We start from the raw sequence: 144,179 nt of genomic DNA on the forward strand, positions 1-144,179 counted from the left end.
ATGAGAATCGGGACATCTTTGCATGGAAGCCTTCTGACATGCCTGGTGTACCGAGAGAACTCGCTGAGCACACCCTCAATGTTGATCCTAAGTATAAACCGGTCAAGCAGTTTCTCCGCCGGTTCAATGAAGAAAGACGCAAAGCTATTGGAGAAGAAGTAGCCAGGCTCTTGGTGGCTGGATTTATTATTGAAGTATTCCATCCTGAGTGGTTGGCTAATCCGGTGCTGGTCCTCAAGAAGAATGGCACTTGGCGTATGTGTGTGGACTACACAGATCTCAACAAAGTTTGTCCAGCAGATCCTTTTGCCCTCCCCCATATTGATCAGATTATTGATGCTACGGCGGGTTGTGAGCGGTTAAGTTTTTTGGATGCATATTCTGGTTATCATCAGATCAAGATGGCAGTTAAGGACCAGGAGAAGAAGGCCTTCATAACTCCCTTTGGAGCCTTCTGCTATGTGTCCATGCCCTTTGGGCTCAAGACTGCACAGGCAACTTATCAACGGTGTGTGCAGAATTGTCTTCATAAACAGATCGGCCGCAATGTTCACGCCTATGTGGATGATATTGTGGTGAAATCAAGGAAAAAGGAGACATTGATTGATGACTTGAAGGAAACCTTTGATAACCCGCAGGTTTATAAAATGATGCTTAATCCGGCCAAATGTATCTTTGTTGTACCTGCAGGCAAGCTCTTGGGTTTTTTGGTGTCTAACAGGGGCATTGAAGCTAATCCGGAAAAGATCAAAGCCATCACCTCCTTGGCTAAACCAAAGTGCATCAATGATGTTCAACGCCTGGCAGGCCGGATTGCCGCGTTGAGCCGGTTTGTTAGTCGTCTTGGTGAGAAGGCCATTACTTTGTATCAGATGCTGAAGAAAACGGATAACTTCGTCTGGAGTGACGCCGCTAATGAAGCATTTGAGGACTTAAAGCGGCAGCTAGCTAATCCGCCGATTCTCGCTACTCCGGTTGATAAAGAACTGTTGCTGCTATATGTGACAGCTAACGCTCGGGCTGTTAGTGTGGCTATTGTGGTGGAGCGCAAGGAGGCAGGAAAGGAATATCCGGTTCAGCGGCCGGTTTACTATATTAGTGAGGTACTCTTGAATCCAAGCAGAGGTACCCGCATTGGCAAAAATTGGTGTATGGGGTTTTCATGGCAAGCCGGAAGCTTAAGAAGTATTTCCAAGGTCATCCCATCACGGTGGTCAGCTCTGCTCCTTTGGGGGATATAATCCAGAATAGGGAGGCAACTGGTCGAATTGCTAAGTGGGCTATCGAGCTCGGGCCTCATGGGTTGAAATACATACCCCGAACGACGATCAAATCTCAGGCACTTGTGGATTTCATCAATGATTGGACAGAGTTACAAGCGCCAGAAGAAAAGCCGGATCACACGTATTGGACTATTCATTTCGATGGGTCGAGGCAATTGGAGGGCTCGGGGGCTGGAGTCATGTTAACTTCCCCATGAGGTGATACATTTTGTTATGTTCTCCGTTTAATGTTCCCTTGCACTAATAATGCAGCTGAATATGAGGCATTACTCCATGGTCTTCGGATGGCTAAGGAGATGAATCTCAGCCGGTTTAAATGTTTCAGTGACTCGGATTTGGTGGCTCAACAAGTGTGTGGCACTTGGGATTCCAAGGACCCACTAATGGCAGCATATCGTCGTGAGGTGGATATTGTTGCAGGTCACTTCAAAGGTTATCAGGTGGATCATGTGGACCGGCGGAAGAATGAAGCAGCAGACGCTTTAAGCCGCCTGGGCTCCCAACGTAAACCGGTTCCACCTAATGTCTTCCTGGATGTTTTGCATAATCCGTCCGTCAAGCTCCCTGGTGAAGAGGATTTGGCTATTCCTGATCCGGAGGCTCAGTTGGTGGCGGCTCTACATGTTATCCCGGATTGGACGGTTTCGTATCTGGCATATATGAACCGGGGCGAGTTACCAGAGGATGAAGTTTTGGCCAGGCAGATAACCCGGCGGTCCAAGTCCATGATTATTATCAATGGAGAGTTGCACCATTGCAGTGTGACAGGGGCGTTTCAACGCTGTGTATCTCCTGATGAAGGCCGTGAAATTTTGCGTGAGATCCACGAAGGAGATTGTGGACACCACGCCGGTTCAAAATCTTTGGTGGCCAAGGCGTTTTGTCACGGTTTCTATTGGTTGACAGCTCATGCTGATGCGGAGGACTTGGTTAAAAGATGTGATGGCTGTCAGAAATTCTCACGACGTGCTCATGTACCAGCTCAAGAATTGAGGATGATTCCAATCACCTGGCAGTTTGCAACTTGGGGGCTGGATATGGTTGGGCCTTTCAAGAGGTCCAAGGACAAGAAGACCCACCTTTTGGTGGCGGTTGGTAAGTTCAAAAAATGGGTAGAGGCAGAGCCAGTTAGTAAGTGTGACGCGGCCACGGCGGTTCAATTCATCAAAAAGGTGATTTTCCGGTTTGGCTTTCCACACAGCATTATAACAGACAATGGTACCAATCTGTCAAAGGGTGCCATGAAGGAGTTCTGTCAACGTGAGCACATCCGGCTTGACGTGTCATCAGTGGCTCACCCCCAATCAAATGGTCAAGCGGAGAGGGCCAATCAAGAGACCTTGAGAGGCATCAAACCCCGGCTAATGGTTCCTTTGCAACGGACGCCGGGCTGTTGGGTTGAGGAGTTACCTTCAGTGTTATGGAGCATCAATACCACACCCAACAGATCGACAGGCTACACGCCGTTCTTCATGGTTTATGGAGCGGAAGCGGTTCTTCCTAGTGACATCCGTCATGACTCGCCTTGTGTAGCGGCATATGTTGAAGCGGATAACGAGAAGGCACGGCAGGAAGCTCTTGACCTGTTAGATGAGGAGCGTGACATGGCGGCAGCCCATTCGGCGATTTATCAGCAAGATCTACGTCGTTATCATAGCTGCCGGGTTAGAACCAGAACCTTTCAAGAAGGAGATTTGGTGCTTCGACTCATCCAGGATCAGACGGATATGCACAAGCTATCCCCCCCTTGGGAAGGGCCTTTTGTGGTCAGCAAGGATTTGCACAATGGGTCGTACTACCTAATCGATGTTCGAGAGCGCAAAGATTCACGTAAATCAGAGGAGGAGACCAACCGGCCGTGGAATATTGCTCATCTTCGGCCCTACTATACTTGAGCTACAGGCTCTGCTTATGTACATATTATGACATTGTATATATTATGATCAATATAATAAACCAGAACCTCAGCTAAAGCGGGGTATCTGTTGTTTTCTTACATCACGTGTGGTTACATGGAGCTTACAAAGCGGCATCCGGTTTACCCCTTGATTTAGCTTCTTAAAGCTTGATATCAGATCACTTGGGGGCTTGGTCGTATCCGAACCATAGCTACACCTCTTGATCGGCACAATGCCACAGCATCACTTGGGAGCATGGTCGAACCCGAACCATAGCTACACCTCTTGATCTGCGCAATGCCACAACATCACTTGGGAGCATGGTCGAACCCGAACCATGACTACGCCTCTTGATCGGCGTAAAGCCACATAATCACTTGGGGGCTTGGTCGTATCCGAACCATAGCCACGCCTCTTGATCGGCGTAATGCCACAGCATCACTTGGGAGCATGGTCGAACCCGAACCATGACTACGCCTCTTGATCGGCGTAAAGCCACAAAATCACTTGGGGGCTTGGTCAAACCCGAACCATAGCAATGCCTTTTGATCGGTGTAATGCCACAGCATCACTTGGGGGCTTGGTCGAACCCGAACCATAGCAACACCTCTTGATCAAATTTGGGGCCTGGCAGCCCGTGAAAAGCCTCGACTACAACGGTTTTATTTGCCTTTTGCCAAGTTTCTTTTTCTTTTGCTAAGATTTGTGATGTTTTCAAACCAGTGTTTATCAACCCGGTTGGGCTGTCAACTACAAGTTGTTAGTACATGACCAAGTTATAATCCGGAGACTATCGGCCCGGTCTGGTTTGGACTCATAGTCACGAGTATGGAATAAGTCGGTGTTTATCACAACCCGGAACGGTTTTGTTGTAAACCGACATTATATAACAGGAGATACTTTTACTCCGGATTAAGGTTATTACCTTCATTACAAGGTTGGTCAGCCAACACTATGCCTAAAGGTCGCAGGTATCATATATTTCCATACTTGGTTATCTTTTACAACCTTGGTTATAAAACTTGGTCATATATATAGTTGGGTATCATGACCCGCCCGGTGGTAAACCGCCAGGGCATTTTAAGCTTTTTATCTGCAGGAACAATTGGAATAAATAGCTATGGATTATGAACATCATATCTCAAAGCATGGCGGATTAACACGCATCAGTTGCAGATAAATATGCACGAAGGCATAACAGACCAAGTGTTTTAAACTAGCCTATTACAAGGCATTTCAGTACTCAAAGGAATAATTCTTTCTGAATAAAAATTGCAGTATGGAAGGTTAAACCGGCCACCGGGTTATGATCACTGAGCAGCTTGACCTGACGGATGCGGGTCATCTTGCACCGGTTCTTTTTCTTCGTCCCTACCCAGCGGCTGGAAGTCAACAGTTGTCCAGTCGATCCCAGTTAAAGCTTGGAACACAGCTTCGTCGCTTAGAAGGGTGGACGATTCAATATCAGGGGCATAAGTGTGCTTACGGATTTGAGGGATTAGGCTTTGAGCTTCAAGAGCTGGTGCAGCAACCCGCTTGTTATTGATATCATAACTCGCCTGATAATGTGAAAGATCAGCTTCTTCAGCAAGTTGACAAGCCAGTGGACGTACTTCCTGGTTTATGGCACGGAGATCTTCAGTGCAAAATTCTGATCCGTCCTCTTTCAAGCTTGGGTAGCCCTTCGCCACGTCCGTTGGATCAAGATCAGGCACCCATGCTTTTGCCCGGGTTAGCGCGATCAGAGCGCCAGCCCTTGCAACAGACCTCTTCAGCTCATCTATCCGGGCATGCAGCATAGATAGCATGTCTAAGGTATCCTTGATCAATGTCGGGGGTGGCTTATTGTGCGAAGCGGTGCAGATAATCCATTGTGCGCCGGTATAAAGTTGCTCTATCAACGTGTAGGCAGCTTTCAACTTCTTCTGCACATCTGAGCCCAGATGGCTAATGCGGGTTCCTGTATCATTACAAACATCAGTAAACCGACAGCGCATGAGAGGATATGTTGAAAGCATAAAGGAAGGATGCTTACCAAACACAGCAGAGGTCATAGCATGCACTGGCCGCTTTACACCAGTCAGCTCGTCAACCACCGGTTTAAGAGCGGCTTCTGCGTTTTCAGCCCTTTTTATCAAAGTGGCTTTTTCAGTCTCCCAATCCGCCCGCTCTTTGTTGAAGTCCTCTTTCAGTTTCTCCATAGCGCCTAGAGCACGGGTCAACTCTTCCTTCTCTTTGGAGGCTTCAGATTGCTGGGTTTTGATGTTCTCCTACAGATCAGCGGTTTGGCGTTCCTTCTTGCTCAGCTTCGCCTGTAAAGAGACAGATACATAATGAGTTGATAGTACATATTTGAAGTACCAAGCACATAACAAGTTATGCCCTTAGTACTTGGGGGCTAATGCATATTTGCGTTTACTCAGAAATTTTTACAAGTCCCAAACACAATACAAGTATTAAGCTTGGCACTTGGGGGCTAATGTGTGTTTGAAAAGCTGTTGATATGGGAATTCTTCTACAGTCCCAGTTCATCTTTATAAAGTTAAATCGGCCGTTGGGGACTATATCGGCGAAAGAACAATATGGAAAATTTTAAGGAACCAGTTCATCTTAACGAGGTAATCCGGTCTCTGGAGGCAAAATATGCAAAGATAAGTTGTGACAAAAGTCCCGGTTTAGATCGGTATCATAAACCGTCACTTGGGGGCTACTAGGAATTGGTAAACTACAATTGGACAAAAGAGAAAAATGGTAGTTACCTCATATCGCTCCTTCATAAAGTTTACCAAACTAGCTTCATAGTCACGGCTGGTATACAGACGGTTCAAGAAGCCAGAATGAATATCTTGAACATTGAGGTTGGCGAAGCGTGATAAATCGGCATTCCATTTGCCTTTGCCGATAGCAGAGAGATCATCCTTGGCAGTATGCTTTGAAAAAGCTACACGGTTGCCTGGAGTGGAGTGGCCAGTGCTAGTAATCATAACATCATCGTCTTGTTCATCAGCAGCTCTGGCCGGAGTTGGCGGTTTATCAGTGTCCTTCGCTGGACTGGCTGGTTTGTCACCAGTTTGGACAGGGCTGGTTGGCCGGTCTACATGACTTGTAGTATCAACTTGCACTTGTTCAGCAAGGAAATCATGATCTTGAAGCGGCGGATCGTGAAGCATGGCGTCATCATCATTTTCTTCCAGCTCTGGAGTTGTTTCCGGTTCAGCAGCTACATTTTCATCAGCCGGTTTGTTTAACCGAGCTTTCTTGCTGGGTCTTGGCTTGGCGCTGCGAAAAGATAAGACATAAGGATCAGTACAATATGAAAATATAACATATCAAGAATAAAGACATGTGCATAACTCACCCAGGAACTGTTTTGAGAGGTGGAAGCTGTGTGGCCGAAGACTCGCCAGAGGATGAGTGAGAAGTACCCTGATAATTTGAATCAGACGGGTTAAGAGGCTGGCGAAAACAACCTGCTTCTGGGCATGAAGTATCAATGGGATAAGAGACCTCTGATCGGCGTTTCTGAACCGGACTGTTCGGTAAATCGGCGGAGGTAACTACCTGGCCGCTGTGCCGGGTTGTACGGCGAGCTTCGTGCTGCTGCGTCTTCAAAAGAAAGTTTGGATCCAAATAAGCAAGAGGGTGAGAAAATTTTACTTTCCGATTTGCTTGACGGATTTTCGATGTTGGCAGAGGATCTGAATCGGAGGAAAGAATAGTTACCTCTATGTCCTCAGCGTGACTGCCTTCAGCGTCGTCCTGATAATAATCATTGTCAATGAGATGTACGAAAAATAAACCAAGAGAGTCAAGTTCTACCTCTGATTCCGGATTACGCACATTGTCGTCAGCTGGTAGATCGGAGGATGCAGTGGTCCTTCTCTTGGCAGGTTTCTTGACAACCTTGGTCTTTGGACGAACTGGCTTGACCGGTTTGTCTTGCGGTTTTGCCGGTTTATCTTGTGATGGTTTCTTGTTCCAGAACGGATCATCACCCTGTTAGAAAAATAATCACACTTTCAGAGAATATTTGGACAGAAGCAAATTCAGACACAAAGGATTATATGATTCTTACAGCTGGTGGTTTATTGAAGGTGCAGAAAGGGAGTAGCCCGGTTTGGGCACAGACGGCCTCCGGTTTGTTTAGTATTTTCTTTACAGCCTCAGTGACTTCGTCATCTGTAAGCTGAATGTCAATGTGCTGCTGAGCATCCTTCAAACTCCCCGTGTACTCACACATCAAACCGGGCGCCGGCTTAAGGGCAGAATGCTCCAGCTTATCCAGCAACAAGCAAGATCGACTCCTGTCAAACCGTTCACCATGAAGGCTCTATGCTTCGAAAGTTGGGGAGCATAGTTGGCTCGTTCTCTTGCTGTCAGCCTCTGAGGAAACGAGTGTGTGTTGCTCAGGCGTTCAGGGCGGTAACCCGGTAGGGGGTTTTCGTCAGATGGAGAGGTATCCATGCAGTAAAACCAAGTTTGGTTCCACTCTTTGGGGTGACTGTGGAGTTTGGGATTGGGGAAGGTGACTTCTTTTCTCTTTTGAACCGCCATTCCGCCCAGTTCCGTATTGGGTCCATCTGAGAACTCGGTGCGACGGTTTAAATGAAAGAAATCCCTAAACAGTTCGACTTTAGGTTCCTCTTGCAGATAAGCTTCACAGAATACTTGGAAGTGGCAGATATTGGTAACAAAGTTGGGACCGATGTCTTGAGGGCGCAGTTGAAAATTGGCTAGCACATCTCGAAATTTTTTTGAACCGGGAGGGCTAAAACCTCGTCCGAGATGATCAGCAAACACGACTACTTCTCCATCCTTGGGTGTAGGAGGATTTTCCGGGCCAGGGACCCTCCAGTGGATGACATCTTTCTTGGCTAGGGCGCCCGTCTTAAGAAGGTTGTTTAATTGCTCCTCGGTCACTCGAGAAGGAGCCCAATTGCACTCATAAACTTGTTTAGCCATGACAAGGAAAATCTGAAACATGAATATTACCGGTTTAAGATTTACAGTGGACAACTATACAGCGGTATGAGGATACTAACATATTGGTAAACCGGAGTGTGGCAATGGAACAGTGTAATGCATTGGCGGTTCAACAGGGGACTAATGGTATCTACCGGGTCATCATTTTTTCTGTGAGGTTAAACCAGCCAATCTGGTATTCAAAGGGTGTAAGAGAAGAAAGAAACAAGTTTCACATCTTGCTAGGGTAATTTCAGATCTACCGCGCATGGAAAAAACAAAATATATTCTGACCTAAATTCCAGTGTACTGAAGGTTCACCAAGATGAGATGAGTTGGATATCAAACAGGTGCCGAAACTGCTAAAGCACGAGATCTATGTGGTTTAAACTACTACCGCACGAGACCTATGTGGTTTTTGGATCTAACCCACGGGTATAAACAAGGGAAAAGAAGGGCGGCGACGAACACCGATGAACGACGGAAACCCTAAGCGCAGATCTATGGTAAGAGAAAGAGGAGACTTACGGATGCTGTTGAGCAGCGGCGGCGCGCGGAGGAGCTCTGGTACGTTCAGGTCGATGCAGCGGCCAAGGGTGGTGCAGTAGTCGAAGGTTGACGGCGGCGGCCGAGGTCGAAGGTTCGAGCATCGCGAGGATGATGATGAAGCGAAGAGGCACGAGGGGGAAACTAGAAAGACCCCATGGCCCTATTTATAAGGAGATGAACGACAGATGCGAAAATTGAGGAGCCGGATTTTTTGGTATATGGTGATGATGTCGCCTCGATTGTCGGAGGCTCGTTAATGACAAGTGACGTCACGGCGGTGTACCAAGATCCTAGAAGATGATGTCATGGCGGTTTACAAGATTGTGTGAAGATGTTGAAGAAGAAATTTTCTCAAGTACTCAGGATTGACATGAACCAGTTCAAATCAATCTGGGGCCTAATGTTGGGGATATTACCACTGGGCGTAAACCGGCCATGAGAGGCCGGGTTAACTTCATAAGTAGTTCATCTGTATCTGAAGCCCATGAAGACAGACGGTGACACTTCATGGAGGCCCAGGGCCCAAAGCCGGTTTAAGGCATGTAGACACAAACCGGCATTGAGATGTAAACTTGTGTTGTAAGATATGCGTAGCAGAAACCGAGCCGGCCTCGGAGTCTGTAAACCGACGGGCGTCAACCCATGTATATAAGGGGACGACCCGGCGGCGGTTCAGGGACAACAGACAACAACTCGAGACTCAGGCAAAGCGTATTCGCTCCTTGGTCATCGAAACCCCGTCAATTCCATCACAACTAGACGTAGGCTTTTACCTTCATCGAAGGGGCCGAACTGGTATAAAACTCTCTTGCGTCCCTTGTCCGCTTTAACCCCTTCGAGCTAACCCGTAGCGGTGGTCCACGACTAAGTCCTTTCTCTAGGACATCTGCCGTGACAAGACCACGACAAACCGCATTCTAATAACGCTTCCGCTTACGGTCTACGAGGGTACGTGGACGACACTCTCCCCTCTCGTTGCTATGCATCACCATGATCTTGCGTGTGCGGAGGAATTTTTTTGAAATTACTACGTTCCCCAACAGTGGCATCCGAGCCAGGTTTATGCGTAGATGTTATATGCACGAGTAGAACACAAGTGAGTTGTGGGCGATACAAGTCATACTGCTTACCAGCATGTCATACTTTGATTCGGCGGTATTGTTGGATGAAGCGGCCTGGGCCGACATTACGCGTACGCTTACGCGAGACTGGTTCTACCGACGTGCTTTGCACACAGGTGGCTGGCGGGTGTCAGTTTCTCCAACTTTAGTTGAATCGAGTGTGGCTACGTCCGGTCCTTGTGAAGGTTAAAACAACACATACTTGACGAAATATCGTTGTGGTTTTGATGCGTAGGTAAGAACGGTTCTTGCTCAGCCCGTAGAAGCCATGTAAAAACTTGCAACAACAAAGTAGAGGACGTCTAACTTGTTTTTGCAGGGCATGCTATGATGTGATATGGTCAAGACATGATGCTAAATTTTATTGTACAAGATGATCATGTTTTGTAACCGAGTTATCGGCAACTGGCAGGAGCCATATGGTTGTCGCTTTATTGTATGAAATGCAATCGCCATGTAATTGCTTTACTTTATCACTAAGCGGTAGCGATAGTCGTAGAAGCAATAGTTCGCGAGACGACAACGATGCTACGATGGAGATCAAGCTGTCGCGCCGATGACGATGGTGATCATGACGGTGCTTTGGTGATGGAGATCAAAGGCACAAGATGATGATGGCCATATCACATCACTTATATTGATTGCATGTGATGTTTATCTTTTATGCATCTTATTTTGCTTAGATCGAAGGTAGCATTATAAGATGATCTCTCACTAAATTTCAAGGTATAAGTGTTCTCCCTGAGTATGCACCATTGCAAAAGTTCGTCGTGCCGAGACACCACGTGATTATCGGGTGTGATAAGCTCTACGTTCACATACAACGGGTGCAAGCCAGTTTTGCACACGCAGAACACTCGGGTTAAACTTGACGAGCCTAGCATATGCAGATATGGCCTCGGAACACTGACACCGAAAGGTCGAGAGTGAATCATATAGTAGATATGATCAACATAGTGATGTTCACCATTGAAAACTACTCCATCTCACGTGATGATCGGACATGGTTTAGTTGATATGGATCACGTGATCACTTAGATGATTGGAGGGATGTTTATCTAAGTGTGAGTTCTTAAGTAATATGATTAATTGAACTTTAATATATCATGAACTTAGTACCTGGTAGTATTTTGCATGTCTATGTTATTGTAGATAGATGGCCCGTGCTGTCGTTCCGTTGAATTTTAATGCGTTCCTTGAGAAAGCAAAGTTGAAAAATGATGGTAGCAATTACATGGACTGGGTTCTTAACTTGAGGATTATCCTCATTGCTGCATAGAAGAATTACGTCCTGGAAGCACCGCTAGGTGCCACACCTGCTGCAGGAGCAACACCAGATGTTATGAACGTCTGGCAGAGCAAAGCTGATGACTACTCGATAGTTCAGTGTGCCATGCTTTACGGCTTAGAACCGGGACTTCAACGACGTTTTGAACGTCAAGGAGCATATGAGATGTTCCAGGAGTTGAAGTTAATATTTCAAGCAAATGCCCGGATTGAGAGATATGATGTCTCCAATAAGTTCTATAGCTGCAAGATGGAGGAGAATAGTTCTGTCAGTGAGCATATACTCAAAATGTCTGGGTATAACAATCACTTGATTCAATTGGGAGTTAGTCTTCCCGATGATAGTGTCATTGACAGAATTTTTCAATCACTGCCACCAAGCTACAAGAGCTTCGTGATGAACTATAATATGCAAGGGATGGATAAGACAATTCCCGAGCTCTTCGCGATGCTAAAGGCTACGGAGGTAGAAATCAAGAAGGAGCATCAAGTGTTGATGGTCAACAAGACCACTAGTTTCAAGAAAAAGGGTAAAGGGAAGAAGGGGAACTTCAAGAAGAACGGCAAGCAAGTTGCTGCTCAAGTGAAGAAGCCCAAGTCTGGACCTAAGCCTGAGACTGAGTGCTTCTACTGCAAAGGGACTGGTCACTGGAAGCAGAACTGCCCCAACTATTTGGCGGATAAGAAGGATGGCAAGGTGAACAAAGGTATATGTGATATACATGTTATTGATGTGTACCTTACTAATGCTCCTTTCTAGAGAAGGAGTTTCTTCATAGGATACCCAAAGGAGACTGTTGGGTACACCTTCTATCACAGATCCGAAGGCAAGACATTAATTGATAAGAATGGATCCTTTCTAGAGAAGGAGTTTCTCTCGAATGAAGTGAGTGGGAGGAAAGTAGAACTTGATGAGGTAACTGTACCTGCTCCCTTATTGGAAAGTAGTTCATCACAGAAATCTGTTCCTGTGACTTCTACACCAATTAGTGAGGAAGCTAATGATGATGATCATGTAACTTCAGATCAAGTTACCACTGAACCTCGTAGGTCAACCAGAGTAAGATCCGCACCAGAGTGGTACGGTAATGTTGTTCTGGTGGTCATGTTACTAGACCATGATGAACGTACGAACTATGAGGAAGCGATGATGAGCCCAGATTACGCAAAACGGCTTGAGGCCATGAAATCTGAGATGGGATCCATGTATGAGAACAAAGTGTGGACTTTGGTTGACTTGCCCGATGATCGGCAAGCCATCGAGAATAAATGGATCTTCAAGAAGAAGATTGATGCTGACGGTAATGTTACTGTCTACAAAGCTCGACTTGTTGCAAATGGTTTTTGACAAGTTCAAGGGGTTGACTACGATGAGACTTTCTCACCCATAGCGATGCTTAAGTCTGTCCGAATCATGTTAGCAATTGCCGCATTTTATGATTATGAAATTTGGCAAATGGATGTAAAGACTGCATTCCTGAATGGATTTCTGGAAGAAGAGTTGTATATGATGCAACCTGAAGGTTTTATCGATCCAAAGGATGCTAACAACGTGTGCAAACTCCAGCGATCCATCTATGGACTGGTGCAAGCATCTCGGAGTTGGAATAAATGTTTTGATAGTGTGATCAAAGCATATGGTTTGTACAGACTTTTGAAGAAGCCTGGATTTACAAGAAAATGAGTGGGAGCTCTGTAGCATTTCTAATATTATATGTGGATAACATATTGTTGATTGGAAATGATATAGAATTTCTAGATAGCACAAAAGGATACTTGAATAAGAGTTTTTCAATGAAAGACCTCGACGAAGCTGCTTATATATTGGGCATCAAGATCTATAGAGATAGATCAAGACGCCTAATTGGACTTTCACAAAGTACATACCTTGATAAAGTTTTGAAGCAGTTCAAAATGGATCAAGCAAAGAAAGAGTTCTTCCCTGTGTTACAAGGTGTGAAGTTGAGTCAGACTCAATGCCCGACCACTGCAGAAGATAGAGAGAAAATGAAAGATGTTCCCTATGCTTCAGCCATAGGCTCTATCATGTATGCAATGTTGTGTACCAGACCTGATGTGTGCCTTGCTATTAGCTTAGCAGGGAGGTACCAAAGTAATCCAGGAGTGGATCACTGGACAGCGGTCAACAACATCCTGAAGTACCTGTAAAGGACTAAGGATATGTTTCTCGTTTATGGAGGTGACAAAGAGCTTGTCGTAAATGGTTACGTCGATGCAAGCTTTGACACTGATCCGGATGACTCTAAGTCACAAACCGGATACGTATTTATATTGAACGGTGGAGCTGTCAGTTGGTGCAGTTCTAAGCAAAGAGTCGTGGCGGGATCAGCCTGTGAAGCGAAGTACATAGCTACTTCGGAAGCAAAAAATGAAGGAGTCTGGATGAAGGAGTTCATATCCGATCTAGGTGTCATACCTAGTGCATCGGGTCCAATGAAAATCTTTTGTGACAATGCTGGTGCAATTGCCTTGGCAAAGGAATCCAGATTTCACAAGAGAACCAAGCACATCAAGACACGCTTCAATTCCATCCGTGACCAAGTCAAGGAGGGAGACATAGAGATTTGCAAGATACATACGGATCTGAATGTTGCAGACCCGTTGACTAAGCCTCTCTCACGAGCAAAACATGATCAGCACCAAGACTCCATGGGTGTTAGAATCATTACTGTGTAATCTAGATTATTGACTCTAGTGCAAGTGGGAGACTGAAGGACATATGCCCTAGAGGCAATAATAAAGTTGTTATTTATATTTCCTTATATCATGATAAATGTTTATTATTCATGCTAGAATTGTATTAACCGGAAACTTAGTACATGTGTGAATATATAGACAAACTATGTGTCACTAGTATGCCTCTACTTGACTAGCTCGTTGAATCAAAGATGGTTAAGTTTCCTAGCCATAGACATGAGTTGTTATTTGATTAACGGGATCACATCATTAGAGAATGATGTGATTGACTTGACCCATTCCGTTAGCTTAGCATTCGATCGTTTAGTATATTGCTATTGCTTTCTTCATGACTTATACAAGTTCCTGTGACTATGAGATTATGCAACTCCCGAATACCGGAGGAACACTTTGTGTGCTACCAAACATCACAACGTAACTGGGTGATTATAAAGGTGCTCTACAGGTGACTCCGAAGGTACTTATTGGGTTGGGATAGATCGAGATTAGGATTTGTTACTCCGATTGTCGGAGAGGTATCTCGGGGCCCTCTCGGTAATACACATCACTATGAGACTTGCAAGAAATGCAACTAATGAGTTAGTTGCGGGATGATGTATTATGGAACGAGTAAAGAGACTTGCCCGTAACGAGATTGAACTAGGTATTGAGATACCAACAATCGAATCTCGGGCAAGTAACATACCGATGAAAAAGGGAACAAACGTATGTTGTTATGCGGTTTGACCGATAAAGATCTTCGTAGAATATGTAGGAGCCAATATGAGCATCCAGGTTCCGCTATTGGTTATTGACCGGAAACGAGTCTCGGTCATGTCTACATAGGTCTCGAACCCATAGGGTCCGCACGCTTAACGTTCGGTGACGATCAGTAATATGAGTTTTTGTGTTTTGATGTACCGAAGGTAGTTTGGAGTCCCGGATGTGATCACGGACATGACGAGGAGTCTCGAAATGGTCGAGACGTAAAGATTGATATATTGGACGGATATATTCGGACACCGGAAGTGTTCCGGATGGTTTCGGAGAAAACCGGTGTGCCGGAGGGGTTACCGGAACCCCCCGGGGAAGTATTGGGCCTTAGTGGGCCTGAGGGGAGAGAGAAGGCAGCAGCCCAGGAGGTGGCCCCCCCCCCCATGAGGAGTCCGAACTGGACTAGGGGAGGGGGGCGCGGCCCCTCTTTCCCTCTCCCTCTCCCTCTCCCTCTCTTTCCTTCCCCCTTCCCCCTTCCTATAGGACTAGGAAAGGATGAACCCTACTCCTACTAGGAGGAGGATTCCTCCTCTCCTTGGGGCGCACCAAGGCCGGCCGGCCTCCCCCCTTGCTCCTTTATATACGGGGGTGGGGGGGCACCCAAAGACACACAAGTTGATTGTTCCAAGCCGTGTGCGGTGCCCCCCTCCGCCATAATCCACCTCGATCATATCGTAGCAGTGCTTAGGCGAAGCGCTGCGTCGGTAGCAACATCATCACCATCATCACGCCGTCGTGCTGACGAAACTCTCCCGCGAAGCTCTACTGGATCGGAGTTCGTGGGACGTCATCGAGCTGAACGTGTGCTGAACTCGGAGGTGTCGTGTGTTTGATACTTGGATCGGTCGGATCGTGAAGACGTACGACTACATCAACCGCGTTCTCATAACGCTTTCGCTTACGGTCTACGAGGGTACGTGGACGACACTCTCCCCTCTCGTTGCTATGCATCACCATGAACTTGCGTGTGCGTAGGAATTTTTTTGAAATTACTATGTTCCCCAACAGTGGGGCGCCTCCACCTGGCTTGGGAGGCAAGCCTCCACCTGGCTTGGCTTGGGGGGCAAGTCTCCCTAGGGTTTCCCTAGGGAGATCCAATCTGCCTTGGCCGCCGCCCCCTAGGGGAAACCCTAGGGTGCCTCCCTCTCTCCCCTTCCCCTATATATAGTGAGGGGATGGGAGGGCAGCCGTACCCTTCCCCTGGCGCATCCCTCTCGTCCTCCAACTCCTCCTCTGTAGTGCTTAGCAAAGCTCTGCCGGAGAACCACGAGCTCCATTGCCACCACGCCGTCGTGTTGCTGGAGTTCTCCCTCAACTTCTCCTCTCCCTTTGCTGGCAAGAAGGAGGAGACGTCCCCGGGCTGTACGTGTGTTGGACGTGGAGGCGTCATCCGTTCGACGCTAGATCGGATCTTCCACGATTTGAATCGCCGCGAGTACGACTCCATCAACCGCGTTCTTGTAACGCTTCCGCTTAGCGATCTTCAAGGGTATGAAGATGCACTCCCTCTCTCTCATTGCTAGCATCTCCTAGATTGATCTTGGTGACACGTAGGAAAATTTTGAATTATTACTACGTTCCCAACAGAAGGGTGGTTGTGTTGGGATGTCCTAGTCGAGCATGCCAAAGGTCCACTCCTGCGGAAAGCGCCATGGGTGCGATGACGGAGGAAGTGGATGAGTGGACCGGGTAGAGCTCGTCGGGGCTGTCACATCGGTGGAGCACCATCCGGGTATGGGCATCCTTAACAGAAAAGCTAAACATGTCAAATTCAACGGTGACGGGATTTTCACGTGTAAGAGAATGAACGGAAACAAGGTTTTTAATGATGTCAGGAGAGACAAGTACATTAGAAAGATATAATGGCATGTAGTTAGATGGAAAAGCAGCATGACCAACATGAGTAATGGGCATGGAGGAACCATCGCCCAGGTAATGCGAGTAGCAGTGTGAACGGGGTGGGCGGCGAGAAGGTTACCAGGGTTGGCGGCCATGTGAGCCGTGGGTCTGGTGTCCATGTACCAGTCACCTCCGCCAGTGTACTGCTTCGGCGTGGGGGCGGTTTGGAGAGCTGTTAGGAGCGCAGGGTCCCAGGGCGCCGGTGGAAGTGCCGGAGCCGACGGCTGCGGCTGTGGTGGAGGCGCCGCGAGGAGCAGGGGGTACCCGCCGGCCGAAGGCGACCCATAGGGCGCGGAGGGGCCGTAGGGCAGCACGGGCGTGTATGCCTGAGGAGCCGCGTGAAGCACCTGATGAGGAGCCGAGCGGGCGCCGAAGAAGCCGGGGACGGAGGCGCACGATACAGGCATGTAGTACGCGTGAACAACCCCCGTCCAGGGTTTCTAGTCGGCCTGCCAGGGCGCCTGCGGGAGCGGCTGCTGCTGCTGGCGGGGGGCCCGCCCTGAGAGGCCGACTGCTGCTGCTGTGGCTTGCAGCCACCGCGGTGCTCGGCGGGTGCCGGCTCCTGGGCCGGCTGCTGCTGCAGGTAGGGAAACCCGGGCGGGGGAGGCGCCTGGAAGGGGCCCGCACCGGGCTGCGGCTGAGGGGCCGGGGCGGTGGGCGGGGTGCCGGCGGTGAGGGCCGTGTGAGTGGCCCGAATGCGCGACATCCGCATCCTCCATTCCTCCAGCTTCAGGTATGCCACGACCTTGGGAAAAGTCGGGTCGGTGATGAGGGGGAAGTTGGAGGCGGCGTTACCGAAGTCGTTGTTCAGGCTGGCGATGAGCGTGCTGAGAAGAAGCTCGTCGGAGACCTTCTCACCGAGGTCACGGAGCTCATCAACGAGCTTCTTGAGGCGCATGCAATAATCGTCAACGAACGAGTCATGCTGCTGACACCCAAAAAACTTGTCGTGCAAGAAAACCTTTCCCTGGAGCGCGTTGCTACCTCTTGAGCACTGCGTTGGTTTTCCCTTGAAGAGGAAAGGGTGATGCAGCAAAGTAGCGTAAGTATTTCCCTCAGTTTTTGAGAACCAAGGTATCAATCCAGTAGGAGGCTACGCGCGAGTCCCTCGCACCTGCACAATACAAATAAATCCTCGCAACCAACGCGATAAGGGGTTGTCAATGCCTTCATGGTCACTTACGAGAGTGAGATCTGATAGATATGATAGGATAATATTTTTGGTATTTTTATGATAAAGATGCAAAGTAAAGAAAGCAAAATAAAGACGGCGAAAGAAATAGCTTATTGTAGGGAGATTAATATGATGGAAAATAGACCCGGGGGCCATAGGTTTCACTAGTGGCTTCTCTCAAGAGTATAAGTATTTTACGGTGGGTGAACGAATTACTATTGAGCAATTGACAGAATTGAGCATAGTTATGAGAATATCTAGGTATGATCATGTATATAGGCATCACGTCCGAGACAAGTAGACCGACTCCTGCCTGCATCTACTACTATTACTCCACTCATCGACCGCTATCCAGCATGCATCTAGAGTATTAAGTTCATGAAAACAGAGTAACGCCTTAAGCAAGATGACATGATGTAGATGGATAAATTCATGCAATATGATAAAAAAACCCATCTTGTTATCCTCGATGGCAACAATACAATACGTGCCTTGCTGCCCCTACCGTCTCTGGGAAAGGACACCGCAAGATTGAACCCAAAGCTAAGCACTTCTCCCATTGCAAGAAAGATCAATCTAGTAGGCCAAACCAAACAGATAATTCGAAGAGACTTGCAAAGATAACCAATCATACATAAAAGAATTCAGAGAAGATTCAAATATTTTTCATAAATAATCTTGATCATAAACCCACAATTCATCGGTCTCAACAAACACACCGCAAAAAGAAGATTACATAGAATAGATCTCCACGAGAGAGGGGAGAACATTGTATAGAGATCCAAAAAGAGAGAAGAAGCCATCTAGCTACTAACTATGGACTCGAAGGTCTAAAGTAAACTACTCACACTTCATTGGAGTGGCTATGGTGTTGATGTAGAAGCCCTCCGTGATGGATGCCCCCTCCGGCGGAGCTCCGGAACAGGCCCCAAGATGGGATCTCGTGGGTACAGAAGGTTGCGGCGGTGGAATTAGGTTTTTGGCTCTATATCTGATCGTTTGGGGGTACGTAGGTATATATAGGAGGAAGGAGTACGTCGGTGGAGCAACAGGGGGCCCACGAGGGTGGAGGGCGCGCCCCCTACCTCGTGGCCTCCTCTTTTGTTTCTTGACGTAGGGGCCAAGTCTCCCGGATCATAATCTTCCTAAAAAATCACGTTCCTGAAGGTTTCATTCCATTTGGACACCGTTTGATATACCTTTTTTGCGAAACTCTGAAATAGGCAAAAAAACAGCAATTCTGGGCTGGGCCTCCGGTTAATAGGTTAGTCCCAAAAATAATATAAAAGTGAATAATAAAGCCCAATAATGTCCAAAACACTAGATAATATAGCATGGAGCAATCAAAAATTATAGATACGTTGGAGACGTATCACGCGTTGTCGGTGAAGAGGCCGTTGAGCTTGGTCCAGACGGCGTGAGCATCATCCTCGGCAGAGACCACCGTGTGGAAAAGGTCCTTCGAGATGGTGGTGTAGAACCAACGGATGAGAGTGGCGTCGATGGTCATCTAGTCGTCATCGTCCTCCATGAACCGGGAATCGACGGAGCCATCAATGTGATCCCGAAGATTGTACTCACGGAACACAAGGGAGAAGTACGTCTTCTAGGCATAGTAGGTGGAGGTGAGATGATCGAGGACGACGGGAACCTAACCGAGGATGTTGAGTTCGCGGATGAGGACGGGGTCGGGGCCGGCGAACGGGTTGGTGCGGTTGGTGCGGGTGGTGGCGGCGCGGCTAGCGGCGCAGGTTAGGGTTGGCGCGGCTAGGGGTGGCGGCGCTGCTAGGGGCGGCGGCGCTGCTAGGGGCGGCGCCATGGTTTAGGGTTAGGGGAGAGGGGTGCAGAAGCCGGTAGGGGAGGCGGCGGCTGGACATGGGCAGCGGCGCGGCGGCGTGGGAGACGCGGCGGCAGCGGCGGTGGGGTGTGACAACGGCGGCGTGGTGCAGCGGCGGCGGCGATAGAGATCGCGGCGGTGGCCGTGGCGGCAGGGAGTAGGGTTTAGGATCGTAGGTATGGTACCATGTTGGAAAAGAAAGTTTTGGCGATGCAAGTCAACATATTGATCTGTGTATAACGCACGTATATATGGGAGTACACGGTGGGCCTCGACCTCAACTATACAATGACTAGGAGGTGGGCCAAGATATACAATATACATGCACACCTTATATTCAACAACTATGAATTGTAATCTCGTCTCTAAACTAGGTACTTGATGCAATATATTCAAGTGTGGAAGCTCTCCCCCCGGTGATTGTTAAAAAAAGTACAGAAGCTGCTCAGATGCCGTTGGATCTGAGATCCAATGGCCTAGATACTCGTATCAACGTAGTCTCCAAGGTTTGGGAGCACATAATATTTTCCTCGTTTGCTCCATGGCACGCGTCGCGCGAATGACGCCAACCTTATCGTTTTCACTCGATGGGAGGGGGTGGAGCGACATTATCCTTGTTTGGGAATCCCCATCGACCTCCATTTCCATCCTGATGGAGCACCACACACACACACATCTCTGTTTCCAAGCCACTGGCGTTGGCGGAGAAGCACAACGAGCTCCCTCTCTCTCTACATCGCGGCTTCAACATTCATGCTCCCACCTGGCCTACTCTTCCTCTTGTCCAAAGTCATATGGTTGTTTGTTGCTATAGCGGTGGCGCATGCTCGGGGGTGCGGCCAGGATAGATCTACTAAGTGAGGCACTAAAGAAGCTCTATAGTGATGAACTTTTGGATTCATTTGATTTAAAATCATTTGATAATTGTGAGTCTTTTCTGATGGGAAAATTGACAAGGACGCCTTTCACAAGCCATATGGAATGAGTGAGTGACTTGCTAAAAATAATGCATTCAGATGTATGTGGTCCCATGAGTATCCTGGCGCACGGTGGATTTCTTTACTGTTTTACCTTCACTAATTATTTCTATACTCTCTCCGGAAACTAATATAAGAGTGTTTAGATTACCAAAATAGTGATCTAAACATTCTTATAATAGTTTACAGAGGGAGTAATTTATATCTATTGAATGAGACAAAAGTCTGAAACATTTAAACATTCCAAAGAACTGCATAACAAAGTAGAAAAATCACGCAACAAGACAATCAAATTTTTGCGATCAGATCATGGAGGAGAGTATTTGAGTTACACGTTTGAAGAGTTGTGGAATTGTTTCTCAACTTATGCCACTTAGAACACCACGGAGGAATGGAGTATCCAAGAGACGTAATCAAACTTTGTTAGACATGGTTAGATCGATGATATCATTAACTGAACTTGTTGAGGATATAACCCTTAGAGTCACCCGCCCGGCGGGGCCGGGTTACACATAAGGGTCATCACCTGAAGCCCGGTGCCAAGCTTGAAGACGGTGGGACAAAGATGGGCTTAAGACCCGGAGATGGCTTAAGGCCCGTAGTTACAACCGTCATTATGGTAGAACTTGTAGTATAAGGCAAGAATAGTTGAGAGTCCGAGCCGGACACTCTTATGAGCCGGTCGGGACTCTCAGAAGCTGCTGGGCGTCAACCTCTCTATATAAAGGGACGACCCGGCAGCGGTTTAGGGGAAGAAAGATCTCGTCGAGAGCCAGGCATAGCAGTTAAGCTCCCTCGTCATCGAAACCCGAATCAATACCACCCCAACTGGACGTAGGCTTTTACCTTCACCGTAAGGGGCCGAACCAGTATAAACCCTCGTGTCCCTTGTCCCGTTTAACCCCTTCAAGCTTCTTAGCGGCGATGGCTCCACGACTAAGTCCTAGCTTGAGGACATCTGCCGTGACAATTCCACGACAGTTGGCGCCTACCGTGGGGCAAGCGCACGGTGGATTTGAGTTCTTGAAGGGCAGCTTCGAAGGGCTCAAGGGATACGCTGTGGGCTGGATGACCAAGAGTCGTCGCGGCAAGCTCTACATCGACGATGCAAGGTGGGGCCCCGACGCCGGCTCAATTGAGTACGAATACCGGGTCCCCTTCGGCGGAATTCATGTTTTCATTGGCAAGATTGGTGAGCCGGGCCTGAGCCGGATCTCTGCGCCGATCTCATCGAGACGGCTCAGCGCGCACGACCCGCCCGGGCCCTGCCTGCCTTGAAGCATGCTTTTGTGGGATGTATCCATGGAGGGCTCTCTGGTGGATCTGGATCTGGTGATGAGACGGCCGCCGGCTCTGACGGCGAATCATCCACAGATGAGTCAGACTCGTTGTATCAACTTCAAGATGGCAGGCTAATGGGTTGTTCCGATGGTGACAGTATTCCGGACCTGTTTGAGCCGCCGAGCCGGGTTGGAATCTTCATGGCCGGCGCGCAGCCTATTCAGAACCCTGCTGCTGGGGCGGGAAACCCGGTGCCCTCGCCGGCTCAGGTGCTGATGGATCTCACGGACAAGATGACGGTCCTGTTGACCGCCGCAGTTGACCCGGCGGATCAAGCGCAGCATGACGCGGAGGTGGCACAGTTAAAGTTAGATCTAGTGAAAGCCAAAGAGGATCTGGCAGCGGAAGGGATCAGGATGGCTGCAGAGAGGGCGGCTCTCGACGCCCAAACTCAGTTGATTCAGGCGCAGTCCTTCCGGCTCACGATGGATCAGAACGCGTCCAATGAGGTCATGAGAAGGAGGCATCAAAAGGCCCAGTCTTGACTCCCTCCGGTTTACGATCCTCGAAACCTCTTCAACACGCCAGGTGCAGGGTCTAGTAACCCGCCCGGGTCTGGGACCCCTGTTCAGCCTCAAGTGATGGGGCCTCCCCGGGTGAACCCTGCCCCGCCTCAGTATGTGCCAATACCACCGGGTCATTATGCTAACCCGCTGGAGAACATGGTCACCGCAGCAGCACGGCTGGCGGCCCTCCCAATTGACGGCAACTCTCCGACGGCTATTGAAACCCCCCGGGTCAGGGAACTCCTTCAGACAGCACTGGCGCAGCAAGAGGCGTACTCTTACAGCCGGGATAGGATCCACTCGACCCCTCGTCCAGGCCGGAGCCCGAGTTACAGCAGACACATGGTCTCAGCGACCGGCTCAAGTAATGTCCGATGCCATGACCCGCCCCCTGGCCATGGACCGGCTCATAACGGAGCCTTTCACGCAGCAGACCAAGACAGAGCGCGGCAAGAGGCGGAGCAGGTGCCTTAGTTGACGGCTTACCAGACTCCCCCGGCTTATCCGACGACTTCCGTCGACGTGGGTATCCCTACCAGGACTGGAGGTGTCCCTTGTTTAGTGCCGGCTCTCCGCAATGAACGTCTACCCAAGGACTTCAAAGGGCCTAGGAAGGTGCCTAATTACACGGCTGACTTACAACCCGGAGCCTGGATCGAGAGTTACGAGATGGCCATGGAATTACTGGAGGTCAGCGAAGCGGCAATGGCCAAGTAGTTCACCATGATGTTAGATGGGACTGCCCGCACTTGGTTGAAAGGGCTACCACCGAATTCCATCGGGTCTTGGGCTGAGCTGAAAGCCCGGTTCATCCAAAATTTCAAGGATACCTGTAGGCAGTCTATGTCAATTGTGGATTTGACTAACTGTAAGCAGCAGGAGGGTGAGTCTACGACACATTGGGTTTGCCGGGTTAAGGAGATAATACATTCATCTGATAAGATGGATGCCGGCTCTGCAGTTTTAATGTTGGAATAGAATTGTCGTTTTCTGCCCCTGAAGATGAAAATCGGGCGGCTCAAGCGTGACTGTAATGATATGGGTATGCTGATGGCGGCTCTCGTCAAGTATGCCGACTCTGATAGTACCAAGGACCCCGCTTCAGATGATGAAAGGACAGGGAAGGGAAAGAAGAACGGCAATGGCAAGGGTCCTCAGCATAACCCGGGGAACCAAGGAGGTGGCAAGCGCAAGGCCGACGGCAGCCTAGAGTTCGTGGCCAACGCCAGCTCACAGGGTAATAACCAGCGACGCAAGGGGAGGCCACCTCCCCGAGCCGGCGGGTCAGGCACGACGCTGGAGCAGCTGTTGAATGAACCTTGTCCGAGGCACGGCTCTAGGGAGAAGCCAGCTACTCATTTATGGAAGGATTGTGCGATCATGAAGGCCTTTAAGAATTCTAATGCCATTAAATGGAAACAACGGCCCGGGCGGCGGCTCAGGCGCTGGCGGTTTTCATGGCCCAGGCGGCGGCTCAAATTCTAATCCTCAGAACAGTCAAGGGGGCTTTAATCAGCAGTCTGGCCAGGGTCATCAACAGCAGCAGGGGGGTTATCAGACCAATCCAAAGCAGCTTAGCAGTGGACAGTATCATGTATTTACCACGAGTCTGTGTAAGCGAAATCAGAAGCTTCATAAGAGGGCTGTGAATGCTGTTGAGCCAGCGGTTCCATGCTATTTACGATGGTCTGAGCAGCCTATAGTATGGAGTAGGGAGGATCACCCTCCCTAGGTGGATAATCCGGGTCACTTGGCCTTGGTGGTGGCTCCTCAGGTGGGAGGATATAAGTTCACTAAGGTGCTCATGGATGGAGGCAGCAGCATCAACATCCTCTATTATGAGACTTTCCGTCGTATGGGATTGATTGATAAGAAGCTCAGCCAGTCAAACACTATTTTCCATGGTGTGGTACCTGGTAAGTCGGCTTATCCAGTCGGCAAGATCGAGTTGGAAGTGGCCTTTCGAGACGAGCACAACTACAGGGTGGAAAAATTGACCTTTGAGGTGGTCAAGATAAGAAGCCCGTATCATGCCATATTTGGGCGGCCGGCTTACACCAAGTTCATGGCACGGCCGTGTTACGTGTATTTACAGCTCATGATGCCGGGTCTCAATGGGACCATTACGGTTCGTGGCAGCCGTAAGGTGGCCTTGGAGTGTGAGGAAGGCGATGCAGCTTATGCAGAATCGGTTTTTGCAATAGAGGAGTTAAAATTTTACAAGGACAATGTGGACGCAACAGATATGACCTCTCTGAAAAAGCCGACTACGGAGCATGAGCCGGCAATGAAATTTAAGTCGGCTGATGAGACTAAACTTGTTGATTTTGTTCCAGGTGATTCATCTCAGCAGTTTAGCATCAGTGCCAATCTAGATCCAAAATAGGAAAGTGCCCTCATCGAGTTCATCTGTGAGAATAGGGATATTTTTGCATGGAAACCTTCTGACATGCCAGGTGTACCTAGGGAACTCGCTGAGCACACTCTCAATGTTGATCCAAAATTTAAGCCGGTCAGGCAATTCCTTCGGCGGTTTAATGAAGAGAGGCGGAAAGCTATTGGTGAAGAGGTGGCCCGGCTCTTGGCGGCCGGGTTTATTGTTGAAGTCTTTCACCCAGAGTGGTTAGCTAACCCGGTGCTCGTGCTCAAGAAGAACGGCACCTAGCGGATGTGTGTGGACTACACGGACTTAAACAAGGCGTGTCCGGCTGATCCTTTTGCCCTTGCCCATATTGATCAAATCATTGATGCTATGGCGGGTTGTGAGCGCTTAAGCTTCTTGGATGCTTATTCCGGATATCATCAGATTAAAATGGCAGTTAAGGACCAGGAGAAGACGGCGTTCATCACTCCCTTTGGAGGCTTCTGCTATGTGTCAATGCCCTTTGGACTCAAGAGTGCACAGGCGACTTATCAGCGTTGCGTACAGAACTGTCTTCATAACCAGATTGGGCGCAATGTTCATGCTTATGTGGATGATATTGTGGTTAAATCCAGGAAGGAGGAAACCTTGATAGATGATCTGAGGGAAACCTTTGATAATCTCCAGGTCTACAAGATGATGCTTAACCCGGCCAAGTGTGTTTTTGGTGTTTCCTGCAGGCAAGCTCTTGGGTTTCTTGGTTTCTAACAGAGGCATTGAAGCTAACCCGGAGAAGATCAAGGCCATCACCTCCCTGGCTAAGCCGGCGTGTATAAACGACGTCCAGCGCTTGGCGGGTCGTATCGCTGCTTTAAGCCGTTTGGGGGAGAAGGCCATGCCATTATATCAGTTGATGAGGAAAACTGATGACTTTGTCTGGAATGATGCAGCTAATACTGCTTTTGAGGATTTGAAGAGACAGCTGGCGGAGCCCCCAGTCCTTACTGCTCCGGTTGACAAGGAGCCTTTATTGCTGTATGTGGCTGCTAACACACGAGCCGTCAGTGTGGCCGTGGTGGTGGAGCGCAAGGAAGAGGGTAAGGAGCATCCGGTTCAGCGGCCGGTTTATTATGTCAGCGAAGTATTCATTGAGTCCAAGCAGCGGTATCCACATTGGCAGAAGCTTGTTTGTGGTGTGTTCATGGCAAGCTGGAAGCTTAAGCATTATTTCCAGGGTCACCCCATCACTGTGGTCAGTTCTGCCCCCCTTGGAGATATCATTCAAAATAGAGAGGCCACAGGGAGAGTGGCTAAGTGGGCTATAGAGCTCGGACCTCATGGTCTGAAATACGTGCCACGCACTGCTGTTAAATCTCAGGCCTTGGTGGATTTCATCAATGATTGGACAGAGCTACAAGTGCCCGAACAAAAGCCGGATAACACATATTGGACTATTCACTTCGATGGGTCCAGGCAATTGGAGGGCTCGGGGGCTGGAGTCGTATTGGCTTCCCCTAAAGGTGACAAGTTCCATTATGTGCTACAATTGATGTTTCCTTGCACCAACAATGCAGCTGAGTACGAGGCCTTGCTCCACGGTCTTCGGATGGCTAAGGAGATGAGCTTGAGCCGGGTAAGGTGCTTCGGCGACTCAGACTTGGTGGCTCAACAAGTATCAGGAAAGTGGGACTCCAAGGACCCTCTCATGGCGGCTTATCGCCGTGAAGTTGATGCCATTGCTGGGCACTTTCAGGGTTACCAAGTAGAGCACATCGATCGCAGGAAGAACGAGGCGGCTGATGCTCTAAGCCGGCTGGGCTCTCAGCGAAAACCGGTGCCGCCTAATATTTTCCTGGACGTCCTGCATAACCCTTCTGTTAAGTTGCCTACAGAGGAAGACTTGGCTGTCCCTGACCCGGAGGCACGACTGGTGGCGGCTCTCCACATCATCCCGGACTGGACAGTGCCCTATCTGGCTTACATGACCCGGGGAGATTTGCCTGAGGATGAAACTTTGGCCAGACAAATAACCCGGCGGTCTAAGTCAATGGTTGTTATCAATGGTGAGTTGCATCGCCGCAGTGTTACTGGAGCGTTCCAGCGCTGTGTCTCCCCTGAGGAAGGTCAAGAGATCTTGCGTGAGATTCATGAAGGGGATTGTGGCCATCATGCCGGCTCAAAGTCTCTTGTGGCCAAGGCTTTTCGTCATGGTTTTTATTGGCTGACGGCTCATGCTGATGCGGAGGACTTGGTCAGTAAATGTGATGGTTGCCAAAGGTTCTCGCGACGGGCTCATGTGCCGGCTCAGGAGCTGAGGATGATCCCAATTACTTGGCCCTTTGCGGTCTGGGGGCTTGATATGGTTGGGCCTTTTAAAAGGTCCAAGGATAAGAAGACCCACCTCTTGGTGGCAGTTGACAAATTTACCAAGTGGGTTGAAGCGGAGCCAGTTAGCAAGTGTGATGCAGCCACGGCAGTTCAGTTTATGAAAAAGGTGATCTTTCGTTTTGGCTTTCCACACAGCATTATAACTGACAATGGTACCAATCTATCCAAAGGCGCCATGGAGGAGTTTTGTCAACAAGACCATATTCGACTTGATGTTTCATCAGTGGCTCACCCCCAATCCAATGGTCAAGCTGAGAGGGCTAATCAGGAGATTCTGAAAGGCATCAAACCCCGGCTTTTGGTCCCTTTACAACGGACGCCGGGTTGTTGGGTGGAGGAGTTACCCTCCGTGTTGTGGAGCATCAACACTACTCCTAACAGGTCTACAGGTTTCACGCCTTTCTTCATGGTTTATGGAGCGGAAGCAGTCCTCCCCAGTGACATCCGTCATGACTCGCCTCGAGTGGCGGCTTATGTGGAGGTGGATAATGAACAGGCGCGCCAAGATGCTCTTGACTTGTTGGACGAACAGCGTGATGTGGCAGCAGCTCGCTCAGCGATTTACCAACAAGACCTGCGCCGTTATCATAGTCGCCGGGTTAAATCCCGGGTCTTCCAGGAAGGCGATCTGGTGCTCCGGCTCATCCAAGATCAAACAGATGCGCACAAGCTATCCCCGCCTTGGGAAGGGCCCTTTGTGGTCAGCAAGAATTTGCACAACGGGTCATATTACCTCATTGACATTCGGGAGCACAAAGATTCACGTAAGTCGGAGGAAGAGACCCGTCGGCCGTGGAACATAGCTCAGCTTCGGCCTTATTACACTTGAGCCACCGGCTCTCATAATGTACATATTTCTCTAAGCCATGTATATATTATGATAAGCAATAAAGCAGGACCTCTGTCCTTTTTTCTCCTCCAAAGGTGAACGTGTTGTTTTCATTGCAAGATCACATGATAACTTGAAGGAGGATCCGGCTTATGATCGTATTCGAATCTAGCCATACGCAATATAATCACTTGGGGGCTTGCTGTTCAAACATAGGTCGTATTCGAACCAAAGAGAACATAGCTGTCGATACCCATTTGATTGGCAAAGTGCCGAGCTCATTGGGGAGTTTTCTTTGATCATATTTGAATCATAGTTCAACCCCCTTTGGGAACCGACGTGGATCGTATTCGAATCAGCGTCGTTAAACAACTCCTAAGGTCATTTGGGGGCTTCCTGTTCAAACATGGGTCGTATTCGAACCAAAGAGAACATAGCTGTCGGTACCCTCTTGATTGGCATCGCCACACCCACTGGGGGCTATATGATCGCATTCGAATCTTAGCATCACCCCTTTGGGACGGGTCTCTGGTCGTATTCGAACCGGAAGCCCCTAAGTTTTTCTGATTTGCAACGAATTCTTCTGATTGTTTCAAGTGTGCACGGCGGGTCTCACTTGGCCGACTTAACTTTGATTCACAGTACTAGTCGAACACAATCGGCGTTATTAAGACAGGTAAACCGGAATTGAGGTACCAACCTTATTACCCGGGTTATATAAGCCGGGAGTGTGCTTGCAGGCCGGTAAGTGTGTTATTACGGTTATATCAAGGACATAATTGAGGACCAGTCTTTTGTGATTCATATTCCGGGTTATATGTATAAGACTATGATTCTCAGTGCGGTAAGCCGCCTAGAGACTTGTGATTTGTTTTTCTATGCAGGATAGTTAAAGACAACTATTTGAGCTTAAGGAACATGAATGATCATTTATGACCCGGAGGAATATAAGGAAACAACTTCAATGGAATTAAGCATTCAGCACATGCACGATAGCACGACAAAGTTAAAATGGTCCTATTCTATTACAAGACTCATCGAGTCCAAAAGGGTGAAGCATTGTTTGAATAAGCCGCCTACAGAGTTAAGATGCTTGCTGGGTTGAAGCTTCTGGCTCATCCCTCTCCGCTCCTCCGGCTGTTCCCAAGACCTGGAAAGTTGACGATTTCCTGTCAATGCCGCTCAGAGCTTCAAATTGAGCTTCCTCGTCAATTAACCCGGCCGGGTCAATTTCCGGGGCAAAGGTGTGCTTACGAGTCGGCGGGACTAAGCTGATGGCTTCATAACGCGGAGTGGGGATCCTCTGATTCTCTGCATCGTAACCCGGCTGGTACTTGGTCAGATCCGTGTCATTTCCAATCAGAGTGGCCACCGGGCGTACGATCTTCACGCAGGCTGCAAGTCCCTTTCGTCGAAGGGGGTGCCGTCTTCCTTCAAGCTGGGGTAGCCAAGGGCAATGTCCGCCGGGTCTAGTTCTGGAAGGAACGCCTTGGCCCGGCTTAGAGCAGCTAGGGCTCCGACTCTTGCAGAGGCCCGTCGCAGCTCTTGGACACGCTGAGGAAGAACGGCAAGCTGGCGAAGAACTTCTGCCGGGTGAGTCGGCACCTCATTGGATAGGGCCACCACGGCCAAGGCGCGCTGTGACCCGGTGTAGAGTTGCTCCACCAGTGTGTACACGGCCTTCAACTTGGTCAGCACACTTTGGTTGAGGTTGGCGCTTCTGGGACCTGTTTAACAGAGTAAGATAAGCCACTGGCAATGATGGGTTATGAGACATGAAGATTATAAACTGGACGAGAGCCGGTGGAATGACTTACCGAAGATTGCGGCGACCATCTGTGACACGTGGCGCTTTAAGCCGGCGAGTTCGGCGGTTCTTTCCGTCAGAGCCTTCTCCGCCTGTTCGGCCCGGCTCACCAGCGTAGCCTTTTCTTCGGCCCAAGTTTTCCGTTCAGCTTCAAAGTCCTTTTTCAGCTTCTCTTGAGCAGCAATACTTGACACAAATTTGGCGTTGGCCTTCCGGGTCTCAGTTTCTTGCGTCCTCAGGCGGGTCTTCAGATCAGAGATGTCAGCCTCCGGCTTCTTGCAAGCAGCCTGCACAATTTCCGGGTTATAATATGAACAGTTATTATGCAAATTTAAAGTCCCAAGCGCTTTCCAAGCAAAGACACTTGGCACTTGGGGGCTAATGCATGTCGAACGTTTCTATCTACAAATTACCGGTTCATGGAAATAAGCCGGAACTTAAGTCTACAACCTATTCAACCATAAGTCGTCGACTTGGGGGCTAGTATGGTAAAGATAACTATGCAGTAAGCAGTAGGGTGGTACCTCAGACTTCTGCTGTATCTGATTCACCATGTTGATCTCCAAATCCCGGCTCTTGTGCACCTGACTCACATAGCCGGAGACGATCTCTCCGATGCTCAAGTTCGTATAATTGGTGAGGTCCAGATTGGCCCGGCTGCGCTCTAGCAACTCTTCCTTGGCGGAGCATTTGGCCAACGCAGTGGGTCTCCCCGGCTCAACAAACTCCGTCCGGGTGATTACCACGTCCGGGTCATCGGCCGGCTGAGCCGGGCTGGAGATATCCGGGTTGGTGGAAGTCTCCATGGCTGGTTCGGCGGTGGGAGCGGTGGCTTCAGGAGCAGAGGCGGCTGGCGGTTCTTGAGCGGAAACTTCCGGCTCCGTCACGACCGACTCTTCGGCCGGCTTATTCTTCTTTGCTCTTTTACTGAGCTTTGCTTGAGCACTGAAAGGACAAAAGGTTAGTACAAAAGTATGAGTAAAGATAAAGCACAGCAAGAGATGATCGTCATTACACGGGTACGGTCTTGAAAGCCGGAAGATTCGACTGCATCGAGTCAACAGAGGAAGGAGACGTTTCCTGATAATTTGAATCAGAAGAATTGAGAGGTTGATGTATAACACCCGCCAGAGGATGAAAAGGATATAAGTTGGAAAGAACCTCGGTCCGGCGTTTCCTTGATGCCTCAGGTAAGCCAGAGGAGAGGTCAGCATCCTTGTTGGTCCGGGTGTGCCGCCGGCTCTCATGAATCTGTTGCCTCAAAAGAAATTGAGGATCTTGATAAGCTAAAGGATGTGAAAATCTTACTTTCCGGGTTACCCTTCGGACTTTCAGCCTTGGCAAGGGCTCCGAGTCAGAGGAAAGTGTCATTACCTCTTCAACCACCGGGTTACTTGCTCCGGTGTCATCCTGTTGATGAACAGTATTGATAAGGTGGACAGAAATAAACAACAAATACAACAAGAGCTTACACGTTCAGGGGTTACCTCTGACTCGGAGCTGTCGCTTAGTTGCAGCAGCTCTTAAGCAGTAGGCCTACTTCCTTTCTTGCGGGGAGCGGCTCTCTTGGCGGCTTTCTTAGCCTTCCTGGCCTTCTTGGCGCCTCATGGTCATATTTGACCTTCCAGAATTTGTCATCAGCCTGAAAAATACAATGACGATTTCTTAAGGTTCAGATGAAAGCTATCTACAGAAGAAAATGAGATGTTCAGATCAGCGGCTTACCGCTGGGGCCGGGTTCGTTTGCAGAAGGGGCTTAAGCCGGTCCTCCCGCAGTCTGCCAAGCTCTCGTTCAAGAGAGCCTTGGTCATTTCCTCAGCAACGTCTTCAGGAAGATCGTTGCGGCTGTGTCTCAGGGGGTCATCTTTCCGGCCCGTGTACTCACACATTAAGCCGGGGCGGCGGCTTAAGGGGATCACCCGCCAGGAGATCCAGACTCGGACCAGATCAATGCCGTTAAGGCCATTTCCCAAGAGAGCCTTGATCTTGTTGATGGTAGGGATCAGAGGTTGGCGCTCCGCCTAAGATAACTTGTCTGACAGAGGGTGAGTTGGTTCCAGACGCGAAGGACGAAAGCCGGGCAGCGGGCTTTCATCAGCCGGCGAAGTGTCTTGGCAATAAAACCACGTCTGGTTCCAGTCCTTGGGGTGGCTTGGCGGCTCGGCGTAAGGAAAAAGGCAGTCTCTCCGTCGCTGAATGGAGATTCCACCAAGTTCTAAGCTCGGCCCGTTGGCGCACTCATTCTGGCGGTTCAGATAAAAGAGTTCTCTGAAGAGCAGCAGGTTGGGCTCTTCTCCAAGGTAGACCTCGCAGAATACTTGGAAATTGCATATATTCGACACCGAGTTGGGTCCTATGTCTTGTGGCCGCAGATCAAAGAAATTCAGCACATCTCTAAAAAACTTTGAGCCGGGCGGTGCGAAGCCCTGGCTCATGTGATCAGCAAAAATTACCACCTCCCCGTCCCTTGGCTGTGGTCTCTCTTCTGATGGGTCGGGGGCACGGTAGGACATGATGTCCTTCTTGGGCAGGTAACCCGACTTCACGAAATATGCTAAGGTCTCGCCGGTGACGTTGGACCTCATCCAGTTGCAAGTGATAGGTGCTTTGGGAGCTTTGGGAGGCATGGTGAAAGTCGGAAGCCTATGATAAAAGGAAAATTGTCCAGTTTAATTATAAGCCGGAGGAAATTTGCAGTTCAATGTTTAAAGTGGCGGCTTATGGAGGGGCCTAATAACATATATCTAAGTACATCGGGTTATCTAAGCCGCTGGAGGTATTGAGAGTAATTCAATCGTCTACAGCCTTGTTGTAAATGAGCCGGAAAATTTTACGGCACGTGGCTTCTTTTGAGCCGGAAGGTTTTACAGTGCGTGGCTTCTTTAAGCCGGAAATGTAAACCGCCATGACTCAGCAGGTGTAGTTTTTTTACTAAGTGTGGTGAAAACAGGCTTCACACATCGCAGTAACTAATTTGGATCAAAACGGTCGGCTAAAGAGGAAAGTTTCTAGACCTAAAACAGACGCAAAAGAAGTTCTTGGGTTCGAACGGAGCCTTTATGCAGAGAAAAGAGATCTATTTGCATTTGAAATGGGTGCCAAACAGCTACCGCGTTGGTTTTATACTATCTTAAGATCAAGAAAGGGCGGTGGTGGTGAAATCTATGAAGAGTTCATGACGAACAGCGAAGAACACCGGTGAACTCGAAAATCTTAATGCAGATCTGAGGAACGGAGAGGAAGGAACTTACAGATGCAGATGTGCTGTGAGGGTTCGCCGCGGTTCTCTGGATGGTTCAGGGTGATGCAGCGGCCAAGGTCGATGGCGGCGGCGGCGGAGCTCGAGCAGCACAGGAGTAGCGAGAGGAAGGAGACGACAGAAGGGGGAGAATGGAAAGAACCCGAGGGTCGGGTTATTTATAAGGCCAGACTCATAAGTGGGCGCGAGAAACGAGGAGGTCACGGCGTGATTATCTCGACCGAGAGGTGCCTCGATTTTCGGGATGGCAGTAAAGATAAGATCCGTTGCGGATATGGTGGAGTAAAAAAATGGACTTAATGGAAGATGACGTCACGGCGGATTACCCGGAATCTAGAGGATGACGTCACGCCGGGTTATGGCCTTCACACAATTGGAAGCCGGAGCTTTTCTGTCGAAAGAGTTGAAGATTGACATGAGCCGGCTCAAACCAATCTGGCGCCTAATGTTGAGGATATAACCCTTAGAGTCACCCGCCCGGCGGGGCCGGGTTACACATAAGGGTCATCACCTGAAGCCCGGTGCCAAGCTTGAAGACAGTGGGCCAAAGATGGGCTTAAGACCCGGAGATGGCTTAAGGCCCGTAGTTACAACCGTCATTATGGTAGAACTTGTAGTATAAGGCAAGAATAGTTGAGAGTCCGAGCCGAACACTCTTATGAGCCGGCCGGGACTCTCAGAAGCTGCTGGGCGTCAACCTCTCTATATAAAGGGATGACCCGGCAGCGGTTTAGGGGAAGAAAGATCTCGTCGAGAGCCGGGCATAGCAGTTAAGCTCCCTGGTCATCGAAACCCTAATCAATACCACCTCAACTGGACGTAGGCTTTTACCTTCACCGTAAGGGGCCGAACCAGTATAAACCCTCGTGTCCCTTGTCTCGTTTAACCCCTTCAAGCTTCTTAGCGGCGATGGCTCCACGACTAAGTCCTAGCTTGAGGACATCTGCCGTGACAATTCCACGACAGAACTGACATTATCTTTTTGGGGTTATGCTTTAGAAACAATGGCTTTTACACTTAATAGAGCGCCATCAAAGTCTGTTGAAACAACACCATATGAGATTTGGAATGAAAAGAAGCCCAACTTGTCTTTTCTTAAAATTTGAGGTTGCAATGTTTATGTAAAACGTATACAACGAAACAAGCTTAATCCTAAATCAGGCAAATGCTACTTTGTTGGTTATTCCAAGGATACTATCGGGTATTACTTCTACCACCGTACCGAAGGCAAAGTGTGAGTCGTTTAGAATGGAGTATTTCTCGAGAAATAGTTTCTTGCGAAAGAGGTGAGTGGGATGACAATACAACTTGACTAGATTGTTGAATCTCCGGTGATGGAGCAAAGAGTGGAGGCGCCAGAACTTGTTCCGGATCCTACTCCTGCGCCCGAACCAGAAGAACCTCCATGTGATGAAGATACTTTGGTCAAGTGTGTAGCTGAACCACGCAAAAAATTTCTTGCATAACACACGCCTATTTTGTATCCAACACTAAATAAAATTTCTATCTCAAATCCATGTCAATGCATATAGATAAATCTATCACAAATTTGTTACTGACTCACACCTAAAACAACCAACCAATAGGTAGGAGCTTACATGAATGAGTGAAATTTTGAGAAAAGGAGGAAATTAGGGTTTTACCTACTGCTATAATTACATACATTAAAAACAACAACATTTAGTAAAAAATTGAGGGAATCGGAGGACATTCCTTAACCTACATAGGTGAGGCATGCTCCACAAAAAAATCACAAAAGGTAGAGATCTGAGAGGGAATCAGAGAGGGAGGAGAGGGGTTCTTCAGTTCGTGGAATGAATAAGGAGGTGTGGTCGGCTGGGCCACTTGTGATGTCCACCCACAGCCCCACAACTTACCTCTCCGCAAGAGTGTATCGCTGCCTCCCATGGCGATAGGGTTAGTAGCCTATGTGACGCCCCCGATTCAATCGTACACTAATCATACATGCAAATGTGTATGATCAGGATCAGGGACTCAAGGGAAGATATCACAACACAACTCTAGACACAAATTAAAATAATACAAGCTTTATATTACAAGCCAGGGGCTTCGAGGGACATAATTGTGTTGTGATATCTTCCCATGAGTCCCTGATCTTGAACATACACAATTGCGTGTATGATTGAATCAGAGGCGTCATAGCCTACCGCTAGGGTCAATGGTGGTAGCCACGTAAGCTGGGTCAGCGGATGTGGATCGTGGTCTATGGTCGTTGAGCGGGGTAGTATTTCGTTACGGAAATGATAACTGATGAACATCAGCGGGGAGGGGATGGCAAGCAAATCTTTTTCTATGTCTGGCAATTTTATCTCGTAGAAGATGGCAAATCTTGTTCTTGCTGCAACTTTTTCTCCTTTCCAAAAATTGCCATGTGTTTTTGAAAAAATTTCCACCTCTTTTTTCGCGAATACGCAAGCTGCGTATCTTTTCATTGATAGAAGGAGAGTACAAGCATGCGGTTACAACACTTACAAGGCCATGTACGCTCTAGACATGGTGTACAAGCGTGGTAGCAGATTAGAACAGGGGGTATGCTCAACCCCAACACAAAAACAGGAAACTACTCGCCGGCAGTGGCGAGTCCAGTAGGTGGGCTTCATAGGGCTCTAGCCTACCCTCCAAAAAACTGATTATTCTTTTTACTACTACTCTTCTTCTCAGCTCAGCTCCTTCCGCCTAACAACATGCAACAGCCCACACGCAAGGCTGCCCACACCAAAGCAATGAAGCACTATCACTTGCTCCTGACCTCAACTTATCTCGTATTCAGGTTGTCACTGATTGTCTAGAAATGGTGAAGAACGTCAAAGAGAACAATCTTTGTGCCAATGCTTTCATCATCAGGGAGTTCTTAGTGAAGCAGCGTGTGTTCGGTAGTGCGCCATTATTGCACATAAAGAGATCATCAAACTGTGAGGCTCACAATCTGGTTAAAGCTGCAGTTTCTTTGGGGGTGGGTCACCATGTTTGGCTTACTTCCCCTTCGTCTATCACTGTACTTCCTGAAAACATTTGCGTGGCTGCCGGCAGTGCTCATGGCTAGTCGCTGAGTAATTTGAATCAACAATTTTTGTACATTTGTAATTGCCAGTTCACGTTATGTTAATTAATTAATTTAAGCAGATTCAAAATTTAATATTTTTCATATATTCCAGCAAATACTACATGTTTCCAGTAGTAATCTAAGAAAATATCGGCTTATTTGGTCAAAAGAATTACGAGATGATGTTGTTTTCTTCAAACAAATGTTTCGTTTTTTTTTCGCCGTTAACTTTGAGCCCGCCCTCCAATTTCGTCCTGGATTCGCCACTGTGCGCCGGGGATGATGTTTTGTAACCCAATGGCGCCCGCCTTGGCCTAGAGGCGCGCCTCGTCCTTGATGGTATCGGAGATGAGGGTGATAGATGGCCTGGCTCCGTCAGAAATGCATGCGTTGCGGTGCTTCCAGAGCCACCATGCTGTCAGGATGATGAGGGAGGACAGGCCTTTGCTCATGGAGGCCAGCGCGTGGTCGAGGGAGGAGCTCCACCGGGTCTGGAATGGCGTGTCGGTGTTGGGGAGGTTGATCGCCGCACGAGCCCAACCGAGGATCTCATGCCAAACCTGGCGAGAGAATGAGCAGCCTGTGAGGAGGTGGTGCATCGTCTCCTCCTCTTGATCACATAGTGCACAAGCGTCCTCGTGTGGTAGGCCGCGGTGTGCCAGCCGCTCCGCAGTCCAACAACGATCTTGCATGGCCAGCCAAAGGAAGAACTTGACGCGAAGGGGTGCCCAAGGTCGCCAAGTGAGGCGCCAATGTGGGTCTTCACAAGCATCGATGAATAGTGCCTTATAGCAGGAGCTCGCTGAGTAAGTGGCGGAGGAAGGCCATCGCCATCTAAGCATGTCTGGCTCGGAGGAGAGGTGGGTGTAGCTTACTCTACGCAGAGCTCGACATATGGCACCATGGCGGCCGGCCCAAGTGCCCCACGAATGTCCTGGACCAAGAACGCAGGTATAGACCGCCACACACGCTATGCTCCTTCCGCAGGCGTCGCGGGACGAGCGCATAGACTAGCGGGGCAATATCGGCCGTTGATCGTCCGTCGATCCAGTTGTCTATCCAAAACCTGCAGGTGTCCCCTGCACCAAGCTGCCAAGTCGTGGAGGCTCTGAAGATAGCGCTCACGTCCGTGTTGAGGTATGTGGAGGTGGCTCCAAGGGCGTGAGGCATCCGTGCGTTGGAGCCAAAGCCATCGAACACGAAGCGAGATGCCCGTCCGGTAGATATCTCTGATGCCAATGCCACCAAGGGAGATGGGGCGGCATACGCGCTGCCAATTAACAAGGCACTGGCCACCGTTGGCCTATTTTGAACCTGCCCAAAGGAATCCTCGAATGATCTGGTTCACTTTCTTGATGGCAGTGCTCTTGAAGGCAATGGCGGTGAGGAAGTGCGTGGGGATGGCACAAAGGACATGGCGCACAAGGGATAGGCGGTCTCCTTTGGATAGCATAGAGGCTCGCCATGTGGAAAGCTTGCGCCCAAGCTTGTCATTGATCGGTTGCAAGCTCGTCGTGGAGGCCTTGCGGATGGAGAGGGGCAGCCCAAGATAGGTGATGGGGAAGTGAGCAATGGGGCACTGCATCTCAGAGGCGATAGTAGCAATGTGGTCGTCGGTGCATTGAATCGGAGTGGCCGAACACTTGGTGAAGTTGGTGTGCAGTTCGGATGCAAGGCCAAATACAGGCAGGAGCTTGCGCACGGTGGAAATCTCGTGGGAGTCCGGGTGGCAGAAGATGACCACGTCGTCCGCATAAAGGGATATGCTCGAAGCCGCTTGGCGTGCAGTCAAGCGGTGAAGGAGGACGAGATCCACCGCTCGGAGCAACATGGAGTTGAGTACATCGATGACCAGAGTGAAAAGCATGGGGGAGACCGGGTCGCCTTGCCTAAGGCCATGAGCGTGATCAATTGGTGGTCCCGGGTGGCCATTTATGAGGACTCTCCTAGCGGCCGTTGATAGGAGTATGGAGATCCATTCGCGCCAACGTGGCCCAAAGCCGAGGTGATGCAGTATCTGGAGGAGAAAAGGCCAGGATACGCGTTCGAAGGCTCACGTGATATCCAACTTGAGCAGCATGCGCAGCGCCTTGAGGTTGTGCAGGAGGCGAGCCGTCTGTTGCACCAGAAGATAGTTGTCATGGATGGAACGTCCCGCGATGAACGCACTTTGGTTAGTAGAGACCATGGATCCCAGCCGTGGCGCAAGGCGGAGGGAGACCAGCTTCAGGGCGAGCTTGGCGAATATGTGTATGAGACCGATAGGTCGATAGTCGAAGAGAGACTGCACGTCTGCATGTTTGGGAAGCAGCGTAAGGAGGGCCTCATTGAGCTTTTGAAAGCCTCTGCCGTTCATGGTGTAGAGCTTCTCGAACGCCTCGTGGAAGTCATGCTTGATCGTGTCCCAACATGCAACTAGAATTTAGAAGTGAATCCAACGGGGCTGGCGCCTTCCCGGCCGGCAAACTCTTGACGGTGTTTTCCACCTCATACAATTATACTTGCCATCTAAAATATTCACAGTTGTCACCCCCTCCCGGGAAACGTTCCCTGACTAGTGGGGTTCGTTTTGTTAATCCCACCATCATCTTCTATGGTGATAGACAAAAGGATTAGATCTTGCAAAAGTTTTCAAACAAAATCGTTTCATCCTAACTTCTCTTAATAAGTTCAAAATAGGTGAACCAACCTGCGGTTGGATGGTTAGAATGACAGTAATATCCCTAGCGCACTAGAGTTTAAGTACTAGATTGTCATCGGTGCTCACATTTTTTTGGATTTATTTCGGACCATTTTTGGATGTATGTTTAATGGGAGGAGACGATCCTATCCACTACAGAGGTATGTACCGGCTCAGTCCCTCGAAGGTGCTCATAGAGGTAGGGTATACATGCCTCCATTCATAGAGATAAGGGTATGTGCGTTATGTATAAGCGTGTGCATGTGTTAAAACAAAATTCAAAACACTTATTTTGGCGTCGCGGCGGTAGTCATCCCCTGCTAGTAAAATCCACCGGGGTCTCAGGCCAACTCCAGCGCACGACCCCAAACGGACGTCTGTTTTGCCCGAATTCTGTCCGTTTGGGTAGGCCAATGGGGTCGTGAACGGGACTTTCCTGGGATGCGCCGGCCGTGCGCCCAACGCGCAGACGCATCCCGTCCCCGTACATTTTTATTTTCAAGCACATATCTTTTTTCATCATTGATTTTTGATACATGGAAGTACATCACCAAATTTTTATTAGAAAAGTAAGACCAAAGAAAACAAGAACCACAAGAAGACATTTTAGAAGATAACCAACTTCCATAACTGCTCCTGTAAGTTGGATTAGTGCCTTCTCGATGCATTCATTGTTGATCTGCGGAGGCTCGATCTTGCGTGCTTCTTTCTTCTTCGAGTCTAAAGAAGTAGACGTTGCTTCCTCGCATCTAGTCTCATGTCTAGCCTCTGTTCTAGCAACACGTGCACTAGTCTCATCTCTCGCCTCTATTCTACCTAAAAGTGCACGAACATCTACTAAATTGCGCTCTATCAATATACCGATGTACTCTTTTCCCAATACTAAAAGTTGCATCCATTCTACACAACAAAAATTTAAGTTAGCATAACTAGTCAAATCCGAGAGCACAACCGAAGCTAAGTAGCACATACCCCATCGGTTGAGCACTTGATGAACACCCATCCGGGATGCTTCGGCGTTGTAGACACGCGGCGCAAGACCTTCTTTGGGAAGTGGTCGCACTTAATGAGTGGCAAGGGTGCGCCAACGAGCTTTTCGGCCAGCAACGAGCCCGGCCGATAGTCGTTCGTGTATCTGCCGGCGAACTAGAGGAGGAGTTAGTACCTGCATGCGGCATTGCGACCTTGCTTGGGCCTCCCGGCCCGGTGCCCGGCCAGTCCATGGCACGATGCGGCCTCCCGCAGCCGGGTGAGCTCAAGTCCGGCCGGATCCGCTCCAAATCCGACCGCCGGGAGCGCAAATCAGGTGGTCGTTGATGAGGACATAGACCTGGGGTAGGGAAATAGGCCTGACCTATACCTCCTACCTAAGGTCCTTGTCCTAGAAGCAAAGAGGTTCAAGAGTAAATAGAGGGGACCCAACAAAGGTGTCGAGTGTAATCTACTCGACCTACCATTCACTCGGAGACCCCCCTTTGTTTCTGTCACTCGACCACTAAACCACTCGACGTGCAGAAGACCTAAAGCCACTCCGCGCAGCAACGGTCGGGCATTTACTCTTAGACTTAATAGTCATTTATATTACTTTACTACAGACGTTACCTGTAACGCTCCTGCTTTATGAACATTGAAATCCTTGTAACGTGGGCTGGTCGGGGTCCTGGCGCACTCTATATAAGCCACCCCCTCCACTGGCACAAGGGTTCACACCCCCTGTAACACACACGCATATAATCCAGTCGACCGCCTCCGGGCTCCAAGACGTAGGGCTGTTACTTCGTTCGAGAAGGGCCTGAACTCGTAAAACTCGTGCGTACAGCTTCTCCATAGCTAGGACCTTCTCTTTACATCCCTACCCCCCCATTCTCCTGTCATACTTAGAACCACGACAGTTGGCGCCCACCGTGGGGCAGGTGTTTTAGCGACTTGTTGGAGAAGTTGCAATTTTTCCGATCCCCATCAACATGGTTTCAGGCGGAGGATTGACCGAGGGCCGAGAGATCCGTCTCGGCATGCTCGTGTTCGTCGCAGACGACTCCGCTTGGCTCCAAGAGGCTCCACTCGACGTCGAGGCGCTCCCTGTCCGCGGGGCAACGCACTTTCGCGTGTGCGTCCGCGGCGTCCTCCTGCGGCAGCCATCGACCCAATATCGGTCGGCTCCTGTGGCGTCTTCACTCCCTGCAGCCCGCCGACACAAGCGTTCCGGTCGAGGCTCCAGCGGTGGGTGAGGCACGTGGTGGGTCGCCAGTCGGCCACCCTTCAAGTCGCGGCAATCGAGCCCGACGAAACTCTCTACGGCATGTTCGACTGGCTCCGTTGAGACCGCATCCGAGTGCGACAACAGTGACCCTGCAGCGGAAGTCCTGATGGTCAATGGACCGCGCAGTCCTCCTGGCTTCCCCCGCGTCGATGGTGGTGATGGCGGAGGCGATCCGTCGCGTGCCCACGAGGAGTACCGCCCTGAGCCCCTCTCTTCGCAGCAGAGGGAAGAGCTTCGCCGCCGTAACATGGATGCACTTCACACTCCTATCGTTGGAGAAACCCCCGAGGCCCGGGCCTTGGAGGAGGTGTGCCTGGCCAACTTGGCTGAGCGTACTCGACTGGAGAATCTCCAGCACGCACTCGACGAGCGTGCTCGGCAGCGAGTTCCTGAATCCAGTCGACGTCAACTCTTTCCGCCTCCAACCCAAGTATATCGAAATCTAAGCCAGAATCTCACAGCTGCTGCCCGAATAGCAGAGTCGATTCAGCCTTCCCAGTCGGAGGCTGGTAGGGGTTTGATGCAGATCCGGGCTTTGCTCCGGGCGGCGGGGGAGCAGAACACATCTGTGTCACAGTCTCGGAATAGGATTCATAGTAGGTCCGTGATGGCAGATACAGTTCACTCGGCTCACGGCCCGATATCGCATCCAAGGCGTGAGAGACGTGGAGATCGACAGGATCAGTACAGGAACCGTGAGCAGTACGATCATCGTTGAGTACCCACGCCTCCCCCAAGGAGTGGGTCGTACGCGCCTCGGCAACACGATGACAGACGCCCTCACAGTGGTGGGCGAAGGATTCCAGTCGACCCCCGGGAGCCAGGCTTTGACGCGAGATCCATTCTTGTTCAAGGTCTGGTTGACAGGAACAGAGCACACAGAGATGGCCACGATAGAGATTACCCGACCGGCAGCAGGGTGCATGTTTCAGGTCCCGAGTGTTTCGGCAGAGCCATCAGAGCAGCAGTGATTCCTCCCAACTTCAGGTTGGTGACTGGAGTCAGCAAGTTCACTGGTGAATCCAAGCCTGACACTTGGCTTGAAGACTACCGAGTGGCTGTGCAGATTGGTGGTGGTAATGATGAAGTGGCCATGAAGCACCTTCCTCTGATGTTAGAGGGCTCGGCCAGAGCGTGGTTGAATCAGCTAGCACCTGGCAGTATTTATAGCTGGGAAGAGCTTGCCCGAGTATTTGTCAGAACATTTGAAGGTACATGCAAACGGCCAGCAGGGCTGACAGAGCTACAGTCTTGTGTGCAGAAGTCGAATGAAACTTTGAGAGATTATATCCAGAGATGGATCACGTTGCACCACACGGTGGAGAATGTGTCTGATCACCAAGCAGTTTGTGCCTTCAAGGAAGGCGTCAAGTATCGGGAATTGAATCTGAAGTTCGGTCGGACCGGAGATATGTCTCTGAGTCGAATGATGGAAATTGCCACCAAGTATGCTAATGGTGAAGAGGAGGATCGGCTCCGGAGTGGCAAGCACAAAACAGTCGCCCACGAAACCGGGGGAGGGAACTCCAGTCGGAAGCAGAAGCGCAAAGCCGAGCCAGCTGCTCCCGGAGAAGCCTTAGCCGTGACTCAAGGAAAGTTCAAGGGGAAGCCCAAAGGGCCATGGAACCCCAAGAAGGTAAAAGATCAAGATGGAAATGATGTGTTGGATTTACCGTGCCACATTCACATCAAAAAAGATGAGGAGGGTAATCTCATTTACCCGAAGCATACCACTCGACAATGTCGTCTCCTAATCCAGCAATTCCGAGAGAAACAGCCCAAAGAGAAGGAGAAAGAATCAGACAAGGTTGAGGATAAGGAAGAGGACGATGATGGTTACCCCCACGTCAATTCAACTCTGATGATTTTTGCTGATGTTGAGAGCAAAAGTCGACTGAAAGTCATCAACAGAGAAGTGAACATGGTCGCCCCAGCGACGCCCAGTTATTTGAAGTGGTCTCAGACTGCCATTACATTCGACCAGTCTGATCACCCAACACACATAGCCACCCCTGGGAGGCAAGCGTTGGTGGTCGACCCAGTCGTCGAAGGCACTCGGTTGACTAAGGTTCTGATGGATGGTGGCAGCGGCCTGAATATACTGTATGCAGAGACCTTGAAAGGAATGGGCATTCCGATGTCCAGACTCAGTGAAAGCCATATGAGTTTCCATGGAGTTATTCCTGGCAAGAAGGCTGAATCACTCGGCCAGATCGCCCTTGATGTGGTTTTCGGTGATTCCAAGAATTACCGCAAAGAAAAGTTGACGTTTGAAGTCGTCGATTTCCAGAGTGCTTATCATGCTATCCTGGGCAGGCCGGCTTATGCACGTTTTATGGCTCGACCATGCTACGTGTACCTCAAATTGAAGATGCCTGGTCCCAAAGGAGTGATCACTATCACTGGCAATCGGAAGAAGGCAGAAGAGTGCTTCCAGAAGGGCTCAAAGATCGCCGATGCACAAATGGCAGTAGTGGAATTGCAAGAGTATCAAAAGAACGCAGATCCGAGTGATTTGTTGCGAGCAAAGAAGCCTGCCACGGATTCAGCATTTCAGTCGTCTGGTGAAACGAAGCCGATTCATATTCACCCGACCGATCCCAATGCTGCTCCGACTCACATTTCGACAACGCTCGACTCCAAATAGGAAGAAGCGCTCATCCAGTTCCTCCGTGAGAACTGGGACATCTTTGCATGGAAACCTTCTGACATGCCGGGTGTTCCCAGGGGGCTGGCTGAGCACCGTTTGCGAGTCGACCCAAAAGTGAAACCAGTCAAAGAACATCTTCGACGGTCCGCCGTACAGAAGAGAAAAGCGATCGGTGAAGAAGTAGCTCGGCTCCTAGCAGCTGAGTTTATCCGAGAGATTTACCACTCCGAGTGGCTAGCCAATGTTGTCATGGTCCCCAAGAAGGACGACTCACTTCGCATGTGCATTGACTTCAAGCATATCAATCGGGCCTGCCCGAAAGATCACTTTCCTCTACCCCGCATCGATCAAATAGTCGACTCGACTGCAGGGTGTGAGCGCTTGTCCTTTTTGGACGCTTATTCCGGGTATCATCAGATCCGACTGTATGGACCCGATGAGATAAAAACAGCTTTCATCACTCCATTTGGGTGCTTCTGTTATGTCACCATGCCATTCGGCCTGAAGAATGCTGGAGCTACATTCATGAGGATGATTCAGAAGTGTTTACTCACTCAAATCAGTCGGAATGTGGAAGCATACATGGATGACATTGTGGTCAAGTCACGTAAAGGTTCCGACCTGCTGGCTGACCTTGCTGAAACTTTTGCCAACCTCAGAAGGTATGATATCAAGCTTAATCCATCAAAGTGCACATTCGGAGTTCCGGGCGGAAAATTACTCGGTTTTCTCGTTTCCGAACAAGGGATCGACGCTAACCCAGAGAAAGTTGGTGCCATTCTCCGAATGAAACGCCCTGTGCGTGTGCACGATGTTCAGAAGCTTACAGGTTGTTTGGCTGCCTTAAGTCGATTCATTTCTCGCCTCGGTGAAAAGGCATTGCCTCTTTACCGACTGATGAAGAAGTCTGATAAGTTCGAGTGGACTCCTGAAGCTGATGCAGCATTTGCAGAGCTCAAAGCCCTGCTTTCCACCCAGCCGGTGCTTGCTGCCCCAATCAGCAAAGAGCCTTTACTGCTTTACATTGCAGCCACTGGACAAGTCGTCAGTACAGTACTTACGGTCGAGCGGGAAGAAGAAGGAAAAGCCTATAAAGTTCAGCGCCCAGTATATTATGTTTCTGAAGTTTTGACTCCATCAAAGCAAAGATATCCACATTATCAGAAGCTTGTTTATGGGATTTATATGACCACGAAGAAGGTTGCACATTATTTCTCTGACCACTCCATTACAGTCGTCAGCGACGCTCCATTATCAGAGATTCTGAACAACAGAGATGCAACTGGTCGAGTGGCAAAGTGGGCGATTGAACTTCTTCCCTTGGATATCAAGTTTGAGGCAAAGAAAGCTATCAAGTCCCAAGCAATAGCAGATTTCCTCGCCGAGTGGATCGAACAGCAACTGCCGACTCAAGTCCACTCGGAGCACTGGACCATGTTCTTTGATGGTTCCAAGATGCTGAATGGTTCCGGTGCTGGGGTGGTACTGGTATCCCCCCGAGGAGACAAGCTCAGATATGTTCTCCAGATTCACTTTGATTCCTCCAATAACGAAGCGGAATATGAAGCACTCTTATATGGGTTACGTATGGCCATCTCACTCAGCGTCCGTCGCCTCATGGTCTACGGCGACTCAGATTTGGTAGTCAATCAAGTGATGAAGGAGTGGGACGTCAGAAGCCCAGCTATGACTGGTTACTGCAATGCGGTGAGGAAGTTGGAAAAGAAGTTTGAGGGGTTAGAGCTCCATCATATACCCCGACTGAAAAATCAAGCAGCCGATGATTTGGCAAAGATAGGTTCCAAGAGGGAAGCCATTCCCAGCAACGTGTTTTTGGAACACATTCATACACCTTCAGTTCAAGAAGATCCTTTCACTGAAGAGCCCCCCACAGCCTAAGAGCGCCACAGATCCGACTGAAGTCGAAGTCCCAGCCGTGGTCGACCTGATCATGGAGGTTTTGGTCATCACTCCCGACTGGACAGTGCCATACATTGCGTATATCCTTAGGAAAGAACTCCCAGAGGATGAAGAAGAGGCTCGACAGATCGTCCGTCGATCCAAAGCCTTTACTGTGATAAAAGGACAACTGTTTAGGGAAAGTGTAACTGGAGTCAGCCAGAAATGCATCACACCAGAAGAAGGTCGAGTGATCCTCAACGACATCCACTCGGGGACCTGTGGTCATCATGCGTCCTCTCGGACCATTGTGGCCAAAGCATACCGAGCCGGATTTTATTGGCCACGAGCAAATGAAATGGCGAAAGATATAGTCGACAAATGTGAAGGCTGCCAGTTTTACTCCAATATGTCCCACAAGCCTGCGTCAGCCCTGAAGACTATTCCACTCGTCTGGCCCTTTGCCGTTTGGGGGTTGGATATGGTTGGACCCCTGAGGACTGGTAGGAGCGGCTTCACTCATGTGCTTGTAGCAGTCGACAAGTTTACCAAGTGGATTGAAGCCAAGCCTATCAAGAATCTTGAAGCCAGTACTGCCGTCAGCTTCATCAGAGAATTGACATTCAGATATGGAGTTCCGCACAGCATCATCACTGACAACGGGTCGAACTTCGATTCTGATGAGTTCAGAGCCTTCTGTGCTTCCCAAGGCACGCGAGTCGACTATGCTTCAGTCGCCCACCCCCAGTCGAATGGACAAGCAGAAAGAGCAAATGGCTTGATTCTCAAAGGACTGAAACCCCGACTGATGCGTGATCTCAAACACGCAGCAGGCGCCTGGGTCGATGAACTTCCATCAGTTCTTTGGGGATTGAGGACAACTCCCAATCGGTCGACTGGCCGAACTCCATTCTTCTTGGTTTATGGAGCTGAAGCTGTTCTACCGAGTGACTTGCTTCACAATGCACCCCGAGTCGAGCTCTTCTCTGAAGATGAAGCAGAACAGGCCCGGCAGGACGCAGTCGATCTCCTAGAGGAGGAAAGAGAGATGGCCTTAATCCGGTCGACCATTTATCAGCAAGACTTGCGTCGATTCCACGCCAGAAACGTGAGGGGCCGAGCCTTTCAAGAGGGAGACTTGGTTCTTCGAGTGGATCAGCAGAAACCACACAAGCTCGCCCCTGCTTGGGAAGGTCCCTTCATTGTCACCAGAGTTCTCCACAATGGAGCATACCATCTTTACAATGTCGAGCATCAGAAAGACGAGCCACGGGCTTGGAACGCGGAGCTGCTCCGCCCCTTTTATACTTAAGTACTCATTCGGATGAGATGTAATAAGAAGTACCTTCGTAGTTTGTTTATCAAAGACAAGAGCTTTACAGTCTTCCTAAATGGTTGTTGTTACTTTTGTTTACGTCTGAAATCCCCCAGTGGGTGACTTTGCCGCGAATCCGTTTCGCCTAAGTTTGAAAAATCCTACCGAGTGGTGAGCAAGCCTCTCACTCGGGGACTTAGCCGCGAATCCGTTTCGCCTAAGTTTGTAAAATCCTACCGAGTGGAGAGCAACCCTCCCACTCGGGGGCTTAGCTGCAGTCCAGTACTCGCCTAAGTTTGAAAAATCCCACCGAGTGATGAGCAAGCCTCTCACAGGGGCTTAGCTGCAGTCCAGTACTCGCCTAAGTTTGAAAAATCCCACCGAGTGATGAGCAAGCCTCTCACTCGGGGGCTTAACTGCAGTCCAGCACTCGCCTAAGTTTGAAAAATCCCACCAAGTAATGAGCAAGCCTCTCACTCGGGGGCTTAGCTGCAGTCCAGTACTCGCCTAAGTTTGAAAAATCCCACCAAGCGATGAGCAAGCCTCTCACTCGGGGGCTTAGCTGCAGTCCAGTACTCGCCAAAGTTTGAAAATTCCCACCGAGTGATGAGCAAGCCTCTCACTCGGGGGCTTAGCTGTAGTCCAGTAGTCGCCTAAGTTTGAAAAATCCCACCGAGTGATGAGCAAGCCTCTCACTTGGGGGCTTAGCTGCAGTCCAGTACTCGCCTAAGTTTGAAAAATCCCACCGAGTGATGAGCAAGCCTCTCACTCGGGGGCTTAACTGCAGTCCAGTACTCGCCTAAGTTTGAAAAATCCCACCGAGTGACGAGCAAGCCTCTCACTCGGGGGCTTAGCTACAGTCCAGTACTCGCCTAAGTTTGAAAAATCCCACTGAGTGATGAGCAAGCCTCTCACTCGGGGGCTTAGCTGCAGTCCAGTACTCGCCTAAGTTTGAAAAATCCCACCGAGTGATGAGCAAGCCTCTCACTCGGGGGCTTAGCTGCAGTCCAGAACTCGCTTAAGTTTGAAAAATCCTACCGAGTGGTGAGCAACCCTCCCACTCGGGGCATAGCTATAGTCCAGTACTCGCCTAAGTTTGAAAAATCCTACTGAGTAGTGAGCAACCCTCCCACTCGGGGGCTTAGCTGCAGTCAAGTACTCGCCTAAGTTTGTAAAACCCTACCGAGTGGTGAGCAACCCTCCCACTCAGGGGCTTAGCTGCAGTCTAGTACTCTCCTAAGTTTGAAGTCCATCCCTATGCGCAAGGACGACGAGGTGCAGGTCGACTGCAACCTTCTCCTTCGGAGCTGCGCCACAAGTACAATGTGCGCTCCATCCCTATCCGCAAGGACGACGAGGTGCAAGTCGACTGCAACCTTCTCCTTCGGAGCTGCGCCAGAAGTACAACGTGTGCTCCTGCCCTATCTGCAAGGACGACGAGGTACAGGTCGACTGTAACCTTCTCCTTCGGAGCTGCGCCACAAGTACAACGTACGCTCCATCCTCGTCCGCAAGGAGGACGAGGTACAGGTCGACTGCGATCTCCTGCTCAGAGCTGCATGTCAAGTACAAAGATTATTTCGAGTGAAGAGCCAAATCAACTCGAAGGCAAACACAAGCATATTTAGAGATAAACCAAGTTCAAATAAATCCTAAAGTTCCGGACGACGGATCAAAAGTATTCGAGCACCAAGCCTGAAGAAGTTTAACAATTACACAATCACTCGGCATTCCGAGGCAAATAAAAGTGGAGCATAATGTTTTTCGGTCACGCGTCAGGAGAAGGACTGGCTGGGTCGCAGAAACTGTCAAGGTCTATGATGTCTGCAATGCGAGTGGCAGCATCAAGAAAAGTGTCCATGAAGGATTGGAAGGTGTGCCTCTTTGTGTTAGCAACCTTGAGCTCCGCCAGCTTGTCTTCTTTGACATCTTTGCAGTGCACTCGGACCAAGGACAACGCGACATCAGCGCCACAGCGAGCAGATGACTTCTTCCACTCTTGCACTCGGTCAGGTATTTGATTCAGTCGAGCCATCAGAGACTCGAGATCTTGAGACAGTTCCGCCTGAGGCCAGAGTTCAGCATCAACCCGAGTCATCGCTGCCTTCAAGCGAGCAAGATAAGCAACAGCGCTGTCCATGCGAGATTCCAACCGCAGCACATTCATCGCAACATCATCCTTAACTGGACAATTTATGGGATCGAGACCCGTCTCGACCCACCCAGTTTCCGCTTCAAAGTCTTGCAAAGCTCTGCATAGTCGAGTAAACGATGAGTCGACGATATAATCAAGCTGGACAGTCGGCCGTAATAAGTCAGTCAATCATCAGTACCTTCAAGTTTTAGGACCAGCTTTGCAGCAAGCTGGCCCAGATAAGACTCCAACTCGCCCTTCTTGGCCTTGAGACTCCCAAGCTCGTCAGTCAGCTTGTCCTTGTCTTTCTTCAGTCGCTCGACCTCCCGATTGGCGTCAGAGACAGCAGCCTTCAGTTTGGAGTTCTCCTCTTCTAACTTACCGACTGAAGCAAGCTTCTTGTCAGCAAGCGTCGTTTTCTCTCGCGCTTCCTTCTGTGCAGCAGCAAGATCCAGATCCTTCTTCTCCAAAGCCTGCTTCATTTTCTCTAAAGAAATAACATTCTTCAGACGGGCTTGGAGTTGACGGTTTTCACTACATACATCTGCTCGAGTGGAGTCACTCGGTTCAAAAAATGGAAAGGAGAAGGGCCGGCAGTGAGAAAGACAGTTGTTGATTGGTTACCTCCCATGGCAGCTACTTCATCACGAGCAGTCTTGAGATTCTTCATGGCCAATTCCAGATCAAGGTTGAGGCTGATTTGCTGCTTGTTCATTGGGGAAAGTTGAACCCCAAGATCACAAGATTTATGCAGTTTAAGCCATATCAGTTGACCAGGATAAAAAGACATCACAGTGATAACTACTCTAAGACTACCGCCGAATCAAACATTCAACGGCAGTCTCGGGGACTACACCCAGTGGGTGCACTTGGCGTGCCCCCACTGGTTTGAATAAACACTCGACATGGTCTGCCCAGTGCGAGAGTAAAAAAACAGTTCCCAGACCATAGTCGACTGCCCGCAGTCAACTACGGTCTCGGGGACTACACCCAGTGGGTGCACTTCGCATGCCCCCACTAGTTCTGGTGTCATTCGACTTAGCCAGTCCAGACCGAGTGACAAAATTCAGATTCTCAGACCAAAGTCGACTGCCCGCAGTCAACTATGGTCTCAGGGACTACACCCAGTGGGTGCACTAAGAGTGCCCCCACTAGTTCAAAAATTCAATCCAAGACGACTCAAATTGACTCGTGCAACTTCAAAACAGTCACACCCCAGTGGGTGATCGGACGAGAAATATGATCAATCGGAAATCAACTAACCTGGACATTGGTCTGCAGAGCAGCTCCGGTGTTGAAGGCCACCTGACTAGCCTCATACACCACTTTCATCTGCCCCATCACAAGGTTCAACTGAAGAAGAGCTTCCTTGGCGGCAGACGGTGGGTCGTCCGGGGTTTGCTACGCAGTAAAAAGCGATGATGGCAGAGCAGTCGGAGCAACCGCTGGGTCTGATGCATGGGGTTGTATTGGTACAGCAGAAGTCTGAGCAGCTGATCCTGATGGGCAATCAGTCGACAACGGGATAGCAAAAGTGACATTGGTACGTGCCGGATCTGACGATCGCTCGACGGCCATCCCAGGCATATCAGTCGACTGAGGAACCTGGGCCTCAGGCGCTTTCCCGCTTAGTTCCTTGTCCCTCCTCCTCCTTCCCCTCAGCGGCACTTCTTCTTCATCGTCCGGGAGCACAACAACGTCCCATGGCGCTGCAACAAACAGAGAAAGTCAAGGAGATAGCTAACAAACAATCCAGTCGTCCAAATAAACTCGAGTCGGGCAAACTTACTAGCTTTGGAGGTAGATGCGTCGTCGGTTTCCTCGTTATCTGGGGTCTTGTCGATATCCATATCAGTCGCAGCCAAGGCCGGGCTGCAAAGGTTCATCATCCACTTGGCCAGTACAAGAGAATCGGTCAGAACAAGAAAATATGGAGAGAACATTTACCCAGAAGCAACAGGAACGTCCATCTTGATCCTAGGCAAGGTCTTCTGAGCCTTCGAAGGATTGATCTTGGGCTGCTTGGTGACCTTCTCAGCCAATTCTGGAATTGAAGACCGAGCATGCTTTTGAGATGGAGTGCTCGAGGCCACAGCCTTGCTGCGCCTGCCCGCGGGATCATGGCGCTGCATGGATCGACGTTCAGAACGAGGTGGTGTGTCGGCTACCACCTCGTCGTCCGACTCATCGCTCTCATCTTCATCATCGTCGGCTGGTGACTCACACTCGCCGCTCTCCTCCGCGTTGTCCTCGCCTTCATGGTACTGCTCCAGAGCTTGTTCGCCATTGGGCATTGAGTACATCTCTGTATAAATCTACAAAACAAGTAACCGAGTGGAAATCAGTCGGAACAACAAACAGTCAGAAAACACATCCAAATTCAATCAGTTGTAATGGCCAAACCTTGTCTGGCTGGTTGCTGTCGCTGAAAGGTTTGACTCTCCTGGCGCCCCTGGGGTTGTCCTTGTTCCCGGTGATGCCGCTCGGCCACTCGGCCACCGTTTTGGCCATCACCTCCTCCGGATGAACCCGAGTGGTCACGAGCTTGGAGTGGTTGAATGCGCCGACTGAGAAACACCTCCAGTAGATCCATGCCGGTGACACCTTGTTTGAGCAGTCGAACTACCCTCTCGACCAACATGCCCGTCTCCGCCTTCTCCGCGGCGGTCACTTTCAACAAAGATGGAGTCTGAACACGATCAAAAGAGAAAGGGGGAAGTCCAATTGAGTGGCCTGGGGTCGCGATATCCTGGCAATAGAACCAGGTCGACCGCCAGCCCCTGACCGACATAGGGAGAGTCATCGGAGGGAAGGAACTCCTCTTCCTCTTCAGAATACCCAGACCCCCACACATCTGGATAACATGGGTTTTCTCGTCGTTCGAGTTCGCTTTCTTCACTGATTGGGAGCGGATAGTGAACATGTGCTTGAAAAGACCCCAGTGCGGTCGACACCCCAGGAAATTCTTGCACATGGACACGAATGCGGCAAGATATGTGATGGTGTTGGGAGTAAAATGATGGAGTTGAGCCCCGAAGAAATTCAAGAAACCTCGAAAGAAGGGTGTGGAGGAAGCGAGAAGCCGCGGTCGACATGGGTGGCGAGCAGAACACACTCACCCGGTCGCGGCTGTGGCTCCGTTTCCCCCTCCGGCCGCCGCGCAGACTCGTGGATGATCAGCCCTAGCTCGGCCATATCGTCCAGGTCTTCCTGCTGAAGTGAAGATCGGATCCAATCTCCCTGGATCCAACCCGACGGCAGCCCCGAGTGCGATGAAGATCCCCGATTCGTCTTCTTGCTTTTCGCCGCCCCCGTCGCCTTCTTCGCGCGTTCCAGCGCCGCCGTTCTCTCCTTCCCCTTGGCGGCGGAGCGGCGGCATCGAGGGTGGAGAAGCCGAACAAGGTAAAGGAGCAAGAGGAAGAAGAGGGAGAATGGGCACGAACAGAGCGGACGCCTCGGCCTCGCCGCTTTTAAGGGCCTACTTCCGAGTGGCTGACACGTGGGTCCGGGCGATCCTGTCAAATCCCTTAACAGTCGCACACGGGATACGTGGCGAAAAAGGTGGCGCAAAAATCGAAACACCCTGCTTATCCACTCCGCTCACCACGGCGCGCTCCGCCTGGCGCGCTTCCACCAAAATTTCGAATCCCGCAAAATCAGGGATCCTCTACAACCGATCATGCCAAAGATTCCATGTCAAAGATAACACTCGACGGATGACGTTATAAAACCAGTCGGTCATTTCTGAATCTATCAAGGAGACTGAAACGAAGCCGAAGTTCCAACAACTGGCATCCATTTGGAGATGAAAGCAAGAGCCAGAGCAAAGTAAACTTCAACCTTCTTTTCACTCGGACCTCAATCCATTCGGGGGCTAATGATGAGGACATAGACCTGGGGTAGGGCAATAGGCCTGACCTATACCTCCTACCTAAGGTCCTTGTCCTAGAAGCAAAGAGGTTCAAGAGTAAATAGAGGGGACCCAACAAAGGTGTCGAGTGTAATCCACTCGACCTACCATTCACTCGGAGACCCCCCTTTGTTTCTGTCACTCGACCACTAAACCACTCGACGTGCAGAAGACCTAAAGCCACTCCGCGCGGCAACGGTCGGGCATTTACTCTTAGACTTAATAGTCATTTATATTACTTTACTACAGACGTTACCTGTAACGCTCCTGCTTTATGAACATTGAACTCCTTGTAACATGGGCTGGCCGGGGTCCTGGCGCACTTTATATAAGCCACCCCCCTCCACTGGCACAAGGGTTCGCACCCCCTGTAACACACACGCATATAATCCAGTCGACCGCCTCCGGGCTCTGAGACATAGGGCTGTTACTTCCTCCGAGAAGGGCCTGAACTCGTAAAACTCGTGCGTACAGCTTCTCCATGGCTAGGACCTTGCCTTTACATCCCTACCCCCCATTCTACTGTCAGACTTAGAACCACGACAGTCATGGTTGGGTAGCTCGAGTCCTCGAGGGCTGAGACAAGGGTTGGGCCGAGCGTTGTAGCGATCCGACCTCAGACGGTCAAATCTCTGTGCATAAGTGTCATCCCTGGATCGGTAATGCTGACACACACACAATACTCAAAGGATTTATAACAGAGTGCAATCACACACTTATTACATCGAAATGTCTCAAAGAGAACTTATTTCAATAATATGGCTTAAGGCTATCTAAACAAGATAACTGCGGAAGCATCAAAGGTAAATGAGTCCATCAACTCCAACGGCATAGCTGAGTGCACGACAATGACCTAGCGCACCTTACTCTTCGCCCGAAAAGTCTGCAACATAATACGTTGCAGCCCGAAAACGGTTCAACACATGGAATATGCTGGCAGAATAACACTGTAGAGCAATGAACAAGATAAATGCTAACACCACATGCATATATGGCTGGTGGAAAGCTCTAGGTTTATTTTGCATAAAGCCAATTTTCCCTACTGCAAAGGGATATATTTTATTTAACTACAAAGTTTGTTGAAAACATTGAGAAGGTTCCTCCAACTCAATCCCAAAATATTAATCATTAACCCAATCAAATTAATTAAATAAAGTGTTGAGATCAACATGATAATCCAGATACCAGAGACTCAAGATGTCCATAACCAGGGACACGGCTAAGCATGATTAAATTGTACACTCTGTAGAGGTTTGCGCACTTTTCCCCACAAGACTCGATCTCCTCCGTTGGATTTCTCGCACTACATGGTGTGTGAGAAACGGATGACCGAGACACAGTCTTCAGAAGCATTAATTCTTTACTCTGGGTAGATAGTACCACCTACATCCCCTACATCTGCTAGCCTACCACTTAAAGAGGTCACGCAACATACTCAACTATGCCAGAGCCCATAATGGCTTGTGGCTACACACGGAAGTTTCTAGCATGAATAACGTTATGATCCCTTTGAGCCTGGGTGGCGAACCATAGGATGATCACACGGGTACTCCGGGATATCCTAGGACAACACTGGATTCTCCAGGTGCCCGCAACCAATCCACCCAGATGTGTATTAAAGTAGCCACCTTAAGTTAACCATTAATTAACAACTCTCACACTACCATGGATCACTCAAGCAAAACAATGTCTACGAGCATAGCATAACAGTACAAGCATAATGTAGAAGTAACTCCCAAGGTTTGAAATAAAGGACAATAGGTTCTACCTCATCAACTACTTCCCAGACCCACATGTTAACAAGATCCTACTCATGCAATGTTTGAAGGTTGAAACTAATGCATAAAAACTGGGTAATAAAGGGATATGATCAAAGTGTTACTTGCCTTGCTGACGATCTGCAAACCCTAGAGACTCGTAGTAGCACGCTTCACACTCCAGAAATTCTATCGCAAACAAACAATAGAATACATAAGCACTCAAGCATAGATGCAAGGGTAAAACTCAAATAAATAGATCCCAACTGAAAGTTCAACTGAAGAGCTTCGATATGCAAAAAGAGTCAATCAAATCGGAGCTACGAAACTCAAACTACGATCAAAAAGAAGTTCGAATTCAAATCTGCTTGAAACCAAATTTTAAATTGTCAAAATCATGTTCTAGTTGGTTAACTAGAAAGAGGGGTTCGAGACGAAGATTTTGGCGTTGGTTTAACTGGATTTGGACAAACATTGAAAAGTTGCGAGGGTTTGAAGATCAGGTGCTAATCGGCGATAAAAATAATCACGGATAGGTCCCTGGCCGAAAATAAAATAAAAAGAAAAAGACTAACGAACGAACGTTCATTACTAGATACAAACGAACGAACACGTTCGCGAACAGATGCGTTCGGGCGAACGTCCGCTACTTAGTGAAACGAAAAAAACCGATCTAGATCTAAACCAAAAAAAACGGCGATGGTTTTTACCGGTTCGCGGGCGGCGGGTCAACGGCGGCGAGCGCGGCTCCGGCGAGATCCGGCGCGGGCTGCGGGTCAACGGTGGTGGCTCCGGCGGCGCGGGGCGGTGGTGCGGCGTCAGCGGGGTGGCGGCGGCGGCTTGCGGCGGCGGCGCGGCTCGGCGGCGGCTTCAGGCGGCGGGGCTGGGTGGAGGAAGCGGCGGGGTTGGTGGCGCTTATAAAGGCCTCGGGAGGGGCGCGACTTGGAGGCGAAGCCGGGCGGCGGCGGCGGCACACCGGACTCCTAGGAGTCCGTGCCGGCTACGGCGACGGGAGGCGGTTGGCGGCGAGGCCTGCTGGGCTGTTGGGCCTGCTGGGCTTCGGTCCAGTCGGTCCGAACTCTTTTTTTTAAATAAATTCCGCCGAAAAAAAATCGTAATAAAATATAAGAAAATTCTAAAAATGCCAAAAACAATTTTCACCGTCTAAATAAAATATTTAAAAAAAGTGACCATTTTTCTGGCCTAAAAATGCAATTTTGAAAAATGCATATTTTTCTAATTCGAATAAAATATCAAATAAAATCCAAATAAAATATTTATTTGATTTGAACATTTTTCCTCCAGTATTCCTCTCTTTTTGAAGAAGCCATATTATCTTCTCTCTTTTATTTTCATAATTGAAATATTCGGAGGGAAAAATATTAAAACCAAATTGATCCTCTTTTCAAATTTGAGAAAATTTTAATATGAAAATAAATGAAATCTCCAACTCTCTCCTTGGGTCCTTGAGTTGCTTAAGATTTCTAGGATCACAACCAAAATGCAAATAAAAATATGATATGCATATGATGACCTATGTATAACATCCAAATTGAAAATTGGGATGTTACAAACCTACCCCCGTTAAGATGAATCTCGGCCTCGAGATTCGGGTTGGCTAGAAAATAGGTTTAGGTGGTCTTTCCGTAGGTCTTCCTCTCGTTCCCATGTGGCTTCATCCTCGGTATGGTGGCTCCAGTGAACTTTGCAAAACTTGATAACCTTGTTGTGTGTAACTCGGCTGGCAAACTCAAGAATCCTGACGGGTTTCTCCTCGTAGGTTAGGTCACTGTCCAACTGAATTGCTTCCAGGGGCACTGTATCTCTCAGAGGAATATCAGCCATCTCTGCATGGCACTTCTTCAACTGGGAAATGTGGAATACATCATGAACTCCTGACAATCCTTCGGGTAACTCCAACTTGTAGGCCACTTCTCCCATAAGTTCCAAAACTTGGTATGGTCCGACAAATCTCGGGGCTAACTTTCCCTTAACTCCAAATTGTTTAACTCCTCGGAGTGGTGACACACGAAGATATGCTCTGTCTCCGGTTTCATAAATTACCTCCTTTCGTTTAGTATCGGCATAACTCTTCTGAATGGACTGAGCTACCTTCAGTCTATATCGAATCAACTTAACCTTTTCTTCAGACTCCTTGATCAGATCCGGTCAAACAACTGGAGGTCTCCAACTTCATCCCACATTAATGGTGTTCTGCACCTTCTTCCATACAAAGCTTCGAAAGGTGCCATCTTCAAACTAGCTTGATAACTGTTGTTGTATGAGAACTCTGCGTAAGGCAGATTGTCATCCCAACTAGATCCATAACCTAATGCGCAGGCTCCCAACATGTCCTCCAGAATCTGATTGACTCTCTCTGTCTGTCCATCTGTCTGCGAATGAAAGGTTGTACTGAACTCTAGCCTGGTACCCAAAGGTTGTACTGTGTTCCTCTATCTGATACGATGGTCCTCGGAACTTCGTGCAGACATACGATCATGGTCATATATATCTTGGCCAACTTCGCACTCGTATAGGTGGTTTTTACTGGGATAAAGTGAGCCACTTTGGTCAGACGATCTACTACTACCCAGATAGAATCATATCCTGATCGGGTCCTTGGTAATCCGGTGATAAAATCCATGCCAAGCTTGTCCCACTTCCATTCGGGTATCGGCATAGGCTGCAGTAATCCTGCTAGCTTCTGATGTCCTTCCTTCACTCTCTGACATACATCACACACGGCTACATACTCGGCAATATCCTTCTTCATACCTGTCCACCAGAAACACTCCTTCAAATCCAAGTACATCTTGGTGTTTCCGGGGTGAATCGAGTATGGCGAATCGTGGGCCTTCTGAAGTATTAACTTCCTGATCTCTGCATTATTGGGTACATATACACGGTCCTCAAACCATAATGTTTCGTGCTCATCCTCATGAAAACCTTTGGCTTTTCCCTTGCTCATCTTCTTCTTTATCTCGGCAATCTCCTTATCATCCTTCTCGAATCTTTCCCAATAATGTTGACTGAACCTCCATTGCTTCAACAAAACCCCGAGGAACTATCTCCAAACGAAGCTCCCTGAGATCTTCAGCTAACTCCTTTGGTAATCCTCCGCTTACGAGGGTATTGACCACGCTCTTCCGGCTCAAAGCATCTGCTACTACATTGGCCTTTCCTGGATGATAGTTCAGCTTCATATCATAATCCTTCATAAGTTCCAACCATCTCCTCTGCCTGAGATTTAGCTCCTTCTAAGTGAAAATGTACTTCAAACTCTTGTGATCCGTGTACACATCACAACGGTTTCCAATCAGAAAATGTCTCAAAGTCTTGAGCGCATGCACTACGGCTGCTAACTCCAAATCATGTGTGGCATAATTCAACTCATGAGGTCGAAGTTGTCGTGAGGCATATGAAACAACTCTTCCATCTTGCATAAGTACACCTCCAAGTCCTTGGCGAGAAGCATCACAATACACTTGGAAATTCTTGCGTATATCCGGAAGAATTAGCACTGGGGCTATAACCAAACGTTTCTTCAACTCCTGAAAACTGGCTTCACATTCCTTGGTCCATTTAAACTTGGTGTCCGTCTTCAACAATTCCGTCATGGGCTTCGCAATCTTGGAAAAATTCTCAATGAATCTCCGATAATATCCCGTGAGTCCTAGGAAACTGCGGATCTCTCCAACTGAGGTGGGTGCCAACCACTCAGTGACTGACTGAACCTTGGGAGGGTCTACTGCTATAGCTTCTCCCGATATAACATGTCCAAGGGATCCAACTTCCTTCAACCAAAACTCACATTTGCTGAACTTGGCATATAGCTGATGTTCCTTGAGCTTCTCGAGAACTAAACGCAAATGCTCCTTGTGCTCCTCTTCATTCTTCGACTATACCAAAATATCATCAACGAACACCACAACAAACTTATCCAAGAACTCCATGCACACCTTGTTCATCATGCTCATGAAATAGGCAGGGGCATTACTCAATCCAAATGACATAACCGTGTACTCATATAGCCCGTACCTTGTGGTAAAAGCTATCTTAGGTATATCCTGTTCTCGGATCTTTAGCTAGTGGTATCCTAATCGCAGATCGATCTTGGAGAATAATTTAGCTCCTTGCAGCTGATCAAACAAATCATTGATCATCGGTAGTGGGTATTTGTTCTTGATTGTCACTTAATTCAATGCATGATAATCAACAACCATTCTCAAAGATCCATCCTTCTTCTCAACTAAGAGCACTGGGGCTCCCCACGGTGACGAACTTGGTCGAATGTAACATTTCTCCAATAAATCCTTAATCTACTTCTTAATCTCCTCTAGATCATTTGCGGGCATCTGGTATGGCCTCTTTGATATTGGTCTGTTGCCTGGCAACAGCTCTATCAAAAACTCAATGTCTCGATCAGGCGGCATGCCTGGTAGTTCCTCTGGAAATACATCCGGGTAATCCTTCACAACAGGCACTTCCTCATGAATAACTCCTGAGAGGGAATTCACTTGGGTCCTCCCTGGAGCATGCCTGGATACATACTTGATCCTTTTTCCCTCCAGGGTGGTGAGCAGAATTGACTTACTAGCACAATCAATGTTTCCTCCATACTTCGATAGCCAATCCATGCCAAGTATTATATCCAATCCTTGTAACTCCAAAATTATTAGGTCTGAGGGGAAAACATGGCTACCAATGGTTAAGGGTAACCGATCGCAGCATCGGCTGGCCATATACTCTGCTCCTCGCGAGCTTACTAACATGGGTGACCTAAGGGCTAAGGTGGGTAACTTAAACTTGTCCACAAATCCCCTTGATATGTATGAATGCGATGCACCAGTATAAAAAAGAATGAGAGCGGTAAATGACTTAACCAAAAACTTACCGAGGGAGCCCTGGACTAAGGGGTCCTCGGGCGTCCGACCTGTTATCCTTTGGGCTGGACTGATGGGCTGTGAAGACATGAAGACCGAAGACTGTACCTGTGTCTGGATTGGACTCTACTTGGCGTGGAAGGCAAGCTTGGCAACCGACTATGTAGATTCCCTCTGATGTAACCGACTCCATGTTACCCTAGATCTCTCCGGTGTCTATATAAACCGGAGAGCGTAGTCTGGATAGACATATACACATTACCATAGTCATACAGGCTAGACTTCTAGGGTTTAGCCGTTACGATCTCGTGGTAGATCAACTCCTGTAACACTCATATTCATCAAGATCAATCAAGCAGGAAGTAGGGTATTACCTCCATAGAGAGGGCCCGAACCTGGGTAAACATCGTGTCCCCCGTCTCCTGTTACCATCGATCCTAGACGCACAGTTCGGGACCCCCTACCCGAGATCCGCCGGTTTTGACACCGACATTGGTGCTTTCATTGAGAGTTCCACTGTGCCGTCGACGAAAGGTTCGATGGCCCCTTCGATCGTCAGTAATGACGTTGTCCAGGGAGAAACCTTCTTCCCTGGATAGATCTTCGTATTCGGCAGCTTCGTACTGCGGGCCAACTCGCTCGGCCATCTGGAGCAGATCGATAGCTACGCCCCCGACCATCAGGTCAGATTCGGAAGCTTGAACTACATCGCGGACATCCGTGGAGACTTGATCTTCATCGGATTCAAAACCACGGCCACCGCTCCCCTTCGCCCCGATGAGCATGGCCTAAACCTGTCATCAGGCCCCCTCCAGGAGATAGCTCCTGCAACAACTCTGGCCTCAGATCTGGAGCAGATCGAGTCATCCGAAGATGGGAAGCTCAACCCCATCACGGAGGCTGCTGATCCCGTGGCGTTGGAGCCGCACACAGATTTTACTTCATATGATATCTGCATCAACGGAACCCCGGACTCGTCTCCGGCGACAAGTTCCGAACCCTACGAGACCGCGGATACCGAACTCGATCGGTTATCGATCTTCAAGTTCAGCGCCGCAAACGTCTTCCAACACTCGCCCATGGGCGATGTACTAAACTCACTAAAAAACCTATCCCTGGCAGGCGTCTCGCCGTCGAACTATGTTCGGTTCGAACTTGCGGCGGATGATGGAGAATTTTGCTTCCCACCTACCACCCACTTCATAGCCACTGTCGAAGACCCAACCAACACGCCTGACCCTGACTCCGAAGACATCGATGGTACGGACGACGATGAGGGGCAAGGCTAGAACTCAGTACCCGCTAGACGCGGGATGGCCACTTCATGGTACAATGTGTGTATGGTAGACACATCCAACGACGCTCCCGACGATGACAAGGAGGACCCAGTTGAGGATAAACCTCCTGGTGCACAGTCCGAACACCGGCGCGCCCTACGCTGCTCTAATTCACGTCGCTCAAGAGAGAACAATACTAGAACCGGAGAAGACAACACTCCGGACAATGAAGACCCTGTTGGGGTAGGATCCGAACAGGAGGAACAGGCCGCATATGGAGACTCGGAGGATAGCAATTATCTCCACTCTCCGAGGAAGAGGAGATCCTTGGCAACGAGGATTTTATTGTGCCTAAGGAACCTCTTGAGCAGGAGTGCTTTAAACGCCGGCTCATAGCCACTTCAAGGAGCCTAAGGAAGAAGCAGCTGCAGCTTCAAGCGAGCCAAGATTTGCTCAATGATAGATGGACCGAGGTCTTGGCCGCCGAAGAATGCGGCCCTAGCGGCCCAGACAAAAGCCACCCCAAGAGTAGGTGGCTCCCTCAATACGATGGCAGGGCGTTGGAGCCCACACCACCATCGAATAATGCGGTAGGCCGACCATAGTTCGGTCCGAATAAAGCAGCAGCCCAAGCAGAGCACCATACCAACCCATCCGGCCGTCAAAACAAGAACAAAACAGCTTGGGGGAATACTCGCGACATCCATAAAGACTTGGAGGGTAGAACGGGACACACAAAATCGATATACAGATCGCGGGGACATGCCCCGACCGGTGATGATGGTTACCTATTCGGACACAACAGAGCCAACCACGGCCGATCCGAACACCGTAAACGGAGTCCGCCGGAGGTGCTTCATAGTGTGGACCAACATAGAGGAGCCGCACACCCTCTCTGCTTCACTGACGAGGTAATGGAGCATGAATTTCCAGACGGGTTTAAACCCATTAACATCGAAACGTATGATGGAACAACATATCCCGCAGTATGGATTGAGGATTACCTCCTCCATATTCACATGGCTCGCGGAGAAGACCTTCATGCCATTAAATACCTACCTCCCAAGCTTAAAGGGCCAGCTCGGTACTGGCTAAACAGTTTGCCAGAAAATTCTATTGGCAACTGCGAAGATTTGGAAGATGCCTTTCGAGACAACTTCCAAGGAACATATGTCCGGCCACTAGATGCTGATGACTTAAGTCATATTGTCCAGGAGCCCGGCGAGTCAGCCAGGGAGCTCTGGACTAGGTTCTTAGTCAAAAAGAACCAAATTGTCGACTGTCCGGACGCAGAAGCCCTCGCGGCCTTCAAACATAGCGTCCATGATGAATGGCTAGCGCGTCACCTCGGCCAGGAAGGACCCAAATCCATGATAGCCCTTTCCGCTCTCATGACTAGCTTTTGTGCGGGAGAAGACAACTGGCTCGCTTGTAAAAGCAACAACGCCAGCGACCTGGGCACTTCCGAAATCCGAGACGGCAACGATAAGCCACGACGAACTAAGCACAACAGTCGCAATAATACTGAAAAATTACGCGACACAGCGGTCAACGCCGGATTTCACAATCCGAACCTGGTCAACGGAAGAAGCCACTAAAGGCAAACTAGGATGGACCATCGACCCTTGACAGGATATTGGACCGACCTTGTCAGATTCATGGTCACCCTGATAAGCCAGCTAATCATACCAACAGAAACTGTTTGGTCCTCAAGCAGGCAGGCAAGCTTAACGCCGATCACAAGGGGAGGAGGCCACCAGGCGATAAAGACGACGGAGCAGCTCGCCAGCCGAACACCAGGGGCCAGAAACAGTTTCCCTCTGAAGTTCGACCACTCCCGGAACGGAAATAGCAGTTCGGCTTCCGCCACCCACCAACTATACTGGCAGGATTTACACCATGCGTACATCACTATGCACTCAAGATACCATGGGCAACGGCGAAAGCACAATACGTACAACCCTGCGAGCATTCCCGTAACGTTTTTTTATCTATTTTCCTTATTTTTCTGTATCATCTTTTAAGAACAGCTGACCAACAGGACAACATCTACAATTGACTATCGGAGTTCGGATCCGTACACTCACCTCAGGGGCTACTTCCATTAAGGATTCCCCTCCCTAGGACGGGCGGCGCAGACGTGCGACAGGAGGTCCAAAATAACTTTTTGTAGATCGTACTCTTTATTCCGAGCCTGTACTATGCCCTTTTTCCTCTGATCCCGACCCCGAGCATGTCAAATCGCCGGGTTTGTGGTTTCCTTTATACACACACACATAAATTTATCATTGGCATATTGCTCCGCTCCTAGTAAACCTCACCCAAACTAATCTTTCATACTCTTTCAACAATCAGTATGGCCTCGACGGCTGCTTTACAGATGCACCTCGGCATACCCTGCCAGGGGCTCGGTATGGGAACAAATGAGTTGCCAGTAAAAGTCCGAACAGCTCTATAGCGTACTTCGGCGTCGCAAGTTTGGCCTTATATGCATCAGCTCCGAATCATTGTCTTGGGTCAATAGTTGGGTTGCCCGGCTCCTGTGCTTGCTACCCTACGTTCCGCTCTATCGGCTAGGGTAGTAAATGGAGAACTACTGCGGTTGTGCCCTGGTCTAATCCGGATGAGCACCTCAGTAGAGAAAGCCGAAAACTGACTGTCATGATGCGGCGAGAGCTGGTCAACCACTTGACGACTTCTTGGAATCCTTAGCGATTCTCTGTGTCACACGAGGGATCTTTGTCAGATCAAATATGTAAGGCACTATACGCCGCATACATACTAGGGGCTATGTCGTAGTCCCACCATAAAACTCCTATGGCTAAGTGAAAGTGTTAACGCCTTATAGTGCGATTGCCTGGTTCGCTGCATTATCACCTCCTTCACGGACCAAGACGTTGGATAAAGAGTGATTAAATGCTTTTCTGAACACCCCTGTACTTCCTACGAGGGGGCTGAAGCCGACGACTGGAAAACTTTCAGATTGTATTAAAACGGCCGCACATGAGGAATTCAAGCTTTTGAGCAAAAATATATAAATAGATCAATTATAAAATTGTCTTTTACAATTCTAATGCACCTCACTCGAACATTATGTTCTTCGAGCATTGACCCTCTATCAGGCGGGCGGCTTCTAGTACGTCTTCAAAATAATGCTCCGGCTCACTACGGTCCTTGCCCTTGGGCGGACTCTTCGCCGCAACATCGACGGCCTTCATCTTACCCCAGAACGTCTTGACTCGAGCAAAGGCCATCCGTGCACCTTCAATGCACGCCGACCGCTTCGCAGCATCAATACGCGGCACCGCATAGACAAGACGCCGCACCAGGCCAAAGTAGCTCTTTGGAACAGGCTCATTCGGCCACAACCGGATTATGACGTTCTTCATGGCGTCGCCGGATATCCTATGGAGCTCGGCCCATTGGGACATCTATTCATTCAGCAACAGAGGGCGCTTGGATGCGCCAAATTGTGACCAGAAAAGCTTCTCTGTGGCATACCCCTCTTGTGCTTGGTAAAATTGTGTCGCATCGAAAGAACTCTTCGGCAAGTCCAAAAATTCAGCCGAAGAACTCCAGACCTGGTTCAGCTGAGCATAGTCCGGATCGCCAAACTTAGTCTGAAGCAAAAAGGGCTTACCGGCCACTATATCCTTAGCCCGTAGAATCTCTTCACGAGCTGCCCTAGATTCAGACCGAGCTTCACTCGCATCTCGTACGGCCTTATCAAGTTTAGCCATTTTGGCTTTATTCTCCTTCTCAAGGTATTCACAGCGGTTGGCAGTATTCTTTAATTCAAGCGCCAGTGCGGATATTTTCTCCTCATTTTGGCGCCGAGCTGCTTGTTCGGCTCTTAGCTCAGTCGATGCCTTCTCGGCAGCCGCATCACTACACCGGGCCTGCTCCTTGGCCCGGGCTAGCTCCGCCCGAAGAGCTTCAACGGTGACGGCACCATCTGCACTCATGCACATTTCATATAAAACTCTTTTCGGCGTCAGGCCTAAATAACAAACACATTGGTGTAGGGAATGCTCGAAATACATACCTTGCGAGTCGTCAAGACGCCTGTTGATCAATGCAATGTCATCTTCCGCAATATCCAGCTTTCGCTGCAGTTCGACCACTTTCGTATTTCGGGTAGCCGCAGGAGGAGAGACAGCCTGTATTCCAAGTTAAATCAAGGATAGTACCTGAGCACATCTTTTTGATCCTCCGATCGCTTCCTTCGGAAGGCAACCCAAGTCTCAGGGGCTACTACATATACAACAGGTGCATTCTGTCAATATTATTCAATTGGCAAAACTACATCACAAACCTCAAAACCTCTTAGAAGGCTCGAGAAGGCCTCATTCAATCCGCTCTTGGCGGATAGAACCCTTTCGACCACCGTAACCATCAAGGCATGGTGCTCCTCTGAAATGGACGCTTGTCGCAGCATGTCCATCAGCATTTCCGGCGCTCTGGGGTCTTCGGAAACCGCCGCTGAAGTACGGCATTCCTTTGAAGGAATCCGTTTACTCGCCTCTAGAATCATCTCCGGCTGTAAACCGGATGGCTCGGGGCCGTCATTCTTGATTCCCGAACCCTGAGTGATAGAGGCACCACCTTCGGGTAACGCCTTCTTCGTTTCCTGCACTACTTGACGATCGGGAGGAGCCCTTCGGGACAACACCTCGGTATCATCCCCCCCTGTTGGGCGAGGAGGCCGGAGAAGACGTGTCACTCTCCATCATCTCCGGAAGAAGGTCTCCCGAGGAGGAGGACGATTGAGAAACACCAGGCATTAACCTGCGTGGATGTACATATGTCGGATGATTACTTCACTAATAGGAAAAGAATGAGGTACGTTTAAAAGTGCCCCAGCTTCACTTACTGTTTGGCCAGAGGTTTATCCTCGTCATAAAGCCCTATGGCAGCATCGCTTGCCCGACCCAAGCCCCTCGACGATGGCATTTTTCCTCTCTTGGAAGGCTTCCCCACCTGATCTTCGGAAGCGGCCCTCTTTTTGCCATGGAGGGTTTCCTCTGCACCTTTGCCCTTCGACAAAGGGGTTTCGGTTTCCCCGAACACAGCGTCTAATTCATCCTCAGGGCGGGTATCACCTCTGGGCTCCCTGCTCTCGCCCCCCTCTGCGGACACCTGGTACGGTGTCAGAATCAGCATTCTCGTCAGCAGGGCGGTCGCAGAGTCTTCGGGAAGGGGCGCCGAACACCAGATTAACACAGCTTTCTTTATCCAGTCCTGTGTAGGGATGGATTGTTCAGTATCTTGTCAAGAGATGCTTGAATGGAAGGTGTTCGGAGATTGAATACTTACCGCAGTGTCCGGATGATTGCAGTCAAGGCCAACATCTTCGGTGGTGTCCGGCCATTGCTCTCTTTCCCCGAAATACAATTTCCACATTCCTTCGTGCGTGGTGCCGAAGAAGTACTGAAGAGTCCGCCGCCCTTCTGGATTAAACTCCCACATACGGAGAGGCCGCCACTGACATGGCAGGGTCCGGTGGACTAGCATTACTTGAACGACATTGACTAGATCGATGCCCTTCTCGGTAAGGCTTCGGATGCGACTTTGCAGAGTCTGCACTTCATTGACGGATCACCAGTCCAATCCCTTATTGATCCATGAAGCAAGCTGAATTGGAGGGCCGGGTCGAAACGCAGGTGTAGCCGCCCACTTGGAGCCTCGCGGCTCATTGATGTAAAACCACCCCTGCTGCCATAGGTCGGAAGACTTGGCGAAAGATCCTTCAAACCAAACCGCGCTGGCAAGCCTGCCTATTATGACGCTGCCGCACTCTGCCTGCTCCTCCTCTGTCACTTGTGGCCTCACGTCAAAGGTCTTGAGCCACAAAGCAAAGTGCGGAGGAGTCCGGAGGAAGGCCTCGCACGTGACGATAAATGTCGAGATGAGGAGAATAGAGTCCGGGGCCAGATCATGAAAATCTAGCCCATAGTAGAACATGAGCCCCCGGACGAAGGGGTTAAGTGCGAACCCTAACCCGTGGAGGAAGTGGGACACAAATATTACCCTCTCGCCGGATTTGGGGGTAGGAATAACCTGCCCCTTTGCAGGAAGCCGATGAAGGATTTCTGGGGTCAGGTACCTCACCACGCGGAGCTTTGCGATATCCTCCTCCGTGCAGAAGAAGCCACCCACCGGCCTGGACGGCTGGATCCGGACATGATTGGGGCTAGTGGAGATTGGAACCCGAGGGTTAGAACTCGAGGTGGCAGGGGTTGAGGAAGAAACAAGTGCAAAAGAAAAAGACGAGACTGGGTCCCTATATAAAGACCCCAAATACTGAGCGTCTCCACCTGGGTCTCGAAAGTTACCTATCCCCAAAGAGTTGTGCCTAGGGGACGGTTGGGCTAGCCACGCCTGCATTAATGAAAATCCCGTGAATAAAGGGGACACGATCTCTGCCTTGACAAGACGTGCCAGTAAAACCGCGCCCCGAGACGCGGGGCGACGTGCTAGCCAACGGTTGGAAATAGTAACCGGGCAGGCGTGATACGATGTCATAAACAGTTATCAGCAAATTGGACTCGTGGAATATTGTATTCTCTGCAATTATATGCACGGGTCTGGATATACTTACTACATCCGAAGACTATTCTGGAGTTCGGAAGGAGGGAACCCGCCTTGCAATGCCGAAGACAAATCTGCGCGCCGGACTCCTCGTCATTGAAGCCAGGTTCAGGGGCTACTGAGGGAGTCCTGGACTAAGGGGTCCTCGGGCGTCCGGCATGTTATCCTTTGGGCCGGACTGATGGGCCGTGAAGACATGAAGACCGAAGACTGTACCTGTGTCCGGATTGGACTCTATTTGGCGTGGAAGGCAAGCTTGGCAACCGACTATGTAGATTCCCTCTGATGTAACCGACTCCATGTAACCCTAGATCTCTCCGGTGTCTATATAAACCGGAGAGCGTAGTCCGGATAGAGATATACACATTACCATAGTCATACAGGCTAGACTTCTAGGGTTTAGCCATTACGATCTCGTGGTAGATCAACTCTTGTAACACTCATATTTATCAAGATCAATCAAGCAGGAAGTAGGGTATTACCTCCATAGAGAGGGCCGAACCTGGGTAAACATCATGTCCCCCGTCTCCTGTTACCATCGATCCTAGACGCACAGTTCGAGACCCCCTACCCGAGATCTGCCGGTTTTGGCACCGACACTTACCAATAACTGCATCTGGCTGCTCGTCAACCTCCTCCACGTTGACGTGGTTCACCTGACCTCTGGTGAAGGGATTGGGCTTCTTCCCAGAACTTACATTGCCATTCCCATTCTCGGCTTCAGAACACTCAATGGCGTAGTGCCCCGTCTTCCCGCACTTAAAACAAGTAATGTGACTTAGATCCTTCTTGGCGGGTGTAGAGGGGTTGGAACGGTTCTGATTGCTGCTTGCTCCATTCCCATTACCATTCTTAGGGCCACTGTGGTTGTGCAAACCCCTGCATTGTGAGTGTGGCCTCCATGGTTATGGGTATATCCTCCCGAGTTCGGGGTAAAACGAGGCTTCTGCTGAGCTCCAGAATTATACTTCCCTTGTCCATACTTCCTTTTGCGGCTCTCTATCTGCTGCTGCTTCCCTTCAATCATAAGAGCCCTGTCTACCAAGTCCTGGTAGGTAGCAAATGTAGCTACCATCAGCTGCATACTCAGCTCATCATTCAACCCTTCCATAAACTTCTCCTGCTTCGCGGCATCTGTGGCCACGTCATCCAGGGCATAGCGAGCTAACTTACTGAAATCATCCACGTACTGCCCCACAGTACGATTTGCCTGGCGTAAGTTGCGAAACTCACGCTTCTTCATGCTCATAGCTCCAGTTGAGACATGTGCTGTGCGGAACGCTTGCTGAAACTGATCCCAAGTAATATTGGCTATGGGGAACGTGGTTGTGTAATTCTCCCACCATGAGGCTGCGGGTCCATCCAGTTGGTGTGCGGCAAAGCGCACCTTCTCAGCATTTGTGCAACCTGCGGTGGTTAACTCCCTTCCAATCCTATGGAGCCAATCATCAGCAACAATCGGCTCGGTGCTACTGGAAACACCGGCAGATTCAACCTCAGAAAACGGGCTATGTTGTCAACTGGAGGTGGTGGCGGTGGGTTGTTGTTGGTGTTGTTGTTGTTGTTGCCTTGGTTCTGGACTAGTAGCTGCATCAAGGCATTCTGCTGTTGGATCAGCTGAGTGAGCTCCGGTGGAAGACAAATTCGGGGTCACGTCTCGGAGGCATCTGATGGGTTTAGAGGGAAGAGATTAGAATAGAATGAGGTCTGAAGAGAAAAAGCACTACCCATATGCACATGAGACAAACACAATCATATCACACCACTCAATTCAAACAAGGGCATACAATTGATCTAACTACCGTTACAAAATACTCGGACTACTACTACATACATGGGGAATACTACTGATAATATGGTGGTCGACTAGAAATTTTGATCGGTGGCAGACTCCATGATATCCACTCCAGCTTCGTCTTCGTAATCATCATCACTACTGTCGGGGTCGGAGTCGGTGTCGTCAATGATGATGTAGTCTTCGGGATGGTCGTCATCTCCTCCTAGCGCAGGGTCTCCAATGAATATTCCTAGCTTCTTCGTCAGGTCTTCATTCTTCTCTAATAGCACTGCGATTTCCTCCTCATATTCATCGCGTGTAGACTTGAGTTCCTCTTCAAGCTCCATGTTCCTGGTCATCACCTTCTTCAGATATATCATGTTGGCGCACATTTGGTTCTCCTGGCGGCGAATGTGCTGGTTTAACTCCTGGATGAAGGCTGCAATGGACCTGTCCCTCCTGGTGCTTATCATCTCCCATTGCTCATCTCGGCGCCCACATATTTCGTAGATAGTGTCCTTAAGATCGTTGTGGTAAACTTCGCCGATGCGCCCCATGGCGATGTGAGCTGCCATGCTCTTTCCTAGACTCCAGGTTGGTGCATCAAAGGAAAACTCTATGGGCTCAGTAACTGGCGCGAATGTTCTCCATAGAACATGAACTTGAATTATCCAATGCTCCTCTTCTGGTAAAGTGGCGGTGTAGGTCCCGGTGAAGCTTGGTATTCCTATGCTCAGGTACCTAGTGACTTCCTTCAAGTGTCGTCCAAAAGGGGTGTATTCATCCGGTTGAGCAAACTTGTTCCTTGGGTCCGCCATCTATAGAGTGGAAAATGGAGAGGAGTCAGAAACGAGTAGAGAAGAGTGACCTATGGCTTATCTTAGTGGTCGCGTCTTACAGTCAGCGTGTGCTCTAATACCATCTTGTAGCGATCCGACCTCAGACGGACAAATCTCTGTGCATAAGTGTCATCCCTGGATCGGTAATGCTGACACACACTGTACTCGAAGGATTTATAACAGAGTGCAATCACACACTTATTACATCGAAATGTCTCAAAGAGAACTTATTACAATAATATGGCTTAAGGCCATCTAAACAAGATAACTGCGGAAGCATCGAAGGTAAATGAGTCCATCAACTCCAACGGCATAGCTGAGTGCACGACAACGACCTAGCGCACCTTACTCTTCGTCTGAAAAGTCTGCAACATAATACGTTGCAACCCGAAAACGGGTCAGCACATGGACTATGCTGGCAGAATAACACTGTAGAGCAATGAACAAGATAAATGCTAACACTACATGCATATATGGCTGGTGGAAAGCTCTAGGTTTATTTTGCATAAAGCCAATTTTTCCCTACTGCAAAGGAATATATTTTATTTAACTACAAAGTTTGTTGAAAACATTGAGAAGGTTCCTCCAACTCAATCCCAAAATAGTAATCATTAACCCAATCAAATTAATTAAATAAAGTGTTGAGATCAACATGATAATCCAGATACCAGAGACTCAAGATGTCCATAACCGGGGACACGGCTAACCATGATTAGATTGTACACTCTGCAGAGGTTTGCGCACTTTTCGCCACAAGATTCAATCTCCTCCGTTGGATTTCTCGCACTACATGGTGTTTGAGAAATGGATGACTGAGACACAGTCTTTCAGAAGCATTAACTCTTTACTCTGGGTAGACAGTACCACCCACATCCCCTACATCTGCTAGCCTACCACTGAAAGAGGTCACACAACATACTCAACTATGCCAAAGCCCCTAATGGCTTGTGGCTGCACATGGAAGTTTCTAGCATGAATAATCTTATGATCCCTTTGAGCCTGGGTGGCGAACCAAAGGATGATCACACGGGTACTCCGGGATATCCTAGGACAACACTAGATTCTCCAGGTGCCCGCAACCAATCCACCCAGATGTGTATTAAAGTAGCCACCTTAAGTTAACCATTAATTAACAACTCTCACATCTTTCATGGATCACTCAAACCAAACCAATTCTACGAGTATAGCATAGCAGTATAAGCATAACGTGGAAGTAACTCCCAAGGTTTCAAATAATGGACAATAGGTTCTACCTCATCAACTACTTCCCAGACCCACATGTTAACAAGATCCTACTCATGCAATGTTTGAAGGTTGAAATTAATGCATAAAAACTGGGTAATAAAGGGATATGATCAAAGTGTTACTTGCCTTGCTGACGATCTGCAAACCCTAGAGACTCGTAGTAGCATGCTTCCCACTCCACAAATTCTATCGCAAACAAACAATAACATGCATAAGCACTCAAGCATAGATGTAAGGGTAAAACTCAATAAAAAGATCCCAACTGAAAGTTCAACTGAAGAGCTTCGATTTGCAAAAAGAATCAACCAAAGAAGTTCGAATTCAAATATGCTTGAAACCAAATTTTAAATTGTCAAAATCATGTTCAAGTTTGTTAACTAGAAAGAGGGGTTCGAGATGAAGATTTTGGCATTGGTTTCACTGGATTTGGACAAACGGTTGAAAAGTTGCGAGGGTTTGAAGATCAGGGGCTAATCTGCGATAAAAATAATCACAGATAGGTCCCTGGCCGAAAATAAAATAAAAAGAAAAAGACTAACGAACGAACGTTCGTTACCAGAGACAAACGAATGAACGCGTTCGCGAACAGATGCATTCGGGCGAACGTCCACTACTTAGCGAAACCGAAAAAACCGATCTAGGTCTAAACCGAAAAACAACCGGCGACGGTTTTTACCGGTTCGCGAGCAGCGGCTCCGACGGGATCCGGCGCGGGCGATGGGTCAACGGTGGTGGCTCCGGCGGCGCGGAGTGGCGGTGTGGCGTCAACGTTGTGGCGGTGACGGCGTGGCGGCGGCGGCTGAAGGCGGTGGGGCTGGGTGGAGGAAGCGGCGGGGTTGGCGGCGCTTATAAAGGCCTGGGGGGCTCCGACTTGGAGGCGAAGCCGGGCGGCCGCGGCGGCGCACCGACTCCTAGGAGTCCGTGCCGGCTACGGCGACGAGAGGCGGTTGGCGGCGCGGCCTCCTGGGCTTCGGCCCAGTCGGTCCGAACTGTTTTTTTTAATAAATTCCGCCGAACAAAAATCCTAATAAAATATTAAAAAATTCTAAAAATGCCAAAAACAATTTTCACCGTCTAAATAAAATATTTAGAACAAAGTGAACATTTTTCTGGCCTAAAAATGCATATTTTTCTAATTCGAATAAAATATCAAATAAAATATTTATTTGATTTTAACATTTTTTCCTCTAGTATTCCTCTCTTTTTGAAGAAGTCATATTATCTTCTCTCTTTTATTTTAATAATTGAAACATTTGGAGGGAAAATATTAAAACCAAATTGATCCTCTTTTCAAATTTGAGAAAATTCAAATATGAAAATAAATGAAATCTCCAATTCTCTCCTTGGGTCCTTGAGTTGCTTAAGATTTCTAGGATCACAACCAAAATCCAAATAAAAATATGATATGCATATGATGACCTATGTATGACATCCAAATTGAAAATTGGGATGTTACAAGCGCGCGGCCGAGCTGCACAGCGGCAATGGCAGCGACGGTGGCGGCGAGGGACGAGAGTGGCGGGGGTGCGGCTGGAGTGCTCGGTGGAGAGAGGGGGTAGAAAAAGGGGGGCTTGTGCGGGCGGACCAGGGAAGGACAAGTGGGCGCGGCCCGGCCGCCTGCGCGGTGTCCGTTTCACCTCAAAGGCGACCCAAACTTGCGCTGGGGATGGGTCATAGTGGACATAAAACGGACAAAAGTCCGTTTGCGCCCGTGCACTGGGTGGTCTGGTATATCCGTTTTGCCCCAAACGGACGCACCCGGACAGGATGGGGTCGTGCGCTGGAGTTGCCCTAAGGCTAACTCCACCGTGCGACCCCATCCCGTCCGTTTGGGGTAAAAGGGACAAACCAAAGGGCCCAGCGCGCGATGGCCTGGACCCATCTGGTCCGTTTTGTGTCCGGGCCGACCCATTTCGAGCGCAAACATGCGCCGGGTTTGGGTCGTGACGGACAGCAAACGGACGCGTCACTCGTCCGCGTCGGGGCCACGTGGCAGGCGGCCACATACCTCCCACCCGCCAACATCAATGCGCACGCGCGGCCGGCCCCACCTGTCATCTGGCCAGGCGATGGGTTGCCGTTCTTCTAAAATGGGGAGGCCATGGACCGGTCGTCGTCCACACTCCCCACTCCACCCCGCTGCCTCCTCGAAACCCGACACACCCAAACCCTAGCCTCAAACTCGCCGGCCGGCCGCCTCGCAGCCATGGGGCTATGGATCCACGGCCGCAAGGTGATGTCTACTACGCACCCTTCTTCTTGTAGACGTTGTTGGGCCTCCAAGTGCAGAGGTTTGTAGGACAGTAGCAAATTTCCCTCAAGTGGATGACCTAAGGTTTATCAATCCGTGGGAGGCGTAGGATGAAGATGGTCTCTCTCAAACAACCCTGCAACCAAATAACAAAGAGTCTCTTGTGTCCCCAACACACCCAATACAATGGTAAATTGTATAGGTGCACTAGTTAGGCGAAGAGATGGTGATACAAGTGCAATATGGATGGTAGATATAGGTTTTTGTAATCTGAAAATATAAAAACAGCAAGGTAACTAATGATAAAAGTGAGCGTAAACGGTGTTGCAATGCTAGGAAACAAGGCATAGGGTTCATACTTTCACTAGTGCAAGTTCTCTCAACAATAATAACATAATTGGATCATATAACTATCCCTCAACATGCAACAAAGAGTCACTCCAAAGTCACTAATAGCGGAGAACAAACGAAGAGATTATGGTAGGGTACGAAACCACCTCAAAGTTATTCTTTCCGATCATTCCATTGGGCTATTCCTATAAGTGTCACAAACAGCCCTAGAGTTCGTAGTAAAATAACACCTTAAGACACATATCAACCAAAACCTTGTCACCTAGATACTCCATTGTCACCTCAAGTATCCGTGGGTATGATTATACGATATGCATCACACAATCTCAGATTCATCTATTCAACCAACACATAGAACCTCAAAGAGTGCCCCAAAGTTTCTACCGAAGAGTCAAGACAAAAACGTGTGCCAACCCCTATGCATAGGTTCATGGGCGGAACCCGCAAGTTGATCACCAAAACATACATCAAGTGAATCAATAGAATAACCCATTGTCACCACGGTTATCCCACGCAAGACATACATCAAGTGTTCTCAAATCATTAAAGACTCAATCCGATAAGATAACTTCAAAGGGAAAACTCAATCCATTAAAAGAGAGTAGAGGGGGAGAAACATCATAAGATCCAACTATAATAGCAAAGCTCGCGATACATCAAGATCGTACCACCTCAAGAACACGAGAGAGAGAGAGAGAGAGAGAGAGAGATCAAACACATAGCTACTGGTACATACCCTCAGCCCCGAGGGTGAACTACTCCCTCCTCGTCATGGAGAGTGTCGGGATGATGAAGATGGCCACCGGTGAGGGTTTCCCCCTCCGGCAGGGTGCCAGAACAGGGTCCCGATGGGTTTTTCGTGGCTACAGAGGCTTGCGGCGGCGGAACTCCCGATCTATTTTGTTCCCCGATCGTTTTAGGGTATATGGATATATATAGGCGGAAGAAGTACGTCGGGGGAGCCACGAGGGTGGAGGGTGCGCCCAGGGGGGTGGGCGCGCCCCCTGCCTCGTGCCTTCCTCATTGCTTTCTTGACGTGGACTCCAAGTCTCCCTGGTTGCTTTCCTTCCAAAAATAACTTCTGCAGAAGGTTTCATTCCGTTTCGACTCCGTTTGATATTCCTTTTCTTCAAAACACTGAAACAAGGGGAAAAATAGGAACTGGCACTGGGCTCTGGGTCAATAGGTTAGTCCCAAAAATAATATAAAAGTGCATAGTAAAGCCCATAAAACATCCAAGATGGATAATATAATAGCATGAATACTTCATAAATTATAGATACGTTGGAGACGTACCACAAGGGGAAGCACGACCACGAGGCTGGCTCCTCCTCGGGACGCCACCGCGGCTCCGTGAAAAAGGAGGCCGCATCGCCACCGCGCTGGGACCCTGCGCCTGCCCCATTCACCATCGGCCCTAGGGCCGCTGGCGAGCGCGATCGGCAGTACATCAACGCGGATGTATGACGGCGCTATTGGGAGACGAGGACGCCGGTCCCATGGAGCGACGTCCACCTCCCCAACAACTGGCACCTCTCCGCCGACCAGGTCCCGACCCCGCTGGTCCCGATGAGCGGCCGTGCGCGCCACGATGAGATCGAGCGCTGCCTCCGGCTCCTCCCCGACGAACTCTACTACGACGATAGGTACGCCCCCGACTTCGTGCTCTGGGACACGTGGCTACAGGACGAGCACGACGTGCGGCGCACCTCTTACTTCGCTGGCACGGTGTCGGGGCCGCGGCGGCCACGTCGGGAGGTGCGCGGGCGTACGCGGGTGCGCGGCCTCACGCCCATGCCGTCACCTTCCCCATCTCCGTCGCCACCTCCACCTCCTCGCATGACAGCGGAGGAGGAGGCCCGGCTCATGCAACGTGTCATGGAGGACTCCATGAACACGCACGATGTACGCCAATGGTCGGGCCTCGAGGAGACGATGGCCCTCTCTGCGGCCGGTGAGTTCGCCATCCCTGAGCTGGAGATGGTGACGACGGAGGAGTCGATGGAGGAGGAGCCAGTGGCCGCGTTCCACCCGGGCCTGGTGGGCCAGCAGTGGAGCTGGTCGTGCACGGCTCCAGAGATGGCCGACGCCGTGGGGGGCGTGAACTGGTGCCCCACGCCGCCGCGGTCACCGGAGTGGGACGCGTCGCCATGGCAGGAGGTGGTGCAGGCACCTCTCGCCTTCCAGCCCGCCCCCGTGTACCACGGACCGCCGGCCCACCTCTGGACGCTGTCGGACTACGTCGACCTCATCAGCGACGACGACGACACCGGCAACCACTGAAGACGGCGACGGCCACGACATCGACGGGCACGGCAGGAGCGTGTGGGTGGCGTTTTTTATTTTGTTTTTATGTTAATTATGGCAATGTGAAATGTGGAACTGGGCCTTTTGTGGCCGTGATGGTTAATTTATGTTTATGTTTTTAAATTTGCTTTTATTTTACTTTTTTCGGCATTTTATTTTAGTTTTAATGTTTTTTTGATCACGTCCACTTCGGACATGATTTGGGGTGCGGCCGCGCGTTGGGGCACACCCATGACCCAACGGACAGAAGTGGACATGGGCCAACTCATTGCCGCCCCAAAGGGACGAAATCCGCCCAAAGCGGTGGAGTTGGCCTCATGTGAGCGTGCAGCGATGAGCATGGGTAGCATGCGGCACCTCGCAACTCTTTAGCTGAGAATTTGACAGTTTCCCGACAGTCACATGCATGGTACCAGCCGGTAGTCCAGGCATGTGCGGTGGACGATATTGCAGGATGCTGCAGTCAGAGCATCTCCAGCCGTTCGGCCTCCCGGGGCGCCGAAAAAAGCGGCCTGGGGGCGAACCGGCGCTAGATTGGCCCCTGGGGGCGACCTAGCTCCCAGTCACGCCCCCAGGCGCCGCCCCCTAGGTCGCTGCAATTTCAAGCATGGTCGTTCCCGCTCACAAAAGACGCCACAAGTCCGGCGATCACAGGCCACAGTTCGGCGATCAGATAAATAGTCCGTCGTACAAAAAAAAGAACGCCACAAGTCTGGACGCGTGCGCAATGCATCACTCGGCGGGGTCGGCCTCCGGCGTCGGCGGAGTCGGCGTGTGCGGGCTTGGCGGTGTCGGGGCTGCTTCTGGTTGCTGGGCGGCGTGGGCACGGCTTCGGTGCTGCTGGGCATCGTGGAGTCATCATCGGTCGGGCTTGGCGGCGGCGCCGGCGTGGGCGTGGGAGTTGCCGACGCCGGCGACGGCAGCTGGTTCAGGATGAGGCTGCGCTCCGCCATGTACCACGCCTTGAGCCTCTCATTGGTGCTCTGGAGCATGTCGACCCCGCCCATAAGAAAAGCAAGGTCGGTGTTCCACTTTTTCGCGGCGACATTGGTCCGGAGCAGGTCGAGCTTGACGGCGCTGTTCGTCATCAACGCCGACCACCACACCTCGGTCTTCTCTTCACGTAGGGCGGCCCGGGCATGTGCGTCGGCGAGGCAATGCTCGATAGACTCCTGCACTCGCGCGGTAGCCGAGTCAGCGTGTTTCCCCTTCTTGGCCCCTTTGTTGCCGTCCGGGCGCCCTTCTGACGCGCCCGGCGTCGGCACGTCCACTTGTAGGTCTCCTTGGCCTTGGCGAGGGCGCACCGGACTTCCGCCCACTTCTCACACTTGTCGATCCACTTGAAGACGTGGAGTTACTTGAATTCTTGGTCGCTGTTGTTCTGGCGATACATGGTGAACATGCGCAGCAGCTGCGCCGAGGAACAAACAGTTGGCGGGCGCGCACGGCGAAGAGAAGCGGGAGACCGGCGTGCCATACCTGATCCTCAATGTTGGCGCCGCTCTCCGGGCGAGCCGCGATCTCCTCGACGATCGCATGCCATTTGTTGCACGCCGCCTGGATGAGCCCCCAATGATTTGCCATTGCCTTCGACCCACGCTGCATGTAGACGCCTTTGAAGTAGGGGTCGACGAGCTTACGCTCGTCGAACTCGGTCTTGATGAGCTCCCAGTACGTCTCGATGCTCTGGTTCGTGCCGGTTGTCGGGTCGAGGCAGACGACTTTCCACGCTTTGGCGAGACATTCCTGCTCCTTCGACGCCCACTTGATGTGCGGCTCGCCGGTCCTGGCCGCCCCCTTCTTCTTCTTTTGCCTCCTTGCCGGAACAGGCGCCGGCTCCTCCTCCTCCTCCTCGTCGTCCTCCTCCTCCTCCCGCTCGTCCGGCTCCTCCTCACCGTACTCGAGCTCGCCGTCCATGCCGCCGCTGAGGTCCATCGTGTCGTCCTGGGTAGCGAACCCAGGGGAAGCGGCGGCCGTGGCCGAGCCTGCCGCGATGATGCCGTCCATGTCGGTGTCGCTGAGGTGAGACGTCGAAGCTTGTGAGAAGGGCAGCGCGCCACGGCGGAGAGGGGGCGTCGGGGAGGATGCGTAGGCCGGCGGCGAGTAGTTGTATGGAGGGTACTGCATGCCGGCGAAGGCGGGCGAGGGCATGCGCTGGGCCGGGTGTCCATGGGGGAAGGTGAGGTTGGGGTTGAACCCACCGTGCGCGTCCCCGTCGGCGTAGCCCGGCGACGGCGTGCATCCCCATGATTGCGGCGATGACAAGAAGCCAGCCGGAGAGCCGACGCTTTGCTGGCTCCAGGGCACGTACTGGACGTGGCCGCCGGGTGGATTCATCATCCCCACGCGAGCCGCTCTGCTTGGTCCGCCGCAGCCGCAGCCGCAAGCGCCGCGCTGTCCCGGGCCTTCTTGGCGTTGGCCCTGTTCCGCCGGTCGGCGGTGACAGGCTCCCGCCGCTGAACTTCCACCCTCCAGTCGGCGTTGGACATGCCCGGTGGCTTGGACGGCGGGGCCCTCAGCTTCCTCTGCTTCGGCTGGGCGACGGCGGCGGTCGTAGCTGTCGCGGCGCGGGGGATCATGTACTTCTTCGGCGGCATGGCGGCCGACTGGGAGGCGAGCGGGAGGGAGATTGGCGGGAGGAATGGAGAGAATGAGAGGGAAGTGGGGGAAAAGTGGGAAGAAACGGCGGGAAAAGGCGCTCGACTCGCCGACAGAGCGGCCCCACGCCCCTTTTGCTTATGCCGGCGCCCCCAAGCGCCCCCCAGCGCACCGGGCGCGCCGGCTGTTATTTGGACCCAACCCGGCGAAAAACAGACTCGTGGGGGCGCGACTGGGCCGATTTTCGCACGCCGGCGCTAAAAAAACGCTTGAGAGAGCTGTTGGGGACGCGGTTGGAGATGCTCATATGCACTAGTAAAACGGGCAGGCTCTACGGATGCGTTTCTCCCGGCCCATCCGTCGCCATCTCTCTTCTCTCTCTCATGCGCCGACGCCGGCAAATTCCTGTCGTCCCTCCGCGATTCTACTTTGTACATGCCCAGTGCTCATTCATATATACTACTACAGTGTCAATGCATCCACATAGATCTGTCCTCGCTTGTTTAATTAACCGCCCTATAAATGGCCACATCACAGCTTAATACAGTACATGGTAAACTCGTCTTCTTCTTTTTTAAGTACTGTAAGTACCCATGATGCATCGATAGAACTGGTACTAGTCTAATTATGCATGGAGCAGGGCGCACATGATCTGAGACTGCAGCAGCGTCGATGAAGCCCTGTGGTCTTTTGATTGCGTTCTTGTTTATCCTCGCGTGCCTGGCCAGTACCCTACAGTGAGAGGCACGTACAGCTAGCAGCGGATAGATGCATGCAGGTGCAGCAGCAGGAGGGATTAAATTACGAAGGCGGGGTTAGTTAACGTACGGCCGGTCTCCCGGAGATGCACCGTCCATCGATTAGCCGGTCGTCAGTTAGCCCTGTCGGCCGGACAGCCGTGGCGTCTGTGTTGGCGTACGTCGCACATTGCTTGCTTAAACTAGGTGCTTAATTAAGAGGTTAGTTAAGCTCCAGTGCAAAGCATAGTACTAGCGCGTCTGCATGTGCATGTGTGTAACTCGTGCCTGGTGTATCTGCATCAATTAACCCAGCGGTTATCTAGACGATGTCGTTGAGGTGGTTCATCCTGGTCGGCCGGACCAGCATCCTCCTCCGCAAACTAAAGCAACGTAATCTGTGCGGCTACGTTAATCATCTGTATAATCAGCGCTTCACGTTGCGCTCGTTTCATGATTGACTGTTTGATAATTCATCGTGTTCTCGGTTAACAGCTGTGTGTAGATCAGGCTACTTACCGTCTAAGTAAATCAGGTGCCACCATGCAGACCATGCATATCAATATATCATGTACTACTTCCAACTCCCAAGAGGATACAAAGCTACATAGGGTTAGCCCACGCGTACATCCGAGGTTAACGAATAACGACCCACAGTGTGATTTTATGCAGATCGAGCTACATGGTAGTACTCCATATCTTAGCCATTCATTTCTGCATGGTGACCCGTGAAGACACATTGTCTTTTTTTTTGTTTCTCTTAAACGAATCAACATATAATCTTCAGACTTGAACCAACGATCTTCCTACGTTGGCGTGGATGCCACAAGCAAAGGGAGCCAGAGCGATTATTCATCTCCGAGAGGATCCAAGTAGAATCGACTTACATTGTATCTGCATGGCCTTTCGATATGCATTTTTTATTGCTAGTAAGAGAATACTGAAAACACGATGAGATGAATTACTTCAAAAAAACATCTTGCAATTGTTGGAAATATAAGCAATTTATCAAATGATTTTATTAACAGAAATACTAGATAAAGCATGACTATCATAGCAGAGATAAAACAAGTCATGCTATCTGACAGAGAGAAGGTAAATAGCATCTGCATATATAAACTAGAACCAAACATATCTAGAGCAGACAGTAGACCCAGAAACTATGGCAGAACCTCAAACAGAAAGAGCATGAACACGTATGGTACATCAGCAGAAGCACTGGTCTTGGGGTCAACATCCTCGCCAGCCATGTCGTCGAAGAGGTTGTCGACATCGGGGAAGAAGTCGTCGTTGGGGAAGTGGTTGTCGGTGTCCGGAGCGTCCGTGATGAACCGGTCAGTAGTCGCGCAGAGCGCACCCCAAAAACCTTATCACCCTTCTCCCGTACAGGACTCAAAGAGGTGTGGTTCCGGAAGCCTATTGTCCCAACCTGCGGTGCACGCCACAAGTCGGGATGGGGAAGATCGTAGCAGCAGCTCAGAGATTGGAACTCGGTGGCGAGAGGGAGATGATCTTCGGTTGTGTCTCTCTCGAGAGGAGCGACCTTTCTTTTATAGGCACATGAGAAGTAGGCGAGAGGGCAGCGACGGGAGGCGAAACGAAGAGAGGGAGACGAAGTGAAAAGCCAGCAGCCGAAGGGATGCGCCATTCGCATTCAGTGTCCACTATAGCAAAAAATCTTTTCAACTTCCGTGTGACCTTTCGTATATCAGTCGTGCGTGGCAAAAATTTAGACATCGGCTCATTCCCGCAACCCGCAGCGTGACGAGGCGGGCGGCGGAGGAGGAGCGCGCGTGAATGTCCCTCTTGTTCCCATGCTCATACATGTGGGGAAACAACCTCCCTTATAAGGAGGTCCAACTCCCACCAAACTAGCAATGTGGGACTAAACTTTGGTTCCACCTCTTGCCTTGCACGAATGGGCTGTGTGGGCCTGTAGGATTTATTAGGAATTTCTGAAATTGTTATTGGGCTGGCCCAAAATAGACAAAATTCCAGCAATCCCCCACCAGATCCCAAAGGCACACAAAATTTGCCTTTGGTTCCAAAACACTGTTTTATATACCGGTACTGCAGTGGAGACTGTTAAGTTGGATTTCCACCTAGAACTCTATGCTACACTAGCAAGCAACTTAAACAGTGAACTAGGCCTTGAACTGCAAGTTTTCTGCGAATCTAGTTTCACACAAAGCCTTGACCGATACTTGGCTACCGTGGATCTTCCCCGCGGGTGAAGCTTATGCGTCATACTCCGAGACCTTTCATGAGTTTACTAGAGAGCACCATACTCTCATAGATTGCGACGTTTAACAATCAAACTCATATAGATATGTTCTTCAAAAGATGTTCTGCAGGACAACATCTCTGCTAAAATGAGGAACTTAGAACACATTAAGATATACATCAACCTGCCATGCAGATTAGGAGAGTATTGCATCTTCATGGAGTTGTATTGTTGATACTAAATAAACTTTCATCTCAGTTGATCAACAACTTGTCTTCCACATCTAATTCACGGGATCTTCGATCACATAGACTAGGTTACCACTGTGAGAAACTTATGTTGTGGGTCTCATACCCATCTTTTTTGATGCATTATCTATCACATTACGTGATAGACCCTTAGTAAAAGGATCTGCCAGATTTTTAGACGTTTGGATATAATCAAATACAATAACTCCAGAGTTTTTCATTTTTCTGACAGACTTTAACCTTCTCTGAACGTGTCTTGATGACTTCATGTTATTCTTTGAGCTGCTCACTTTCGTGATCATAGTTTGATTGTCGCGGTTCATAAGGATACCCGGTACAGGTTTCTCAACAACCAGCAGGTTTCTCACAGTTTAATATCTCAGATCCGGACCACGTTTCAAGATGCTATGAACAAGTGTCGTGCATGGCAACTTAACCGGTCGATGAATCCGACGGACAATTAATACAGATTTTTGATGGACTTTGTGCGCTGGAGTAGTTTCAGCTTTGTGTGTTTTATCAACCGCTCTAATCTGGCTTCGATTAGCCAGGTGCGTGATGATCATCTTTCTCTAAACAAGTAGTAAGAGTACCGTAGTAGCATCAACGGCTGCTAATGGCATAGGTGTCCGCTCTCCAATGGAAGCTTCAACAGAGAAATAAAAAACACCGTTCATTTCCATACTGATTTCTTCAACTACTACGAGCGCACAATCTTTCTCTTTTGGTCTATCAAATTAATAATGTACTCCCTTAAAAAAATAGCGAAGATCTCATTGGAAGGTATTATTGCATTTTGTGTTCAAGATTGAAAAGGGAGAATGATTACGTTGCCCTTTACTTGAAAACTTCCAAAAGGTAGTACGTACGGATTTCCAATTCCTCATTTGAACAAGCTAAGAGCCAACAACCCAGTAGAGAAAAAGAACATAAAACATCTTAGTGATCACGTTGCTCCTTCTGTTGATTTTATATCTTTCTAAATTGACTGAATTTAGGTCATGTAAAGGACGGTCAAATCACATTGGCCGCCTTCACACTCCGATCATGGTTTGATTGATGACAATGGTGGAAATTAACAAGAAAAACCGCCTAAGGAAGTGGCAAATACTTCCTCCGTGAAAAAAATATGAGACCATTTAAATCACTACTTTAATAATCTGAGCAGTCTTATATTTCTTTACAAAGGGGTATATATCTTAGCATGTCAGAAATTAAGTTACACACATTGTACTTGGCATATAAGGGCATCTCTAACGGCAACCCGCGAAAATCCTCCTACACCCGTCCACGGACACGGATGCGGGAGGCTGACATCCAACGCCAGCCGGATACACTTCAAACCGCATTTTAACCAATCAAACGAAATTCATGCAAACCGGTCGATATTCATCAAAGTTCGGACAAAAAATAGCACAAATCATCTATACATAACATACAAATTAAGTCTAGTACAACAATGGCTCTAAATTCAACTAGATCTCGGATGTCAAGCAAGTTTTTCATGAACGGATCATGTCGTTCCACACAAACTCCCCTTCAACTTCATCCAACAATGTGTACATGTAAATGGGTGTCCCTCTGTTCTGTGGTACACCATGGAGCCGCATGTAGGCTACATTTAATGTGTAGACCAACATTGAGTGGATGAATCAATCAACAAGTTGAGCAAGAGGAAGTAAAACTTACGATCTCGTCCATGTCCGCGTGCAAATGGTCACCTTGCCTCGAGCTGACTAACCAAGTTGCAAAACTTGACGACGCTGATCTGCATAGCATGCTAGCGATACGACAATGACCTCACGTTGCGTTGTTGAATGATGTACATGTCATAGGGCGCAATGTGCTTTCGTGCGTGAAGCTTTTCATGCGCTTGCTCCCATAAGGGCTCCCCTCCGCTCCTGACAATGAGATCCGTGGATACGACCAACCACGTATCACACAATAACTCATCCTCCATGGCTGAGTAGCTCAGCATCCTTCGTACTCTAAATAACGACAATAGCATTTGAAAATAAGCTCAATGGCATTTGACCGAACATCTGCTGGGTGTGGTGTCCGTAATGGAGGTCATCAACAAGGGGCGGAGTGTACCTGGGTACAAACGGCTTCAGGGTGGAACCGTCGGAACCGCGAACGGGCGCTTCAGTGCTGGTTGCGGATGTCCGGCAATGCTTTTGTTCGCCGGAGACGAACAACAGCGGTGACAGAGGTGGAGGGTGCGGATGCAAAGCAAGGGGGAGAAGTGGTGGGGCAGGAGGAAATGGGACCGAGAGGGGGGATTGGGTGGGCCGCGGTGTCAGTCTTACGTTTTGGGTGTTCGGGCTCCTGCAAACCTCCACACTTTTGTCTTCAATTTGTGGGAGAAATCGCATCCGGACCGCCCCGTGGACCGGTATAGGTCTGTGTTGGATGGTTTTCACGGTCCGGACATCACGGTTCCGGATGGTTCCGGATGGTTCCGGGAGGTTTAAGTGTTGGGGAACGCAGTAATTTCAAAAAACTTCCTACGATCACGCAAGATCTATCTAGGTGATGCATAGCAACGAGCGGGGAGAGTGTGTCCACGTACCCTCGTAGACCGAAAGCGGAAGCGTTATACCAACGCGGTTGATGTAGTCGTACGTCTTCACGATCCGACCGATCCTAGCACCGAACGTACGGCACCTCCGTGTTCAGCACACGTTCAGCTCGATGACGTCCCTCGTACTCTTGATCCAGTTGAGGCCGTGGGAGAGTTTCGTCAGCACGATGGCGTGGTGACGGTGATGATGAAGCTACCGGCACATGGCTTCGCCTAAGCACTATGACGATATGACCGAGGTGTGTAACTGTGGAGGGGGGCAGCGCACACGGCTAAGAGATTGTCTGTTGTGCCTTGGGGTGCCCCCTTGGCCACGTATATAGAGGAGGGAGGAGGCCGGCCTAGGAGGGGCGTGCCTATAGGGGGAGTCCTACTAGGATTCCCAATCCTAGTTGGATTCCCCTTCCTTTTCCAAGTGGGGAGAGAGGGAAGGAGTAGGAGAGGGAGAAGGAAAGAGAGGGGGGCGGCGCCCCCTCCCTAGTCCAATTCGGACTTGCCATGGGGGACGCGCGGCCACCCCTTGAGGCCCTTCTCTCCTTTCCCGTATGGCCCATTAAGGCCCACTACTTCCCCGGCGAATACCCGTAACTCTCCGGTACTCCGAAAAATACCCGAACCACTCAGAACATTTCTGATGTCCGAATGTAGCCTTCCAATATATCGATCTTTACATCTCGACCATTTCGAGACTCCTCGTCATGTCCGTGATCTCATCCGGGACTCCGAACAAACTTCGGTCATCAAATCACATAACTCATAATACAAATCGCCATCGAACGTTAAGCGTGCGGACACTACGGGTTCGAGAACTATGTAGACATGACCGAGACACATCTCCGGTCAATAACCAATAGCGGAGCCTGGATGCTCATATTGGCTCCTACATATTCTACGAAGATAGTTATCGGTCAAACCGCATAACAACATACGTTGTTCCCTTTGTCATCGGTATATTACTTGCCCGAGATTCGATCGTCGGTATCACCATACCTTGTTGAATCTCGTTACCGGCAAGTCTCTTTACTCGTTTCGTAATGCATCATCCCGCAAATAACTCATTAGTCAAATTGCTTGCAAGGCTTATAGTGATATGCATTACCGAGAGGGCCTAGAGATACCTCTCCGATACACGGAGTGACAAATCCTAATCTTGATCTATGCCAACCTAACAAACACCTTCGGAGACACCAGTAGAGCATCTTTATAATCACCCAGTTACGTTGTGAAGTTTGATAGCACACAAGGTGTTCCTTCGGTATTCGGGAGTTGCATAATCTCATAGTCTGAGGAACATGTATAAGTCATGAAGAAAGCAGTAGCAATGAAACTGAAACGATCATAATGCTAAGCTAGCGAATGGGTCTTGTCCATCACATCATTCTCTAATGATGTGATCCCGTTCATCAAATGACAACACATGTCTATGACTAGGAAACTTAATCATCTTTGATTAACAAGTTAGTCAAGTAGAGGCATACTAGGGACACTTTGTTTGTCTATGTATTCACACATGTACTAAGTTTTCGGTTAATACAATTCTAGCCTAAATAATAAACATTTATCATGAAATAAGGAAATAAATAATAACTTTATTATTGCCTCTAGGGCATATTTCCTTCACTAAGGGTCTGTCTTGGAGATGTTCTAAGTTAAGTAACTCATTGGTGAGCTTATATGCTAAGATACTATCCGAGAACTCGTAAAATGATAAGATGATATGAATTTTACACTTAGTTTGGCTTCACCTGTATTATTAAGGCTCCAAAAGAATTCGCTTAAGTACTGTGACTAGTATTCCACGGAGAGAAACTAACAGAAGACACCACCTACAACCTCACTACCTCAGCTAGCAAACTGGCCGCCATTCCTTTTTTCCTATGGAGGATTATTAGTGGACTCAGTCTCATCCAAAATCCCGCGATCCTCACAGCAAAAGTGTTGTGATCATTTCGATCTTGAAGAATGTTCTTTAGCTCCCTCCCTCTAAAGGCAAAAGTAGCTATGGGGCAGAGATAAGAAGCATCGATTCCTTGAGTGGTGATTCCACGCACTGGCCGACCCATCGCGAGGTCATGATAAATAAGCTTTTGAACAAGAAAGTGTATGCCTAAATAAAGATACAATGTATACACTCATGTGGGTTCGATCCTTCTTTTTAGGATGGTAGTTTTCACTTATCTGAATGCTCAGAGATGTGTCGTTCAAAACATACTTAAAAATCTGTTGATGCGCCTTTGGCATGGAGACAAGGGATTTCAATGCAGGACGATGTGAGTTGTTGTGCCATCACAACCTATATCATATCTTAGAGCATCTCCAATAGTTGATATCAAATAGGGCACCAAATTGTGATTCGAGCAAAATTTGCACAACCAAAAAGAGTTTTTACATCACAAAAACCTCTGACTTCAATAGATGATGTAAAATAGATGTTGCAAAATACAACACTACTGACTTCTAGCGGGTGCCCTATTTTACATCATCTGTTGGAGCATTTTTTGGTGATGCGAATTTTGCTCTAACCACGTGGACCCGTGGTGATGTAAAATTTGCCCGAGAGCATCAACTGATGCAAATTTGCATTAGTTGGCCTATTTTACATCACACTCTATCCCCCTGGTAAAAATATTTACATCTATATCATATATCGAAGCAGTGTTTTTGCCAAGATTAAAAAAACAGTGTTTTTGCCTCCTTGTGGTGTAAAAAATGGTCCCGGTCTATTTTACATCAACTAGTGAAAATGATCTTACTTGACAGTATTTTCATGGTACCTCAACTTATCTAGTCAATCTAACCGACACATCCCAACCAATAGGAGGCAGCAAACTAGCGCACTTCTCATGTAGTCACCATCTTCCTTCATAAAATTCACACCCACACTCACATCCTGTAGGCTCTAACTATTTGGGGAACGTAGTATTTAAGAAAAAATTCCTATAATCACGCAAGATCTATCTAGGAGAAGCATAGCAACGAGTGGGGAGAGTGTGTCCACGTACCCACGTAGACCGAAAGTGGAAGCGTTTAGTAACGCGGTTGATGTAGTCGAACGTCTTCGCGATCCAACCGATCCAAGTACCGAACGCACGGCACCTCAGCGATCTGCACACGTTCAGCTCGGTGACGTCCCTTGAACTCTTGATCCAGTTGAGGCTTCGGGAGAGTTTTGTCAGCATGACGGCGCGGTGACAATGATGATGAAGTTACCGGCGCAGGGCTTCGCCTAAGCACTATGACGATATGATCTAGGTGTGTTTCTGTGGAGGGGGGCACCGCACACGGCTAAAAGATCAACTTGTGTGTTCTAGGGTGCCCTCCTCCCCACGTATATAAAGGAGGGAGGGAGGAGGCCGGCCGGCCCTAGGGGGCGCGCCCAAGGAGGGGAGTCCTACTAGGACTCCAAGTCCTAGTAGAATTCCACCAAGAGGGAGAGAGGGGGAAGGAAGGAGAGAGAGAGAGGGAGTAGGAAAGGAGGGCGCCGCCCCCCTTCCCTTGTCCAATTCGGACTCCAAGGGGGGAGCGGCCTGCCCTGGCTGCCCTCCTATCTCTCCAATAGGGCCCATGGTGGCCCATTAGTTCCCCCGAGGGGTTCCGGTAACCCCTCTGGCACTCCGGTTTTACCCGAAACTATCCGGAACACTTCTGGTGTCCGAATAACATGGTCCAATATATCAATCTTTATGTCTCGACCATTTCGAGACTCCTCTTCATGCCCGTGATCTCATCCAGGACTCCGAACAACCTTTGGTCATCAAATCACATAAACTCATAATACAAATCGTCAACGAACCTTAAGCGTGCGGTTCCTATGTCGGTGTCAAAACCGGTGGATCTTGTGTAGGGGGTCCCGAACTGTGCGTCTAAGGTCGATGGTAATAGGAGATAGGGGACATGATGTTTACCTAGGTTTGGGCCCTCTCTATGGAGGTAATACCCTACTTCCTGCTTGATTGATCTTGATGAATATGAGTATTACAAGAGTTGATCTACCACGAGATCGTAATGGCTAAAACCCTAGAAGTCTAGCCTGTATGATTATGATTGTCCCTATGGACTAAACCCTCCGGTTTATATAGACACCGGAGGGGACTAGGGTTGTACAAAGTCAGTTATAGAAAAAGGAATCTTCATATCCGGATGCCAAGCTTGCCTTCCACGCCAAGGAGAGTCCCATCCGGACACGGGTGAGAGTCTTCGGTCTTGTATCTTCACAGCCCACAAGTCCGGCCCATGTCCAACAGGCTGGATGCCCGGGGACCCCTTAGTCCAGGACTCCCTCAGTAGCCCCTGAACCAGGCTTCAATGACGAGGTGTCCGGCACGCAGATTGTCTTCGGCATTGCAAGGCGTGTTCCTCCTCCGAATACTCCAAAACAGCCTTCGAAAACAAAGAACATGTCCAGCTCTGCAAAACAAGTACCACACACAACCACAGAGAGTATAATATTTCACGAGTCCAATCTACTGACAACTTTCTGTAGCGTGACACCACATCATCACCCGGCCATTATTTTGAACCGTTTTTCGGCCTACCGCTTCATATTTCGAGATGCGGTTTTACTGGCACGTCTTGTCAAAGCAAGGATCATGTCCCCTTATTGCGGGATTCTCATCAATACGGGCATGGGTAATCCAACCGTGCCGTCTGCGCGGCCCTTGGGAAACAGGCGAGCTTTAAGGCGAGTGGGGAGGCGCTTGATATTCGCTGCCTTTATAAAGGGATAAGGATTCACCCCCTTTCACCCACGCCTTCTCTCTCTCTCTGCCCATCCATTCTCGAGCTCCAGTGCCCAAGTCCTCATCTCTTCCGCCCCAAGAAAGCACTCCGATCATGTCCGGATCCGGAGCGCAGGGCAAGTGGATGGTCTCCTCCATCAAGGAGAAGGACATCACCCAGCTCCGGGAGGCCAGATATTTGGCCAAGGAGGTCGCCCACCGGCTTCCACCGAGGGACGGATTGTCCCTACCCCAGAGGCCCATGAGAGGGTAGTGTTCATCCCTCACTTCGTCCGCGGGCTGGGATTTCCACTCCACCCATTCGTCCACGGACTTATGTTCTACTATGGGGTGGATTTCCACGATCTGGCCCCAAATTCCATCCTCAACATCTCGGCATTTATTGTCGTGTGCGAGGCTTTCCTCCGCATCCCACCCCACTTTGGATTGTGGCTAAAGATCTTCAATGTGAAGCCGAAGGTGGTGGGTGGCCAACACGCGGACTGCGGAGGCGCCATGGTGAGCAAGATGCCCAATGTCACATGCCCCGAAGGCTCCTTCATGGAGACCGTCAAAGGGTGGCAGCAACTGTGGTTCTATATCACGGAGCCCCGCGACGCCACCTGGGCCGCGGCTCCTGAATTCAAGTCCGGCGCACCAATGCGGCTCACATCCTGGCTAGAGAAGGTCCTAAATTGGGCTTCGTTGGACGAGCTGACAGCGCTGCAGAGGCGCATCCAGAGCATGGTGGACAAGAACATCAAGCTCGTCAACGTGATCTAGGTGATGCTAGTTCGCCGGATCCTTCCATGCCAGAGCCTGGTTTGCCATCTATGGGAGTTTGATCCGGCCGAGCACCAGACCATGCAGCGGTTCTTCAGAACTACGCACGAAAATATCTGGAAGGTGCTCTTCAAGGCCAACGAGACATGGCCGAAGACGACCGAGGACCGTGGGCACGACCTAGCCCATCTCGCCAGTCCGGTAAGTCTTTCGCATTTCAAGGTGTATCCTTTACTTTCTTTTTCAAGGAAGGTGCCTAAGCCTCCCTATTTATGTTTTTAGGGCTAGACAAAGAAGGCGGAGTGGATTCAGTGTCCGACTCCGCTGCCCAAGGAACCATCCATCGCACTTCTGACGAAGATGCTGGTTCCGGTGCCCTACCAGGCGCCAGAGAAGAAGGCCAAGGAGACCAGAAGTGGTCTCCGCCGCAAGGGCGCTTCGGACGTGACGTCCGAAGGCGCCGAGACTCACTCCTCCGCCACCGAGGACGATGAGGAGGAGGAGGAAAGCAACTCTCCCCCTTAGGGGGAAGCAAAAAGAGGGCAACCTCCACGAATCTGGAGGCAGAGGCATCCAAGAAGGGGAAGGTCTCCCTCGCGGATAACTCCGCATGGGACATCGATAGCAACCCGGAGCGACGCCCCCGAGATAAGCCCCTCGCCGGATCGTGAGTATTCAAAGACCCTGACGCATTCATATATCCAGCCTCTTTACTTCATAGTTTTAACATGTTGAATCATGCACTTGCAGTCCAGCTCGTTCCGACCTCGAGCTATCCTCGTCTTCGGGGAATTCGCTGGACCCGAAGGTGATGGACAGTGGGTCCCTTCCGGCGGCCTCCTCTCCAGGGCCATGGATGACACCGAGGTGTTGTCCCGAAGGGTCCCAGGACAGGGAAAGATGCAGGAGGCCGTCAGGGCAGCGCCAGAGGGTGAAGCCTCGGCCGCCGGACACATGCGGGAGCAAATCCCCATGGAGATAGGCGATGGGGGCCATATTCAATTCGGCCCCCAGCCGAATACGGTCCCGGAGACCTATACGGCTCCGGAATCCAGCAACCAGCCTCAGTCGAAAGAAGGAGGTGTGCCCATTCCGCCGGCGACCTCTGTCCAACCAGAGGCACCGGGTCGGATACTCTACTGGAAGCGCTGCGAAGTGCTTCCATTGTTGAGGAACACCGTGCCCTCATGGGTACGGTGATTGAGAAGATTCAGTCCGCGAAGAGCGGACTGACTGAAGCCTGCACAAGCCTTCTAACAAGGTTTGAGGTAAGCAACGCAATTATGTGAAAAGAATGTCCCAGTATAGACAGTAGCCCCTGGGACTCTGTCCAGTGTTCGGAAAGAAAAACCGGACAGAGGATCAAATAATTTTCGCAGGAGACTAATCAGACATGTCTATGTGAATAAGCAGGCGTCGTTGCTGGCTGCGATCGATCATGCTGCCGAAGTCACCGGACTGAGGCAGAGTCTGGAGCGGGCCGAGGAAGAGCTCGGCCGAGTGAAAAAGCAGCTGGAGGGCAAGCAAGGTATGTAATAACCTATTCAAATGTAGCGAGATATGAATTGCTTGTGTTTGATCATATGATAATTTGTAGGAGCGGCGTACGAGGTGGAAACCCTCAAGGCAGCACTGGCCGAAGCCCAGCAGAAGGCGGGAGATGAACAGGCCGCCCGCAAAAAGCACGAGGCCAGGGTCGGTGAGGTCCAGCAGGAGCTCCAGGACGCCGTGAAGAAATGCGAGTCCTTGGGGCGCAATATTGCGGATCAAGAGACTGAACTCACCAAGGCTCGCCAAAGCGCACAAGATGCCCGGGTTGAAGCCCAGAGCACCCTCTAGGAAATCCAAGAGGCCAGAATAATCACGGCGGGTAAGGCCTTCATTATGCAGAGCAAATTGTGAAGAAGAGGTATCTCTTACTAACCCGGATTTGGAGTTCTCCAGGAGTGTTTGCGGATTTACCGCGCAGTGTTGCCGATGCTGCGGAGTTCTTCCAAGCCGAAGAGGGGAGCTCGACAGAGAAGCTGTTCTGGTCGCAATACCTTGCGCCAGAACATCCGGTGCCCTTTGGCGACCAGCTGAAACAACTAGTCGAACTACATAGGGTGGCCGAACTAGCCATGAAGGATTTGAGAATCCGGCTGTGGCCTGTCGAAGCCATACCCAGCAGCTACTTCGATCTCGTGAAACGGCTGGTCAATGCCTGCCCTCGCCTTGATGCCATCAAGCGGTCGGTCTGCATCAAAGGTGCGCGGATGGCCTTCGCCCGTGTCCAGATACAGTGGGCGAAGATGGACGCTGTCAAGCAAGCGACCGAGGGACCGCCCGCTGGCAAGGAGGGTTGGAAATATGCCCTAGAGGCAATAATAAATAGGTTATTATTATATTTCCTTGTTCATGATAATCATTTATTATCCATGCTAGAATTGTATTGATAGGAAACTCATATACTTGTGTGGATACATAGACAACACCATGTCCCTAGTAAGCCTCTAGTTGACTAGCTCGTTGATCAATAGATGGTTACGGTTTCCTGACCATGGACATTGGATGTCGTTGATAACGGGATCACATCATTAGGAGAATGATGTGATGGACAAGACCCAATCCTAAGCCTAGCACAAGATCGTGTAGTTCGTTTGCTCAGAGCTTTTCTAATGTCAAGTATCATTTCCTTAGACCATGAGATTGTGCAACTCCCGGATACCGTAGGAATGCTTTGGGTGTACCAAACGTCACAACATGACTGGGTGGCTATAAAGGTGCACTACAGGTATCTCCGAAAGTGTCTGTTGGGTTGGCACGAATCGAGACTGGGATTTGTCACTCCGTGTAAACGGAGAGGTATCTCTGGGCCCACTCGGTAGGACATCATCATAATGTGCACAATGTGACCAAGGAGTTGATCACGGGATGATGTGAGTTACGGAACGAGTAAAGAGACTTGCCGGTAACGAGATTGAACAAGGTATCGGGATACCGACGATCGAATCTCGGGCAAGTAACATACCGATAGACAAAGGGAATTGTATATGGGATTGATTGAATCCCCGACATCGTGGTTCATCCGATGAGATCATCGTGGAACATGTGGGAGCCAACATGGGTATCCAGATCCCGCTGTTGGTTATTGGCCGGAGAGTTGTCTCGGTCATGTCTGCATGGTTCCCGAACCCGTAGGGTCTACACACTTAAGGTTCGATGACGCTAGGGTTATAGGGAATAGATATACGTGGTTACCGAATGTTGTTCGGAGTCTCGGATGAGATCCCGGACGTGACGACGAGTTCCGGAATGGTCCGGAGGTAAAGATTTATATATGGGAAGTCCTGTTTTTGTCTCCGGAAAAGTTTCTGGTGCTATCGGTAATGTACCAGGACCACCGGGAGGGTCCCGGAGGTCCACCAGGTGGGGCCACCAGCCCCAGAAGGCTGCGTGGGCCAAGTGTGGGAGGGGACCAGCTCCAGGTGGGCTGGTGCGCCGCCCCACCAAGGCCCAAGGCGCAGGGAGAGTGGGAGGGGGCAAACCCTAGGTCCAGATGGGCCTTAAGGCCCACCCTAGGGGCGCCCCCCTCTCTCCTCCCCTTGGCCGCACCCTAGATGGGTTTGGGGGCTGCCGCCACCCCTGGGGAGGGAACCCTAGATGGGGGCGCAGCCCCTCCCCTTCCCCTATATATACTTGAGGTATTTGGGGCTGCCATACACACGAGATGGTCTCTCTCTTGGCGCAGCCCTACCTCTCTCCCTCCTCCTCTCCCGCGGTGCTTGGCGAAGCCCTGCGGGATTGCCACGCTCCTCCATCACCACCACGCCGTCGTGCTGCTGCTGGATGGAGTCTTCCCCAACCTCTCCCTCTCTCCTTGCTGGATCAAGGCGTGGGAGATGTCACCGGGCTGCACGTGTGTTGAACGCGGAGGCGCCGTGGTTCGGCGCTTAGATCGGAATCAACCGCGATCTGAATCGCTACGAGTACGACTCCTTCATCCGCGTTCTTGCAACGCTTCCGCATCGCGATCTACAATGGTATGTAGATGCACTCCCCTTCCCCTCGTTGCTAGATTACTCCATAGATTGATCTTCGTGATGCGTAGAAAATTTTGAATTTCTGCTACATTACCCAACAAGGAGCACCGCACGCCGGAGCGGTATTTTGATGATGTCCTCAAGGGATCCCGCATAGTAGAAGGCCAGTGTTCAAAAGACATTATCTTTGAATGAATACACCCATGTTATCTTGTCTTGGATGACGGAACTAAGCCGTTATGTAATGTAATGCTTTTTATTTTTCAAATTTTACCTCCTGTGCGGCCGTTTTTATTAAAGCTGAGAGTTGCCAGTCGTCGGCTTCAGCCCCCACGTAGGTAGTACGGGGTGTTCGGGATGGAATCTAAACACTCTTGATCCAAAAATTTGGTCCTTGAAGGAGGTGTTTAGCGCAACGAACCAGGCAATCAGACTATGTGGCTTTATCACCCTCACTTAGCCATAGGAGTTTGACAATAAATATGTAGGTGCAGCCCCTAGTTAGCATTTAATCCGTACTAGGGGCTGTAAACACCTGATCGGACTGAGGCCGATCCGTCGCATAATGCGGAAAAAATCGAAAAAGATTTGTAACCTCCGAACAGCTGACCGGCTCATGCCGCATCATGACAGTCAGTTTTCGGCTTTCTCTACTGAGGTGCTCATCTGGATAAACCAAGACACAATCGCAGTAGTACTCCCTTTACTACCCTAGCCGATAGAGCGGAACGTAAGGTAGTAAGCACAGGAGCCGGGCAACCCAACTATTGACCAAAGACATGATTCGGAGCCAATGCATATAATGCTAAAATTCCGGGTGTCGAACTGTACTGTAAAAGTGTTCGGACTTTGTTGCCATAGTATGGAGCGTAATGAAGCCCCTGGCCAATTAAAGCGTACCAGAGTGCACGTGTGCGATCGATAAAAATAACGAAATAAAATGAAGTTGTAAGCTAATGCCACATAAGTTGGGCCGCAAACAGTTTTCATTATAATTAGATTAGTACGTCAAAGCGTATTTGTACAAATAGTGCGAGAAGCACCCGGGCTATTTGACATGCCAAGATCAAGGGGGGAGCTTGCGTGTGGTTCCTGAAAATAGGTAGAATGACCACCGAGGGTGACATCCAGAAATCCCGGCACGCGCTTGTGCTACTTGCCGCCTTGGTGTATCCGTCCTTCGAAAGGACCGCTGAGCAGGCCGCCGCGAGGGGCCTATGGAAAAGAAACCTGAAAAGGATGAAAAAGAAAGGTGAAAGTATGTGTGTCCGGGGAAGGTCGAAGCCGTATTGTGGACCACGGTCTAGTTGTGTCTCCGTCTCTGCCCATGGTATTTTGAGTGCGTAGTTATGTACGCGCGGTACGAACGCCGCCGTTTGGTCGGGACTGGGACGGAGGCCAAATTGCTAGTCGAGCTCTTGACGGCCTGGACTGTCCTGCTGCAGAGTAGTCCGGACTTGTTTGACAGTGTCCGGGAGCTTGGCCGCCGAATTAAGGTTCTACTTGAAAAGGCCGCTCTGTGCTTCTGCTGCTAGGGCAGCGGTGTGCTCCTCGGCATGGAGGGAGCGCTCCGTGTTTCCATTTACTGTTATGACACCGCGTGGTCCAGGCATCTTGAGCTTGAGATAAGCATAGTGTGGCACCGCATTGAATCGAGCAAATGTGGTTCATCCGAGCAGTGCGTGATAGCCGCTGCGGAAGGGGACGATATCGAAGATCAACTCTTCGCTTCAGAAGTTGTCCAAGGATCCGAAGACAACCTCCAATGTGATTGAGCCCGTACAGCGGGCCTGTACACCTGGTATGACTCCTTTAAAGGTAGTTTTTGTGGGCTTGATCCTTGAGGGATCGATGCCCATTTTGCGTACTGTATCCTGATAGAGCAGGTTCAGGCTGCTGCCACCATCCATGAGGACTCGCGTGAGGTGGAATCCATCAATGAGTGGGTCAAGGACCAATGCGGCTGAACCGCCATGACGGATACTGGTCGGGTGGTCCCTGCAATCGAAAGTGATCAGGCAGGATGACCATGGGTTGAATTTTGGGGCGACTGGCACCATCGCGTAGACGTCCCTAAGCGCGCGTTTGCGCTCTTTCTTGGGTATGTGGGTAGCGTATATCATGTTCACCATTTTGACCTGAGGGGGAAACTTCTTCTGTCCCCCTGTGTTCGGTGGACGGGGCTCCTCGTCATCGTCCTCACTTTGCGACCCCCTCTCCTTGTTTTCGGCATTTAACCTGCCGGCCTGTTTAAAAACCCAACAGTCTCTGTTGGTATGATTGGCTGGTTTATCAGGGGTGTCATGGATCTGGCATGGGCGATCGAGTATGCGGTCCAAGCTGGATGAGCCCGGATTGTTTCTTTTATATGGCTTCTTCCTTTGGCCGGACTTGGAACCACTGAATCCGCCGTTGACTGTCGTGTCATCGGTATTGTCACCGTTGCTTCGACGCTTGTGTCTATTGCATCGTGGCTTGCCGTTGCTATTTCTTGCTTCAGAAGTGCCAGGTTCACTTGCATTGTTATTGCTACGGGCTAGCCAACTATCTTCGCCTGCACAAAAGCGGGTCAGAAGCATCGTGAGGGCTGCCATGGACTTCGGGTTTTCTTGGCCGAGGTGTCGGGCGAACCACTCGTCCCGGATTCTATGTTTAAAGGCCGCTAGGGCTTCGGCATCCGGATAGTCGACGATCTGGTTCTTTTTGGTTAAGAACCTAGTCCATAATTTCCTTGCTGACTCTCCGGGCTGTTGAATTATGTGGCTTAAGTCATTGCCGTCTGGAGGTCAAACATATGTACCTTGGAAGTTGTCATGGAAGGCTTCTTCCAAGTCCTCCCAGCTGCCAATGGAGTTTTCGGGCAGACTGTTCAAACAGTACCGAGCTGGTCCTTTGAGTTTTAGTGGGAGGTATTTGATGGCATGGAGATCATCACCGCGGGCCATATGAATATGGAGAAGAAAGTCTTCGATCCATATCGCGGGGTCTATTGTCCCATCATATGATTCGATGTTTACGGGTTTGAACCCTTCTGGGAATTCGTGCTCCATTACTTCGCCAGTGAAGCAGAGGGGGTGTGTGGTGCCTTTGTATCGGGCCAAGTCGTGGCGTAGTTCGGATGTAGTCTGTCTGTGCTTTTCCGGCCGGGCGTGGTTATGTTTGTCACGTCCGGCCAGATGGCCGTCGTCGCGCGTCGGGGCACACCCCCGCAATCCGTAGATCGATCTGGTCTGACCTGCTCTGTTCCTTAGGTCCTGCCGCGGGTCATATGTATAACCCCGAGCAGTTGTGTCCCTGCCTTTACGGCGAGGTGGTACAGGCTGGTGTTCAGCTTGGGTAGCCGCTTTGTCCCGGCCAGATGGTGGTTGGTCAGCCGCATTACACGCTGATGGTACGAGCTCCAGTGCCTCATCATCGAATATGGGTAACAATTTGCGCTTCGGGTAACTTTTGGTTGGGCGCTCGAGGCCATATTCCTCGGCTGCCAGGACATTAGTCCATCTTTCATTGAGCAGATCTTGGTCAGCTTGAAGCTATTGCTGCTTCTTTTTCAGGCTCCTTGCAGTGGCTATTAGCCAGCGCTTAAAGCGCTCCTGCTCCATGGGTTCCTCAGGCACGATAAAGTCTTCGTCGTCGAGGCTCGCCTCATCCTCGGAGGGTGGAAGATAGTTACTGTCCTCCCAGTCTTTATGGCCTGTTCATCAGGGCTGACTCGCCCATCTTCCCGTTCGTCCTATTCAGAAGTTGGCTCGACGGGGTCTTCTTTGTGTTCTGCATTGTCCGGAGTATTGTTTTCTCTCGTGCCGGTATCGCTATCTTTTCCACTATGTGATTTAGAGCGGCACCGCTGACGTCGGCGCTTTGGCTGTATCTCAGGAGGTTTATCCTCGACTGGATCCTTCTCGTTATTGCCATTGTTCTCTTTGGGTGTATCCACCATGTACACGTCATATGAAGAAGTGGCCGTCCAGTGCCCGGAAAACGGCGGGTTTTGGGACTGCTCCTCTTTGGCATCGTCGTCCATACCTTCGATCTCTTCGGAGCAGTAATCAAGCATGTCGGTTAAGTCTTCGACAAGGCTATCGAGTGGGCGGTGGGTGGGAAGCGAAATTCTCCGTCATCAGCCTCCAGTTCGAACCGGATATAATTCGGTTGTGAGTCCCCCGCTAAGGAGAGTGTTTTTAATGAGTTTAGCACATCGCCTAGAGGTGAGTGCCGGAAGATGTCCGCGGAGCTGAATTCAATGATCGACGCTTGATCAAGCTCAACGTACGCGAACGCACGTTGTTCGGAACCTGTGTCCGGAGACGAGTCCGAGGTTCCGGTGGCACAGATCCCGCTCGAGGTTGGGTCTGTGTGCGGCTCCAACACTGCTGAGTCTGCAGCTTCCGTGACGGGGTTGAGCTTCCCGTCCTCGGATGGCGCAATCTACTACGGATCTAGGGCCAGAGCAGTTACAGGCGCTATCTCTTGGGTATGGTCCGATGAGAGATTTAAGCCATGTTCATTGCGGTGGTAGGGAGCGGCTGCCGTGGGCTCGAATCCGTCGAAGATCAAGTCTCCGCGGATATCAGCAACGTAGTTCAAGCTTCCAAACCTGACCTGATGGCCAGGGGCGTACCTGTCGATCTGCTCTAGATGGCCAAGCGAGTTGGCCCGCAATGCGAAGCCGCCGAATACGAAGATCTGACCGGGGAGAAAGACCTCCCTCAGGCAGCATCGTTGTAGATGATTGACGGAGCCATCGAGCTTTCTGGAGACGACACAGCGGAACGCTCAATGAAAGCACCAATGTCGGTGTCAAAACCAGCGTATCTCAGGTAGGGGGTCCCGAACTGTGTGTCTAAGGTCGATGGTAACAGGAAACAGGGGACACGATGTTTACCCAGGTTCGGGCCCTCTATATGGAGGTAATACCCTAATTCCCGCTTGATTGGTCTTGATGAATATGAGTGTTACAAGATTTGATCTACCACGAGATCGTAATTGCTAAAACCCTAGAAGTCTAGCATGTATGATTATGATTGTCCCTATGGACTAAACCCTCCGGTTTATCTAGACACCGGAGGGGACTAGGGTTGTACAAAGTCGGTTATAGAAAAAGGAATCTTCATATCCAGACGCCAAGCTTGCCTTCCGCGCCAAGGAGAGTCCCATCCAGACACGGGTGAGAGTCTTCGGTCTTGTATCTTCACAGCCCACCAGTCCGGCCCATGTCCAACACGCCGGACGCCCGGGGACCCCTTAGTCCAGGACTCCCTCACCCTACAGGTTCGAGAACTATGTAGACATGACCGAGACACATCTCCGGTCAATAACCAATAGCGGAACATGGATGCTCATATTGGCTCCTACATATTCTACGAAGATCTTTATCGGTCAAACCGCATAACAACATACGTTGTTCCCTTTGCCATCGGTATATTACTTGCCCGAGATTCGATCGTCGGTATCACCATACCTAGTTCAATCTCGTTACCGGCAAGTCTCTTTACTCGTTCCGTGATGCATTATCCCGCAAATAACTTGTTAGTCACATTGCTCTCAAGGCTTATAGTGATGTGCATTACCGAGAGGGCCCAGAGATACCTTTCCGACAATCGGAGTGACAAATCCTAATCTCGATCTATGCCAACTCAACAAACACCATCGGAGACACCTATAGAACATCTTTATAATCACCCAGTTATGTTGTGACGTTTGATAGCACACTAAGTGTTCCTCCGGTATTCGAGAGTTGCATAATCTCATAGTCATAGGAACATGTATAAGTCATGAAGAAAGCAATAGCAATAAACTAAACGATCATAGTGCTAAGCTAACGGATGGGTCTTGTCCATCACATCATTCTCTAATGATGTGATTCCGTTCATCAAATGACAACACATGTCTATGGCTAGGAAACTTAACCATCTTTGATTAATGAGCTAGTCTAGTAGAGGCATACTAGGGACACTCTGTTTGTCTATGTATTCACACATGTACTAAGTTTCCGGTTAATACAATTCTAGCATGAATAATAAACATTTATCATGATATAAGGAAATATAAATAACAACTTTGTTATTGCCTCTAGGGCATATTTCCTTCAGTCTCCCACTTGCACTAGAGTCAATAATCTAGATTACATAGTAATGGTTCTAACACCCATGGAGTCTTGGTGCTGATCATGTTTTGCTCGTGAGAGAGGCTTATTCAACGGGTCTGCAACATTCAGATCCGTATGTATTTTGCAAACTTCTATGTCACCCTCCTTGACTAGATCGCGGATGGAATTGAAGCGCGTCTTGATGTGCTTGGTTCTCTTATGAAATCTGGATTCCTTCGCAAGGAAATTGCTCCAGTATTGTCACAAAAGATTTTCATTGGACCCGATGCACTAGGTATGACACCTAGATCGGATATGAACTCCTTCATCTAGACTCCTTCATTTGCTGCTTCCGAAGCAGCTATGTACTCCGCTTCACACATAGATCCCGCCACGACGCTCTGTTTGGAACTGAACCAACTGACAGCTCCACCATTCAATATAAATATGTATCTGGTTTGTGACTTAGAGTCATCTGGATCAGTGTCAAAGCTTGCATCGATGTAACCATTTACGACGAGCTCTTTGTCACCTCCATAAATGAGAAACATATCCTTAGTCCTTTTTCGATATTTCAGGATGATCTTGACTGCTCTCCAGTGATCCACTCCTGGATTATTTTGGTACCTTCCTACTAGACTCATAGCAAGGCACACATCAGGTCTGGTACACAGCATTGCATACATGATAGAACCTATGGCTGAGGCATAGGGAATGACTATCATTTTCTCTTTATCTTCTGAAGTGGTCGGGCATTGAGTCTCACTCAACTTCACACCTTGTAATACTAGCAAGAACCCTTTCTTTGACTGATCCATTTTGAACTTCTTCAAAATCATATCAAGGTATGTGCTTTGTGGAAGTCCAATTAAGCGTCTTGATCTATCTCTATAGATCTTGATGCCCAATATGTAAGCAGCTTCACCGAGGTCTTTCATAGGAAAACTCTTATTCAAGTATCCTTTTATGCTATCCAGAAATTCTATATCATTTCCAATCAACAATATGCCATCCACATATAATATTAGAAATGCTACAGAGCTCCCACTCACTTTCTTGTAAATACAGGCATCTCCAAAAGTCTGTATAAAACCATATGCTTTGATCACACTATCAAAACGTTTATTCCAACTCCGAGAGGCTTGCACCAGTCCATAAATGGATCGCTGGGCTTGCGCACTTTGTTAGCACCCTTTGGATCGACAGAACCTTCTGGTTGCATCATATACAACTCTTCTTCTAGAAATCCATTCAGGAATGGAGTTTTGATGTACATTTGCCAAATTTCAAAATCATAAAATGCGGCAATTGCTAACATGATTCGGACAGACTTAAGCATCGCTACGGGTGAGAAAGTCTCATCGTAGACAACTCCTTGGACTTGTCGAGAACCTTTTGCAACAAGTCAAGCTTTGTAGACAGTAACATTACCGTCAGCGTCGGTCTTCTTCTTGAAGATCCATTTATTCTCTATGGCTTGCCGATCATCGAGCAAGTCAACCAAAGTCCACACGTTGTTCTCATACATGGATCCCATCTCAGATTTCATGGCCTCAAGCCATTTCGCGGAATCTGGGCTATTCATCGCTTCCTCATAGTTCGTAGGTTCGTCATGGTCAAGTAACATGATGTCCAGAACAGGATTACCGTACCACTCTGGTGTAGATTTTAATCTGGTTGACCGATGAGGTTCGGTAGTAACTTGATCAGAAGCTTCATGGTCATCATCATTAGCTTCCTCACTAATTGGTGTAGGAATCACTGGAACTGAGTTCTATGATGAACTACTTTCCAATAAGGGAGCGGGTACAATTACCTCATCAAGTTCTACTTTCCTCCCACTCACTTCTTTCGAGAGAAACTCCTTCTCTAGAAATGATCCATTCTTAGCAACGAATATTTTGACTTCGGATCTGTGATAGAAGGTGTACCCAACAGTCTCCTTTGGGTATCCTATGAAGACACATTTCTCCGATTTGGGTTCGAGCTTATCAGGTTGAAGCTTTTTCGCATAAGCATCGCAGGCCCAAAATTTAAGAAACGACAACTTCGGTTTCTTGCCAAACCACAGTTCATATGGTGTCGTCTCAACGGATTTAGATGCCACCCTATTTAACGTGAATGCAGCCGTCTCTAAAGCATAACTCCAAAACGATAGCGGCAAATCAGTAAGAGACATCATAGACCGCACCATATCTAATAAAGTGCGGTTACGACGTTCGGACACACCATTACGCTATGGTGTTCCAGGTGGCGTGAGTTGCGAAACTATTCCGCATTGTTTCAAATGAAGACCAAACTTTTAACTCAAATATTCACCTCCACGATCAGATCGTAGAAACTTTATTTTCTTGTTATGATGATTTTCCACTTCACTCTGAAATTCTTTAAACTTTTCAAATGTTTCAAACTTATGTTTCATCAAGTAGATATACCCATATCTGCTCAAATCATCTTTGAATGTCAGAAAATAACGATACCCGCCGCGAGCCTCAACACTCATCGGACCGCATACAACAGTATGTATTATTTCCAACAAGTATGTTGCTCACTCCATTGTTACGGAGAACGGAGTCTTAGTCATCTTGCCCATGAGGCATGGTTCGCAAGCATCAAGTGATTCCAAAAGCCCATCAGCATGGAGTTTCTTCATGCGCTTTACACCAATATGACCTAAACGGCAGTGCCACAAATAAGTTGCACTATCATTATTAAACTTATATCTTTTGGCTTCAATACTATGAATATGTGTATCACTACTATCGAGATTCAATAAAAATAGACCACTCATCAGGGCTACATGACCATAAAAGATATTACTCATATAAATAGAACAACCATTATTATCTAATTTAAATGAATAACCGTCTCGCATCAAATAAGATCCAGATATAATGTTCATGCTTAACGTTGTCACCAAGTAACAATTATTCAGGTCTAAAAAATCCCGAAGGTAGATGTAGAGGTAGCGTGCTGACGGCGATCGCATCGACTTTGGAACCATTTCCCACACGCATCGTCACCTCGTCCTTAGCCAATCTTCGCTTAATCCGTAGCCCCTGTTTCGAGTTGCAAATATGAGCAATAGAACCAGTATCAAATACCCAGGCGCTACTACGAGCATTAATAAGGTACATATCAATAACATGTATATCAAATATACCTTTCACTTTGCCATCCTTCTTATCCGCCAAATACTTGGGGCAATTCCGCTTTCAGTGACCAGTCCCTTTGCAGTAGAAGCACTCAGTCTCAGGCTTAGGTCCAGACTTGGGCTTCTTCACTTGAGCAGCAACTTGCTTGCCGTTCTTCTTGAAGTTCCCTTTCTTCCCTTTGCCCTTCTTCTTGAAACTAGTGGTCTTGTTAACCATCAACACTTGATGCTCCTTCTTGATTTCTACCTCCGCAGCCTTTAGCATCACGAAGAGCTCGGGATTTGTCTTATTCATCCCTTGCATATTATAGTTCATCACGAAGCTTTTGTAGCTTGGTGGCAGTGATTGAAGAACTCTGTCAATGACACTATCAACCGGAAGATTAATTCCCAGTTGAGTCAAGTGATTATGGTACCCAGACATTTTGAGTATATGTTCACTGACAGAACTATTCTCCTCCATTTTGCAGCTGTAGAACTTATTGGAGACTTCATATCTCTCAATCCGGGCATTTGCTTGAAATATTGACTTCAACTCCTGGAACATCTCATATGCTCCATGACGTTCAAAAAGTCATTGAAGTTCCGATCCTAGGCCGTAAAGCATGGCACACTGAACTATCGAGTAGTCATCAGCTTTGCTCTGCCAGGCATTCATAAGTCCGGCATTGCTCCTGCAGCGGGTGTTGCACCTAGCGGTGCTTCCAGGACGTAATTCTTCTGTGCAGCAATGAGGATAATCCTCAAGTTACGGACCCAGTCCGTGTAGTTGCTACCATCATCTTTCAACTTAGCTTTCTCTAGGAACGCATTAAAATTCAACGGAACAGTAGCACGGGCCATTTATCTACAACACCATAGACATGCAAAATACTATCGGGTACTAAGTTCAAGATAAATTAAAGTTCAATTAATCATATTACTTAAGAACTCCCACTTAGATAGGCATCCCTCTAATCATCTAAGTGATCATGTGATCCATATCAACTAAACCATGTCCGATCATCACGTGAGATGGAGTAGTTTTCAATGGTGAACATCACTATGTTGATCATATCTACTATATGATTCACGCTCGACCTTTCGGTCTCAGTGTTCCAAGGCCATATCTGCATATGCTAGGCTCGTCAAGTTTAACCCGAGTATTCTGTGTGTGCAAAACTGGCTTGCACCCGTTGCATGTGAACATAGAGCTTATCACACCCGATCATCACGTGGTGTCTCGGCACGACGAACTGTCGCGACGGTGCATAATCAGGGAGAACACTTGTACCTTGAAATTTAGTGAGAGATCATCTTATAATGCTTCCGCCGTACTAAGCAAAATAAGATGCATAAAAGATAAACATCACATGCAATCAAAATAAGTGATATGATATGGCCATCATCATCTTGTGCCTTTGATCTCCATCTCCATAGCACCGTCATGATCACCATCGTCACCGGCTTGACACCTTGATCTCCATCGAAGCATCGTTGTCGTCTCGCCAATTATTGCTTCTACGATTATCGCTACCGCTTAGTGATAAAGTAAAGCAATTACATGGTGATTGCATTTCATACAATAAATCAACAACCATATGGCTCCTGCCAGTTGTCGATAACTGTTACAAAACATGATCATCTCATACAACAATTTATATATCATCACATCTTGACCATATCACATCACAGCAAGCCCTGCAAAAACAAGTTAGACGTCCTCTACTTCGTTGTTGCAAGTTTTACGTGGCTGCTACGGGCTTCTAGCAAGAACCGTTTTTACCTACGCATCAAAGCCACAATGATTTTTTGTCAAGTGTGTTGTTTTAACCTTTAACAAGGACCAGGCGTAGTCAAACTCGATTAAACTAAATCTGGAGAAACAGACACCCACTAGCCACCTGTGTGCGAAGCACAGCGGTAGAACCAGTCTCATGAACGCGGTCATGTAATGGCCGCTTCATCCAATAATACTGCCGAATCAAAGTATGACATGTTGGTAAGCAGTATAACTATTATCGCCCACAACTCTTTGTGTTCTATCGTGCATATAACATCTACACATAGACCTGGCTCGGATGCCACTGTTGGGGAATGTAGTATTTCAAAAAAATTGCTACGAGCACGCAAGATCTATCTAGGAGAAGCATAGCAACAAGCGGGGAGAGTGTGTCCACGTACCCTCGTAGACCAAAAGCGGAAGCGTTTAGTAACGCGGTTGATGTAGTCGAATGTCTTCGCGACCCAACCGATCCAAGTACCGAACGCACGGCACATCTGCGATCTGCACACCTTCATCTGTGATCTGCGAACTCTTGATCCAGTTGAGGCCGAGGAGAATTTGGTCAGCACGACGGTGTGGTGACGATGGTGATGAAGTCACCGGCGCAGGGCTTCGCTGAGGGGGTCCTGGATTAAGGGGTCCTCGGGCGTCCGGCCTGTTGACATGGGCCGGACTGATGGTCTATGAAGATACAAGACCGAAGACTCTCACCCGTGTCCGGATGGGACTCTCCTTGGCGTGGATGGCAAGGTTGGCGTTCGGATATGAAGATTCCTTTCTCTGTAACCGACTCTGTACAACCCTAGTCCCCTCCGATGTCTATATAAACCGGAGGGTTTAGTCCATAGAGGCAATCATAATCATATAGACTAGACTTCTAGGGTTTTAGCCATTACGATCTCGTGGTAGATCAACTCTTGTAATACTCATATTCATCAAGATCAATCAAGCAGGAAGTAGGGTATTACCTCCATAGAGAGGGCCCGAACCTGGGTAAACATCGTGTCCCCTGTCTCCTGTTACCATCGACCTTAGACGCATAGTTTGGGACCCCCTACCCGAGATCCGCCAGTTTTGACACCGACATTGGTGCTTTCATTGAGAGTTCCGTTGCATCATCTTCAAGAGGTTCGACGGCTCCGTCAATCATCTAAAACAACGCTGTACAGGGGGGAATTTTTTCCCTGGCCAGATCTTCGTGTTCGGCGGCTTCGCACTGCGGGCCAACTCGCTTGGCCATCTAGAGCAGATCGACAGCTACGCCCTAGGTCACCGGATTAGTTTTGGAAACCTGGACTATGTCGCTGACGTCCGGGGAGACTTGATCTTCCAAGGATTCACAACTCCAACTCCCGCTCTGGCCTTAGATCCGGAACTCGTCGCCATGTCCGAAGACGGACTTCACGAGCCCGCCGGACTGTGTGTGGCCACTAAACCCAGTACGGGAGAGCCGGTTGAAGTGGCGTCGCTGGCAACCATCACGAAGCTAGACCCCTCTCCGGGCACTGGCTCCGAACCCTCGGAGTCAGCACCGTGTGAGTCCGGCCGGGGAGTATCCCCCCCCCCCCGCCGTACTCCGTGGATTTTTCTCTCTCCGAACAAACCTCGCCTTTAAGCAAGGCTCTGGACTTAATGCGATCCCTTGTCATTACAGAGGAACAACGTTCGAACTATGCCCAGCCTGGACTAGGGGCTGAGAGCAGAGAATTTTTTCTCCCACCCACCACCCACCTTATAGGCACTATCGAGGATTTAACCGACATGCTCGATTATGACTCCGAAGACATCGACGGTGTGGACGACGACGCCGGAGAGGAGCAGGCCCAAGACCCACCGCATACTGGACGCTGGGCAGACACCTCCATGTACGATATATATATGGTGGATACATCCAAAGACGATGGCGAGGACGGCGGTAAGGATCCGTTTAAGGACAATAACGCTGATAAACCACCGTAGCGGCGGCATCAGCGGCGCCATTCAAAATCACGCCGTGACAAAGAAAGAAATACCGACACCGGAGAAAATAATACTCCGGAGAATGCCGAAGACCCAAACGCCCTCATCGAACCAGCTTCGAACAGGAGGGTGGGGAGGAAGGGCAGAGTAACCCCGATGAGCCAGTTGGGAACAATGACTTGGAGGACAGCAACTATATGCCACCCTCCGAAGACGAAACAAGTCTAGGCAACGAAGACTTCATCGTGCCAGAAGAACCCCTCGAGCAAGAACGCTTCAAGCAACAGCTCATCGCAACAGCGAGGAGTGCTACCTCTTGAGCATGCGTTGGTTTTTCCCTTCAAGAGGAAAGGGTGATGCAGTAAAGTAGCATAAGTATTTCCCTCGGTTTTTGAGAACCAAGGTATCAAACCAGTAGGAGGCCACACGCAAGTCTCTCGTACCTACACAACCAAATAAGAACCTTGCAACCAACGCGATAAAGGGGTTGTCAATCCCTTCACGGCCACTTGCAAAAGTGAGGTCTGATAGAGATGATAAGATAATATTTTTGGTATTTTTATGATAAAGATTAAAAGTAAAGAAAGCAAAATAGACGGCGATAGAAATAGCTAGTTGACGGGAGATTAATATGATGGAAGATAGACCCGGGGGGCATAGGTTTCACTAGTGGCTTCTCTCAAGATAGCATAAGTATTACGGTGGGTGAACAAATTACTGTCGAGCAATTGATAGAAAAGTGCATAATTATGAGAATATCTAGGCATGATCATGTATATAGGCATCACGTCCGTGACAAGTAGACCGACCCCTGCCTGCATCTATTACTATTACTCCACACATGGACCGCTATCCAGCATGCATCTAGAGTATTAAGTTCATAAGAACATAGTAACGCATTAAGTAAGATGACATGATGTAGAGGGATAAACTCAAGCAATATGATATAAACCCCATCTTTTTATCCTCGATGGCAATAATACAATACGTGTCATTTCCCCTACTGTCACTGGGATCGAGCAACGCAAGATTGAACCCAAAGCTAAGCACTTCTCCCATTGCAAGAAAGATCAATCTAGTAGGCCAAACCAAACTGATAATTCGAAGAGACTTGCAAAGATAACCAATCATACATAAAAGAATTCAGAGAAGATTCAAATATATTCATAAATAATCTTGATCATAAACCCACAATTCATCGGATCTCGACAAACACACCGCAAAAAGAGTTACATCGAATAGATCTCCAAGAAGATCAAGGAGAACTTTGTATTGAGATCCAAAGAGAGAGAAGAAGCCATCTAGCTAATAACTATGGACCCGAAGGTCTGTGGTAAACTACTCACACATCATCTCGGAGAGGCTATGGTGTTGATGTAGAAGCCCTCCGTGATCGATGCCCCCTCCGGCAGAGCGCCGAAAAAGGCCCCAAGATGGGATCTCACGGGTACAGAAGGTTGCGGCGGTGGAATTAGGTTTTTGTGGTTGAAAGGACATGCGGTGCCCCCATGTGTGGTTTTGGTAATTGATGACAATCTCTATGGACTAACGGTTTCCTTGAGTTATATTTGAAGGATTTTTCCATAGGATTGTCTTGAAGTCCATGTGTTGGTTTCAAGGAGTTTATAAGATGGCCAAAGTGCTTTTCAAGGAATTATCCAAAGATTGGTCATGTGAGAGTTGAGCTTATTGAAAGCATGTCTTGAAGAAGAAGATTGTGTGAACATTCAAGTTTACCTTCAAGACATCATCCTAATGAAGAGAGTTGGAAAGATTCAAGGTTTATCAAGACTGAGTGCAAAGAGTGATTCAAGTTGATCAACACACAAAGCGCACAAGTTGTACCGAGAGGGACCAAGTGATCCCATGGTATGGTAAGCATTGTCCATTACGCTTTTTGTACTAACCCATGGTCTACGTGAGAGTTCTTTGTGGGTTTAGGTATGTTTCCATGGTCTTGCGTCAAGAGGAAGATCTCATACAACCCATGGAGGATGACATCAAGTGGTGATCGTCATCAAGTTTGAAGTGTGCAAGTTCAAGTGGAGCAACACGGAGAGTGGCTCACCCATAATGGAGTATGGGGGAGCAATCAAGCTTGCAGCTTGCCGTCCATTGTGGTGTCAATAGAATTGTGAAGATGTGCCGAGGAGTGGCTCACCCATAGTGGAGTATGGGGAAGCAATCAACTAGTCTTCATCGAGCCAACACAATCAAGAAAGGTGGTCCAACTTGAGGAAGTCAAGATCGTCATCAGCTAGCTCAAGTGGACTATGTGCAAGGCAAAGGTTGCCCTTGATAAGTTTTCTATTTTACTGGTCTCATAGTGGTAGTTGGGAGACCGGGTTGTAGGATCGATTGCCGTACTATCAAGGGGGGCTCTCTAGTGAGTAGCTTGATCGTATCGTTCGTCGAGAGCTCAAACCATTACATCCTTGCATCATCTCTCTTGGTTCTTGTTTGGTTCTTCTCCTTGTGAGATTTGGATCTCATGGTCATCTTCTTGACAAGCTCGATTTCATCAAAAACCGATTTCATATGCATCTTCTTTTGTGTTTTCGGTGTTGGAGGTTTTACCGGTCTTAATTGAGAAAGGGTTCTCACCATTTTATTTTGGGTACTTTCTCTATTGCTATTTCTTCATTTTTCTATCAAGATTCTGTTTGCTCTTGTCCTTAGCTTTCCAACAAACTTGATTTCGTCGAATTCGGAACTCGTATGCGAAAGTTGTGGCTGTTTTGATATTGCTTGTTTTATATAGAGAGGTTGTACCGGCCGGTACAACCGGTGTTTCGAGCGGTTGTACCGCTCCAGAATTGGTCCGGAGGTTGTACAGGCCATGTACCGCTCTACCACCAGACTAGTTTCTGTTGTGGTGCGGTTGTTGGGCGGTTGTGGGCCGGTTGTACCGCTTATTTCCTGTTACCGGTTGTACCGGTGCTCATAGCAGTTGTACCGCTCCTATGTTATTCTGCACATAACGGGCAGATTCGTGGGGACCTATTTAAGGGGGTCTTCTTCCCCAATGGTTCCCCATCTCTTGAGCTCGTTTTTGCCCCCTTTGTTCACCTTCTTTGAGCTTGCTAACTCTAAATCCCTCCATGGATTCTTCTAGTTTTTTAGGGAAAAGAGAGAGGAGATTTAGATCCACACTTTCACCAATCACTTTCTCCTCTATGTGAGGGGAACCCCTTGGATCTAGATCTTGGAGTTCTTGGTGTTCTCCTTCTTGTTCTTCCTCTCACTTTCCTCCCTAGCATTAGTTGCTTTGGTGGGATTTGAGAGAGAAGACTTGGGCACTCCGTGTGCCCTTGCCATTACATTTGTGCATCGGTTTGAGTTCTCCACGGTGATACGTGGAAGTTACAAGTTGAGAAGCTTATTACTCTTGGGTGTGTGGTACCCTTGAGCTTGTTCCTCTTGGGTGCTTGGGCGCCCTAGACGGTTGGTTGTGTTAGGAGCTCAATCATTGTGGTGTAAAGGTCCGGGCAAGCGTCGGGGTCTCCAATTAGGTTGTGGAGATCACCCCGAGCAATTTAACGGGTACCGGTGACCGCCCCCAAGGGTTGCCCAAGTGTATGGGTTCGGTGACCGCCCCCAAGGGTTGCCATTTGTATGGTTTCGGTGACCACCCTCAAGGGTCCCTTAGTGGAATCACGGCATCTTGCATTGTGCGAGGGCGTGAAGAGATTACGGTGGCCCTAGTGGCTTCTTGGGGAGCATTGTGCCTCCACACCGCTCCAAATGGAGATTAGCATCCACAAGGGTGTGAACTTCGGGATACATCGTCGTCTCCACGTGCCTCAGTTATCTCTTACCCGAGCCTTTTACTTATGCACTTTACTTTGTGATAGCCATATTGTTTCTTATCATATATCTTGCTATCACTTAGTTGTTTATCTTGCTTAGCGTAAGTTGTTGGTGCACATTGGTGAGCCTAGTTGTTGTAGGTTTTGTGCTTGACAAATTAACCGCTAGGTTTATTATGCATTTGTTCAAGCCTAAATCGCAATTATTTTAAAGCGCTTATTCACCCCCCCTCTAGGCGACATCCACGATCTTTCAGTGGTGCTCCTCGATGGTTTCGGGGTACGTAGGTATATATAGGAGGAAGAAGTAGGTCGGTGGAGCCATGAGGGGCCCACGAGGGTGGAGGGCGCGCCCAGGGGGGTAGGCGCGCCCCCTGCCTCATGGCCTCCTTGTTGATTGCTTAACGCCCACTCCAAGTCCTCCGGATCACGTTTGTTCCAAAAATCACGCTCCCAAAGGTTTCATTCCGTCTGGACTCCGTTTGATATTCCTTTTCTGCGAAACACTGAAATAGGCAAAAAAACAATTTGCACTGGGCCTTGGGTTAATATGTTAGTCCCAAAAATAATATGAAAGTGTATAAATAAGCCCATTAAACATCCAAAACAGAATATATTATAGCATGGAGCAATCAAAAATTATAGATACGTTGGAGACATATCAAGGAGCCTAAAAAGGAAGCAGCAACGACTTCAAGCCGAGCAGGATACGCTCAACGGCAGATGGACTCGGGTCCTAGCAGCCGAGGAATACGACCTCGAGCGCCCGATCAAAATTTACCCGAAGCACAAATTGTTACCTCAATTGGACGACGAGGCGCTGGAGCCTGTATCGTCAGCGCGTAAAGCGGTTGATCGACCACCACGTGGCCGGGACAAAGAGCCAACTCATGCCGAACACCAGCCCGCACTACCTCACCGTAAAGGCAGAGATAAAACAACTCGGGGACATACATATGACCTACGGAAGGACCTGGACAGTAGAGTAGGTCAGATCAGATCGATCTACGGATCACGGGGGCGTGCACCAACGCGCAACGACGGCCATCTAGCTGGACGCGACAAACATAACCACGCCCGAGCCGAAAACCGCAAACGAACTCCATCCGAGCTACGTCGTGACTTGGCCCGGTACAGAGGCGCCGCACACCCCCTTTGCTTCACCGATGAAGTAATGGAACACAAATTCCCAGAAGGGTTTAAACCCATAAACATCGAATCATACGATGGAACAACAGACCCCGCGGTATGGATTGAGGATTTTCTTCTCCATATCCATGATACGTCTCCAACGTATCTATAATTTTTGATTGCTCCATGCTATATTATCTACTGTTTTGGACATTATTGAGCTTTATTATTCACTTTTATATTATTTTTGGGACTAACCTATTAACCGGAGGCCCAGCCCAGAATTGCTTTTTTTTGCCTATTTCAGAGTTTCGCAGAAAAGGAATATCAAACGGAGTCCAAACGGAATGAAACCTTCGGGAACGTGATTTTTAGGAAGATTATGATCCGGGAGACTTGGACCCTACGTCAAGAAACAAAAGAGGAGGCCACGAGGTAGGGGGCGCGCCCTCCACCCTCGTGGGCCCCCTGTTGCTCCACCTACGTACTCCTTCCTCCTATATATACCTACGTACCCCCAAACGATTAGAAACGGGGCCAAAAACCTAATTCCACCGCCGCAACCTTCTGTACCCACGAGATCCCATCTTGGGGCCTGTTCCGGAGCTCCGCCGGAGGGGGCATCGATCATGGAGGGCTTCTACATCAACGCCATAGCCCCTCCGATGAAGTGTGAGTAGTTTACCTAAAGACCTTCGGGTCCATAGTTAGTAGCTAGATGGCTTCTTCTCTGTTTTCGGATCTCAATACAATGTTCTCCCCCTCTCTCGTGGAGATCTATTCGATGTAATCTTCTTTTTGCGGTGTGTTTGTTGAGATCGATGAATTGTGGGTTTATGAACAAGATTATCTATGAACAATATTTGAATCTTCTCTGAATTCTTTTATGTATGATTGGTTATCTTTGCAAGTCTCTTCGAATTATCAGTTTGGTTTGGCCTACTAGATTGATCTTTCTTGCAATGGGAGAAGTGCTTAGCTTTGGGTTCAATCTTGCGGTGTCCTTTCCCAGTGACAGTAGGGGCAGCAAGGCACGTATTGTATTGTTTCCATCGAGGATAACAAGATGGGGTTTTTTATCATATTGCATGAATTTATCCCTCTACATCATGTCATCTTCCTTAAGGCATTACTCTGTTTTCATGAACTTAATACTCTAGATGCATGCTGGATAGCGGTTGATGAGTGGAGTAATAGTAGTAGATGTAGGCAGGAGTCAGTCTACTTGTCTCGGACGTGATGCCTATATACATGATCATACCTAGATATTCTCATAACTATGCTCAATTATGTCAATTGCTCAACAGTAATTCGTTCACCCACCGTAAAATACTTATGCTCTTGAGAGAAGCCACTAATGAAACCTATGGCCCCCGGGTCTATTTTCCATCATATTAATCTCCCTACAACAAGCTATTTCTTTCGCCGTCTTTATTTTGCTTTCTTTACTTTGCATCTTTATGATAAAAATACCAAAAATATTATCCTATCATATCTATCAGATCTCACTCTCGTAAGTGACCGTGAAGGGATTGACAACCCCTTATCGTGTTGGTTGCGAGGATTTATTTGTATTGTGCAGGTGCAAGGGACTCGCGCGTAGCCTCCTACTGGATTGATACCTTGGTTCTCAAAAACTGAGGGAAATACTTACGCTACTTTGCTGCATCACCCTTTCCTCTTCAAGGGAAAACCAACGCAGTGTTCAAGAGGTAGCAATCCACATGGCCTGCGGTGATGATCTCCACGCCATCAAATACCTCCCACTAAAACTAAAGGGACCAGCACGGCACTGGCTAAACAGCCTTCCAGAGAACTCCATTGGCAGCTGGGAGGACTTGGAAGACGCCTTCCGCCAGAACTTCCAAGGTACATACGTCCGGCCACCAGATGCCGATGAATTAAGTCACATCATCCAGCAGCCCGGAGAGTTGGCCAGGAAGCTCTGGACTAGGTTCTTAATTAAAAAGAACCAAATTGTCGATTGTCCGGACGCCGAAGCCCTCGCGGCCTTCAAACACAGTGCCCGGGATGAGTGGCTCACCCGCCACCTCGGTCAAGAAAAACCAAAATCCATGGCGGCCCTTACCGCTCTAATGACCCGCTTTTGCGCGGGAGACGACAGCATGCTCGCTCGTAGAAGCAACAGCGCCAGCGATCCGGGCACTTCCGAAGTCCGAGACGGCAACGCAAGCCACGACGCAATAAACACAAGTGTCGCAATAATAATGAAGGAACGCAAGACATGGAGGTCAACGCCGGATTCAGCGGCTCCAAACCCGGTCAACGGAAAAATCCATTCAAGGCAAATGGAGACGGACTATCCAATTTAGACAAGATACTAGATCGGCCCTCCTAGATTCATGGCACCCCCGATAAACCCGCCAATCATACCAACAGAAGCTGTTGGGTCTTCAAACAAGCCGGCAAGCTCAATGCCGAACACAAGGGGAAGGGGCCGCCCAATAACAGCGATGACGAAGAAACTCGCCAACCAAACACCGGGGGTCACAAGCAATCCCCCCCCCCCCCGAAGTAAAAACAGTAAACATGGTATACGTGACGCACACCCCTATAGGGGAGCGCAAGCGCGCGCTACGGGACGCCTACGCCATAGAGCCGGTCCCCCAAAAATTTAATCAATGGGCGGCCTGCCCAATCACTTTTGATCGCAAGGACCACCCAGTCAGTATCCGTCACGCAGGTTCAGCAGCTTTGGTCCTTGACCGAATTATCGATGGGTTCCATCTCACGAAAGTCCTTATGGACGGCGGCAGTAGCCTTAATCTACTCTACCAAGACACTATCTGCAAAATGGGCATTGATCCTTCAAGATCAAGCCCACCACAACTGCCCTCAAGGGAGTAGTACCCGGCGTAGAAGCTCACTGCACGGGCTCCATCACATTGGAAGTTGTTTTCGGTTCACCGAACAACTTCCGAAGCGAAGGCTTGACCTTCGATATTATCCCGTTCCGCAGTAGCTACCATGCACTTCTGGGGCGCACCTCTTTTGCTCGTTTAATGCGGTCCCACACTACGACCATGCAAAACTTAAGATGCCCGGTCCACGCGGCGTCATAACAATAAATGGAAGTACGGAACGCTCCCTCCATACAAAGGATCATACTACGGCTACTACAGCCGAAGTACAGAGCAGCCTCATCAAGCCGCGTATCTCATCGGCCATTAAGGCGTCGATCTCTATTCAACAGGACCGATCAATCTCAGAGCTGGATTAGCAGTTCGGCCTCCGTCGTTCGCCTCATATACCCGCGAAGTTTGTACCGCGCATACATAATTATGCACTTAAAATACCCTGGTCATCGGCGGAGGCACAATACGGACAGGCCTACAAGCACTCCAATAGCCTCTTTTTCTTTTCTAACTATTTTTTATCTTTTACCACAGGTGGCTCAAAGGCTGGTCATCTCACGGACTCTTTCGGAGTTTGGCTTCGTACACTCACCCAAAGGCTATTCCTGTTAAGGAGTCCTTTCACCGAGGCAAGGCGGCGCAGACGTGCGACAGGAGGTCCAAATAACTTTTTGTACACCGCACTCTCCATTTCGAGCCTATAAAGTGCCTTTTCCCTCAGCCTTCGCCCCCTGGCATGTCAAATAGCCTGGGTTGTGGCGTTATTATCTGTAAGATGGCGATTGACATATCAATCAGGTTCCAGTGAACATAATCCGTATTCAGTATTTGCTTTTTTCTAAAGAACTGAATTTTGCTTCTTCGGTTGTTTCACACACGCACCTCGGCACAAATTGCCAGGGGCTCGATATGGGAACAAATGAGTTGCCAACAAGTCTGAAATAGCTTTATAGCACACTTCGGTGTCACGAGTTTGGCCTTATATGCATCAGCTCCGAATCATGTCTTTGGTCAATAGTTGGGTTGCCCGACTCCTGTGCTTACTACCTTACGTTCCGCTCTATCGGCTAGGGTAGTAAAGGGAGAACTACTGCAATTGTGTCCTGGTTTATCCAGATGAGCACCTCAGTAGAGAAAGCCAAAAACTGACTATCATGATGCGGCGAGAGCTGGTCAACCCCTCGATGACTTATCAGAATCTTTCGCGATTCCTTCCGTATTACACGAAGGACCGTTCTTAAGGTCACCTATGTAACGCACCGTATTGGGATAACTGCGTACATACCAGGGGCTATATCGTAGACCCACCGTCAAACTCATATAGCTAAGTGAAAGTGTTAAAGCCCTATAGTCCGATTGCCTCGTTCGCCGCATTAACACCTCCTTCACGGTCCAAGACGTTGGCTCAAAAGTGATCAAGTGCTCTTCCGAACACCCTCGTATTTTATGCGAGGGGGCTGAAGCCGACGACTGGAAAACTTTCATATTACACAAAAACGGTCGCACAGGAGGAACCAAAACTTTTAGGCAAAAGTATAAAAACAGCCTTAATATATCATAATATTGTTTTTACAATCTCGGTACATTCACTCGAAGATCATATCCTTTGAGCATTGACCCTCTATCAAGCGGGCGCCCTCTAGGACATCTTCAAAATAAAGCTCCAGCGTGTGTTTGTCCTTGCCTCCGGGTGGACTCTTTACTGCAATATCGGTGGCCTTCATCTTCGCCCAATACGTCTTGACACGGGCAAAGGCCATCCGTGCACCTTCAATGCACGCTGATCGCTTCACGGCGTCGATACGCGGCACAACATCCACAAGTCATTGCACCAAACCGAAATAACTATTCGGAACTCGCTCAGTCGGCCGCAGCCGGACTACGACGTCCTTCATGGCAGATCCGGATATTTTGTGGAGCTTGGCCCACTGGGCCATCTGTTCATTCAGCAGCAGCGGACGCTTTGGCGTGCCGAATTGTGACCAGAAAAGCTTCTCCGTTGTATAGCCTTCCTGCGCTTGGTAAAACTGCACCGCATCGGAGACACTCTTCGGCAAGTCCAAGAATGCATCTGGAGAGCTCCACATTTGATTAAGCGGGGCATACTTCGGATCGCCGAATTTAGTCTGTAATAGAAAGGGCTACCGGCCGCTATCTCCCCAGCTTGCCGGATCTACTCCCGAGCCGCTCTAGACTCGGATCGTGCTTCTCTCGCCTCTCGTAAGGCCTTCTCAAGTTTGGCTACGTTGGCCTTGTTTTCCTCCTCGAGTGCTTGGCATTTGCCAGTGGCATCCTTTAGATCTTTCCCTATGGAAGATATTCTCTCCTCGCACCGGCGCCGAGCAGCCTGTTCGGCCTTTAACTCCTCATCTGCCTTCTTGGCAGCCACATTACTCATCCTGGCTTGCTCCTTGGCCCGGGCAAGCTCTGCCCGAAGGGTCTCCACTGCGGCTGCACTATCTGCAGTTATGCATGTCTTAGTATATAATCCTCAGCTTTGTGCTCATGTTATTATACATACATATGCTGGCCGCCCCAAAACATACCTTGCGCCTCGTCGAGCAACCTGTTAATAAGCGTGATGCCGTCATCTGCCACGTCAAGTTCTGCTTCAGACTTGCAACCTCTGTAGTGTGGGGAGTTGCCATGGATGTAACAGTCTATGTTCCAATTAGTTAGATTATTTCCTGGGCATGTCTTTTTCGATCCTCTGATTGCCTCCCTTTGGACGCCAACTAGAGTCTCAGGGGCTGCTATCTATACACAAGTGCATTTTGCGTATAGAGCACAATTGAAAATATTACATTACATACCTCGAAGCCTCTTAGCAGTCCCGTGAAGGCTTCATTCAATCCGCTTTTCACGGACAGAATCTTCTCAACCACCGTACCCATAAGGTACGATGTTCCTCTGAGACGGACACATGTCGCAACATGTCCATCAATGTATCCGGCGCCTCCGGATTCCTGGAAGCACCTATAGGAGTACGGACTCCCTTTGAAGGGATATGTTTACTCGACCCTAGAGTCGTCTCCGACTGTAAACCGGATAGTCCGGGGCCTTTATTGTTGGTCCCCGTTGGGACCGCACACCCCGAACCCTGGGCGACCGAAGTTTCACCTTCGGGCGTTCTCTTCATTATCCGCCGCACCACTCGTTGATCGGGAGAGATTCTCCGGGACGACACCTCGAAGTCGTCCGCCCTATTGGGCGAGGAGGCCTGTGGAGGCATCTCGCTTTCCACAATCTCCGGAAGAAGATCCCCCAAGGAGGAGGATTGTTGAGGAAGACTGCGTGCCGGACTGCAAAACATGTATTTTAGATGTTACCCTTGTAACAGGAAAAGAACAGGATATGTTTGAAACACCCTTGTTCACTTACGATTCGGCTAAAGGCTTGTCCTTATGGAGGAACTGCGCGACAACATCGTCTTCAGAACCCGAACCGCCTGAAAGGGATATCTTCCCTCGCTTGGGAGCCTTTACCTCCAAATCCTCGGAGGCGCTCCTTTTCTTCCAGTGGGGAGAAGGGATGTCGGCTTCTCCTTTTCTTTCGTCTTCAGAAGGGGGAGTTCCAATCTCCCCGGACATAGTGTCTGGTGTACCCTTAGAGTGGAGGTCACTTTTGGCCTTCTGGCTCTCCTCCTTGTCCTCCTTTGCCGGCACTTGATACGGCGCCGGAGCCAGCATCCTTGTTAACACAGGATCGACCGAGTCTTCGGGAAGAGGGGCCGAACACCTATTCTTTCCGCCTTCTTTATCCAGCCCTGGTCGAAGATGGTTTTCTCAGTATATTATTACGGGATATTTAACTAAGCTGTGTTCGGGAGTCGAGTGCTTACCGAGGTATCGGGATGATTGCAGCCGAGGCCGATGTCCTCGGTGGTATCCGGCCACTGTTTTCATGTCCCGAATAATAACTTCCACATTCCTTTGTGCGTGGTGCTGAAGAAGTGCTGAAGGGTCCGTGGTCCTTCCGGATTGAACTCCCACATGCGGAGGGTCCGTCGCTGGCACGGTAGGACCCGGCGGACTAACATTACCTAGATTACGTTGATGAGACCGGTGTCCTTCTCAAGGAGACTCCGGATGCGGCTTTGTAGAGTCTGCACTTCGTCAATTGATCCCCAGTCCAACCCCTTATTGATCCATGATGCGAGCTGTACTGGAGGGCCGGCTCGGAACGTAGGTGTAGCTGCCCACTTGGTACCACGGGGTTCAGTGATGTAAAACCACTCCCGCTGCCATAAGTTGGAGGATTTCGCGAAGGAGCCTTTTGGCCAAGGGATATCGGTGAGTTTGCTCACCGTAGCACCACCGCACTCCGCTTGCTTCCCCTCGACTACCTTCGGCTTCACATTAAAGGTCTTGAGCCATAAGCCGAAGTGGGGGGAATGCAGAGAAAGGCCTCGCACGTGATGATGAACGCCGAGATATGAAGGAAGGAGTCCGGAGCTAGATCATGAAAATCTAGCCCGTAGTAGAACATGAGCCCTCGAACGAAGGGATGGAGAGCGAACCCTAGCCCCCGGAGGAAGTGGGAGATGAATACGACCCTGTCGCCGGATCTGGGAGTAGGAATAACCTGCCCTTGAGCAGGAAGCCTGTGGGGGATTTCTGCGGTCAGGTATCTTGTCGCTCGGAGCTTCGCAATATCCTCCTCTGTAACAGAAGAGGCCACCCACCGGCCTTGAAGGCTGGATCCGGACATAACTGAGAGACTCGTAGCAATTAAACCCTGGGTACTGGAACTCGAGGTTGGGAAGGTTGAGGAAGAGGCAGGCATAGAGAAGAAAGACGGATCCGTGCCCCTTTATAAAGGCGATGAATATCGAACGCCTCCTCATGGGCCTTAAAACTTGCCTATTCCCAAGGGATCATACCGACGTGACGGTTGGATTACTCACGCCCGTATTGATGAGAACCCCGCAATATGGGGACACGATCTCTGCTTTTACAAGACGTGCGAATGGAACCGCATCTCAAAACGTGGAGCGGCAGGCCGAAAAATGGTTCAAAATAATGACCGGGTGGTGACGTGGCATCACGCTACAAAAAGTTGTCAGTGGATTGGACTCGTGAAGTATTATTGTCTCTACGGTAGTGTGTGGTACTTGTTTTGCAGAGCCGAACACGTTCTTTGTGTTCGAAGGCTATTTTGGATTATTCGGAGGAGGAACCCGTCTTGCAATGCCAAAGACAATCTACGCGCCGGACACCTCGTCATTGAAGCCTGGTTCAGGGGCTACTGAGGGAGTCCTGGATTATGGGGTCCTCGGGCATCCGGCCTGTTGACATGGGCCGGACTGATGGGCTATGAAGATACAAGACCGAAGACTCTCACCCATGTCCGGATGGGACTCTCCTTGGCGTGGATGGCAAGCTTGGCGTTCGGATATGAAGATTCCTTTCTCTATAACCGACTCTGTACAACCTTAGTCCCCTCCGGTGTCTATATAAACCGGAGGGTTTAGTTCGTAGAGGCAATCATAATCATACAGGCTAGACTTCTAGGGTTTTAGCCATTACGATCTCGTGGTAGATCAACTCTTGTAATACTCATATTCATCAAGATCAATCAAGCAGGAAGTAGGGTATTACCTCCATAGAGAGGGACCGAACCTAGGTAAACATCGTGTCCCCTGTCTCCTGTTACCATCGACCTGAGACGCACAGTTCGGGACCCCCTACCCGAGATTCGCCGGTTTTGACACCGACATTCGCCTAAGCACTACGACGATATGACCGAGGTATGTTTCTGTGGAGGGGGGCACCGCACACAGCTAAAAGATCAACTTGTGTGTTCTAGGGTGCCCCCTCCCCACATATATAAAGGAGGGAGGGAGGATGCCGGCCGGCCCTAGGGGGCGCGCCGAAGGAGGGGAGTCCTACTAGGACTCCAAGTCCTAGTAGGATTCCACCAAGAGGGAGAGGGGGGAAGGAGAGGGAGAGGGAGTAGGAAAGGAGGGCGCCGCCCCCCCTTCCCTTGTCCAATTTGGACTCCAAGGGGGGGCACGGCCTGCCCTGGCTGCCATCCTCTCTCTCCAACAGGGCCCATGGTGGCCCATTAGTTCCCCCGGGGGGTTCCGGTCACCCCTCCGGCACTCCGGTTTTACCCGAAACTATCCAGAACACTTCCAGTGTCCGAATAACATGGTCTGATATATCAATCTTTATGTATCGACCATTTCGAGACTCCTCATCATGTCCGTGATCTCATCCGGGACTCCGAACATCCTTCGGTCATCAAATCACATAAACTCATAATACAAATCGTCATCGAACCTTGAGCATGCGGACCCTACGGGTTCGAGAACTATGTAGGCATGACCGAGACACATCTCCGGTCAATAACCAAACCGCATAACAACATACGTCGTTCCCTTTGTCATCGGTATGTTACTTGCCCGAGATTCGATCGTCAGTATCACCATACCTAGTTCAATCTCATTACCGGCAAGTCTCTTTACTCGTTCCGTAATGCATCATCCCACAACTAACTCATTAGTCACATTGCTTGCAAGGCTTATAGTGGTGTGCATTACCGAGAGGGCCCAAAGATACCTCTCCGACAATCGGAGTGACAAATCCTAATCTCGGTCTATGCCAACTCAACAAACACCATCGGAGAGACCTGTAGAGCATCTTTATAATCACCCAGTTATGTTGTGACGTTTGATAGCACACTAAGTGTTCCTCCGGTATTCGAGAGTTGTATAATCTCGTAGTCATAGGAACATGTATAAGTCATGAAGAAAGCAATAGCAATAAACTAAACGATCATAGTGCTAAGCTAACGGATGGGTCTTGTCCATCACATCATTCTCTAATGATGTGATCCCGTTCATCAAATGACAACACATGTCTATGGCTAGGAAACTTAACCATCTTTGATTAACGAGCTAGTCTAGTAGAGGCATACTAGGGACACTCTGTTTGTCTATGTATTCACACATGTACTAAGTTTCCGGTTAATACAATTCTAGCATGAATAATAGACATTTATCATGATATAAGGAATATATAAATAACAACTTTAATATTGCCTCTAGGGCATATTTCCTTAAGTCTCCCACTTGCACTAGAGTCAATAATCTAGATTACATAGTAATGATTCTCACACCCATGGAGTCTTGGTGCTGATCATGTTTTGCTCGTGAGAGAGGCTTATTCAACGGGTCTGCAACATTCAGATCCATATGTATTTGCAAACTTCTATGTCACCCTCCTTGACTAGATCGCGGATGGAATTGAAGTGTCTCTTGATGTGCTTGGTTCTCTTGTGAAATTTGGATTCCTTCGCCAAGGCAATTGCTTCAGTATTGTCACAAAAGATTTTCATTGGACCCGATGCACTAGGTATGACACCTAGATCGGATATGAACTCCTTCATCCAAACTCCTTCATTTGCTGCTTCCGAAGCAGCTATGTACTCTGCTTCACACGTAGATCCCGCCACGGCGCTCCGTTTGGAACTGCACCAACTGACAGCTCCACCATTCAATATAAATAAGTATCCAGTTTGTGACTTAGAGTCATCCGGATCAGTGTCAAAGCTTGAATCGACGTAACCATTTACGATGAGCTCTTTGTCACCTCCATAAACGAGAAACATATCCTTAGAACCGGGGTCAGATCTCGTTGAACTTTGCGAAAAGGGTCAAAACAGCAAAATCGGCCTCCATATGCTGCAAACTATGACCCGTATGTACAGTGAGTTGTAGAGAGAACACTGAGAAGTGGGTACATTGGTCGGTTCACCCCAGTCAATGGCCTTTGACCAGATGGTAATGATGTTGAATGGCATTTTTTAGTACATGCTCGAAAAGGATGACATCTTTGAGTAGTTGAAACTTTTTAGTGCACTGCTTCGCACACAATTAGCATCCTGTGATCTAGCCTGTTGCACTTGCACAATAGTTTATACTTTAATTTTGGGCAGCCTAGTGCATTTTCGGCAGCCGATCCGTTGAGATTGTATTTATGTACACACCCATCCCATAGCCTTAAAAAATGTTGCACTGTATAAAACCAAGCCTACGTTATGAAATATAGTTTGTGATAAATCTATGTGTATAGGTTTAGTGTCATAGATGTTGATGTTTTGTCAGGTTTGAGAAAGTTTGTTTAGCAACTATATATAAATGGACCTGCAACAAGACTAGTAGAGGTTATATAAAGATCAAGAGGCTTCCAACTTCCCCCTTTTTTACGTTTGCTTAGAAAACATGCAATGCTAGCCGCCTAGCTAAGCCGACCGCAGAGATGGCAGTAGTGTAGCACTGAAGCTTGCAGCGGCTTGGTCAGCTCACTCGGCATCATCGTTTTTTACAGACCGATGACACAAAAGTGACATAATTTCCATTTACGAGCTTCCCCGGTGATTTCTTTTTAAACAACTTCATTTACAAGCTGGGAAACTCTGGGCCGGCTTGCCGCCGGACGCTGGCCGACCACGCGCGGGCAATTCGACGTGGGCTTCCCGCGAGTTGGCCTGTCCCGTATGCACACGCCTGATGCACGAGAGTTGCCATCCAAAAATGACTCAGAAGCCGGCTCCTCGGTTTATATACTCATTTTTTTAGCTGTGGACTCGGACGATTTTGTAAGAAAGACGGCGGAACCTAATCCGGTTTAACAATTGCCGCTACGACGTCAGTGCATCATCAGTCAACCGCTGTTGGAGAGCGACGCGTATGGTGACACTTCCAGAACGCAGCGGTGCCAATTTTTGTGAGCGTTGAGCAGCAAGGCGATGGAAGCAACTGTTGAGAGGAGAAATGATTGTGGCCGGCAAGCAACGAACTCCGCCCGGACGGTGGTCGAACGTCTGAACGTCGTGCAACGTTGTACAAAGTTAGTATAAAATTGGATTATCTATTTTAAAACGAAGAGAGTAGGTGACAAGGCCCCGGAAAGGGGCAGTAGGCCGGGCCGGCCCTACATGACGCGCCGCTGCCCGTCGCATCTCCGGCGTCGGACCCGCCGCGCCGACCTTGTTAAATGGCTCTTGGATCTCTCTTCGCGTCCGTCCGCGCGCGTGCTCGGCCTCCTTCGTCACCTTGTCTTTGTCGCTGGCCGGCCGGTCCATGGATGCACGCACGTACGAGCTCCATGCGTGCGAGCCCCATGCGGCCACGCGACCGTGCCCTGCGCCGAGGAGGCGCGCTCCTCTGGTTACTATACTTGGCTGCGACTGCGACATTACCATCACTGTGATCGCGACGGTGAGCGTGAACCCAGCCGGCCGTGATTTGTCTGTGGCAACGGTTTTCATCCCGACGTACGGGGTATGATTCAGTTTCTAGGCTGCGACTCGGACTCGATGGAGATAACAACACGTTCAAGTTTGAACACCGATGGGTTACTTAATTCTACTCCTTTTTTTAGGTGCAGGTAGGTTGCTGCATGCGGGGGCGACCCCCACGTCGCCTCCCCCGGCGGCGGCGGGGGAACCCTAGCCGCGCGCCGCGGCCCCCTCCCCACCTCGTCCCACCTCCTCGCCGGGCCAAAATCACTATTCTGACTTTGTCCGAAAACTATGACACATTTTACAATCTGACCCTTTTCACAACGCCACAAACCGTGACGTTTCTCCTTCACATAAAAACGTCGAGCTAGCCAGCGTTTCTACCCCACATGGAAACGCCGAGCTAGCTCACGTTGCTGCCCAGGCCGAACTGGCATGGATCGCTGACGTGGTACGTTGGAAACGTCTGGCGTTTCCAGCTTGTCTACAAACGCCAAGGGGGCATGGCGTTTCTGGCCTTGATACAGTGGCCGCATGCAGCGGCGGGAGAGGCCTATGCCGGGCTGTAGAAAACAGTCTCACGCTGCACATGCATGCTTGCCGCCAGGAATCATTGAGCATTTCCTAGATCATGTTGTGAATAATGGTTACCTATTTTTACTTTACCACTACGTGCCATTGCATGCTCCTATTTTTTTTTTCACCAATACGTGCCATTGCATGCTCCTTTTTCTTTGCTTTGCATGCAACCCGTGCAAGCATGCATGTCTACCAACCTATAGCCTAGCCTGCAAGAAGTAGAGCAGCCGTGCAAGCATGCATGTCCACCAGCCTACAGCCTAGCCTACAAAGGCGCATTATTTGCAGCGTGAGCGTCGGACTGTTTTCCATCGCCCGACATAGGCCTCTGCCGCCGCTGTATCAAGGCCAGAAACGCCATGCCCTCTTGCGCTTGTAGACAAGTTAGAAACGCCAATGGTCCTGGCGTTTCCAGCATGCCACGTCAGCGAGCTACGCCAGCTCGGCCTGGGCAGCAACAACCCTAAGCCGATATACACCAGATACGCACGCGCGCACACGCCTATACGGTTTATACATACACCGTATTATACATCATCTAACACTCCCCCTCAATCACAACTATCTAAGTTGAGATTGCGTCTACAGACCTCCAGTTGCTGCAGTGATAGTGGTTTAGTAAAGCCATCTGTCACTTGATCACCAGTAGGAACAAAACGAATATTCAAAAGCTTGTTAGTCACTCTTTCACGAAAAAAATGATAATCAATCTCAATGTGCTTCGTCCTAGCATGAAAAATAGGATTGGCAGAAAGATAGGTAGCACCAAGATTGTCACACCAAAGAGAAGCTGCAGATGAGTGACGAATACCCAACTCTGTTAATAAATTCTGGACCCAAATAATCTCAGCAGTAGCATTTGCTAAGGCCTCGTACTCAGCTTCTGTACTTGACCTAGACACAGTAGCTTGCTTACGTGCACTCCAAGAAATCAAATTACCACCAAAGAACACCGCAAAGCCTCCAGTGGATCACTGATCATCCGGACAACCTGCCCAATCTGCATCTAAAAAAGTACTGACAAGTGTAGAGTCTGACTTACTAAGTTTGAGGCCATGACTCTTGGTTGCATGAAGATACCGAAGAATTCTTTTTACTGCTGTCCAATGAGTACTAGTAGGTGCATGAAGACACTGACAAACTTTGTTGACTAAAAAATAGATATCTAATCTGGTTAAAGTCAAATACTGCAAAGCTCCTACAACACTCCTGTACCTGGTGGAGTCCTCGGCTCCAAGCACCTCACCATCATGAAGAGACAATTTTTCTGAAGTAGACAAAGGAGTTGAAGAAGGTTTGCAACCTTTCATGCCCACTCTCTCAAGGATATCTTGCACATATTTCTCTTGAGACAAAATAATTCCACTAGCTACATTCTTTACCTCAATTCCAAGAAAGAAGTGAAGACTGCCGAAATCCTTGAGCGCAAAATCCATGCGCAGATCCTTAAGAAGAGCTTCAACTGCTCTAGAGGAGGAACTGGTGAAAATAATATCATCAGCATAAATAAGCATAAAAATGGTTACTCCATGCCGATGATAAAAGAATAACGAGGTGTCTCCCTTGGAAGCAGCAAAACCAAGAGACTGTAACTTGGAGTACAGACGATAATACCAAGCTCTGGGTGCTTGTTTCAAACCATAGATTGCTCTATCAAGCTTGCAGACATGTCATGGTAAAGTTGAACTTTCATACCAGGAGGCTGCCTCATAAAAACCTCTTCTTCCAGAACACCGTGTAAGAACGCGTTCTTTACATCTAGTTGTCGCATGCACCAATTTTTAGATATTGCAACTGAAAGAATTAATGTGATAGTAGAAGCTTTTACCACAGGACTAAAGGTATCCTCATAATCAATTCCGTACCTTTGCTTGAAACCTTTGTCCACTAGACGTGCCTTATATCTGTCAATCGTGCCATCAGATTTCCGCTTTACCTTGTACACCCATTTGCAATCAATCACGTTTCTCCCCCTGACTAGTGGAACCAAGCGCCATGTTTTGTTCTCTACGAGAGCTGAAAATTCCTCATCCATCGCCTGTTTCCACTTGGGATCACCAAGAGCGTCCTGCAGGTTCTTTGGTTCACCTGTGGCACAAAAGGAACCCCATCGAACACAACCATCTTTATAAACCTTGTGTTTGGCAATGCCACTTTGTGACCGGGTGTGTGAGCGGGCAGGAGGAGGTGGAGCTGGTCAAACTTGATGTATTTGGAGGCAGTTTTGGGTAGAAGACACAACAGAATCATCAGATGCAGCCGTAGAAGATCCCGAATCTACCTCCTGCAGAGAACCAGGAGGATCCAATGCGGCAGCCGATGCCGAACTGCAACTTGGAAGTTTCGGCGTGAGCATAGGACTTGAGGGATACCACGCCGCACCGGAGTCCGCACGCCCCGCCTTGCTGTCGCCACGTGGGCCTCGCCCAACCGGCCCACCAAGAGACAGCGCGCCAGCCCAACCTGTCGACGCGGATCCCGGCGGGGATTCGCCTGCCCCACCTGTCGACGCAGATCCCGTGGCGGATTCGCCTGCGGCTGGCAGTTCCGGGGTGAGCACGGGACTTGAGGGAGACCATGCCGCACCGGAGTCCGCGCTCCTCGCCTTGCTGTCGCCACGTGGGCCTTGCCCAGCCGGCCCACCAGGAGACCGCGCGCCACCAGGAGACCGCGCGCCAGCCCACGTGGGGGACAGCGCGTCGGTGCGCCCGCCTGGCCCACCTGTCGACGCGGATCCCGGCGGGGATTCGCCTACCCCACCTGTCGACGCAGATCCCGTGGCGGATTTGCCTGCGGCCGCTGATCCCAAGGGCGTCCGCGGATCTTCAGTGGCTGCAACGGAGCTTCCTGTGTACTGCATAAAATCATGCGAGTTTTCGCCAAAATCTTCAGTATTTGGCTGCCCTGTTTCCTGCACACTTTCAGCTGGGTTATTGGCATTAGACATGGACATATGGTCATCAGCAAAATCAACCCCCCCTTGAACAAAACTAGGAGACAGTAAGAGATGGGAAGGCAAAAGGAGCAATTCTTTGCGAAGTTGAGCACCGGCATTGGAGTGGAGACTAGTGAAGGGAAAAACTTGCTCGTCAAAAATTACATCACGAGAGACATAGACACAACCAGATGAAATATCGAGACACTTGTAGCCTTTGTGAAGGGTACTGTACCCCAAGAAAGCACATTGCTTGGACCTAAACTCAAGTTTATGCTTGTTGAAAGGACGCAAATTCGGCGAGACGGCACAACCAAAAATGCGAAGAAAAGAATAGTTGGGTTTAGTGCCAAAAAGTTGTTCGAGTGGAGTTTGGTTCTTAATGACTCTACTGGGAATACGATTAATAAGATAGACCGCAGTGAGGAACGCTTCGTCCCAAAATTTTAGCGGCATAAAAGAATGAGCAAGTAGAGAGAGACCAACTTCCACGATGTGTCTATGTCTCCGCTCTGCGGAACCGTTCTATTGATGAGCATGGGGGCATGAAATGTGATGCGTGATGCCAATGCGTTCAAAAAAGGAGCTCAACCGTTGGTATTCCCCACCCCAATCGGTTTGCATAGCAACGATCTTACGATCAAATAGGCATTCAACATGAGCTTGAAACAGACGAAATTTCTCAAAGACATCAGATTTATTTTTGAGCAAATATATCCAACTAAACTTGCTAAAATCATCAATAAAGCTGACATAATATTTCTATCTTCCTACAAAGACGGGTCCAGGACCCCAAACGTCTGAAAAAATAAGCTCTAAAGGAGCTGTGGATTCGCTAGTTGAACCGGAATAGGGTAACTGATGGCTATTGGCCATCTGACATGCATCACACACTAAGAGATGATCTTGCTTATTTGAAACGGGAAGATTGAAGTCGCGAAGGATCTTCTGAACTACCGGAAGAGCAGGATGCCCTAGACATTTGTTCCACCGAGATGTGGATGGTTTGATAGCACCAAGCACTTGACGATGAGGGGCACTCTGTCGTCCAGTCACGGGGAACAAGCCCCATCTAGTCCTGTTTTGAAGAATTGTTCTCCGGGTAGCCTAATCCTTGACAAGAAAGAATTCTGGGTGAAGTTCGATAAACACATCATTATCTTGCATAAGATTATAGGCAGAAAGGAGACTTTGATCAGCACTAGGAGCATGAAGAATATTGTTTAAGTTCAAGGAACCAGAGGGAGTAGATAATACTGAATGACCGATATATGCAATATCCATACCTTGACCGCTAGCCGTGTGGATTTGGTCGGTGCCGGTGTAGCAATCGCGAACAGCAAGTTTCTCCAACTAGCTAGTAACATGATCAGTGGCGCCGGTATCAAGGTACCAGTTGGTATCCACGCCGTAGGAGTGAGCAGAGTTGGCCGAGCGGGATTTGCCACCACCGCCACCGCGCCCACCACCACCGCGTCCGCCGCCACCGCCGCCGCCTGCGGGATTGCGCACGATGTTGTTGTAGCTTTTGTCTAACCGCTTCCTGTAGCGCCACGCACCGTGGCCGTCCTCCTTGCAGATTTGGCAGCGCTCGCGGTCACCGCAATCACCACCCGGTTGGCGCGGTGCACCACCGCCGCCACCGTTGCCCGAGTTGTCGAAGTGGTTGTTGATGTTGTAGCCACTGCGTCGCCACCCTGACCGCTACGTCCGCCGCCGTAGCCACCGCGACCACCTTTCGCAGCGAGGTTGGCGGAGTGGTGAGCAGTGTAGGCGGCGTTCTGGGTAGCGATCCAGGCTTTCGCAGAGAGCAGAAGCAAAAACAGTTCGCTGAGGCCGATCGGTTGATCGGTGACAGCGCGCGTGGAGATGGCGGTGACGAACCCGTTGTAGTCAGGCCCATGCATGAGACCCTCCAAGATGTGCGACACGACATCATCTTCATCGAGGGGTTTCCTTGCAGCAGCGAGCTCGTCCGCTAGCCCCTTCATCTTGGTGAAGTAAGCAGCAGCAGAGAGGTCGCCCTTGCGAGCGTTTCCGATCACCGATCGGAGCTGGATCTGGCGCGCCCTGGACTGCGCAGAGAAGCTCTCGACCAGGGCTTGCCAGACGCCCGCGGCTGTGGTGTGGTTGGAGACCTGCATCAGAACCTCGCGGGACAAGGAGGCAAGCAAAAAGGTGAGCACCTGTTGATCTTGGGTGACCCAGATTGCATGCTCTGGGTTCGGCGTGGAGGTGGTCTCCTTCTTCCCGGCGGTTTCCTTCTTGGTGACAATGACAGCAACAGGTTCCTTGATCGAGCCATCGAGGTAACCCATCATCGTCGCAGCCCTGACGTGCGGGAGGACATGCGCCTTCCACACTAGGAAGTTTTCATGAGTAAGTTTTTCCGTGATGGTGTGACCGAGGGAGGTGAGAGAGGGCGTGGCCATGGCGAGGGAGGAGGAGGAGGAAGACATAACCTAGATGTATTGGAAGTACTAGGCTTTGAATACCATGTAAACGAGGCTGGAAGCGCATGCGTTAGCAGGGGCACGGTGCGTGTTAATATAGGCACAAGATATAAGGGTCGGTTAGGGTTTGGATTGGCCTCCAAGTGAGGATCAGGATCTGGCCGAATCACAACAACCCTAAGCCGATATACACCAGATACGCATACATAGATGCCTATACAGTTTATACATACACTGTATTATACATCATCTAACAGAATGCAGCTGGGAGCTCTAGGCCACCAGCACTTGCATATGGTAGCACCTGCTTTCGTACGTGCCAATTACAAAATCGCTACTTCCTCCGTTTTAAAATAGATGACCCAACTTTATACTAACTTTGTACTAAAGTTAGTATAAAGTTAGGTCATCTATTTTGGAACGGAAGGAGTACTTGGTATCTCATACTTCCTCTGTTTCTAAATATTTGTCTTTTTACAGATTTTAAATGGACTACCATATACGGATGTATATAGACATATTTTAGAGTGTAGATTCACTCATTTTGCTTCGTATATAGTCATTTATTGAAATCTCTAGAAAAACAAATATTTAGGAACAAAGGGAGTACAATACATTACTTCCATTTAGAATCTCTGTTTCGACAAAAAAAATTGCATTTGAAATCATACAAATTCCAGCTAGCTATGCAGTGTTGCTATCTCCAACTGATCGCAGAATCACCGAAATCCGAATGCGCTGACTTAGTTGGATATGTACAGGTGAGGTGGCGGTTAGGTTAATTAGCTGTTAGCTGCGCACGCACGTGTGCATGGCCATTGCCACGAGGTTTCTCTGCTCTCTCGGCCGGGACAGACAGGAGGAGACAGCCACAGCTCACACCTCAACAGAGCCTGCCGCCGCATCTTATTCCGTCTGATTGAACTTCTGGACGGTGAATCGACCGTGCAACTACTTAAACAACTTATATGATCCACCATCCTTCCTAAGCACGAGCCGGGTACAGAATCAGCGATTGGATTATGCCACTGATTTCGAGACACCGCTGTATGTATACTAGGTCAACGTTCGTACGTATGATATGTGGACGAGGTGATCTCTGGCTCGAACTAAGACAGCTGCTTGTAATCATGCTCTTTTTGTTGCTTGGAATTCCTTCGGTTCATTATTCATAATATGCTCCGTGCTGAACCGAAGGGACACCACAGCTAAGAGATGCCCATGGGGGTCGGTGGACTAACTGAGCTCGATGGCCATGGCCACTTGACTGCTAACGTACATGTGACCGCTGGTTGAGAGGCAGCACGCACGGAGCAACATACTCCCTCCGTTCGGAATTACTTGTCACAGAAATAGAAGTATCTAGACGTATTTCAGTTATAGATACATCCATTTTTATCCACTTTTGAGACAAGTAATTTGGAAGAGAGGGAGTACGTGTCATTTCTGGAGATTCTGCGTGTCGGGGCTCCTACTTGCCCATGCACAGCTAAGATTAGAGATCCGTCCCCTCCAATTATAAACCACTCCTTCTACTCAAGAAAAAGAAAATTTATGAACCACTCCTTTCTGAAAACACACACTAAAGAACCAGTGTTAGATTTTTGGTCATCTCGCGTGAACGCTGTTTGAACCGTTAGATCAATAGCACGAATCACGAAGTTGCCAGCATGGCGTTGTCCTCGGCCGAACGTTTGCTCAGGTAGAATATCATGTGTTCTCGCACCTTATACGCTATGGTGATACGAGCTTCTGGAAGCCGTTAGGTCTGAGATTCAATAGCTCCCTAGGTGGTTGTTTGGATAGCGAGTAATAATAAGATCATCTGAGGGTTCCTTTGGTGTGGCAAGAAGGAGGCAAGGGGAGGCAACTACTCGGCCGCGTGGCCGGCGATGTGCGCGCCCAAGTGGGCTGGCGGACTCGGAGTTCCAAACCTGTGGTGGATGAGTATAGCTATGCAGGCGCGGTGGCCATGGCTACAGCGAGCTGGGGAGGACAGGTGCTGGCAGGAGTTCAAGATCACGGTGCCTAAGGAGTCCATGCAGTTGTTCATGGCGGCGTCCGGAGTGCAACTTGGAAACATGTGTAATGCCCTCTTATGGGAGGATCGGTGGCTGGATGGATATAGGATCCAGGAGTGGTCGCCACTGGTATGCACCACTGTGCCGGCCAGGGTTCGGCGGGCACGGACGGTGGCCGAGGCCCTTGAAGACAACACATGGGCACGGGACATTGGGCCTGACCTGGAGTTGGGAACCATCCGGGAATACCTTCGGGTGTGGTCGAGGATCAGTGCACTCAGGCTCCAGCAGTCCCGCCCCGATGTGGTCACTTGGTCCTCGGAGCGAGGCGGGATCTTCTCAGTCAGATCGGCATATGCGGCTAGGTTCGTCGGGCGGAAGGTCGCCCCTACCAAGGACTTCTCGTGGAAAACTAGGGCTCCTTGCGATGTCGTTTGTTCTCGTGGCTTGCCCTTCGCAACAGGTGATGGACGTCTGACAGATTAGCCAGGAGGGGACTACCGCGCTAGGACTCGTGCCCATTCTGGGACCAGGAAGAAGAAACGATAAACCATTTGCTGCTTACATGTGCTTTTTCCAGAGAGGTTTGGTCGTACATTTGCCGGACACTTGATGAGCCGACATGGGCATCTAGCTTGGTGGACGTGCTAACCCATTGGTGCCAGAGTGGGGCCAAGCAGGTTCTAAGCATCAGGACCACTCAAGCGAGCACGACCACACAATTATCGTTGCCGACTAGCAGCTTGCCATGACTGCCATAACATCCTGATCATAAGTCGAACTAATTAACTGCGCTCCTAGCTCGCCCGTCGCGCCGCCGGCCACTCCGGCCACGACGCCCACCCCCAAGCCCGCCGGCCACCGCTTTGTTGAAAATATGCCCTAGAGGCAATAATAAAATGGTTATTATTATATTTTTTTGTTCATGATAATTGTCTATTGTTCATGCTATAATTGTGTTATCCGGAAATCGTAATACATGTGTGAATACATAGACCACAACATGTCCCTAGTGAGCCTCTAGTTGACTAGCTCGTTGATCAATAGATGGTTACGGTTTCCTGACCATGGACATTGGATGTCATTGATAACGGGATCACATCATTAGGAGAATGATGTGATGGACAAGACCCAATCCTAAGCATAGCACTAGATCGTGTAGTTCATTTGCTAAAGCTTTTCTAATGTTAAGTATCATTTCCTTAGACCATGAGATCGTGCAACTCCCGGATGCCGTAGGAATGCTTTGGGTGTACCAAACGTCACAACGTAACTGGGTGGCTATAAAGGTGCACTACAGGTATCTCCGAAAGTGTCTGTTGGGTTGGCTCGGATCGAGACTGGGATTTGTCACTCCGTATAACGGAGAGATATCTCTGGGCCCACTCGGTAATGCATCATCATAATGAGCTCAATGTGACCAAGTAGTTGGTCACGGGATCATGCATTACGGAACGAGTAAAGTGACTTGCCGATAACGAGATTGAACGAGGTATTGGGATACCGACAATCGAATCTCGGGCAAGTAACGTACCGATTGACAAAGGGAATTGTATACGGGATTGCTTGAATCCTCGACATCGTGGTTCATCCGATGAGATCATCGTGGAACGTGTGGGATCCAACATGGGTATCCAGATCCCGCTGTTGGTTATTGGCTAGAGAGGTGTCTCGGTCATGTCTGCATGATTCCCGAACCCGTAGGGTCTACACACTTAAGGTTCGATGACGCTAGGGTTATAAGGAAGGTTTGTATGTAATTACCGAATGTTGTTCGGAGTCCCGGATGAGATCCCGGACGTCACGAGGAGTTCCGGAATGGTCCGGAGACGAAGATTTATATATGGGAAGTCCTTATTCGGTTGCCGGAAGTGTTCGGGGGTCTATCGGTATTGTACCGGGACCACCGAAAGGGTTCCGGAGGTCCACCGGGAGGGTCCACCTGCCCCGGAGGGCCCTATGGGCTGAATATAGAGGGGAACCAGCCCCTAGGTGGGCTGGGCGCCAAACCCCCCTAGGGCCCATGCGCCTAGGGTTGGGGGGAAACCCTGGAGGGGGCGCCCCCCTTGGCTTGGGGGGCAAGCCTCCCCCCCTTGGCCGCCGCCCCCCCTCTAGATCCATCTGGAGGGGGCCGGCCCCCTCTCCCTTGCCCCTATAAATAGAGGGGGGGTGGGAGGGCAGCAGCACCACATCCAAGGCGCAGCCCCTCCCCTCCTCAACACCTCTCCTCCTCCGCGTGAGCTTGGCGAAGCCCTGCCGGAGAACTGCCACTCCACCACCACCACGCCGTCGTGCTGCTGTTGGAGCCTTCTTCCTCAAACTCTCCCTCCTCCTTGCTGGATCAAGGCGCGGGAGACGTCACCGGGCTGCACGTGTGTTGAACGCGAAGGCACCGTTGTTCGGTGCTTGGATCGGATTCTGCCGCGGTCTGAATCGCTACGTGTACGACTCCTCCAACCGCGTTCTTGCAACGCTTCCGCATCGCGATCTTCAAAGGTATGAAGATGCACTCCCCTCTCGTTGCGTAGAAATTTTTTGATTTCTACAACAATCCCCAATAGTGGCATCATGAGCTAGGTCTATGTGTAGTTTCTATGCACGAGTAGAACACAAGTTGTTGTGGGCGTCGATTTTGTCAATTTACTTGCCGTTACTAGTCTTATCTTGATTCGGCGGCATCGTGGGATGAAGCGGCCCGGACCGATCTTACACGTACGCTTACGTGAGACAGGTTCCACCGACTGACATGCACTAGTTGCATAAGGTGGCTAGCGGGTGTCTGTCTCTCCCACTTTAGTCGGATCGGATTCGATGAAAAGGGTCCTTATGAAGGGTAAATAGAAATTGGCATATCACGTTGTGGTTTTGGCGTAGGTAAGAAACGTTCTTGCTAGAAACCTATAGCAGCCACGTAAAAACTTGCAACAACAATTAGAGGACGTCTAACTTGTTCTTGCAGCATATGCCGTGTGATGTGATATGGCCAGAAGGATGTGATGAATGATATATGTGATGTATGAGATTGATCATGTTCTTGTAATAGGAATCACGACTTGCATGTTGATGAGTATGACAACCGGCAGGAGCCATAGGAGTTGTCTTAATTTATTGTATGACCTGTGTGTCAATGAAAACGCCATGTAATTACTTTACTTTATTGCTAACCGTTAGCCATAGTAGTAGAAGTAACAGTTGCCGAGACAACTTCATGAAGACACGATGATGGAGATCATGGTGTCATGCCGGTGACGATGATGATCATGGCGCCCCGAAGATGGAGATCAAAAGGAGCGAAATGATATTGGCCATATCATGTCACTATTTGATTGCATGTGATGTTTATCATGTTTTTACATCTTATTTACTTAGAACGACGGTAGCTTAAATAAGATGATCCCTCGCTAAAATTTCAAGAAAGTGTTCCCCCTAACTTTGCACCTTGGTGATGCGTAGAAATTTTTAATTTCTGCAACGACCCCCAACACGCTTCAGTGTCGGCGCCCACCCCATGGCCACGCCCCTTGCCTCCGACCGCACCCGCTCGCAGCGCTGGCTCGACTCCAGCTAAGGATGGCAATGGGTAGGGTATGGGCAGGGTAGAGCAATACCATACCCATACCCGTATAGTTGGTGGGTACAAAATTCTACCCATACCCGTACCCATGGGTATGAAACTTTACCCATACCCATACCCGACGGGTACCCGTACCCATTGGGTACCCAGCGGGTAGAACAAATAGCACATGAGTTGTTCGCATTTTTACGCTCATTGATTGCACATTTGACAAAAAAACAATTATGTCAACTCAATAACTGGTAGATGAGTACAACATACTCATAAGTCAATAGGAGTAGACAAGCCACATGACAAATTAATGATTAATTAACGACAACTTAACATTAGTTTACAAGCGGGCAGGGTATGGGTATACCAGCGGGTACAAGGTTATACCCGTACCCTACCCATGACTTAGCGGGTAGGATATGGGTATTACCCATGGGTATAAAATTGTGCCCATACCCGGCCCATGCGGGTACGGTGCCCGCGGGTACCCGTACCCGTGGGTAAAATTGCCATCCTTAACTCCAGCCCCTCCTCTGCTGGATCTGCTCCGCTCTCCTACCGCCAGGTGCTCGCATCCTCCCCCGCCGTCCGGAGCCTGCTCTAGACACCCGTGCCGCCCGCCCCCCGACCTCCTCGCCGCTGGCCATCTTGGGCCTGCCGGCCGCTGTGCACCTCTGTTCCGAGGTCCGCCGGGTGGGCCGGGGCGACGAAGCCGCTCCCGAAGAGGGGTGGGAAGTCACCTCTGGCCATCGACGCCCCCTGGCACCGCCACCCCCTCGGTGTGCCCCTCCGCCTGCCAGCCGCCCGGCCCCGCCCTCGCCGCCGGATGAGTGCCCGCGCTGCCTCCGTCGTGGGCATCCTTGTTCTGAGTGCCGGCGGGAGGTGTGCTGCCGCCGCTGCCGCTTCCCTGGCCACGTGGCCCGTTTCTGCACCGCATCCCGCCCAAGGTCGGCGTCTCCCGCATCCAAGCAGCCTCGCGTGTCTTCCCCTGGTCAGGGATCGTCGGCTTCGAGTGTGGCTGGGCCCACCCGACCCGCGTCCTCCGGGCCGGTGGCCTCGCTTTCTCCCTCGTCCTCCCCGTGTGTGCCGTCCTTCCCCGCGCATTCGCCTTCGCCTCTGCTGCCCAGTTGCGCCTCGTCATCACGCGAGGTCTCCCCCCTCTCCGGCCACCCCTCCCTCCGCCTTGTCGCTGCGGTGTGTTACCTTCCCCGCACGGCGCGAGTCATTGCCGCCGAGCTTGCTCTAGAGCGCGCCCTCATCGCCACGGTTGCTGGCAATCACTCCGGCGTCGGCGTTGATGACATCTCTGCTCTCCTGCTTGACAAGTTCGGCCTCGGCCCCGAAGACTTCTCTGTCCACCCCCGCCCGCCCTGAAGGAAATATGCCCTAGAGGCAATAATAAAGTTGTTATTTATATTTCCTTATATCATGATAAATGTTTATTATTGATGCTAGAATTGTATTAAACAGAAACTTGATACATGTGTGAATACATAGAAAAAACAGAGCGTCCCTAGCATGCCTCTACTTGACTAGCTCGTTAATCAAAGATGGTTAAGTTTCCTAGCCATAGACATGTGTTGTCATTTGATGAACGGGATCACATCATTAGAGAATGATGTGATGGACAAGACCCATCCGTTAGCTTAGCATAATGATCGTTTAGTCTTATTGCTATTGCTTTCTTCATGACTTATACATGTTCCTCTGACTATGAGATTATGCAACTCCCAAATACCGGAGGAACACCTTGTGTGCTATCAAACGTCACAACGTAACCGGGTGATTATAAAGATGCTCTACAGGTGTCTTCGATGGTGTTTGTTGAGTTGGCATAGATCGAGATTAGGATTTGTCACTTCGAGTATCGGAGAGGTATCTCTGGGCCCTCTCGGTAATGCACATCACTATAAGCCTTGCAAGCAATGTGACTAATGAGTTAGTTACGGGATGATGCATTACGGAACGAGTAAAGAGACTTGCCGGTAACGAGATTGAACTAGGTATGATGATACCGACGATCGAATCTCGGGCAAGTAACATACCGATGACAGAGGGAACAACGTATGTTGTTATGTGGTTTGACCGATAAAGATCTTCGTAGAATAGGTAGGAGCCCATATGAGCATCCAGTTTCCACTATTGGTTATTGACCGGAGATGTGTCTCGGTCATGTCTACATAGTTCTCGAACCCGTAGGGTCCGCACGCTTAGCGTTCGATGACGATTTGTATTATGAGTTTATGTGATTTGATGTATCGAAGGTTGTTCGCAGTTCCGGATGTGATCATGGACATGATGAGGAGTCTCAAAATGGTCGAGACATAAATATTGATATATTGGACCATGTTATTCGGACACCGGAAGTGTTCCGGATAGTTTCGGATTAAACCGAAGTGCCAGAGGGTTACCGGAACCCCCCTCCCCGGAAGTTATGGGCCTTCGTGGGCCTTAGGGGAGAGAGAGGGCCGCATCCAAGAGGTGCCCCCCCCCCAAGGGGAGTCCGAATAGGACTAGGGGAGGGGGGCGCGGCCCCTCTTTCCCTCTCCCTCTCCCTCTCCCTCTCCTTCCTTCTTCTCCTAGTTGGACTAGGAAAGGGGGGAACCTATTCCTACTTGGAGTATGATTCCCCCCCTTGGGCGCGCCCCTTGTGGCTGGCCGGCCTCCTCCTCCCCTCCTTTATATACGGGGGAGGGGGGCACCCCATAGATACACAAGTTGATCTTTAGCCGTGTGCGGTGCCCCCCTCCATAGTTTTACACCTCGGTCATTTCGTCGTAGTGCTTAGGCGAAGCCCTGCGCCAGTAACTTCATCATCACCGTCACCACGCCATCGTGCTGATGGAACTCTTCCTCGGCCTCAGCTAGATCTAGAGTTCGAGGGACATCATCGAGCTGAACGTGTGCAGATCGCGGAGGTGTCGTGCGTTCGGTACTTGATCGGTTGGATCACGAAGACATTCGACTACATCAACCGCGTTACTAAACTCTTCTGCTTTCGGTCTACAAGGATACGTGGACACACTCTGCCCGCTTGTTGCTATGATTCTCCTAGATAGATCTTGCGTGATCGTACGATTTTTTTTGAAATACTACATTCCCCAACTGTGGCATTCGAGCCAGGTCTATGTGTAGATGTTAGATGCACGAGTAGAACACAAAGAGTTGTGGGCGATAATAGTCATATTGCTTACCAGCATGTCATACTTTAATTCGGTGGTATTGTTCGATGAAGCGGCCCGGACCGACATTACATTACCGCGTTCATGAGACTGGTTCTACCGCCGTGCTTTGCACACAGGTGGCTAGTGGGTGTCTGTTTCTCCAACTTTAGTTGAATCGAGTGTGACTATGCCCGATCCTTGTTGAAGGTTAAAACAGCACACTTGACGAAAAATCGTTGTGGTTTTGATGCGTAGGTAAGAACGGTTCTTGCTAAGCTCGTACCAGCCACGTAAAACTTGGAACAACAAAGTAGAGGACGTCTAACTTGTTTTTGCAGGGCTTGTTGTGATGTGATATGGTCAAGATGTGATGATATATAATTTGTTGTATGAGATGATCATGTTTTGTAACAGTTATCGGCAATTGGCAAGATCCATATGGTTGTCGCTTTATTGTATGAAATGCAATCGCCATGTAATTGCTTTAGTTTATCACTAAGCGGTAGCGATAGTCATAGAAGCAATAGTTGGCGAGACGACAACGATACTTCGATGGAGATCAAGGTGTCAAGCCGGTGACGATGGTGATCATGACGGTGCTTTGGAGATGGAGATCAAAGGCGCAAGATGATGATGGCCATGTCATATCACTTATTTGATTGCATGTGATGTTTATCCTTTATGCATCTTATTTTGCTTAGTACGGCGGTAGCATTATAAGATGATCCCTTACTAAAATTTCAAGGTACAAGTGTTCTCCCTGAGTATGCATCATTGCGACAGTTCTTCGTGTTGAGACAGCACGTGATGATCGGGTGTGATAAGCTCTACGTTCACATACAACGGGTGCAAGCCAGTTTTGTACACGCAGAATACTCGGGTTAAACTTGACGAGCCTAGCATATGCAGTGCCTCGGAACACTGAGACCGAAAGGTCGAGCATGAATCATATAGTAGATATGATCAAAATAGTGATGTTCACCATTGAAAGCTACTCCATCTCACGTGATGATCGGACATGGTTTAGTTGATATGGATCACGTGATCATTTAGATGACTAGAGGGATGTCTATCTAAGTGGGAGTTCTTAAGTAATATGATTAATTGAACTTTAATTTATCATGAACTTAGTCCTCATAGTATTTGCATAACTATGTTGTAGATCAATAGCTCGCGATGTAGCTCCCCATTTATTTTTGATATGTTCCTAGAGAAAAATAAGCTGAATGATGATAGTAGCAATGATGCGGACTTGGTCTGTGATCTGAGGATTATCCTCATTGCTGCACAGAAGAATTATGCCCTTGATGCACCGCTAGGTGACAGACCTATTGCAGGAGTAGATGCAGACGTTATGAATGTTTGACAAGCTCGATATGATGACTACTTGATAGTTTAGTGCATCATGCTTTACGGCTTAGAACCGGCACTTCCAAAATGTTTTGAAAGACATGGAGCATATGAGATGTTCCAAGAATTGAAATTGGTATTTCAGACTCATGCCCGTGTTAATAGGTATGAGACCTCTGACAAAGTACTTTGCCTACAAGATGGAGGAGAATAGCTCAGCTAGTGAGCATGTGCTCAGAATGTCTGAGTACTACAATCACTTGAATCAAGTGGGAGTTAATCTTCCAGATAAGATAGTGATTGACAGAATTCTCTAGTCACTATCACCGAGTTACTAGAACTTCATGATGAACTATAATATGCAAGGGATAACGAAAACAATTCCCAAGCTCTTCGCGATGCTGAAATCGGCGAAGGTAGAAATCAAGAAAAAGCATCAAGTGTTGATGGTTGACAAGACCACTAGTTTCAAGTAAAAGGGCAAGGGAAAGAAAGGGAACTTCAAGAAGATTGGCAAGCAAGTTGCCACTCCCATGAAGAAGCCCAAAGCTAGACCTAAGCCTCTGTTGGAAATATGCCCTAGAGGCAATAATAAAGTGGTTATTATTATATTTCCTTGTTCATGATAATTGTCTATTGTTCATGCTATAATTGTGTTATCCGGAAATCGTAATACATGTGTGAATACATAGAACACAACATGTCCCTAGTGAGCCTCTAGTTGACTAGCTCGTTGATCAATAGATGGTTACGGTTTCCTGACCACGGACATTGGATGTCGTTGATAACGGGATCACATCATTAGGAGAATGATGTGATGGACAAGACCCAATCCTAAGCATAGCACAAGATCGTGTAGTTCGTTTGCTAACGCTTTTCTAATGTCAAGTATCTTTTCCTTAGACCATGAGATTTTGCAACTCCCGGATACTGTAGGAATGCTTTGGGTGTGCCAAACGTCACAACGTAACTGGGTAGCTATAAAGGTGCACTTCGGGTATCTGTGAAAGTGTCTGTTGGGTTGGCATGAATCGAGACTGGGATTTGTCACTCCGTGTGACGAAGAGGTATCTCTAGACCCACTCGGTAGGACATCATCATAATGATCTCAATGTGACCAAGGAGTTGATCATGGGATGATGTGTTATGAACGAGTAAAGAGACTTGCCAGTAACGAGATTGAACAATGTATAGGGATACCGACGATCGGATCTCGGGCAAGTATCATACCGGTAGACAAAGGGAATTGTGTACGGGATTGATTGAATCCCCGACATCGTGGTTCATCCGATGAGATCATCGTGGAACATGTAGGAACCAATATGGGTATCCAGATCCTGCTATTGGTTATTGGCCGGAGAGGTGTCTCGGTCATGTCTACATGGTTCCCGAACATGTAGGGTCTACACACTTAAGGTTCGGTGACGCTAGAGTTGTTATGGGAAATAGTATGTGGTTACCGAATGTTGTTCGGAGTCCCGAATGAGATCCCGGACGTCACGAGGAGTTCCGAAATGGTCCGGAGGTGAAGATTTATATATGGGAAGTCATCATACGGTCACCGAAAGTATTCGGGGGTTTGCCGGTATTGTACCGGGACCACCGAAGGGGTTTCGGGGGTCCACCGGGCGGGTCCACCTGCCCCGGAGGGCCCTATGGGCTGTATGTGGAAGGGAACCAGCCCCTAAGTGGGCTGGGCGCCATCCCCCCTAGGGACCATGCGCCTATGGTTGGGGGGCTAAGGGGGGTGCCCCCTTGGCTTGGGGGGCAAGCCCCCTCCCCTTGGCCGCCCCCCCCCCTCTGGATCTCATCTAGAGGGGCCGGCCCCCTTCCCCCTTTGCCCTATAAATAGAGGGGAGGAGGGAGGGCAGCAGCACCTCATCCAAGGCGCAGCCCTCCCCCTCTCCAACACCCCCTCCTCCTCCGTTGAGCTTGGCGAAGCCCTGCCGGAGAACTGCAAGCTCCACCACCACGCCGTCATGCTGCCGGAGTTCTTCCCCAACTTCTCCTTCCCCCTTGCTAGATCAAGAAGGAGGAGACGTCCCCGTGCTGCACGTGTGTTGAATGCGGAGGCACCGTTGTTCGGCGCTTAGATCAGAATCAACCACGATCTGAATCGCTGCGAGTACGACTCCTTCATCCGCGTTCTTGTAACGCTTCCGCATCGCGATCTTCAAGGGTATGAAGATGTACTCCCCTCTCTCTCGTTGCTAGTCTCTCCATAGATTGATCTTGGTGATGCGTAGAAAAGTTTTGATTTCTACAACGGTCCCCAACAGTGGCATCATGAGCTAGGTCTATGCGTAGTTTCTATGCACGAGTAGAACACAACTTGTTGTGGGCGTCGATTTTGTCAATTTACTTGCCGTTACTAGTCTTATCTTGATTCGGCGGCATCGTGGGATGAAGCGGCCCGGACCGACCTTACACGTACGCTTACGTGAGACAGGTTCCACAGACTGACATGCACTAGTTGCATAAGGTGGCTAGCGGGTGTGTGTCTCTCCCACTTTAGTCGGATCGGATTCGATGAAAAGGGTCCTTATGAAGGGTAAATAGAGATTGGCATATCATGTTGTGGTTTTGGCGTAGGTAAGAAACGTTCTTGCTAGAAACCTATAGCAGCCACGTAAAAATTTGCAACAACAATTAAAGGACGTCTAACTTGTTTTTGCAGCAAGTGTCATGTGATGTGATATGGCCAGAAGGATGTGATGAATGATATATGTGATGTATGACTTTGATCATGTTCTTGTAATAGGAATCACGACTTGCATGTCGATGAGTATGACAACCGGCAGGAGCCATAGGAGTTGTCTTAATTTATTTATGCCATGCGTGTCAACTGGAACGTCATGTAATTACTTTACTTTATTGTTAACCGTTAGCCATAGTAGTAAAAGTAACAGTTGGCGAGACAACTTCATGAAGACACGATGATGGAGATCATGGTGTCATGCCGGTGACGATAATGATCATGGCGCCCCGAAGATGGAGATCAAAAGGAGCGAAATGATATTGGCCATATCATGTCACTATTTGATTGCATGTGATGTTTATCATGTTTTTACATCTTATTTGCTTAGAACGACGGTAGCATAAATAAGATGATCCCTCGCTAAAATTTCAAGGAAGTGTTACCCCTAACTTTGTACCGTTGCGAAGGTTCGTTGTTTCGAAGCACCACGTGATGATCGGGTGTGATAGATTCTAACGTTCGAATACAACGGGTGTAAGCCAGATTTACACATGCAAAACACTTAGGTTGACTTGACGAGCCTAGCATGTACAGACATGGCCTCGGAACACGAGAGACCGAAAGGTCGAACATGAGTCGTACAGTAGATACGATCAACATGGAGATGTTCACCGATGATGACTAGTCCGTCTCACGTGATGATCGGACACGGCCTAGTTGACTCGGATCATGTATCACTTAGATGACTAGAGGGATGTTTGTCTCAGTGGGAGTTCATTAAATAATTTGATTAGATGAACTTAATTATCATGAACTTAGTCTAAAAATCTTTACAATATGTCTTGTAGATCAAATGGCCCACGCTAATGTTGCCCTCAACTTCAACGCGTTCCTAGAGAAAACCAAGCTGAAAGACGATGGTAGCAACTATACGGACTGGGTCCGTAACTTGAGGATCATCCTCATAGCTGCCAAGAAAGCATATGTCCTTGAAGCACCGCTAGGTGATGCACCCATTTTCCCAGCAACTCAAGACGTTATGAATGCCTCGAAGTCGCGTAGTGATGATTACTCCTTGGTTCAGTGTGGCATGCTTTACAGCTTAGAACCGGGGCTCCAATAGCGTTTTGAGCAGCAGGGAGCATAGGAGATGTTCCAAGAGCTGAAAATGGTTTTCCAAGCTCATGCCCGAGTCGAGAGATATGAAGTCTCCGACAAGTTCTACAGTTGTAAGATGGAGGAGAATAGTTCTGTCAGCGACAACATACTCAAAATGTCTGGGTTGCACAACCACTTGTCTCAGCTGGGAGTTAATCTCCCAGATGACGC

Source organism: Triticum aestivum, chromosome 4D (assembly GCF_018294505.1).
Source record: "Triticum aestivum cultivar Chinese Spring chromosome 4D, IWGSC CS RefSeq v2.1, whole genome shotgun sequence".
Lineage (NCBI taxonomy): Eukaryota > Viridiplantae > Streptophyta > Magnoliopsida > Poales > Poaceae > Triticum > Triticum aestivum.